We start from the raw sequence: 136,910 nt of genomic DNA on the forward strand, positions 1-136,910 counted from the left end.
TTTATTTATTTATTTTTTTCATTGTGGTCCTGGGGATTGAACCCAGTGCTTCATGCATTCTAGGCAAGTACTTAACCACTAAGCCACAACCCCAGCCCTAAGAATTGTAGGTATTTTTAAAAATTCCCTGTATTGTTGAGAGCCACAGCAGAATCGGAATGGCCCCTGGCATTTTGCCAGAAGGAATGGTTGAGAGGTGACCCAGCCACCCATTAAGACGATGATAATTAAGTTGAGCTGTGTATAATTGCTGTGACTGGACGATACTGGATTGAAACAGGCTGTGTATTCAGTTGTATAAGGACTCCTGCTGTCCAGCAATAAGGTGGCTCCTGCTTCCTCAGAGGCTCTCCTGCTACTTTTGAGTTCTCCCGGAGTTCCTGTTGAGTTCTGGTTGAGCTCTTGTGGGGATTCCTGGAGAGTTTGCGTTGGTTGGTGAAGTCGGGGAGAGAGTTCCGGTTGGTGTGTGGTGTTCCTGGAAGGGCCACGTGGGTGGCGTTAGCGGGAGTTCAGGCAATAAAGGAGTTCCTGTTTGAACCTACAAGTTCCTCCTGGCGCTCGGTTATTTTGTGCCCAGCCAGACTGTGGCACTGTATATTACATTTTTTCTGCACCCAGGTATTTTTTAATTTTTTTAGTGCTAGGGATTGAACTCAGGACCTCATGCATGCAAGGAAAGTGCTGTGTCATCGAACTATGTCACCAGACCTCATAATGCAATGTTTAAATGGTACCAAAAAGACTGAGAATGAAAGATACAAATGTTTATTCAGTGAAAAATGAGAGTGGGACAGACATGGTAGGCACAAGATACAACCTTTGTTCTTTTTTTTTTTTTAATATTTATTTTTTATTTCTCGGCGGACACAACATCTTTGTTTGTATGAACATCTTTGTTTGTATGTGGTGCTGAGGATCGAACCCGGGCCGCACGCATGCCAGGCGAGCGCGCTACCGCTTGAGCCACATCCCCAGCCCAATTTTTTTTTTTAATATTTATTTTTTTAGTTGTAGTTGGACACAACACCTTTATTTCCCTTGTTTATTTTTTTATGTGGTGGTGAGGATCGAACCCAGGGTCTCGCACGTGCGAGGTGAGCGCTCTACCACTGAGCCACAACCGCAGCACCACAACCTTTGTTCTTTTTTAAGCCTCTGAGATGCCAAGTTGTTTATTGCTATAAAATACTCTGGGGGCTGAGGTTGTAGTTTAGCAGTACATTGGGTGCCTATCATGTGAAGTGCCTTGGTTTCTATTGCCAGCACCAAAAAAAAAAAAGAAAGAAAAAGAAAAAGACTAAATACCAAAAGACAAGATGGAGATGGCAAGACCTCCTTGTGCCACTGGTCATACTTGTCCCTTAGATTCTCTCAGTCTGGTTGTAAGGGTAAAATTTCTAAGCTGATTCTAAACTGCAAAGCCTGAGTTAAAGTGTAAAAGACCGGGCATTGTAAAGTTTCCAAGCTGCAGGGCTTGGGTTAAAAAGTGAAAGACTAGGTATTGTTAAAATTCCTCTGCTACCCCCAGAACCTGTAATCCCTGTAGCTGTTAGGACAATACCCGAACTGCCCAGTAAATATTTCCACTGATTCCCTGGTTGTTTAATAGCTAAGGGTTCTGAGTAGCTCGGCTCGTAGGCATCCAGGCCCCAAAACCAATCAGTTTGAATGTGTACCCCGCTTAGGAGTGACCAATCACCCCTGCCCAGACTGTTCCCGCCAATGAATGTACTAATCATGTCTCAGAGTTGTTCAATTTTCCCGCGCCTCATGATGATTTGTTCTGATGTATACAAAGCCCCCCTCCCTTCACCCTCTCCAAAAAGTGTACTTAAGCTCTGCTTGACCTCTGCTCTGGGCTCTGGGCTGCTCTATCTTCCTGAGTGAGCCTGGAACCTCAGCATGCTGAATTAATAAATCCCCTTTGCCAATTGCATGAAGCCAGTCTCTTGTGTGGTCTCTTCCTCCAACGCTTCGCCGGACCCTTACATTAAACACCCTTAAATTCTGTAGACTAGAGGACCCCTCTGGAAACACTAACCAGCCCAAGAGGAAGTACCTATGGATACTGTTTTAGTTTTCTAGAGCTGTTAACAATCTCCCAAAAATGTGTGGCTTAAAATAATAGAATTCTCTCACAATTCTGAGGAAAGAAGTCTGAAATAAAGGTGTCAACAGGTCTGTCATCTCTCTAGAGGAGGTGAAGGCATTCTTTGCCTTGCCTGTTCCAGATTTTGGTGGCTGCAGGTATGCTTTGTCTTCTGATTGCATTATCCAACTGCCTTCCAGTTCACAATTTTCTCCTCTCTTTACCTTCTATAAGGACAGTGTTAGGTCCAGGTATGGTGGCGCACACCTGTAATCCCAGCAGCTTGGGAGGCTGAGGCAGGAGGATTGTAAATTCAAAGCCAGCCTCAGCAACAGCAAGGTGCTAAGCAACTCTGAGACCCTGTTTCTAAATAAAATACAAAATAGGGCTGGGGATGTGGCTCAGTGGTTGAGTGCCCCTGAGTTCAATCCCCAGTACTTGGGGGGAGAAAAAGAAAAAGACACTGTTGGACTGGGGATATAGCTTAATGATAGAGCACTTTGCTAATATGCACAAATCCCTGGTTGCTGGGTCAATTGCCAGGAATGCACAGATACATGGAAGATACTTTGTTATCAAATTTAGGGCCCATTCAGATGCTCATCTAGAAGGGCCTCATCTAAAGATCCTTAATTAGGTTTGCAAAGAATCTTTGTCCAAATAAGATCACATGCACAGGTAATGGGGTTTAGGATGGATATGTTTGAGAGGTTACCATTCAACCTACTTCAGATACAAAAAACTGAGAATTCCAAATAAAAGCTCACTATACAAATGCTCACTCACTGAAAAGCTTTGCTTTACACAGAACTTCGAGTCAATTTTAGTGCTTACTACTTACTGTGTACAGTCAAAGACTAGTGCTAAGTGGTTAAGAAAATCTGTAACATGAAGAACAAAGTCCATATAAATAAGAAAGAAGGAAATGGGAGAAAATAGAAGCAGTTCAGAGGACAGAACAAAACAAAAAATAATTTTATTTTTTGAAATATGTTTTAGTTGGACCCAATACCTTTATTTATTTATTTATTTTTTTAAAGAGAGAGTGAGAGAGGAGAGAGAGAGAGAATTTTTTAAAAATATTTATTTTTTAGTTCTCGGCGGACACAACATCTTTTTTTTTTTTTTTTTTTTAATGTGTTAAACACACTATTATTGCCCATTGAATGTTCTTGAGGACCTTGTCAAAAATCAATCACTATAAATATGTAGGTTTACTGCTTAACTCTCATTTCTATTCCTTTGATCTACATATTAGTCAAGGCTAGCATTTATTTATTACTATATCTTGTCAAATGTTTAGAAATTATGATGTATGAGCACTACAACTTCATTGTTCTTTTTCAGTTGTTTTGGCTTTTCAAGATCCTTTACCCTTAAATATACAGTTTTGGACTAGCTACACCATTTCTATAAAAAAGATAAGGGCATTTATAATTTTGAGGGGAATTGTATTGAATTTGGAGAGTAATGTTATCCTACCAATATTAAGTCTTCTCATCCAAGGACCCAGGAAAATTTTTGACTTATTTAGGTCTTCTTTAATTTCTTCCAACAACATTTCAGAGTTTCAGTGTACCAGTCTTACATTTCCTTGGTTAAATTTATTTCTAAGAATTTTGATCTTTCTTACAATAATTATTGTAAATTGATTTTTTAAATTTCCACCGAGATTGTTCATTACTTATAGATAGGAATGTGATTTATTTTTGTGTATTGGTTTCTTATCCTGCAACATTGCTAAATACATATTAACTCTAGTAGTTTTTTTTTCAGATTCTTTGTTTCTGTAGATATAAAATTATTTCATGCAAATAAACATAGTTTACTTCTACATTTCCAATCTGTATGTCATTTATTTCTTTTCCTCATCTAATTATTTATTAAGCAATTGTTTCTTGCTAAACTATTTCTTCCTTCAGTTCTGACTTTGCCTCACATATTTTGAATGGTGTATATAGATGCATGATATTTATAATTCATCTTGTTTTTATAATTCATCTTTTTTTCTGATGAACTGACAATTTATCATCATAGGATGCCCTTCTTTTTCTCTTGTAACAATTTTTTTTATTAATGCTATTTTGTCTGATAATCAGATAGCCATACTAACTCTATTTTAATTACTGTTTTATGAAATATTTTCCTCTCATTTTACTTTCAAACTATTTGTGTATTTGAGTGTAAAGTCACCCTCTTGTGGATATCATAAAGTTTGATAATTATTTTTATCAATTCTGTCCATTTTTGCCTTTAAAATGGAGGTTTTAATTCATTTTATTTAGTGTAATTAGTGATAAGAAAGAAATAACATCTGCCATTTTTCTTTGATTTTAAATGCCTTTTTAGTACCTTAGTTTGTTGATACTGATTTTTGTAAAATAGATCATTTTAGTTCCCTGTTCATTTTTAATATAGATAGATACATACAGATATATCTATACTGGTTCCTTATTCCATTCCACTTAGAATGTGTGTGTGTGTGTGTGTTTCATATAGTTATTTTCTTAGTGGTTGTCTGGGATTATAATTTATATCTCAATTTGCATCTATCTAGTTTGAATTAATATCAGATTAATTATAACAGTAAAGAATAAACGGTTCCTATATGGCTCTATCCCCCATTTTATGATGTTATTTTCACAAATTACATTTTATTTTATACACTATGTGTCCATCAGTTTAAAGTATTGTCTAAGCAGTTTTCTTTTAAAATGATATAAGAAAATACAGGAGTTGCAAACAAAAAATACATAATTAACATTGATGGTTTTTTTTTAATTTTCATTTTTCTATCTTTGATATTGTTCCTAATTTCTTTATGTGCATTTGACTTACTTTCTGATATTTCTGACATTCTTTCATTTCACCATGAATCCGTAGAGAATAATCAAGTCTACTAATAACAAGCTCCCTCAGATTCTTTTTTCCTCTAAGAACACCATGTTTCTTACTTCATTTTGGATAACAGTTTGCTGGACTTAAAATTCTCTATTGACAATTATTTTATCATTTTAAATAAATCTTCTGGTCTTCATGGTGTCCGATGAAAAATAATTTGTCTGTCTTATTATGAGGATTAGTTTTATAAGGATCCCTTATAATTGATGAGTTGCTTCTCTGTTGCTAGTTTCAGGATTCTCTTCGTTCTCTGAAGATATGACCGTAACATGTCTCAGCAAAGATTTCTTTCAGTTTATTTTATTTGGGGTTCATTAAGGTTCTTAATTGTGTGGTCATATCTTTCAAAAAATGAGCAACTTTTCAGTCATTATTTTTGCAAATATTCTTTATTTTCCTTTTTCTCCCTCTTCCCTTTTGAGACTCCCATTACACATCTGTTGGTACACTAATCATGTAATATAGGACTATTGGACTTTATTTGTTTTCTTTCTGACTCCCAATTGACCTACTTTCAAGTGTGCCAATTCTCTTCTCTGCCTTCTCAAATCTTCCACTAATTCATCTAGTGATTTTTTTAGTTCTCGGCGGACACAACATCTTTGTTGGTGGTATGTGATGCTGAGGATCGAACCCGGGCCGCATGCATGCCAGGCGAGCGCGCTACTGCTTGAGCCACATCCCCAGCCCCTATACCTTTATTTTATACATTTATTTTTATGTGGTGCTGAAGATCAAACCCAGTACCTCACTTGTGTTAGGCAAGCACTTTACCACTGAGCTCCAACTCCAGTCCCAAAATCGAATCTTTAAAACAATGATGTATATTCTCAGAAAGATCTGGAAATATTATATACATGAAACAAGAACAAGAGGTTATAAAATAGGATGTTAGCAAATAAAATTGTTCTTTTTGTTTTGTTTTTTTTTTCTGGTGCTGGGGATTGAACCCAGGACCTTAATGCATGCAAGGCAAGCACTCTACCAACTGAGCTATGTCTCAGCCCACAAATAAAATAATCAGGGCTGGGATACTTGGTAGAGTGTTAGCCTTGCATGCACAAGGCCCTGGGCTCTAATCCCTAGCACCATCAAAAAAACCAACCCCCCCCCCAAAAAAAAAAATAACAATTAACTTCAATTAAAGCATTGAAAAACAAAATTGAAATATCCTTTAAAAACTCCAAAGCTGGAAAATAAGAATGAAAAAAATCTTTAAAGTAGATGTAGCTCAGTTAGACTAATTCCATATGAAGAGATATGGAAGATAGAGAAAAATAGAGGGAAAGCAGTCATTGAAGGAAATATTCAAGAAATCATCTCAGCATCAAATGGCCTGTTTCCAGAATGCTGAAAATAACTTGGTGGATGAAAGTGATCCATAGAAAGATACATCACCATTAGGAATGGTTACACACAGCTACTCAAGAGGTTGAGACAGAAGGATTGCAGGTATAAGGAAAGGTAGCCTGGGCAAATTATCAAGACCTGTCTCAGAATTTTTTTTTCATTTTCTTAAATTAAGAAATCTTCAGGGGCTGGGGATGTGGCTGAAGCGGTAAGCGCGCTCGCCTGGCATGCATGTGGCCCAGGTTCGATCCTCAGCACCACATACAAACAAAGATGTTCTGTCTGTAGAAAACTAAAAAATAAATAAATAAATTTTAAAAAAAAAGAAATCTTCAGAATTTTTATTTTTGTTTTTTAGTTGTAGTTGGACATAATACCTTTTATTTTATTTGTTTATTTTTGTGTGGTGCTGAGGATCCAACCCAGGGCCTTGCACATGCTAGGCGAGTGCTCTACAACTGAGACACACCCCAGCCCCCCTCATTTTTTTTTTTTAAGTGCTGGAGATGTGGCTCTGTGGTAGAGTGCCCCTGAGTTCAATCCCCAGTACTGAGGGAAAAACAAAAGCCAAGCATGGTGCATGTTGGGAGTGATGGATGGCACCTATAGTCCTAGCTACTCTGGAGGTTGAGGCAGAAGGATTACTTGAGCCCAAGAGTTTGAGACCAGGCTGGAGGTAGTCTTACTAAATTGCTTAGGGCCTTGCTAAATTGCCAAGGCTGGCTTTTTTTTTTATGTTTATTTTTTAGTTTTTTTTTTTTTTTTTTTTTTTTAGGTGGACACAATATCTCTATTTTATTTTTATGTGGTGCTGAGGATCGAACCCAGTGCCTTACGCATGCCGGGTGAGCGTGCTAACACTTGAGCCACATCCGGAGCCCCATCAAGGCTGGCTTTGAACTTGCTATCCTCCTGCCTTAGACTCCTGAGTTGTTGAGATTGCAGACATGCACCACCATGCCCGCCTCATCTTAGCCATTCTTAAGTGTACAGTCCAGTATTGCTAAGTACATTCACATTGCTGTGCAGAATATCTCCAGAACTTCTATATCTTGCAAAACTGAAACACTGTACACATTGAACAACTACCCCTTTCTCCTTCCCCCAACCCAATCCATTTTCTGTTTTTATGAGTTTAACTATTTTATTTATTCATTTATTTATTTAGGTACCAGGGATTGAACTCAGGGGCACTCAACCACTGAGCCACATCCCCAGGCCTATTTTGTATTTTATTTAGAGAAAAGGTCTCACTGAGCAGCTTAGCACCTTGTTGTTGCTGAGGCTGGCTTTGAATTTGTGATCCTCCTGTCTCAGCCTCCCAAGTCTCTGGGATTACAGGCATGTGCCACCACACTTTGCGAATTTGATATTTTAAATGTCTTATAAGTGGAATCATGTAATGTTTATGGTTTTGTGACTGGCTTATTTCACTTAGCATAGTGTCCTCAAGGTGGATGGTCCATGTTATATCATGTGACAAGATACTCTTCTTTTTTCTTAAGGCTGAATAATCAGGTAGACACCACATTTTGTTTATGTTGCCATCCATTGGTGACATTTGGGTTGCTTCCATCTTTGGGTTATTATGAATAGCAATGAATATGGGTGTGCGAATATCTCTTCAAAATTCTGCTTTCCATTCTTTTAGATATAAACCCAGAAGTGGTATCCCAATGAGTTTTTGTTTTTCTCTTGTTTTGTTTTTGAGATGGGGTCTCTGTGTTGCCAGGTTGGCCCTGAACTCCTGGTTTGAGTGATTCTCCTGCCTCAGCCTCCCAAGTTGCTGGGACTACAGGTGCACACTACCATGCTTAGGGTTTTGTTTGGGTTTGATTTTGTTCTTTGGTATTGCGGATTGAATCCAATACCAAGCTACATCCCCATTCCATTTTTTATTTTATTTTATTTTATTTTATTTTTAAAGAGAGAGTGAGAGAAGGGAGAGAGAGAGAGAGAGAGAGAGAGAGAGAGAGAGAATTTTTAATATTTATTTTTTAGTTCTCGGCGGACACAACATCTTTGTTGATATGTGGTGCTGAGGATCGAACCCGGGCCACACGCATGCCAGGCGAGCGTGCTACCGCTTGAGCCACATCCCTAGCCCCTCCATTTTTTATTTTGATACAGGGTCTCACTAAGTTGCTAGTGAAGATCTCACTAAATTATGGACTCCTGTCTCAGCCTCCCCAGCTGCTAGGGTTACAGGTGTGTGCCACCCCACCTGGCTAAGGATGTATTCTAAAATTCCACATCTTACCCCCAAATGATTTGAGGACATGGTTCCAGCCTCTTCATTAGCATCTTTTTAAAAAAAATTTTTTTGAACCATTGAAAACCACTGAAGGTAATAGAGGAGTGTGACCAACAAATCTTTGATGGAAGTCAGGTGTGGTTGTGCATTCTTGTAATCCCAGTGACTCAGGAGGTTGAGATAGGTCAACCTGGGCAATTTAGTGAGAGCATGTCTCAAAATAAAAAAGGTTGGGTTGGGGGCTGGGAGTGTGGCTGAGCAGCACTTGCCTTGTATACACAAAGTCCTAGGTTCAATCCTTAGCACCACATAAAAATAAATAAATAAAATAAATGTATCAAAAAAAAAAAAAAGGTCGGTGTTGGGATGTAGCTCAGTGGCAGAGCACCCCTACGATCAATCCCCTGCACCATACACACACAAAAAGTCTTTGAGGAATAAAACTCTTCACCTTTACCTTTGGGAAGTAGCTGCAGATAATTAAGACCATAAGAAATGGACTGAGTGGGCAAAGGCAAAGCTTTTTTCCTCTTTTACAGTCTTCCAAAACATTCACAAAGTTGCATTCAAACATTTAAGTCCTACAGATGTTCAGGGGTCACAAAGGACCCATATCCTGTGTATGATACTTGGTCTGTGTTGGGGTTAATAGCATAGATGCAAATGAAGATGTCCTGGGCCTGTTACAGAACCTCACTGAAGTCTCCGAGTAGCTTATCTTAAACTAGCACTCAGCTCTGGACATTTATACCATTTATACTAGATATTTTGATTTTTTAAGAAAAGCTAAAACTCTGTTTTTTTTTTTTTTTTTTTTTTTTGTTATTATGGTACTTGGGGATGGAACCCAAGGGTATTCTACCTATGACCTACATCCCCAATTTTTTGTTTTTGTTTAAGATAGTGTTTCACTAACTTGTTGAACCTTGAACTTGTGATCCTCCTGCTTCAGCCTTCCAAGTTGCTGGGATTATAGGCATGTGCCACCACGCTCAACTGAAACCCAGTGGTGGTGGTGGGTGTTTACGTGGAATATCCTGACTTCTTTCTTTCCTTCTATTTTACCCCTTATACCTTTCCTAAAATTTGTGTTTGAAATATCTTGATTTTTTAAAAATTGGCAATTAAATTTTCAAAATGTCTTAAGAAGCATTGAGTAGGGGCTGGGGGTGGGTAGCTCAATGACAGAGAGCTTGCCTAACATGTGCCAGGTCCTGGATTGAAGCCCCAGCACTGAAAAAAAAAAAAAAAAAAAAAAAAAAAAGCATCATGTAAGTCAAAGGAAAAACTGAGAGTTTGCAGTGTGCTTGTACTATGGAGCATTTATGGTAGTCGGTGGCCTCTGGAGAAGAAATGTGTCTGTTCTCATTCTCTCCTAGAACAGAAAGAGGGTGTGATAATGGGACATCTGTCAAATACCTACAACTATACTTGGGAATTGTTGAATATTTTGTAGGCTTAGAGGAAACAACCTAAAATGAACAAATAAGTTCTCCATGGTAGCATGTCAGTGCCAGTCCCATCGGAGAGGCAAGCCCCAGGTCTCTCATCCATTCTGTTTGTGTTTACTTCTTGGAGCCATTATAAGTATTGACTTGCAAAACATTGACTTTTTCCTAAAATGTTATGCAAGTGCTAATTGGAGTGATTATTTTGCCACAACAAAATAATAACAGCTCAGAGGAGTGTAAGATTTGTGGAATGATGGTAGCTTTTGTAGAAGCCGAGCCAGGAGATGTTAGAGCCAGCATCTAGCTGGAAGAAACCAAGAGGAAAGAATGCCCCAGTGGTTCTTCCCTAGTGGGTTTGAGACAGAGACAGAATGCTGATCTTTTCTGGAAGTGATGTTGAGGAATCTGTGGATTTTAGAAATACATGTGGCCATAAATGGTCTGATCTGCTCTGAACAACTGAGCTCACCCCCAGACCTCAGGAATCTCACACTGAAAGTTCAGCTGAAAGAAATTTCTGACCTTTCCACCAGTTCTCTGGAGTAGGTCAGGGTTTTATAGTGTATTTCATATTCCCATCAGGAAAATACTAACTAAACTCTCAGATTCTATTACTCATAGTCTGGGGATGGTGGCGCACACCTGTAATCCCAGCAACTCAGGAGGCTAAGGCAGGAGGATCACAAGTTCAAAGCCACCTTAGGCAACTTAAACATTGACTTCAAATATAAATAATAAAATGGGCTGGAGGGGCTGTGGCTGTGGCTCAGTGGTAGCGCACTTGCCTGGCATGTGTGAGGCACTGGGTACAGTTCTCAGCACCACATATAAGTAAATAAAATAAAGGTATATATATATATATATATATATATATATATATATATGAATAAATAATTTTAAAAATGGGCTGGGGATATAGCTCAGTGGTAGAGCACTTCTGGGTTCAATCGCCAATACCATACATATGCACACAAAGGCAGCATATTTAATCATCAGTACTGAGAATATTATAATTCCATTATTGCTATAATGCTTTACAATTTACACTTGTGTCTTCTCATGTTGCTCCCTGATAACTCCATAGCTGTTGTCATTCCTACTTTCAGATGAGGAATCTGGTATTTTCCCAGATATATTCCCTATTTCCATTATAAGAATTTCCATTGACATTTAGTTAGAGCTCCAGATGTTTTTGTTTGTTTGTATCAGGAATTGAACCCAAGGTTGCTTAACCACTGAGCCACATCCCCAGCCCTTTTTGAGACAGGGCCTTATTAAGTTGCTGAGACTGGCGTTGAATGTACAATCCTCCTGCCTCAGCCTCCTGAGTCATTGGGATTACAGGCATGTGCCACTACACCTGGCTGAGTTCAAGATCTTTCTTTCTTTCTTTTTCTTTTTTTTAAGCAGCAAAGAAGTGTTTATTGCGAGCTAGCTCGGTCCTCCGCGCACACAGCAACTGGTGACGCTGAGAGGCCCCGAGCCCAGGGTTTGCAGCAGTTTTATACATTCTTTGGAGAAGGCAGGGACCCCCACATACATCATAGCATCTCTTAGCAAATCATCACACACTGTGGGAAAATCAAACAACAACTCTAAAAAATGATTAGCACATTCACTGGCGGGAACAAGTTGGGTAGGGATGATTGGTTACTACAAAAGGGGTATTCATTTGAACTGATTGATTTAAGCCAAGAGGGGTGTTCCTGCTGAACTACATGGTTTCCCAACATGTTATCAACCACCATAAACTACTGGGAGGGTCATCTGAAATCCCAGGTATTTCCCTGTCTCATGCTGATTGGTGGCTGCTAGGGAGCTGCTATGGATCCCCACCTAGCCTGACTGAGTCAGGGACACCTGGCACAGCAGATCTCTCTTGTTATTTGTAGATAAACAACTTAGCAGGATGGGAATGTGCCTAGGAGTGCTCTGTGGGGCTTTCCAAGGACAAAGGTGGTGTCCCTTCCTTGGACAGGCTTTGCTCTGAGGTAGAGGCTGGTTTTTCATTCCCCCCCTTTGTCTGGAAACTTGGGAACCAATCATGGTTCCCTCAGTTGGGGGCCTATTTGGGCAGGCTCTACATCTTGGTAAACAGTAATCCTCAGGGGACAGTCTTCAACTTCCCAGACTCACTCAAAATTGGCTTCCTAGATCCAACCTATCTACACTATCTATTTTTGGCTTCATTCCCCCCTAATTTTAGGAACTCTTTATTGCTGTAAGGAGAAGGGGCGATGGCTCCTTCTGGCTTCTTCAGAGCTGAAAAGGGGTGTCGAACATGAGGGGGCTCGACAACATGGGGGACGACATGGGGGACGTGAGTTCCCTTTTAGAAATCAGTTCTATTTGAAGTCTGGTTGGGGAAAAACAGGTTGTCATCTGGGGATGGGTGCTTCTATGAGAGAAACAAAAACCATGAGTACTGAATGAATGTTGCAGCAGCTGGAATATGTCACTATACAGAAGTTCCCTCACCAGGCTTTAACATCCCCAGTTATCAGGACTGTAAGCATAACATTCAACTTTTAGGGTTACAGATGTCCTCCCCCTTAAGATACAGTTTAATAATTTAATGTCATCTGATCTAGTTCAAGATCTTTCACATGGCCTAAGTCCTTGTTCTGGTCCTTGCCCACTTCTCCAGACCCCTCTTGCACCACTTTTTCCAAAACTTTCCATTTTAGCCATCTTAGATTTCTTTTACTTTTTTTTTTTTTAAGAGAGAGAGAAGAGAGAGAAAATTTTTTAATATTTATTTTTCAGTTTTTCGGTGGACACAACATCTTTATTTTATTTGTATGTGGTGCTGAGGATCGAACCCAGCGCCCCGCGCATGCCAGGCGAGCACGCTACCGCTTAAGCCACATCCCCAGCCCAACTTTCTTAAGTAGGTCTTCTTTCTAGCTAAAGATCCATTGTATATGGTATTTCTTCTTCTGGGACACTTTTTTCTCTCCTCTTTGCCTGGTCTCAGTTTAACATCATTTCTTCAAGGGAGCTTTCATGAACATTCAGGCTACTTTGGACTCCTTGGTAATGCTCTGTGTAGTGCCCCACACTTTCTACTATGAAGACTCATCATACTTAGAATTATTCATTCAAGGGCTGGGAGTGAAGCTCAGTGGTAGAGCTCTCGTGTAGCATGTGCAAGGCCCTGGGGTCCATCCCCAGCATCACAAAAAAAAAAAAAAAAAAAAAAGAAAAAAAAATTACTCATTAGACTTTTCTCTACTCACTAGATCCTAAGTTTCACACAGGCATAGTGCAAGTCCATCTTGTTTGATATTGAAGCCTTTCTTTTGTAACCACTTTCTTTCTGCATGGCCTATGGCCATGGAATGAATGCATCCAAACTTTACCTTGAATCCCACCCTCAGGTTCAATGCTGTAGGGCTTTTTTGACAAGGCTCCTTCTGCTATTTCAATAACCAAAGTCCTTTGATCAGCGACAAAAATGTGAACTTACCACCCCACACCAAATGAGGTTGGAGCACAGTGCCTCCCTTTGATAACAATCAGAAAAGGTCAGTGCTAGTCTCAGTATCTTCCAGTTTCTGTGATGTTCACAAGCCATGGACAGTACCCTATTGGGCAGGGTCACAGATGGTAGGGAAATTTAAAGCTGCCCAAACTATTCCTATCTCAGCTGCTTCCTGGGTGTAGTGCACATTAGGGTCATTTGTAGATAGATCACAATTTTTTCCCCTCCTTTGTTCATTTTTCATGGTATTAGGGATGGAACCTAGGCCCTCATGCATGCTTGGTAAGTGCTCTACCATTGAGCTATATTCCCAGCCAAAATTTTTTCCCCCTGTGGTGCTGGGGATTGAACCCACAGCCTTGTGCATCAAGGCAAGCACTCTAACAACTGAGCTATATCCCTAGCCCCATGCCCCATTTGTTGGAAGGAGTAAGGTATAGTCACCAAATTAATAAGGCAGTCAGAGGAAGTAACAGTCATTCGTGGTGTGGCAGGCATTTGGCTGGTAAGCAAGCTCTAGTGGGAGGAACTCATGGCCTTGTTTCAACTTTAGCCAGCTGAAGTCCTTGTAAGTTGGGTATGCATGAACACCTCCCCGCCCCCCCCCCTTTTTTTTTTTGGTACTGGGGATTTAAACCAGAAATTTGCCACTGAGGCACATCCCTAGCCCTTTATTTATTTATTTATTTATTTATTTTTTAAATCTTTTTTTTTTTTTAAGAGAGAGAGAGGTTTTATATATATATATATATTTTTTAGTTTTCGGCGGATACAACATCTTTGTCTGTATGTGGTGCTGAGGATCGAACCTGGGCCGCACGCATGCCAGGCGAGCGCGCTACCGCTTGAGCCACATCCCCAGCCCAGCCCTTTATTCTTTTTTTCTTTTTTGGTGCTGGGGATTGAACCCAGAGCATTGGGCTTGCAAGACAAGCACTCTACCAACTGAGCTATATCCCCAGTCCCTAGCCCTTTATTCTTTATTTTTATTTTGAGACAAGGTCTAAGTTGCTTAGACCTTTGCTAAGTTGCTAAGACTAACCTAGAACTTGCAATCCTCCTGCCTGGGCCTCCCAAGATGCTGTGATTACAGGAGTACACCACTGAGCCCAGTATCCCTTGCTCCTTTTGAAAGCCAGTTACATCTCTCCTTACCTGTCTTTGTGAAATTCATCACCATATACTTTCCAACATCTAACTAATGGTGATATTAGCCAAAATTTGCAGTTGAACATTCAGGCAACAATGTATAGAATTGCAAGGCTTGGTTACAAATATGTGCAGTTCACATTGCCAGTGAGGAAAAGAAGATTGAGTATTGAATTCATAACAAGAGCCACTTTAAAGTAAGCAACAAGGAGCCTAAAGCTACATTCCTCAAATGTGTGCACTCTACAAAACTGGTGTGTAACATCAGGAAGTCAGATGGGAAAATATCATGAACCAATGAATCTAAACAAGAAAGACACATTTCCCCAATTATGAATTTGCCAACCATGACTTTTTTTCGAAAGTAGTCTTTGATGAGCATGACATCAACTCTGGCACACTGAGCTTCAAAAAGTTAAGACTGGAAATAAGTAGCACTGGTTACCAAAAATACTCAAAATACACAAACTGGTGTATAAAAACAGAGCTGGAGCTGGGCACCGTGGCACATGCCTGTAATCCCAGCAGCTCGGGAGGCTGAGGCAGGAGGATCGCAAGTTCAAAGCCAGCTTCAGAAAAAAAAAAGTGAGGCACTAAACAACTCAGTGAGACCTGTCTCTTAAATAAAATACAAAACAGGTCTGGGGATGTAGCTCAGTGGTTAAGTGCCCCTGAGTTCCATCCCTGGTAAGAAGACATAGTCACCTTTTTTTTTTTTTTTTTTTTTTGAGATGGTAGTCTAACTACTTTGCCTAAGCTGGTCTCAAACTCGTTTGCTCAAGTGATCTTTCTGACTCAACCTTCTGAGTAGCTACAGGTGTGTATATGACCATGTCCAGCTTTCATTTTTTTTTTTGCCCTTGTTATTTTATCATTATCATTGTGGTGGTAGTATTGGGGATGAACCCATGGCCTTGGGTATGCTAGATACCACTGAGGTATCTCCTATCTTTTTTTTTTTTTTAAGTTTGGAAAATGAATATGTATTGCCTTTTTTGTTTGTTTTTGGTGCTGGGGATTGAGCCTAGAGCCTTGTTCATTCGAAGTAGCTCTGAGTACTGCTTATCAACCAAAAGTAATGTGAAACTGTCTACAGGAAGAATCTATACACTCATAATTCTTCCTAACTCCTCTGATTTCCACTAAAATATTTAACCAGAAAGTATTGGGAAGCTGGACCTGGTGGCACACACATGTAATCTCAACGGCTCAGGTGGCAGAGGCAGGAGGAGTTCAAAGCTAAACTCAACAATTTAGCAAGGTCCTAAGCAACTCAGGGAGACCCCTCTCTAAATAAAACAAAAACAAAAAAAAAGGGCTGGGGGTGTGGCTCAGTGGTCGAGTGCCCTTGAGTTCAATCCCCAGTACCAAAAAAAAAAAAAAAAAAAAAAAAAAGTATTAGGAAAAAGGAAAAGTTATGAAATACTTCTAAAGCTCTTGCTAGACTCAGCCATTTTTTTTTTTTTTTTTTTTTTTTGTGCACGTGTGTGTGTGGTGCTGGGGATTGAACCCAGGGCCTATGTGCAGGCACTCTACCAACTGGGCTATAGCCCCAGCCCCAGCCCCAGTCTTAACTGGGTAACTTTTTAGCTGTGGAGACATGACAGATACCTGGAAGAATACAGGTTTTGGAAACTGGCAAGCCTGGGCTGACCACCAGGTCTGATAATTATTTGCTGTATAAAAAATTTATCTAATTTTTCTGAGCCTGCTTTCTCATCTATGAAATGTGAACATGTTATTTATGATAGTGAGCTACTTGGAAAATAACAAAATATCCAACATAAAAAAGGTTGGATTAAGGGCTGGGGCTGTGGATCAGCGTTAGCACACTTGCCTGGCAATATGTGAGGCACTACATATAAATAAATAAATGTCTATTAACAACCAGAAAAAAAAATATATTTTTTAAAAAAGGATGGATTGGGGCTGGGGATGTGGCTCAAGCGGTAGCTCGCCTGCCATGCGGGTGGCCCGGGTTCGATCCTCAGCACCACATACAAAGATGTTGTGACCCCCAAGATCTAAAAAATATTAAAAAAAATTCTCTCTCTTTAAAAAAAAAAAAGGATGGATTAAAACCTTTTAAAAAATATATTTGCGGGCTGGAGATGTGGCTCAAGTGGTAGCGTGCTCGCCTGGCATGCGTGCGGCCCGGGTTCGATCCTCAGCACCACAAACTAACAAAGATGTTGTGTCCGCTGATAACTAAAAAATTAATATTGAAAAATTCTCTTTTAAAAAATATATTTGTTTTAATTGTAGATGGACACAATAGCTTTATTTTATTTATTTTTATGCAGTGCTGAAGATCAAACCCAGTGCCTACCACGTGCTAGGAGAGAGCTCTACTGCTGAGCCACAATCCCAGCCCCTGGATTATGATCTTTAGAGACTCAAAGCATCAGGACTTTGGTGCCCAAATCGGTTGTTAGTAGAAAACAGAGAACACACTCAAGCTGAGGTAGGCCTAACTATTAACAAAGACATTGGAATGGAGTCCACAGAAACCATCAAGAAATAATGGGAGTTCCGGGAGCGGTGAGGCACGCCTGTAATACCAGCTGCTCAGGAGGTTGAGACAGGAGGATCATGAGTTCAATGCCAGCTTCAGTAATAGCAAGGCGCTTAGCAAATCAGTGAGACCCTGTCTCCAAATAAAATACAAAATAGGGCTGGGGATGTGGCTCATCCCATGGGTGGGGTCCTCCTGAGTTCAATCCCTAGTACAAAAAAAAAAAAAAAGGAGTAATACAGAAATCCAGAGCTAGGGCTGGGGCTGGGGCTCAGTGGTAGAACACCTGCCTCGCACATGAGGCACTGGGTTCAATCTTCAGTACCACATAAAAACAGATAAATAGGGATATTGTGTCCATCTACAACTAAAATTATATATATATATATATATATATATATATATATATATATCTAATAAAAGAATAGTCCTCTAACCTGCCACCTTTAGTATAGCAAGCTAACACTAAGCTACATTCCCAGTCCTTTTTATAAATTTTGAGATAGATCTCCCTAAATTGCTCAGTCTGGCCTTGAACTTGCAATCCTTCTGCCAGTTTCCCAAGCAGTTGGGACTGTAAGCTTGCATCATCGCACCTGGCTAGTTCTATCTTTAGATCTGGAGAGGAAAGAGGAGCTAGAAGCTAAAGAGGGCCGCTTGATAGGAACTCTGGTCTTTGGGGGACACAAGACAATCCATTTGACCCTGCCAGCAAGAAAGCCAGAGGAATATATTTTTACCATCCTTTCCTGATGTCTTTTGATCTTTGGGTTTACTAGTTGGTTACATATAACCTGAAGTCAGAAGGCAAGGGGTCCTGTTGATACAGTCCATGAAAATTTATGCCTCCTAGGGCCCAGGCAGCATGAAAAGTGGTTTTGCTTTGGGGATTGAAAATACTCAGCACCAACTCTTCCCCAACATAACTCATATTGTTATACACAAATTTGCAGGTATGCTGCAACTAAAAGAACTTCTTTTCAGAATTTCTGATTTCAAAATTCTATAAATTCTTCAATTAAAGCTGCATCCCCCCTCGCCTCCTTACATTACCTTTTTGTTTTTAGATATACGTGACAGTAGAGTGTATTTTAGAGTACAACCCATTCCAATTAGGATCCCATTCTTGCAGTTGTATAATGTGGAGTCATGTATTCACATATGAACAAAGGAAAGTTATGTCCAATTCATTGTACTGTCTTGAAGCTGCATTTTTCTACCTTAAGCACATGCATAGACACAGGCAGCCGTGGGCCTGGTGCCAGAGAAGATGAGTTAAGTCTCAGGTTAACTCCTGAATACTGACTGTAAGGATCTCTGAGAGATTTTTTTGAGAATCTAGAACTAATTTAGGATTTTTCTGTTTAGGTTCTATTCATTAGGAATTAAGGAACTAGATGGTGTTTTTTTTTTTGGCAGTACTGAAGACTGAACCCAGGAGTGGGGTGCTCTACCACTAAGTTACATACCCAACCTTTTTTATTTTGAGACAGGATCTCTTACTAATTTGCCCAGGCTAACTTTGAATTTGTGATCCTTCTGCCCAAATTGCTGGGATTACAGGCGTGCTGCACCACTGCACCCAGCAGGAACCAGATTTTCTTTTTCTTTCTTTTTTTTTTAATGTTTATTTTAGTTCTCGGCGGACACAACATCTTTGTATGTGGTGCTGAGGTTCGAACCCAGGCCGCACGCATGCCAGGCGAGCGCGCTACCGCTTGAGCCACATCCCCAGCCCGGAACTAGATTTTGTTTTCTTTAAATATTTATTTATTTATTTATTTATTTGTGGCTCAAGCGGTAGCGCGCTCGCCTGGCATGCGTGCGGCCTGGGTTCGAGCCTCAGCACCACATACAAAGAAAGATGTTGTGTCCGCCGAAAAACTAAAAAATACATATTAAAATTCTCTCTTTAAAAAAAAAATTAAAACTTTCAATGCATATTTAAAAAAAATCCTGAGATACTAAAACTTCCTACAATCCTACTGAAACAGTAAAAATTTCACTTTCTAATCAAAGAGAATAAAAGAAACCAGGACATCAATTTCACATTGACATTTTTATTAACGCCAACCGTTTTTTAATTATTATTTTTTTAAAACAATAGCACAAAATGTTTCAAGGAAGCAGTCTCACAATCTGATGACCTTCTGAAATACAGTTAAGCCACACCAAATATGAATTTCTGTTAAGACAAAAAAAATTTTTTTAAGAAAAATAAAAAGAAAAGGAAAAAAGAAAAAAGTAGGTAAAGAGAAAGGGAAGGGAATGAAATTTAGAGTTAAAACTTATTGGATTAGGTAGGTGAGGCTTGGTTAGTAGGATATACTGTTGAAGCAGAGTGGCACACATAGGCTTATAGTCATTGTTTTTGAAACCAGTTACCACTATTATATAGGCCCCGTAGTAGCAGTTACCACTGGCTTTTTGCACGCAAAAAATGAACCAGGAGAAGCCAGAGTTGACTTGATACTGTTATGAAGAGGTTCAATAGTTGGCGTGTTAGACAACTAAGACCATTTTTAGCAGAATAACTCCTTCAGGAAGGACTGGCTAAAAATCATTTTATTACTATTGTCTCACCTATATGCATTTTGGGGTTCTTAAAAGTCATCTTAAAAAAGGAAGAAAAATAATGTATATCAGTTTCTCTTATTTAATGTGGCTATGAAAGATGTTTTCTTAATATTTCTTTCTCTCTAAGAAGGACATCGGGGTCAGGTTGGGGGCTGGAGTAGAACTACAGGAGGAAAAACCCAGAGAGGGTAGAGGATTTTTTGTTTTTACCTTTTTTTTTTTTCCTTTCTCCTTTTTTGGCCAAGGGGTCACACAGAAGGGAGGCAAGGAGGAAAACTACAATCCTTGGTTCAGATTGAGTTATGCAGGAAAAGTTATCTTCCTGGTCAGTCCCCATGACAAAGAAAAAAAAAATTTTTTTTTTTTTTTAAATATGCACAGACTTGGACTATGTTATACCAACCATTAGCCTTTCATGTTTAGCCATTCCCAGCAATGGACAACACTATCCTGGGCTTGTAGGCTGCTTGCAGAACCCACTGCACAAAAATTCTCTTCCCTAGAAGCCTCTAGTTTCGTTTTGGTAGGTTATAAAAACAGAACATCTGTCATTAACAAGAGTGTTAAATACTTTTAACCACTGACAAGGCTTCAGGAAGTTTCACAGTTTCATTATGCTCTACTTTATTACTATCATATTTACATTTTTATTTTTATTTTTTTTTGCTGAATTGCTGATTTTCCTTTTTCAATAGAATTTAATTCTGGAGTGTGAGCAGGAACCAGTTAACTACATTCATTGTCCAACCCCCACTGGTTTGAAAGAAGACTCCGAATTCTTGGCATATGAATCAGCTGTTCGGTAGCTCCACCTTATCCTGGCAGCGAAGCAGCAGAAGAGCCGCAGCAGTGGCTGCTCAGGGTTCACACTGCAGGTGGGGAGGCTTTTCTCTGAAGGAGGTACTGGTGGATGCTCTCAGCATCTCGCTTTAGCCAAGCAGCATTCAGCAGGATATTTTCACAACACTGCTGGATGGTACGCTCAGCTGAAGGAGCTGGGTGACTCTCGAAGAAAGCCTGGTGTAAGAAAATACATAGTGTAGAATCATTGCTAGCAAAAGCAAGTTAATATCAAAGCTATGAAAAAGTACCCACTGGCCTACATATAGGATTCATTAGCCACAGTCATTAGAATTAACTGCTGCTACCCTCAGGCTAAAACAAATAAATACTTGGGTCTGCATATAAGAATTCTCCCCCAAATATCAAAAGTACAAAACCTAATCAAGAGAGACAGAACCTACTGCCTTTCTCTTAGGGTAATTTCTTAGTGGTTAATCTAGGCTTTGGATTTAGATGTAGCACTCAAATCTAGGCTTGGTCAAAATACCAGCCTGTCACTTTAAGTAAATTAACTACTCTAAGTCTCACTTTTCTCATCTATGAAAAAATATGCACTCCAAAACTTAAGAGACAACTGAAACATTTGGCAAAATACCTGGCACACAGGACTCATGAACTCAACATGTTCTGACACATTCTGACTGTCACAAATAAAGATCAATTTATAAGGAATGATAAAACTAAGAATTTTAAATTGCTGTTTTATACTATAATACTTCATAGTCTCATACTTTTCATAGAATAAACAATTTTTTCTGCTGGTACTGGGGACTAATCATGGGGTGGTCTACTATTGAACTACATCCCTAGCCCTTTTTATTTCAAGACAGCGTTTTGCTAAATCGCCAAGGCTGGCTTTGAATTTGCAATCCTCTTGCCTCAGTCTCCTGAGTAGTAGAGATTCCAGGTGTGCGCCATCATACCCAGCTAAATAAAACTATTTCTGTTTATTGTAATTTATCAAAATGCTTAAATAGGTTGGCGCTTGCCTGTAATCCCAGCAGTGAGAGGCTGAGTCAGGAGGATCGTGACAAAGCCAGCCTCAGCAAAAGCAAGGTGCAACTAGTGAGACCCTGTTTCTAAATAAAATATCAACTAGAGCTGGGGATGTGGCTCAGTGGTCGAGTGCCCCTGAGTTCAATCCCAGGTAACCCCTCCTCCCCCCAAAAATCTTAAAAGTCAAACCATTTTTTAATGAAGTACACTTAATTTCAATGAAAATAAAGCAGCTCTTAAATACCAACCTGCAAAATGATAGGGGTCTTTCCTTTAAGCTAGTCATCATAGGTGTAGAAGAGAAAAATGACTATTTCATAAGATTAACTCTAATCTTTTATAAATCAATTTACAAGGATGACAATGGCTCTTGCTTCAAGGCTTCTAATCATGGCTGGTTTCTCAGTGACTAAGTTAAAGTTGGATACAAGTCTTCCAGTTCCATCTCCAACAAATAGTACCAACATTTATATACCAGAAACCTGGGAATTATCTTTGACTTTCCTCCCAGACATGTTCACAATACAGAGAAACCACTTGGTAAATATTGTTAAAACTAAAGATTAACAAAATCAACCCCTGAATCTCTTTTCAATTCCTCCATTCTTACTGCTGTGCCATTCTTATTTTATTTTTTTTTTTAGAGAGAATTTTAAATATTTATTTATTTATTTATTTATTTTAGTTCTCGGCGGACACAACATCTTTGTTGGTATGTGGTGCTGAGGATCGAACCCGGGCCGCACGCATGCCAGGCGAGCGCGCTACCGCTTGAGCCACATCCCCAGCCCCAACCATTCTTATTTTTTATTTTTTTAAAATATTTATTCTCAAGCTTTAGGTGGATACAATATCTTTAGTTTACATTTATGTGGTGCTGAGGATCGAACCCGGTGCCTTGTGCTTGCTAGGTGAGCACTCTACCACTGAGCCACAACCCCAGCCCCTTATTTTTTAATTTTATCTTTTAGTTGTAGATGGACACAATGCCTTTATTTTACTTATTTTTATTTTTATATGGTGCTGAGGATCAAACCCAGTGTCTCATAAGTGCTAGGCAAGCGCTCTACCACTGAGCTACAACCTCACACCATGCTGTGCCACTCTTGCTTGGAGAATTAACACCCCAATTTCCTCTCATTCTAAATCATTTTCCATACTACACAGACTGAAATTTTTACAACACAAATCAGATCATGTTTATAAACCATTTGAGGGTTTTCCAGTCTAGAAAATTCTTAATATGATCCACAAGGCCACATGTATGAGCTAGCTCCTACCTACCTTATCAGCCTCCCACTACTCTGCCACAAAACCCATTACTTAATTCTCCTGCACAGAACCTATTGACATTACAATAATTGTTTATATAATACAATATATAATGTACACTAGATGACAGTAGAAGCCAAATCTTTCACTATTTTCTCAAGATTTAAATTCTTAAAACCTATTCTTAACAATGATTCACACACACTCAGGGGTTGTGGCTCAGCAGTAGAGTGCTTGCCTGGCACGTGTGAGGCACTAGGTTTGATCCACAGCACCACATAAAAATAAACAAATAAAACAAAGGTACTATGTCCATCTACAACTTAGATTTTTAAAAAATTTAAAAAAAAATTGTTGTAACTCAGAATTTCCAAATTCACACCTGACAATCACTATACTTATTTATAAAAATATTTAGCAGTTAAATGCAATGGGAAGCTTAAAGTTAAGATTTTTCTAATCAAAGTAAATTTGTCTCCCAAATGCTGAATTTTATCAGGTCCAAGGTCCATACTAAGCTGATTATCAATCTTTATTAAGGGCTAAAAGGAGAGACCACACATAACCATCTAGTCTCACTATGTACACAATAGACCTATAGAAGTCATGTTACCTAATCTAACAATCTCATCATCACCTTATTTTATAGATGAAGATACAGGCTCACAGGGGTTAAAAAACATCCTCAAAGACAAAGCTAAGGGGCTGGGATTGTGGCTCAGCGGTAGAGCGCTCGCCTAGCATGGGTGGGACCTGGGTTCGATCCTCAGTACCACATAAAAATAAAGACATTGTATTGTGTCCATCTACACCTAAAAAACAAATATTTAAAAAAAGACAAAGCTAATATGGGACAGAGCACAAATTGACACAGGTCAAGTGATTTGATTTCATACTCTTTCAACCACAATTCAACATCTTCAAAGATTATCTCAACTATAAATTTTTTAGACATTAGAAGATACAATCTAACCAGTCTTTCTCTAAGAAAAAAAAAGCGGGGGGGGGGATACTTTATCCCAATACCTCTACAATTAAAACAAAGTTTAGTGTTTTTATGTTTTAGATTGAAAGATAAAAAAGTAAACAGTACTTTCTCCTTACCTTAACCTCTCCAGCCATTTTATCAATTGCAAATCCCTCTACTGAGAGCTGAAAAACAAGGTTTTTGAATAGTAAGTGAAATAAAAAAAGGCTAGGAACAAACTTTCATTTACCCTAAAAAATGAATTATTTTGTTATCTTCAAAACTTTAGTTTGTTATAGAAGGTAAAGGAGAGGGATGCAGAAGCCCTTAAACAAATCCAATAATTATTTGAGGAATCTCTTAAAAAGAAAGAACCTTTGGGTCTATTGAATCATGGATATTGCTCAATAACATCCATGATTATCAACCTACTCAAATAAAAAAATTCACACACCTTTATTAGTCTGGATATTAAGAACCCTCCCTGGTATCGATTATAAAGTTCTTCCCAGTTGTCCTTTATGAATTTCCATGCAGCTTTCCTCCCATGCTTGCTGCCTCCAGCTACTCCACCAATTACTGATACAGTATCCTGTGGACGTACCTCTTCCTAAGAAAAGAAACAGATTAAAAGTCTAGCATTTCCACAACATCTTCTGGTTCCAGAAAGTGCAACATACTGTTGAAATACCTAAGTAACCACATCAAAGACATGTATTCTTTGTTTTTAGGAATAAATGGCACCAGAAGCTTGTAGAGAAAGCATTTGTTTTCTCTCCCAAATACTCTGATTTTGAGTCTCATTATTAGTGGGAGATAAGAGAAGTCAGTTTAAAAAGTTTATACCAGTTTTCCAAGAAGAGGACGCCTTAATCTAAGTTAAGGGCAGATCAAGAGGATACTGAATCAAAGACACTTGCCACAGATGAGTGAGTAACAACTCCCTCTGAAAGCAGTTTTCCTTGTAACTTACTGAAAGTGCAAATGTAAGGACTTTTTGAATCAGTTCAGGCAAAAGAGTAGCCCCAAGGACCCTTTCAATTCGGTTTTTCTCTTCTTGCATATCTGCTTGTTTGTGAAGCTATAGGGAAAAAATAAAAACAGAGACAGTTAGCTCTTCCCAGGAAATTCTCCATATGCTTATATAAGCTTCTCCTTCAATAAGGTAAAACACTGGGTAGGACTGTCAAGGTATTACATTAAAAAGAATACTTGTCGTGTGCTGGGCTTGTGGCTCAGTGGTTAAGCGCTTGCCTTGCATGTGTGAGGCACTGGGTTCAATCCTCAGCAATGAATAAATAGATTAATAAAAGATATTGTGTCCATCTACAACTAAAAAAAAATATTAAGGAAAAAAATACTTGTCAAGATGGTTGGGCACTAAATTTGTCCCTTGCCATTACAGTCAGTCAGTCATGAAATGTAAGTGCTCAGTAGATAAATAATAGTAGCCTGTCATCAGTTCTAAGCAGTTTAACATCAACATATAAAGAGTACATCTGTCCTGGCCAAATACTTTCTAGCACTGATATCTGGTTAATAGTCTATGTTTTATGAACAAAACTAATCATTGGTAATCTTATACCATTAAAGATCATCAATTTAATTTATAATAGTGAAAACGAAAATAATCTAAATACCCAACAGCTATCCTAATTACTTATTCATTTTTAAAAAGATGCTTTTCTGGGGGGGGCATACTGGGAACTGAACACTGGGGGTACTTTATCACTGAACTACATCCCCAGTCCTTTTTTGGGGGGTACCAGGGATTAAACTCAGGGGCACTCAACCACTGAGCCACATCCCCAGCCCAATTTCTGTATTTATTAGAGACAGAGTCTCACTGAGTTGCTTAGCACCTCACTAAATTGCTGAGGCTGGCTTTGAACTTGCGATCCTCCTGCCTCTGCCTCCTGAGTGGCTGGGATTACAGGAATGCGCCAACACGCCCAGCAGATCCTTTTAAAAATTCTTTACATTTTGAGACGGGGTCTAGCTAAGTTGCCCTGGCTGGCCTCGAACTTGTAGTCCACCTGCTTCAGACTCCTGAGTTACTAGAATTACAGGCATATGCCACTATGCCTGGCTCAAAAGATGCACTATAGAAGGTTACATTTTAGGAGTATTTCATGACATAAGCATGTTCTTTTCTTTTTTTAGTTGTAGATGGACATAATACCTTTATTATCTTTATCTTTATGCGGTGCTGAGACTCAAACCCAGGGTCTCACACATGCAAGACAAGCGCTCTACTATTAAGCCCCAGCCCCAAACCCCATAAGCATGTTCTTGATATTGAAATGAAAAAAAAAAAAAAGAGACAAAGCAAATAATCCTATATATATAAAAAATGTAATGTGAAGGGTAAAAACTTGAAAACACACCAAAATGCTAATACTAATTAATGATGGTCTCTGATCAATGGCATCATGTACCTTCACATTTCTTTCTTTTCTGGAGTGCTGGGGATTAAACTCAAGGCCTTGCACATACCAGGCAAGCGCTCTACTACTGAGCTATACCACTAGCCCTCTTCATGTTTCCTTTTTTTTTTTTGGTACCGGGGATTGAACCCAGGGATATTTAACCACTGAGTCACATCCCCAGTCCTTTGTTTGTATTTTATTTTGAGACAGGGTCTCACCAAGTTGCTTAGAGCCTCGCTAAATTGCTGGAGCTGGCTTTGAACTCTAATTCTTCTACCTAGCCTCCCAAGCCACTAGGATTATAAGTTGCCACTACGCCTGGCCCTCTTCACATTTCTTAACTGTAAAAGCAGCATACACTGAATGTGGAATATTAATAAGACAGAGATGCATAAAGAAAAAGTAAAATTACTACTATATGCACACTGCCAAACCTGGAATGAGATTATATTATACATGCTATTTTGTGATCCACTTTTAAAAAATAATTACAGGTAAGTTTTTTATTTTCTTCTTTATTCTTTCCTAGTCTCTAAATCTTCTGTAGTGAATACAGAAAATCTTTTTTTCATAGTTAGAAACAAAACATCATATTTTTAAAAATTAGAACTGCAGAGGCTGGGGATGTAGCTCAGGGCAGAGCATTTGCCTAGGTTAAAGTAAGTCCTAAGCCTCTCTGGGTTTCAGTTCACTCACCAGTAAAGTGAGGGGGACAAACTGATGATTTGTAAGGTCCTTTCAGCTGCAACATTCAAGGACAGAACTCAAGCTTTCAGGAAGCATCTCTTCCCGGAAGATAACCCTGATATATATTAGTCCACCAGGTGGCACTCTAGTACCACATTTAAAATATACTATTAAGAGGCATTCAAGCATTTGTTTTAACACTATTCCTAAATTACCAACAGAAAATAATCACTTGTCATCAAACTGTTTGCTTGTCTGTTTGTTTGTATGTTTGTTTTTGCAGTGTTGGGGGTTGATCTACAGGTGTCACACTTGCTAGGCAATACTCTACCACTGAGTTATATCTCCAGCCCCACTAAATGGTTTCTTCAAGAATTCTGATTTGAGGCTGGGGTTGTGGCTCAGAGGTAGATCTTTTGCCTAGCATTCATGAAGCACCGGGTTCAATCCTCAGTACCACATTAAAAAAATGAAATAAAGGTATTGTGTCAACCTACAACTAAAAAATAAATGTTTTTTTAAAAATTCTGATTCTGCCTTCATTAGAACTCTTCCTATATTGATACTATACACTCCCTTATGCTAATAAATGTTGTAAATACATATACTTGTATAAATTCTTAAAAATATTCCATAATATGAAGATGGTAATTTATGGCTTCTGCCATAAAACTTTCAGAACTGCTGTTTTTTTTTTTTCCATACACTTATGGAATAGACTAAAAATCCCCACAAAATATCCCATTTCATATGTATTTCATTCACATGATTTATAATCCACAGGTTTTTTTTTTTTTTAATATTTATTTTTTAGTTCTCGGCGGACACAACATCTTTGTTGGTATGTGGTGCTGAGGATCGAACCCGGGCCGCACGCATGCCAGGCGAGTGCGCTACAGCTTGAGCCACATCCCCAGCCCCATCCACAGGTTAATAGAATTTTCAGACTGAGAAGGGACCTTGATGTCTAATTGAAAAGTAAATCCAAAATATAACTTTTATATTATTAAAAAGAAAACCCAGGGGCTGGGAATGTGGCTCAAGCGGTATCGCGATCGCCTGGCATGCGTGCGGCCCGGGTTCGATCCTCAGCACCACATACAGACAAAGATGTTGTGTCCGCCAAATACTAAAAAAATAAAATAAAATATTAAAAATTCTCTCTCCCTCTCTCTAACTCTCTCTCACTCTTTCTTTAAAAAAAAAAAAGAAAACCCATGGATAAACAACATGGGTAAAGTGGTAATTTTTTAAAAAATAAGTATCTTTTTAATTGTGGATGAACCTTTCAGTGCCTCACATATGCCAGGCTGAAAGCACTCTACCACTGAGCAACAACCCCATTTTTTGAGCCAGGGCCTTGCATTTGAAGTTCCCCAGGATGGCCATGAACCTTCAATCTTCCTACCTTCGTCTTCCAAGTAGCTGGGACTACAGCCCTGCAATACCACATCCAGTTCCCATAGCTTCTTTTTTTTTTTAGTTGTCGATGGGGCCTTTATTTATTTATTTATTCATATGCAGTGCTGAGAATTGAACCCAGTGCCTCACACATGTTAGGCAAATGCTCTACCACTGAGCCACAATCCCAGCCACCCCCCTCCCGCCCAGTTTCTTAATATTTGCATGTCTGCAATAAACATATATTTTTGCCAGGACATTTTGTTCTTTTAACCATTTAAAGCTGTTCTCTGTGTCCATCCAAGTTCAGGAGCCTTTTCCAAATCACTCACCTTTAGCATAATGTCTAAGGTAGTACCATCACCATGCTTCAAAACGGTCAGATAGACCTACAAGACAACAAAGGAAGTTATCTGAGTACATCTACCCTGTTTCAAGGTATTTTAACGTTACAAAAATACAGAAAGCAAGTAAAAACGTTGCAAGAAGTGTGGAGGTACATACAAATCAGGGTAAAGATGTAAAAACCCCATGAACAACCACAGAGACAAATGGCATGTCGTGATAGCACAGCACACCAACTCTCTCTGGGGAATGTGCACAGGGGAATCACCTTTCAGAAGCACCATGTGGCAGAGAGACTTAAATGGCTACAAACCATCCAAATGGGATATGTTAAAATGAGAGTTAGATATGGCTTGTGGGTCAGTCCTTAGGTCAGTTTTGGTTAGTATTAAAGAAGTTTCATGTTTCATAGAGTAATGTAGGTAACTAGAAATCAAAGAAATTTATTGTGGAAACTTACAGGACTCCTCAGGTCAGCAGAGAGAATCTGTTTTCCTTCCACATGGTCCTTAAACCGACGACGGGCTTCATCTAACGTTGCCTTGTGTCCTGCTTTTCCTAGTTTGCCCAGAACCAAGCCCCTCAGGAGTGCATCTAGATGACCTGATTGAAAAGTAAAAAAGACATAGGACTATTTAAAAGGACTGTTTTTATTAATTTAGCACCTGAATACTTTATAATTATATTACTCTAAGTCTGTGGTCTTAAACAAACACAATTCCCCTAATACAAGAGAGAACACTTGATTTAAATTTAATAAATTGTAAGAGGGAAAATGCTAAACAGACTAGACAAGCAAACTTGCTGACCATCTCTATTCACAAATGCCAATTATCTGGATTTACTAAATGTTACTCAGTCTAGTTAATTATACTGCTAAGGACTGTGTGTGGAAAGAAAAGGCTTATTACATCACAAAGCTCTGACACAAGATTCAGAAAAAGATAGTATGTGGAACTAGTATACCCTGTGTATGACAAACTGAAATCATATTTAAAAAATATTTTTGTTATTGATGGACCTTTATTCATTTATTTATTTTTATGTGGTCCTGAGACTTGAACCCAGTGCGTCACACATGCTAGGCAAGTGCTCTACCACTGAGCCACAAACCCAGCCCTGAAATTATATTTTTAAATGAAGGCTAGTTGATGAATTCTTCCAAAGATACATAAACAGTCATTAAGGACATAAAAAGAGTATCACCATTGATCATTAGGGAAATGCAAATACAAACCACAATGAGATACTACTTCACATTATGATGGCTACAATCGAAAAGACAGAATATAAACAAAAGTGTTGACAAGGATGTGGAGAAATTAGAGCCCTAAAACACTGCTGGTGGAAATGTACAATGGTGTGGCCATTTAGAAAGACAGTTTGGCAGTTCCTCTGTAGGTTCAACATAGAGTTATCATGTGACCTTGCAATTCTACTCTTAGGTATTTACCCAAGAGAAATGAAAGTTTATGTCTATATAAAAACATGTACATAAATATTCACAGAATTCATAATAGCCAAAAAGTGAAACCAATCCAAATGTTTACCAACTGATAAAATGCGCTACATCTCCACAATGAGATATTATTCTACCATAAAAAGGAATAAAGGGCTGGGGATATAGCTCAGTTAATAGAGTAATTGCTGGGGTTCAATCCCCAGCACCACCAAAAAAATAAAAATAAAAATAAAAAAAATCAGGGATGGGTATGTGGCTTAGAGGTCGAGTGCCCCTGAGTTCAATTCCCAGTAAACACCCCACCCCATCGCCAAAAAAAAAAAAAGGAATGAGATACTGACATTAAGCTACCACCTGGGCAAATGTTAAATGAAAGAAGCCAGGTACACAAGACCATATACTATATGATTCTACTTATATGAAATGTCAAAAATAGGCAACTTTATGAGAGAGAAGGATTAGTGGCTCTCAGGGAATAGGGATTAACTGCCACTGGGCATGGGGCTTCATTTGGGGTGAAGAAATTGTTCTGAAATTAGATAATGGTGATGATTGTATAAGCTTATTATGAGCATACTAAAAAGCACTGAACTGTTTTTTTTTTTTTTTTTTTTTCTTTTGAGATACTGAGGATTAAACCTAAGGCTCTGCACTTACTAGGCAAATACTCTACAACTGAGCTACATCCCCAGTCCTTTTTATTTTGAGGTAGGGTGTCGCTAAGTGGTCTGGAAACATGTATATGTCACCATGACCAACGCAAAAAAGTCAAAATTAGCACACAAATCTGATAGATGTACAATGAAAAATGTAGTATATTCTTACTACCCAGCAGTAAAAGGAATGAACAACCTGTATGTGTCTCAAAAACACGCCAAATAAGAAAAGCAAAATATAACACAATTTCACACAGGATATATTGGTGTACTTCTGTAATCTCAGCCATTTGGGAGGCTGAGGAAGGAAGATGGAAAGCTCCAGGCCAATTCTGACAATTTAGCAAGACCCTATCTATAAATAAATAAATAAATAGGCTGGGGATGTAGCTCAGTGGTAGAGCACTGTTGGGTTCCATCCCCCGTACTTGGCGGGAAGAAATACATATATGTGTATGAGATTCTACTTGTATGATAGACAACATTAATCTACAGTGAAAGTAGTTAAAATAGTGTTTGCCTGGATAGGGTGATCAAGTAGCAGGGACTGGTTTAGAAGGGGCCTGAGGCTACTTTTAAAGAATAGAAATGTATGCATTTGTCAAAAGTCATCAAACTGGAGGACTAGGGATATAGCTCAGTGGTAGAACACTTGCCTAGCATATGCTGAAGCCCTGTACTGACAAAGAAATGGGGGCAGAAGGTATCATCGAGCTAGACAGAACACTGACATTACACATTTTTGCTATATTTAAATCATAATTCAATAAAAAGTAAGTTTAAGAAAACTTACCAAGAGATCCAAAACAAAACAAAAAACAATTTATAACTCTGGCTCTGGTACTGACTTGCTATGTGGTGGAAGGTGATATTTTATTATTTTGCTTTTTGATTCTTTCATCTGATAGAAAACTAAAGCCATTCCCCCTATATCATTTTTAAAATTTTTTGGTTTTAGTTATATATGGCAGTAGAATTAATTTTGACAAAATTTTTTAAAGAGAGAGAGAGAATTTTTTAATATTTATATTTTAGTTTTCGGTGGACACAACATCTTTATTTTTTATTTTTATGTGGTGCTGAGGATAGAACTCAGCGCCCCGTGCATGCCAGGAGAACGCGCTACTGCTTGAGCCACATCCCTAGCCCAATTTTGACATATTTATACATAACATATACCTTATTCTAATCAGGATCCCAGTCTGGTGGAACATATACAATGTTGAGATTCACTGTGGTGTATTCATGTGTATACATAGGAAAGTTATGTCAGATTCATTCTATTGCCTTTCCTATTCCTATCTCCCCTCCCTTCCCTTATTTCCCCTTTGTATAATCCATTGAACTTCTATTCTTCCCCTTACCAATAGCATCCATAACATTCATCCTTTGATTTTCTGGGATTGGCTTATTTCACTTAGCATATAGTCTCCAGATCCATCGTACTGATGAATGTCATAAAAACATTCTTCTTTATGGCTGAGTTAATATTCCATTGTATATATAAACCACATTATCTTTATCCATTCATCTGTTGATAGGCATCTAGATTGGTTCCATAGCTTAGCTATTTATGAAGTGTGCTGCTATAAACATTGATGTGGCTTCCCTGTATCTATCATTCATTCATATATATATATATATATATATATATATATATATATATATATATATAATTTAGTTGTAGTTGGACACAATAACTCTATTTCACTTATTTATTTTTAAGTGGTGCTGAGGATTGAACCCAGGCCCCACACATGTGAGGCAGGCACTCTACCACTGAGCCACAAACCCAGCCCCTCCTATATCATTTTTACATATTTTTTCATTATAGATGGTCACAATACCTTTATTTATTTATTTATTTATTTTTATGCAGTGCTAAGGATCACACTCAGTGCCTCACACATGCTAGGCAAATGCTTTACCAAAGAGCCACAATTCCAGCCCCTCTGTATCATTTTTTTTAATATTTATTTTTTAGTTGTAGTTGGACACAATACCTTTATTTTATTTATTTTTACATTGTGCTGAGGATGGAACTCAGGGCCTCACACATGCTAGGCAAGTGCTCTACCACTGAGCCATAACCCTAGCCCTGCCTTCTGTATAATTTTTAAGCTCAAAAGGTTTCACACATTATCATCATAAAAGAAAAGTACAATGCCTACTAATTTACTTACATCTTGTTATTATTAATCTGTGCTCCTGTCTAAAGCCAACTTCTCTACTGTGCACTGGGATCCAATTCCTCTCCATTATTCAGCTGCCACTCTCTTCCAACGTGAATTTTCAATACTACACATTACTTTCATTGGTAAAAAGACATAAAATATCCCAACTTAAAAAAAGAGAAGTCCGGGGCTAGGGTTGTGGCTCAGTAGTAGAGCGCATACCTAGCACGACGTGCAAGGCCCTGGGTTTGATCCTCAGCACCACATAATAGAATAAAGCTATTGTGTCTAACTACAACTAAAAAAAGTCCTTCCCTGAGCCCACATTTCTCAAGACTACACTCTTTTCTCTGATTCTCTTTTTAGCAAAATTCTTTTAAAAAGTTTTCTAGATGTGTGGCTCCATTTCATCTCCTCCCATTGCAGAGAAAGCACTATTGTTTCCTATCATCCCATAAAGTCTGTTAAATGCAATCACTAATTCTCCATCCTTTTCTTGACTTAGAGAGCTTTTATACAGCTGATTACTTTCCTTCTGTTTTAATATGCTGTTTATGTCTTGGGATACTCCTTTCCCTCCTGGCTCTCCTCCTGCCTCATTGGCCAGTCTCCTTTATAGATTCTTCCTTTTCTACCTAATCTCTCAATCTGGACTTCCTTAGGATCCAGTCCTCAGTTCTCTTTTTTCCATCTAAACTCAGTCCCTGAGTGGTCTCTTATAGTTTCATAGCTGCAAATATTATCTACTTGCTAATGACTCCCAAATGTATTTATCCAACCTGGATTTTGAGGAATTCTATGTTCAGATGTCTAACATGACCTCTAATTTAATATGCCTCAAACCAAACTCCTGATTGATTCCCTTTTGTACCCAAAGGTGCTTCTATGGCAGTTTTAATTTGATGACTCCTCTCTCAACCACACATTCTTTTTAGCAAAATTCTTTTAAAAAGTTGTTTAAAATAAAATAGTTTGTTCTACCTTCAAACTTCACACAGAACTTACTAACTACTTATAAGTTGTAGCTAGCACCTCAAATGGATTCATCAGATAGCCTATTTTTCTTTTTTTGTTTTGTTTTTTCCTGCAGTGCTGGAAGTTGAGTTCAGAGCATGCTAGGCGAGTGTTCCACCACCAAGGTATATCTGCCTTCAGCCTATTCTTTGCATACTCAAGTACATCAAATCATGCTCCTCTACCCAAAACTCTAAATTATCACCTCAAGTCACAAAATATGAAAGTCAAAAACTTCTTACCACGGGTCCACAAGTCCTATAAGATCTAGTACGCTTCCCATGTTCCTCCCTCTCTCATTTACTCTGTTCTGATCTTACTAGCCTTCTTGTTATTCCATGTTCCCACCTTAGGCATTTGTCAGTCCCTCTGTCTGGACCATTTCCCCCCTAGATATCCTTATACTTCTCTCTTTGGTATCTCTACTTAGATTCAAAGATTACCTTATTAGTGATTTCCCCAACTGCTCTCTATAAAATAGTGGTCTAGTACTCCTTATTTGCCTTCCCGGCTTTGTTTTTCTTCATGATACTTGCTATCAACCCAGAACAGTATATATTTAATTGTTTGCTGTATCTCCCACTAGAATATAAACCATACAGGGCAATGTTTTGCTTTCTCCTGTATCTGCAGCTTCTAGAATAATACTTGGCATATAAGTTGCATAAATATTTGTTGAACCAATGAAAGACAAAGAGTGCTTAAGTACTGTTACTACTGTTCTTATTTCAAAAGACTCTCAAATTGGGGCTGGGGATGTGGCTCAAGTGGTAGCCTGCTCGCCTGGCATGCGTGCGGCCCGGGTTCGATCCTCAGCACCACATACCAACAAAGATGTTGTGTCTGCCGAGAACTAAAAAAATAAATATTAAAAATTCTCTCTCTCTCTCTCTCTCCTCTCTCTTTAAAAAAAAAAAAAGACTCTCAAATTAAAATTAGGAGAAAGTACCACCTTTAACTATTAGAAAATGGTAAAAAATAATTGTATTTGGAGTCTTCAAATCACCATTCTTAACATTTAAATGATAGCAAAAAGAGTAAATATGTGATTACAGAAATAATGATGGAGGAGAACATGTGTAAAAAAGCAATTAATTTCCTTAATTAAGAAAGCTGGCTGGGGATGTGGCTCAGGCTGGGGATGTGGCTCAAGCGGTAGCGAGCTCGCCTGGCATGCGTGCGGCCCAGGTTCGATCCTCAGCACCACATACCAACAAAGATGTTGTGTCCGCCGAGAACTAAAAAATAAATATTAAAATTCTCTCTCTCTCTCTCTCTCTCTCTCTCTCTCTCTCTCTCCTCTCTCACTCTCTTTAAAAAAAAAAAAAAAAAAGAAAGCTGGCCCCTGTGTCTCTTAGCTGTAACCTTGAGTTACAAGTTGTATATAAGGTACCTAGTAGTATGGTAATATAAAAAAAAATAACTCAAAACTCCCATTAACTTTTCTTGACTATAAATGTGCCTTTGGAACACTTTATTTTCAATACTGTATAAACTACATGTAGCAATAAATATATATGTAAGTACTACTGCACTGATGGTGATGACACATTAACTTCACCAGCAGACTTGGATGACTTGAGTTTTAATTTCTGGCAGTTGAATATATAGTAACATCTTACAAATATAAAGATGATTTTAATTAAGTTGTTAACTATAGGTGAATAAAAAAGTACCAGTTTCTGACTGATTTTTTTTCCCCATTAAGTACATCCATTACCTTCTCCAGGTTTGGGGTCCCAGCCCAGTCTCTCCCCTATAGGTGAAAAGACATCTTTCACAAACTCCTGGATTTCCTCATAGAAGTCTGTGTGGGACAAGAGAGTTGAGAGAATCCCCAGGTTACAGCTCAGGTCGCTCCATACAGTATAATTGGGCTCATTCACAAAAGCCTCCATGACTTTTAGAACCTCTACAGTGCTAATGATTCCAGCTCGAGCCTGGGATAGGAAAAAACATAAATTAACCTAGTCTTCAAAAAACAAAACAAAAAATAAGCATGTATTTTCAGCATAATATACTGCTAATAATTTTTTTGGTTTGAGGAAATGAGACTAAATAAGTTCAGAAGAACACCACTGAAATAAAATTCCTATTATGAAAATATCCCTTACTTACTTCTTCACTATTTATAAAAGAACTACTTTAAAAATTATACTAAACTCCCCTTCTTGAGGAACAACAACAATAAACCAGTTAACGTCATATTTCTACTTGGTTTCTGGGCCCCTGATTTTGTTTTGAAATTTTTCATATCTTCAAAAAAACTACAAAAATAGTTGGGGCTTTAATTCTTGACAGAAGCTCTTTCAAAGCTGGACCTTAAAAACTGTGTCAACTTAAGCCTCTCCTTTACTCGTTTCCAAAAGAGCACAAACTGGAAGGCACTACAAATTGAGAGTTCTTTCAGCACTAACTAATGGAGTTGGGAAAAAGAACTTCTGTTACAGCAGCCAACTGCACAAATGACCCACTCTCCTGGGACAGGTCTCTTTTTGGCAAAGAGATCAGCAGATGTAAAGTTTTGAGCATCAATGCTAATCTATGTTTATACAAAGGAGGAATCTAAAACCAGTGATTGCAGAGGGCAGGGAAAATTTCAAGTTCAATTGAAAGGAACACTAGGAGGAATGTAACAATTTTATCATAGTCAAAGACATCCAGAAATTACAAAACCTATGTTGGAGTCACAAAAATAATACTACTAGCTGCTGCTTTAAGTCCTTTTTGGAATAAAACCAAATATAAATATATTTCTAAGTTAATACACACTATAATTTGAATAATAACAAAACTACAAAAGTTCTAGCTTTTCCTGCAAACTATTTTAGAAAAAACATAAAATCATTCTAAATTACTGCCAGATGTAGTGGTGCGTGAATGCAGGCACGCACGCCTGTAATCCCAGTGACTGGGAAGGTTGAGGCAGGAAGATCATAAATTCAAAACTAGCCTTATAGCAGTTCAGTGAGACCCTAAGCAACTTAGCAAGACTTCAGTCTCAAAATAAAAAAATAAATAAATAAAAGGACTGGGGATGTGGATCAATGGTTAAGTGCCCCTGGTTTTAATTCACAGTACCTCTGCCCTCCACCCAAATCATTGAATTATTAAAAAAAAAAAAAAAAGTAGGGAAATTTCTTAAAGGCTTATATCTATTTCTATTTAAAAGAAAGAACTTTTTGTCTTATAAAGAATGGTTTGACTAAAGATAATTTTAAAAAAAACTGGCTTAGGAGTAGTGAAATGGTATTTGCTTCTGGTAAATTATATAGATCCAATCTTGTCATTTAATTACTAACAGTCATTTGCTCCTTTCCCAAAGGTGTTCACATTCAGAAGAACCATATTCTTCTAATTATGCTTTAGACACTCCAGGAAAATCAAGATCCTTTAATCAACAAAATCTATCATATTACTTAAATGAGAGACACTTACCAAGGAGAAGAGGTCATTCTGTAATCCAAGTCGATCCACAGGAGGCAGAGAAAGGTCCCGAATGCCTGGTAATAAACTTTCCAGCATGGCAGAGCTATACTGAGTTCGATAAAATCCAACAGTTCCCAGATTTAACTGAAAAGATATCCAATAGGCACTATTAAATGCTTCCATTTATTTTATTTTATGTCTTTTTCGAACTTCCATTTATTTAACAAATCAACCTTTTGTATGTGTAAAATGAATTATGCTTTTAGATATATTTGTGTTAAAAATAACAAAGATCACACATGCTAACGAGTAGGGATTAAAACACAGAGCCCACAAAGTTAGCAATCAGTTGTCCAAAATAAATGCAAAGGCAAAAAACCCAGAAACTTTTAACAATAGGGGCCAAAGTGAGGGACAGTAGGAAGAACATGGGAGAAAGAGAGAGAATAATGTTGGCTAAATTTCTATTTCTAATCTCAATGGATCGTTATAGATTTAGAGAAAATATTTACTATATATAAAAGCACTTGATAGAAGACTCTCTGAGAAAGATTAAGCTTTTACAAACATTGAGTAAAAAGCCTCAACAATTTCATATTTCAAATTTTAACCTCCAGGAAGAACCATATTTTTCTAATTATGTCTCAGACACTCTAGGTAGAATAAGAACCTTTAATCAAAAAAATCTATCATATTATTTAGGTGAGAGATGCAATAAAGGTAATTTCATATTATTTTTGGAGTAAGGTAACCACTGATTTCTCTATAGGCTATTTACAAACAACTTAAACCATTTTTCTTTCCTTTTTTTTTTTTTTTTTGTGACTGGGATTGATTGCATTTGTTAGGCAAGTACCCTACTACTGAGCTACAACCAAAAATATTTTTGAAAATACTTATATACAGTATAGTATAATGGTAAAATAAAAAGACATAAGTATTTTACTTCTTTTAATATTTATATTTTAGTTTTAGGCAGATACAATATCTTTATTTTTATGTGGTGCTGAGGATCGAACCCAGACCTCACATGTGCTAGGCGAGCACTTTACCACTTGAGCAACAACCCCAGCCCTAAATATTTTATTTCTTATAAATATTTTAAAAAATCATCCCATAATTCTAATGCAACTTTTATTTTATTGATTCCCCCCCCTTTTTTTTCCTCTCCCTCTTTCATTTTGTAATGCTGGGGATTGAACCCAGGACCTTGCGTATACCAGATAAGTGCTCTACCACTGAGGTATGCCCCTCAGCCTCTATTTTATTGATTTCCTTTATCTTCTTTTTTTTTTTTTTCCTGTGTGGTGGTACTGGAAATTAAACCCAGAGATGTTCTACCACCAAACTACATTCCCATCCCCTGCCCTTTTTTAATACCTTTATCCCTGCCACTTAGCCACAATCCCAGCCCTTTTTAATTTCTTAATTTTTAGGTACCAGGGGATTGAACTCAGGGACACTTGACCACTGAGCCACATCCTCCGCCCTATTGTGAGACATGGTTTAAGTTGCCCAGGTTAGCCTTGAATGTGGAATCCTCCTGTCTCAGTTTACTGAGTTGATGAGATTATAGGTGTTTAAAGTTGTAAGTCCACAAATGTTTTGGCTAACATGACTTTATACAGAGTCTATTATTTTTCTTTTCCACTTCAGTCTTATTCTGTTTTATTTGCTTATCTACCACACCCTTATCTAATTAAGAGCACATATCTGGATTATACTATTTGAAAAACAGCCCTAAATTTCACAAAGTTTTAGAATTGAAAGTCCTAGTCTATGGGGCTGGAATGTAGCTCAGTGGTAGAGCACTTGCCTAGTATGCATTAGTATACATGAAACCTGAGTTCAATCCCCGCACTACGTCTTCCTCCCCCAAAAAAGTCTCAGTCTAAACTGGAGCAGTAAAATTTAGAGAGACTTATAAAATGCATTAAAGAAATCAGTTCAGATAAGGTAAAAATGGCTCTGCCATTTCTGGACTCACCTTAACCCACTGGTCTGATTTGACATTTTTCAAAACCACATTCATCTCTGGCTTATCCATTAGAATTTTAAGTTTGGCCTGATTGGGATCTTCACTAGTAGAGATTGTGATAGGAACCATCCACTGGGGACAGTCTTCTCCTAATCAAGAGAAGAACAAACAGAAAACCTGAAAATTAACTTTATCCTGGAAGAAATAGATGGTAAAATGTAGAGAGGACTGGTGTTGTTATAGTCAGGGCCCAAATTTAGGTGGTAAGCCAATAGCTCATTCTTAGTGCTACAGAAACTCTCCCAGCTAACCCAAATATTAGTGGAAAGGAAGATATAACTAGTGAAATAATAACAGCCTAAAAAAAAAAACAAAAAGGAGAGCAGTTAACTCATAGAATCACAAATGCAACGATTTAACCTTAATCATTGTTTTCCCTTCACAAAGCAATAGACATAGCAATGATTTTACTATGAAAATAAATTTTGAGTAGGTGAAAGTGTTCCCATTGCATTGCATTTAAAAACCAATTTTAAGGTGCAGTCTTTAATGGGTATACACACTGATGAAACACTGATATTTATTGCTATGATACGACACATCCTGGGAGCTATTGCATTCTATTAATGAGGAGTCATATCTAAAAGTCAAAGCATTTGTAAGGCAGAAATACTATTTTAGATATCAGGCAGCAAAATAGACTTGCATTAAGATGCCAAACAAGAGTCCTTACCAAGTACATTAACAGTTATTTAAATAGTTGCATACCTAACATATGTAAGTTATATAGCCTAATTATCAGGCTAAACAACAAATTAAACCCCTCCCCTTCACACACTATTCAGGTTTTAATGTTGTTTATATTTGTCATTGAACATTATAAAAGCCTATAAAACCTATCAGTATTTCAAAGCAGATTATAGGTATGAGGTAGAAAACAGCAACTATGACCCTTAAGGATTTATTTGGATATATTGTTTGACTTGTAAGGCATTTATTTCATTAAAAAAAATCTTTTATAATACTAGGAGCACTTTACCAATCAGCTATATCCCCATCCTTTTTAAAAAAATTTTACAATTTTGAGACTGGGTCTCACTAAGTTGCTTAGATCAGTGCTAAGTTGTTTGAGGCTGGCCTCAAACTTGCGATCCTTGTATTTCTGCCTCCTGAATTGCTGGGATTACAGGTATGCACCACCACTCCCGACTTGTCAGACCTATTTATTATAAGAGTAATTCTAGGGCTGGGGGTGTGGCTCAAGCGGTGGCGCGCTAGCCTGGCATGCGTGCGGCCCAGGTTCGATCCTCAGCACCACATACAAACAAAGATGTTGTGTCTGCCAAATACTAAAAAATAAATATTAAAAATATTCTCTCTCCCTCCCTCTCTCTCTAAAAAAAAAAAAAAAAAAAAGAGTAATTCTAATGTTTTAAGAAGAGTTAAGGGCAGAGGCCATACTTCTTAATCCTAGGCGGATGCATCAGATCTTGAGGGTAGAACATGACAAGGCATTGGTGATGATAACATATACTTCTCTCTGTTGAGCTACTATTCAGAGAAACACTTTACTTTTGTTTTTTTTTCAATCAAACTTTAATATCCTGGATAAAATTTTATAGGTAGGGAGTCTAATGTGTTTGAAAAAGTGTGAGTTAAAAACATGAACTCGGGCTGGGGATGTGGCTCAGCGGTAGCGCGCTCGCCTGGCATGCGTGCGGCCCGGGTTCGATCCTCAGCACCACATACCAACAAAGATGTTGTGTCCGCCGAGAACTAAAAAAAATAAATATTAAAAATTCTCTCTCTCTCTCTCCTCTCTCACTCTCTCTTAAAAAAAAAAAAAAAAAAAACATGAACTCATGGGCTGGGGCTGTAGCTCAGTGGTAGAGCGCTTCCAGCCTCAGAACCACATAAAAAATAAATAGATAAATAAATAAAGATATTGTGTCCATTCCTGTGACAAAATAAAAAATATTTAAAAAATAAAAACATAAACTCAGGGTTGGGGAGGTAGTTAATTGGTAGAGTGTTTGCCTAAATGGCAAAGCCCTGGGTTCAATCCACATGTGGAGGGAAAAAAAAGCAGAACTCATGGGGTTCGATTATTTTGTTTCAATTTCCTCCCTTGCCCTTTTATGTGTGTATGGGAGGGGCATTTGCAGTCTTCCTGCTTCAGCCTCCCAAATTGCTGGGATTACAGGCACATGCCATTGTGCCCAGCTAATCTCCACTTGTAACTTATTTGATAAGTGACCTCAACCAATTTAACCTAGTTGTACCTCAGCTCTCTCATGTGCAAAATGAAAATAATACCACCTATATTTAAGCCATCCACTTAAGTACACCAGAAATCCTCTTTTATGGATTAAGACTAGATATCACTTCTTAGATGTTCTAATTCTTCATTATAGACTCTAATAATACATAGACACATGAGATTTTTTTTAAGAAAGTAATTAAATACTACAAATAGCGTGTTGAATCTTATATTTTGATTTCTTAAGTCTCACTTTTATCCTTTTACCATCTCCTTGTTTTTATTAGTTCCATTATAACTATAAATAATGGATAATAATGCCAGGTATGATGGCACATGCTTATAATCCCAGTGGCTCAGGAGGCTGAGGCAGGAGGATTTTGAGATCAAAGCTAGCCGTTAGCAACTTAGTGAGGTCCTAAGCAACTTAGCAAGACCCTGTCTATAAATAAAAAATAAAAAGGGCTGGAGATGTTGTTCAATGGTTAAGCACCCTTGAATTCAATCTATGGTCTGGGGGGTAAAAAAAAAAAAAAAAAAAGATAATATTTCCTATTAGTTGGAACCCACTACTGATACCCCAAATCATCAATTACCTCCCATTTATAGCCATTTGCTTACCAACATAAGGTCCACTGGCACAGAACTTCTTTTGGGACAACTTCAGTAATCTGTCATCTTCTACCTAAAGAAACAAAATAAAGACTATAATAGCATCAACACTTTTGGAGCAGTGGGAGGAATATTCCTGTGATAAAGTAGATGATGGAACCAACAGAACCAAATGACTGATAAATACACAAAATGCAGCGATGATGAAGATGATGTACTATAGAATCTTTATTCTAAAAAGAGGCTGGGGCAGGATGTAGCTCAGTGGTAGAGTGCTTGCCCAGTATACATGAGGCCCTGAGTTCCATCCCCAGCACTGCGAAAAAAAAAATACATAAATAAATAGCTAGTTGTGGCGGTGCATGCTTCGAATCACATTAATTCAAGAGGCCGAGGCAGGAAGACTGCAAATTTGAGGTCTCTCTTGGAAACTTAGTAAAACCCTGTTTTAAAATAAAATTAAAAAAAAAAAAAATGGATGAGGGATGTGGCTCAGTGGTTAAGTGCCCCTGGGTTCAATTCCTGGCACCATAAATCAATCAATCAATCAATAATGGGTTTGTGGGGGCACTCAGTGGTAGAATGCCCCTGGATTCAATCTTTAGTACTGCAAAAAAATAAATTTTAGGGGGCTAAATTGTGGCTCAGCAGTAGAGCACTTGCCTAGCACAGGTGGGACCTGGGTTTGATCCTTGGCACCACATAAAAATAAAGGCATTGTGTTGTGTCCATCTACACCTAAAAAAAAAAAAAAAACATTAAAAAAACAAACAAATAGATAAATAGATATTAGGGCTGAAGCTATGGCTCAGCGGCAGCACACTTGCCTGGAATGTGTGAGGCACTGGGTTCGATCCTCAGCACCGCATATAAATAAATAAATAAATAAATAAATAAATGTCCATTGATAACTATTTTTAAAAAAATTAACAAAATAAATAAATAGGGGCTGGGGATGTGGCTCAGGCGGTAGCGCGCTCGTCTGGCATGCGTGCGGCCCCAGGTTCGATCCTCAGCACCACATACCAACAAAGATGTTGTGTCTGCCGATAACTAAAGAAATAAATAAATATTTAAAAATAAATAAATAAATAAATAAATGGCAAATGTCCGTGTAATATGACCCCTCAAAAGGGATGTATACCCAGTTGAGATGTTCCTAAAAGCAATGTATTAGTTTTCAAGGTATACAACACAATAAACAAGTTATATTAATCTTTATAAAGAAAGTCTTAAACTTTAGTCTTAAACTTCTAAGAAGCAGCAACATTACATTGGCATGTGGACTCACTATTCAAAATTCAAAATTTAAAATGCTTGTTAAACATGAAATAGGCATACATGTTGTTTCAAAGGATGAATTTTACAATGAAACAAAAAGTGTGTGTGTGTAGATTGGGGGGCAGGCACTGAAAATAACTAAAAAGCCAGAACCAACAATAGCAAGTTCATCTGTTCAAAAAAATACTTCAACAGGTGGCCTTTAATCCCAGCAACTCTAGAGATGGAGGCAGAGGGATCACAAATTCACAAATTCAAGGCCGGCCTGGGCAACTTAGTGAGACCCTGTCTCAAAATAAAAAATAAAAAGGGATGAGGATGTAGCTCATTGGTAGAGTGCCCCTGGGTTCAATTCCCAATACTGCATTTAAAAGAAGAAAAGAGGGCTGGGGCTGGGGCTCAGTGGTATCACATTTGCCTGGTATCTGTGAGGCACTGAGTTTGATTCTCAACACCACGTATATTAAATAAAAAAATAAAGATCTATCAACAACTAAACAAAAATATTTTAAAAAAAGAAAAAAACTATATGTTAGAGAGTTCTTCTACTTTCAAAAGAATTAAGTCACAGATAGCCATTTATTTATTTATTTATTTATTTATTTATTTATTTGTGGTGCTGAGGATCAAACTCAGTTTGTCTCTAAGTAAAAAAATTAAAAAAAAAAATGGCTTAGGGGGCTGGGGATGTGGCTCAAGCGGTAGAGCGCTCGCCTCGCATGTGTGCGGCCCGGGTTCGATCCTCAGCACCACATACAAACAAAGATGTTGTGTCTGCCTAAAACTAAAAAAAAAAAAAAAAGGCTTAGGGATGTGGCTCAGTGGTTAAGTGCCTAACACATGCTAGGCTAGCACTCTACTGCTGAGCTACAACCCCAACCCCACAGAGAGCCTTTTTATTATAATATAAAACGGGTGAGTTTAGCTCTGTACATAGACAAAAAAACAACAAAAGAAACAGAGCAACACCTTTAAGTAACTAGATGGGGAAAGTAAGCTCAGTTTCAGTAACACTAAGAAGCAGTGGTATTCCTGTTTTCTATTTGATAACAACTATGCTCTTAAAAGTGTGCACTAGAGGCAGGCATGGTGGCTCATGCTTATAGTCCCAGATACTGAGCTGAGACAAGATCACAAATTTAAGGCCAATCTAGACAACTTGGTGAGACTCTGCATCAAAAATAAAATTACAAGGGGGCTCAGGGAAGTAGCTCAGTGGTAGAACACCTATCTAGCATATATAAGGCTTTGGGTTCACCCCACAGTCCCCTCCAGAAAAAAAAAAATTTAAATATTTTTTTAGATTTTGATGAACATGCTAGGCAAGTGCTCTACCACTGAGCCACAACCCCAGATCCCCCGCCAAAAAATTTTAAAGTGTTTTGCTTGAAGAAAAAAATTAAAACTAAGAGTTCACACTATATGTTATCATTAAACAGTTTAATAGTTTTGAGGAATGAAACATTTAGAGATGAAAAGAACAATCATCTTTGTATGCTAATATCTTTCTTCTTTTTTGAGCCATTGGGATTACAGGTATGTCTTATTTTGAGACAGGGTCTTGATAAACTGCTGAGAGCCTTGCTAAATTAAGGAGGCTAACCTCAAACTTGCAAACCTCCTGCCTCAGACTCCAGAGCCCCTGGAGTTACAGGTATATACCACCATGGCTGGCTTGCTAATATTAAACAAGTCAGGTAGAGAGATAACTACTTGTCAAATCTATATGGAATGTCGAGTATAATCATATATCATGAGTCATCTCATAATAGACTTTTCTTCTAAGTAGACAAAGAAGATTAAAAGAAACACAATATAGGTCACTAAACTTAGAGGTAGTCTAGTCCACCAAATATGATAAATTGCATTCCCTAAGTTGACATTTCAAATCCTTGCAATCATTTAACTGAGAGGTCTTCCAGTATGTCTACTTTATTATAAATCCACTCATATTTTAAGTTAAGATATGGCTCTAGAAGGTTAACTTGCAAGCATCCACATTAAAATGTTCTTTGTAAATGTGGCTGCATTTTGAGAGTGTAAGGGCTGGTTTAAATGTCATGTAGAATACTTGTAAAATTATAAATTTAAAAATTATAAAATTGTAAATACTTTGTAAAATTATACTTGACTTTATGAACAGTTCAAGACAAGAAAAAAAGTTATAAACTGGGCATAGTGGTGCCCACCTGTAATCTTGGCAACTCAGGAGGCTGAGGCAGAAGGACTGCAACTTTTGAAGCTAGCCTCAGCAACTTAGTGAGGTCCTAAGCAAATTAGCAAGACCCTATTTCAAAATAAAAAAACAAATAGGGCTGGGGATGTGGCTCAGTGGTTAAGTACCCTTGAGTTCATTCCCCTGTACCAAAAAATAAAGAGAAGAAAGTGCTATCAATCTTTTTCCTTAAAAATGGATAGCAACTAATTCCCTACACAGCTCACAAAACCTTGACAAACACATTTAAGAGAATAATTTCATAAGTAAAACTGAATTAAGACAAACTTTTTGGTAGACATTAAGGGTTCATGTGTAATTTTCAGTCCTGCTGGAGAATAACTCATTCTGAAGTACTCCTCTTTAATTCAAGTTCAATCAATCAACATTAAAAACAATATTATAAAAGGAAATTATAAAGGCATATTGAATTTTACCAAATTTTTTTTCTACATTTAATCAAGTGATTACATGGTTCTTCTATTTGGTTCTAGTAATATAGTGAGATTTTCTTTTTTTAAGGTGGGGGTCTCAATGAATTGCCCAGATTGCCCTGAATCTTTTGATTCTTCTGCCTCAGCCTCCCACGTAACTGCGATTATAGGTCAGTGCCACTATGCCCAGCGCTTGTAGTAAGACTTTTTAAATATTAAATCAACCTTGTATTTCTAGAATGAAACTCATGTGGGGATTGGGGTTTATTTAGCCCAGTGGTAGAGCACTTGCCTTGCATGCCTAAAACCCTGGATTCAATCCCCAGCACCAAAACAAGAATAAACATCAAGTAGTGTTTTTAGAAGTAAACCAACAAATTTTCACAGTCTTCCTGAGGATAGTACAAGTAGACAATTTTGTTCCCTAACTATGTATAATTTAATGATGTTGGGCAGGGGCAAAGTCACTGAGAAAAGAGTACAAGGTTGGTATAAATTTCACTACAATTTAAAAAGTACAGAAAAGCAAATTTGGTAACACTGAACTGAATTTCATGCAGTGTAATATCAGACAAATAGGACTTTTTATAAGTTTACCTGTTCTGCTTCCACATAAATGAGAGGGAATCCCATTTGTTTGGTCCAGGTATTCATCACAGCTGCTATGGGTTTGCCACTAGCATTTTCTAAACTTTCCCAAAGATCCTCTGGAAGGCAAATCACAAACAATGATAATCTAAAATGTTTATGTGTTTATTTTCTTAAAACAAATTAGAAATATTATTTAACTCTTAACACTGCAATGCTGACCAATTCTTTGTTTCTTTCAGGTTCAGGAAACAGTAGGCCAAATTAACATCTCCTTATAAAAACTTGGCTTTCAGTCTTTTTAACAAATGGTGCTGGGAAAACTTGTTATCCATATGTAGAAGAATGAAACTAGACCCTTCTCTCTCACCCTGCATAAAAATCAACTCAAAACAGATCAAAGACCTAGGAATTAGAACAGAAACTATTTAACTCCTAGAAGAAAATATAGCATCAAGACTCCAGCATGCAGGCACAGGCAACAATTTTCTTAATAGGAGATCCCTAAAGCTCAGGAAATAATGCCAAGAGTTAATAAATGGGATGGCAGCAAATTAAAAAACTTCTGCACAGCAAAGGAATAATTAGGAATGTAAAGAAGAGGACCTACAAAATGGGAGAAAAATGGGAGAAAAATCTTCTGACATAAGATTAATATCTAGAATATACAAAAAACTCAAAAAAATTTCACACACACACACAAAAATAATAATAATCCAGTTCCCCAATACCAATAAAATAAAATAAAAATAAATGGGCAAATTAATTAAACAGACACACTTCAAAGAAACGGAAATGACCAGTCAGAATGGTAGTCATCAAGAATACAAATAACAGTAAATGCTGGAGAGGATATAGAGAAAAAAGGAACATTTTTTGGATTGTAAATTAGTACAACCATTACATAAATCAGTATGGAGGTACCTCGAAAGATTTAAGCATGGAACCACCATATGCCCCAGCTATACCACTTCTCATTATTTATCCTAAAGAATTAGTCATCATACTATAGTGATATATGTATACCCACATTTATAGCAGCACAATTCACAACAGCCCAGCTATGGAACCAGCTTAGGTGTCCATCAACAGATGAATGGATAAAGAAAATGTCACACACACACACACACACACACACACACACACACGAGTTTTATCCAGCCATAAAGAAAAATGAAATTATATCATTTGAAGGAAAATGGATAAAACTAGAAACCATTATGTTAAGTTAAATAAGTCAAACTCAAATGTCAAGGGTTGTATGTTTTTTTCTCATATACGGAACTAGAGAGGAAAAAGGTAAAGAAAGGTAGGTGTGGTTAGATATCACGAAAATCAAAGGGAGATCAGTTAAGAAAAGGGACTAAGAGATAGAGGCGGGGTGGAAGGGAGGAAGCACTGGGAAGTGATACTGGCCAAATTATATTGTTATACTGTGTACCTATACAAATATGTGATAATAAATTCCATATTATGTACAACTATAATGCACCAATAAAATAAATAAAAAACTGGTCTTTTATTCTAAGATGTTCTTAATCATTCTAGCATATAAGAAAAATTATAAACTATAACAAAAGACAAATGAGTTCAAACAAGAAAGAAGAATGAAAATATAGAAACTTTTCAAACTCACAATGTAAATAAGCATTGTATCCATTCAATTAACCAGTTTTAAAATATTCATAGCTTATCAAACTGAAGTAAAACTCAGGGTTAAATTCATATGGTGGAAGATAAAGCAAAATACCAATAAGGGGTACATACTATGATGGTAGCATGCACAGAGGAAGGAAAAGCACATAAAGAAAAATCCAAAGAAAATAAAGGGTTCACAAGTATGATTTTTAGCCTTCAACTTGGAGTTGTTCATCACACACAAGGGAATAAAGGTACACAGAATAAATGGTCTAATGTACAAACAGGAAAAGTAGAAACAATAGCAATATGTTCAATAAGCTCCAAGAAAGTAGGGTATGAGAGTGGGAATAACAGGAGATGAGGCTAAAACATTAGGTAGGGGCTAACCTATTGATCACTGGCTTACAAAGAGGTATAGACTTCAGTGACAATAAATAGGAGGATATGATCTGATATTCCCTCTAGCAAGATAACTCTAGCCTCAGTATAAGAGATGAACTTGAGCTGGAGTTGTGGCTCAGTGGTACAGCACTTGCCTAGTATGTGTGAGGCACTGGGTTCGATCCTCAGCACTACATAAACTAAACAAATAAAGGTATTGTGACAATCTACAGCTAAAAAATAATACATATATATTAAAAAAAGAAGAGGTACACTTGAATAGAATGCAGCAGGGCAAGAAGTAGTGGATAAGTAGGCATTGAACTGCCAATTGACTTTCATAAATAACAAGGAAAAAAATGTTAAATGGTAGGCTTTGCTTTTCAAAAGTGTGACCCATGACTTAGTAGCACTAGGTTACCCAGAAGTTTGTTAGAAATTTCCTACCCTGGATAAAGTGACAATGCTTTCAATACTAACTCAAGCTATTAAGATTACCTGTAGCAGCATTCTTTTGTTGGAACTTGGTTAAATACATATTCATTCCTTTCTTAAAGTCCTGAGAAAACACAATTTTTAAATCCAGAAGAGTCAGATTTTGGAATTTACAGTATATATGCATATTAGTAGTCAAAAGCAAAATTTACTCAATTACTCAAGTATCAGATATACTGAAAAACATCTATCCCTCTAACATTTACTACCTTTTAAGAATGTATACACTTAGTCTTCTAATTAAAATTTTAAATCAGCCTCCCATTACTATCCCAAAACATACTTGGCACATTTTTCTTCTAAGAGACCACAACAGTAAGTAAAAAAAGAAATGAAGATAAGCCAAAAATTACCTAGGAACTTAATTTTTTAAAAAGCCAGAGATTTTATCCATGCAAAATTTAGGATTTCACCACAAAAGAATGGAAGATTTTTTAAAAAATTGCTCTTTTACCTTATCCCCAATGTAGTCATGTAGCATTCGGATGACAGATGCACCTTTGCTATATGATATAGCATCAAATATCTCATCAACCTCAGATGGATGGCCCACACTGACCTGGCAGACAGTGTGATTCAGGGTTATGACAGGAAGCAGACAGCCTGTAATACTGAATTACATAAAGAGCTTTCTAGGAAAACCCTTCTAACTTATAGTTTTCTGCCTTTAGATCACTCACAATGTGTATCTTAACCCTCAAAAGGGCATAGTAACTAGTGTTAATGAAGTAGAATATATAACACAATCCCCGTTATCTTTCAGAGCCTAGGTTCTAGTCCTGACTCTGCTCTTCTGGCAGGCAAGTTGTTACAGCTATGTTTATTCTTGGTGGGGAGTGGGAGGGAAAGGAATATAGAGATGTAAAACATTTGATTTCTTATGTTAATTTTAACTATTCATAAATATATCAATCTTAGCTAAGTATGTCAAAGTAGGATTATAACTCTAGTTCTCTGAATGTAAAATATATATGTATATACTAACTGAAGTAAGGATAGGCTAACTCAAGAGAATTAAAATATGCACAAAAACATAATGACAATAATGAAATAATCTGTCCAGCATTTTCCTTGAGAGATACAATGGAATCATAGTGTTATTTAAGACATATGGTTCCTACAGTATCATTCTACAAAAATGTACATAGCACCGTCCAAAATTTTTATATGAGCTACCTTAAAATGAAATATTAATTAGAACTTATTCTTTTTAGATCTTCAAGACTGGAAATATAAACTATAAAAACAAGTGAAGGATAGGGATATAGCTCAGTGGCAGAGCACTTGCTTAGAATGTACAAGTTCCTAAGTTCAATTCCCAGTATTGCAATTTTAAAAAAAGTGGAACCATTCGTGCAATTTTTCTTGCTTTCAGAATCCTAAGCTTCTCCATAACTAATTATTCATTTCACTGAAAGGAAAGCAGTCATAAGCCAATGGTTGGAAAGTATAGCTCACTTCAATAGGATGGCTGTTATCTAAGGCATCAAGCTCCTGGGCTCGGGTGTAATCAGCAGAAACAAACTGAGTCCAGATATCATACTCTGGAAAGCAGTGGTCTACACATAGATACTCAATCCAGGATGCGAAGCCTTCATTCAACCAAAGATGAGTCCACCATTCCTAAAAACAAAAGGTTGAAATATTTGAAAAAAAACAAAATGACTGCAATTCCACTAATTTGAAAAGCATGTCCCTTCTACTATCCTCCAAAACTTACGATTTAATCAACTAAAATTAAATTGAAAACATTTGTGAAAAAAAGAGAAGCTTCAGATGTCAACAAAGACCAACTAGTGATATCAGAGTCATGACTGAGAGACATTTTCAAAACATTGCTTAAATAACTTCTTACTACCAAAGGACAAAAGAAGGAAAGTGGGAGGGAAGGAACCTATAGATGGATAGGAAAAGAGAAAAGATAAATACAGGTAAGAGCAGAGGTATCATTACATAAAATGTAGTTACAAATTTTTCTTAAACAACAAGAAACCCAGAAAGCTATCAGAACAAAACAGGAAAACTGGAAATTATTTCTATAATGACTAGGAAAAAAAATGAGAAGCTGATTTGAACTTTCTAGATAAACAGAAAAACAATACTACTTCAATAAGATTTATGTGAAATTAACAGAAATGTCATGGCAGGAAGTAGTTCTGTAATGAATGGTATTTAAGCATTTATGGAATTCAAAATTCTCACTATTTTAAGAATATATAGCAAGGGGCTGGGGTTATAGCTCAGTGGCAGAGCACTTGCCTAGCATGTGTGAGGCACTGGGTTTGATCCTCGACACCACATAAAAATAAGTAAAATAAAGGTATTTTGTGTGTGTGTATATACATACATATATATGTATGTATGTATGTAGAGAGAAAGAAAGACAGGGAAGAGGGAGAAATGAACAAAGAACAAATGGGTGACATAAAAATAAAAAATTACATTTTTTAAAAGTCAACTTTTTAGACAGTTATCTTAATCTAATTTTTATTAAAGTTGATTATAGGGGCTGGGGTTGTAGCTCAGTGGTAGAGCACTTGCCTAGCATATGTGATCCTCAGCATCACATTAAAAAAATAAATAAATTAAATAAAGGTATGGTGTCCATCTATTAAAAAAATAAAAAAGGTGATTAAATTTCTTAGCAAAAGAAGGACATATATTAATCTAAGGCAGAGACCAAAATCCTAATGTAAAACAAAAGTATTTAGAAATACTGAAAAGATCAAATACTTTTAACATTATAAGATAGGTGGCTAGTTGTCTCAGTGCTACTTAACTAGTAGACTCTATTAAAATAAACTGTTCTTCAGCCCACATGGAGTTTCAGTTTATCAAACAACTCACATCTATAATAATTAGAACAGTTATATAAATCCAGTAAAAAGTTGCTGGTAAACAATATGCACATATTTCCTTTACTAAAATTTATGGTAGTTTCAAAATAAAATCATAAGTTTTCTAAAAGCTAAGGAAAAAATTTTGATAGAAAGTAGCAAACTGCTTCATTAAAAGATAATTTTTTGCATGTAGTTGAATGCAGGCACTAACACACATAATTCCACATGAAATTTTATTTCAAAAAATTTTTTTCATTTGTACGTAAAATTTTAAATATTCAAAGGTAAAGGAAAGAGTTTATTTTCAAGGACTGAATCAGGCATGTCATACTTGTAAATGCCACACTTGTTCCTTGTTTCTAAAACATACATATGAATTTAAACAACATTCAAGCCAGGATCAACTCTTTAGCAGCCTAAAATGCTATCAAGGAATCTGGCTGGCTCTACAATCTCCAGTTCTTTCACTGCAGAGGTACTTTTAGTTCACTTAATATCCTGTGCTCCTAAGGGCTTCCATAGACAGGATTTATTTGAGTAAGAGTGAAAGGTCAGGACTAATGTACAGATTATTCACTGCAAACACTCTGATAAATGAGGATTTCAACAGCACTGTTGAAATTTTAATATACCTTTATTCTGTAGTCATTCTGTAGTTTTAGCATTTTTTTTAGCTTTCATTTCATCATATCTCAACGTAATATTTTAGGAAACAACAAAATGGCCCCCGAAAACATTTCAATCTAATCAAAGATCAGTTTGTTATTTATCTGGTTACATTTCAGCTAGTGAACCACAAAGATGACTCAAGAAACTACAGTTAGCCTGGAATCTCACTGCATGATACATTCATCTTTACCAAAGAGGAATGTTTCTCACCCAATTTAGTATCTTGAAATTCCCCATTTGCAGACAAATTATAGAACAAGTTAAATTGTCCATATGTTCTCAATCAACACAGAGATTATGAATGCTTTTCAAAGTAGATCTTTTAAAATAAAATTTTTGAATCAATTATTTTTTGGCACAATGTTACAGCCAATCCTGAAACATAATGTGGCCAAAATAATACACAGCAAGATGAAAATAAATATATTTGAGCACTTAAAAATATTAAATACCATAGTAACAAGATTTCCAAACCATTGATGGGCGAGTTCATGTCCCACAACCAGAGCAACCCACTGGCGTGATGAAGAACAGGAGTTTTTTGGATCAATAAGCAATGCAGTCTCCCTGTGTTAAAGGGGGAAAAAATTGAAACAATTAAAATATTAATTATTAAATTAAATTATTAATAGACTTGCAAGTGGGGAACATTCAGATCAATTAGATACCAAGAAAACATTTTTTAGCATACATAGGATAGAAAAAATTCTAGGAATATTCAAGACTACCCCAAATAGTTTAATTATCTGTTTGTTTTCTGAAATTTTAGAAACACTTTGTCTAAGGGATTAGGGATAACTGTGGTAGAGAAGAAGTCCTTCCATTAACTGAGGGAAGTGGTGGGGAAAGATGCATTCCAATGTCCCGAAAAGAACACTGAGCAGGATGTCCAAAACTTAGTGCATCTAAAAAGGCAATTGAAAGTAGAAGGCAAAAAAAATGTTTACAGACTTTGTTTTAAAATTTACACAACCACATGGTTGTGTTGTGGTGACAGAAATGTAAAAACTTGGCTAGAAGATATGAAATCAGAGGTTCTTCAAACTGGATAAATAACTATCAAACTACTGGAGGATGGAAAGGCACTGAAATGAAAGACTCAGCCAAGAATATATCCAAAAATGCTACTAATGCCAGATGCTCACTTTTAAAATTTTACATGCAAAGATAGTAGCACCAGAGGGGGATGTCCATCTGCATTTTTGAAATGTGCATGGAACTGGAGGGAGCCAGAAAAATTTATACCAGATCATAAAGCAGAAGCTGCTCAACTGTGATTAGGAGGAAGCCCTTATGAAGACAATGATGAGAAAGATAGGGCAGAGTAATGCATCATTAACATACCTATAAGTAACAAGGCCCCAGTTCTCCATGGCACCTTCATAAAATAAATATAAACATTTATTGATACATATGAATGTTTCTTCCTCAAAAATCTCAAAATTCAAATAAATTTATTACAATTCAGCAATAAAATGAAATTTACTTTACCAGCTGCAAAGTCTGCAATAGCAATGAGATCAATTTTAGGTAGAGGATAAGGAACATTGAAGTAGTCTTTATAAAAAGGCAAGGTTTTAGCAGCAACCTATAAAAGTATAAACAAAAGAACCATCTGATAAGTATTTTATTATAATTCATATAGAAATCCACAAAGGAAACCTGTTGCAAGCCAAAGTATCTCAAGTTACTAGAAATCAATCCCAGGGAGCCCTACTTCCAAAGACTACCTTAGCCCCAAGCTTTGTATACATTGGCCAAACCCTAATCCATTTGTAATTTGGTATGAAAAAAATATAACTACATATTTTCTTGCCCTTTTCCTAAATAAATAAATTTTACTTTTATATATAATCGTTTTTTTTTTCAGAGATAGAGTTTAAACCCACCACCGCTTTGTGCATGCTAAGCAAGTGCTCTATTACTGAGCTACATCCCAAGTCTGACTTATATTCTCTGAATCATTTTGTAAAATGTTAATACAACATCAAAGTTGGTATTTCCAAAGTTCTATTAAAAATAAAACCAAAGTAACACAACAACTTTCAGATTAAATTATAAATAATGGTACTAAGTAATTGATCAGAAATGTAAATTCCCCAACCTGGAGTTATGGACTGTTGGAACAATCCTCTTCAAGTACATTTACCTCTAACGCAAATTTTCCTTGCTCTGCTTTGCCAACAGGGGTGTAAACACGAACACACACACCATCTTTTGACCTTGTTTCTACAAAGTCATATTCACCCACAACAAATGCAACCAGATATGTAGACATAACAGGTGTTCGAGCAAACTTCACTTCCACTAAATTTTCATCATCAGGGTATGGTTTCCGGTCAATTACATTCTTAAAAAAAAAGACAGGGAGAATAAAGAAAATTTAAACAGATTTACACTAATACCTAAGAGTAAACACTAGCCAAAAACTGCAGATTTCAATGTTTTTCTTTTCTACTTTCCAAAATGGCTTGCTTTTCCACCCCAATTCATCGTGCTACCAAGATCTTTCCTCTCAAGAAGGAGAGTGATTTGATAAAGCACTCATACAAACAGCTGGGGGCTAAAATATTCAAATTACGAAGACTTGTGAGAGGAAAAAAAGAAATCAACTTTTTAAAATTCTTATTATATACCAGACACTGGGATGTTTTAAGTAAGATTTCAAAAACTTTTCAAATGAAATAAGGATAGGAGAAAAATTATCAATAAAAATAAATATAACAGTGGATTATATTTTAAAGGTACAGATTTCTAGATCTCAAGCAGTCTCTACAATAAGACTGGATCTGAGCAAATTTATAAGAAATGTTCACTTTACCCTCAGAAATTAATTTTTCTCTGGTGTTCTCCTTTTTGTCCTATTCAAACTCTTTCTAATTTCCAAGGAAAATTTATTCAAGAATAGAACCTAATAAATTCATTTACACTAAAATATAAATTAATATTTCAGTTTAATATGTTAGCTTCCTCTCTAGGAATATTTAAGAAGAGAATGACATTCTATCTATGGAATTCTCTCCACTAATAAATAGACAAAAACTACTTAATTTCAGATATAGTAGGTTTTTCCTAGTGCCTCAGAGTCACACTATAAACTGCCGGCTACTACATGTCTTAAACAAGGCAATTCTAGACAATACACTTCAAATGATGAATGCTTACTTTATTTATGAATGAGATCAATGACAGTAGTGAAGAGAAAATACACTTTATAGCTATAACTTCTGGTATTTAATAAGAAAATTAAGACCTTTTTCATTTGGGTAATATCTTTTAAATTTCTTTTTATATCTTTAATAAAGAAGTAGATAATGTTATTCATGTATTCAACAAGAAATTTCTTCCCTGAGGAGGAAAACTCTCCAAAAAATAAGGCAACTATGAAAAAGAGGGCTTACCTGAAAATAAAGAAAACTAATACTGGTGTTTCTGTTATACACTGTACTAGTGGTTTCATGTTATCCAACCTAATCAGCAAACTAAATATACCTAAGCCTATTAAATATTTAAATGGACTTGTAAAACACAAACATACCATATTTGATAAAGCTACTCTGTCTTTAGGAACAACCAGTGAGATATCAAAAGTTGCTTTGATTGCAGGTTCATCCCAGCAAGGAAAAGCCCTCCGGGCATCAGTAGCCTTAAGAAAAAAATATGAAAATACCACGAAATTAAATACCACAAAAATTAAATATCAAAGTACCACAAAATTAACCTAAAAGGTAATTTCAAGACATAATCACCATTTCTCCATCATTCATTCCTTCATTTGATCAATGCCAGGCAACAAGCTACAATACTAACTACTAAGAAAATAAAATGCTTGCTCCCTTTGTCATACCAGCAATTATCTAGGAACTAGGTCTGCTATAGATCTTAACAAGATATGGGAATCGTTTATAATTATATTTTTAGTTTTAATAAAACATTTCAAATTTAATGTAATTGACTTCACTAGTAATGCTAACATAACACAAAGCACAGAACACTCAACAGTATGCTGTAAGGATTCAGAGCTGGGAAAACATGAAAGGCTGCCTCTCTCGCTTTTATTTTAAAATTAAAGTATTCTCAGTCTGGTGTGTTTGTGTGTGTGTTTTGTCGTTTGTTTGTCTGTTATCTGGAATGGCAGCAACGGGAATAAAGATAGATGCTCTGTCAATTCAAAACAGGTCATTAGTTTAATAGCATTTCCATACACTACAAGTAAAACTATTACCACCTCACCTACTTAAAAAGACCTCAATCTTTCTTTAAAAATAAAAAAAGAATCAGCTACCTGGGAAGTTGTGGTAGGAGAATTGCAAGTTCGAGGCCAGCCTGGGCAATTTAGCAAGACCCTATCTTGAAATAAATAAAAAGGGCTAGGGATGTAGCTTGTTGTGATCTCTTCTTCAGGAACACCAGTTAGTAATAAATTTAGCTCCTGTGTCTCTCAAGTGAATCTTTCATTGCTTTTATCACTATATCCTTTGGACATTTTAAAACTTAAATCTTGTTATCTATGTCACTTATTTAATATTCTCAAGTATGAATTCATTTCTCTACAGCTGCTGCTTCTAATTTAAAAATTTCTGTGCTGTAATTTCTTTCATTATATCATGTTTTCTAATATCTTGTGTATTCATTGATAGAATCATATGATTTACTTAAATTTGAGTGCACTGTTTGCTAGCCATCTAACATTTTACTCTTGAAGAAATCCTTTTTGAGAAATAATATACTACTTCTGCATATTTTATTTCTTTTCATGTTCTTATCATTCGTTCCATTTTATGATTTTGTTCTGATTCTAAAGTTCCTTTTATTATTACTGATATCCTTCAGAGACATTAGATTTTATCTTGCTTTAAGTGCATTCTTTTTTATTTTTATTGGTTAATTTTTTTTTTTTAATAAATGGAACTGGGATTGAACCCAGGACCCTGAGTATTCTAGGCAAGCACGCCTGTAATCCCAGCAGCTCAGAAGGCTGAGGAAGGAGAATTCCAAGTTCAAAGCCAGCTTCAGAAATTTAGCAAGCCCTAAGGAACTAAGTGAGACCTGTCTCAAAAAATAAAAAAGGGCTAGAGAAGTGGCTCTGTGATTAAGTGACCTTGGGTTCAATCCCTGATGGATGGATGGAAGGAAGGAAGGAAGGAAGGAAGGAAGGAAGGAAGGAAGGATAAACGAAGGAAGGAAGGAAGGAAGGAAGGAAGGAAGGAAGGAAGGAAGGAAGGAAGGAAGGATAAACAAAGAAGTTGGAAAATGAACATCATCAATTCTATCATTAATTCATATTGAAATTTACAGAAATAAAATTAATTAGATTTAACACATGGAAGGAAGGAAAATTGTTTTGGATACATACTCCCGTCAACATTCTAGGATGAAGTGTTCAAAGGATTACAAAAAGGCTTTAGAATCATTCAGACAGAATTAAGCCTAAACAGTAGTGGCAAATGTTATATTAAAATAACAGAAGGAGGGCTGGGGGTGTGGCTCAGTGGTAGAGCGCTTGCCTAGCATGCAAGAGGCACTGGGTTCGATCCTCAGCACCACATAAAAATAAATAAGTAAAATAAAGGTATTATGTCCACCTACAACTAAAAATTAAACAACAACAACAACAAAAAAAAAAAAAAAAAAAAAAAAAAAAAACAGAAGGTACCAGGCGCACTGGAGCACGCCTGTAATCCCAGTGGCTCCTGAGGCTAAGACATGAGGACTTCAAAGCCAGCCTCAGCAACCCAGCAAGGCCCCAAGCAACTCAGTAAGACCCTGTCTCTGAATAAAATACACAAAAGGGCTGAGGATGTGGCTCAGTGGTTAAGTGCCTCTGGGTTCCATCCCCAGTACCAAAAACAAACAAACAAACAAAAAACCCCAGAAGGTTTAAAATTCTTGAAAGAGAATATATACCAGGTAAAATAAGTTGCACTAAACTGCACCTAAAATTTCAGGTTACACAAAACAAATAGTCCAAGGATAAACAAAGAAGTTGGAAAATGGACATCATCAATTCTATCATTAACTCAATTGAAATTTACAGAAATAAATTTAATTAGATTTAACACATAAAAATACCATTAGCAGATTTGAAACAATTTATATAACTTACACTTGAAAGAAAGCACAAATACCATAAGTAAGATAAACAAATTGAAATGTCAAAGGAGCAAAATAGCCAGGTATGGTGACATACACCTACCCAGGCGGCTGAGACAGGACTATCAAGTTTGAGACCAGCCTGGGCAATGTAATGAGACCCCATCTCAAATTGAAAAAAAGGGTTAGGCTGTAGCTTAGTAGTAGAATACTTGCCAAGCATGTGCAAGGCCCTCAGTTCATTCCCCAGCAACACACACACACACACACACACACACACACACACACACATAAAGGAAGCAGTGGTAGCAGCAAAGGAATGCCACAAAATAGCTAATAATGTAGTAGGAAAACCCATAGTTATCAAATATAAAATTGAGAAAGGCAATTAAGAAAGGCACATAGTATAAAAGCAATTCAACGAGGCATGATAGCACATGACTGTGATCCTAGAGATTCATAAGGCTGATGGGCAGAAAGATCACAATTTTGAGACCAGTCTTATGCAATTTAGTGAGATCTTGTCTCAGGGGGAAAATAAATTGGGATACAGGAGGGATGTAGCTCAGTGGTAGAGGACCCCTGGCTTTTATCCCCAATACAGGATGGGGAGGACACAACAGTTCTGGCAGGTATTGAAACTTCTTTCCCTGAATGTATGTGTGTATGTGTATACACCTATATATAATCATTCCCAACACACACACTTAATTCTCTCCATTTTGAAGATAGAAACAATGGCTGAATATAAAATATTCTATAATTATGTTCAAAGGCATGTAGTCTCAAATAATTATCCCAAATAGAATAAAGTTTTGTAACATGGTTAAAAATCATAATGTTAGAGAAGAATAACACATACCTCAAACTGTGTTACAGCAGCATAGCGCACCTCTCCAGAAGGGGTAGTATATTTACTTCTATAGAAACCTTTCATTTTGTCATTCAGCTCTCCAACAAAATCTATCTTTAAGGTTCCTGTACCTGTGATTAAAGATAAATAAAAAACACTTTTATGGATATGTTAAGTACAATTATCAAAAATATGTGCTCAAGATACTATAGTCCAAAAAAAAAAAAAAAAAAAAAAGATACTATAGTCCGTTAGCTATTTACAATGTTCAAATCATTCTTTCCTTTCTCAAACACTCCTGCACTGGAGAGAACAGTCTGAAGTAAATGGCAAACTAATCCTAAAATAACTTTTCAAATCTAGTTTAGGTAAATGCTCAGAAAGTTCTTTATTTTTTTTTTCTTCTGGTACTAGAGATTGAACCCAGGGTCCTTTACCACTACACTACACTCCCTTTCCCCGTTCCCTTTTATTTTTGATTGAGAGACAGGTCTTGCTAAATTGTCAGGCTGATCTGGAGCTTGTGATCCTCCTGCCTTAGCCTCCTGAATTACTAGGATTACAAGTGTGAGCCACCTTGCCTGGTTTAAAGTTCTTTAACTTTTTTAACCTAAGTCTCAAATTATGAGTACATGAAGATGGGAACAGGAAAGGAAACATTTATTATTAAATGCCTGATATACAATACTGTTCATAGAGTTTTTCAAATATTTATAATTATAAATTTGGAAATAGGTACTGTCCTCATTTTTTCAGATGAGGAAACTGAGACTGAAAAGTTATATAGCTTGCTGAAGGTCATAATAATTAGTAAGCAGCAAGAGTGAGATAAAATGTTTTAACCTAAAATTCATGCTCTCTGTCGATTATTCTGTATGGATTGCTCTTTTAAGAAAACTTCATGCCCAAGAAGAAAAATGTAGCCAATTACTCCATCATTAAAGACTAGTGCTGGGCTGGGAATGTGGCTCAACCGGTAGCGCGCTCGTCTGGCATGCGTGCGGCCCGGGTTCGACCCTCAGCACCACATACCAACAAAGATGTTGTGTCCGCCGAGAACTAAAAAATAAATATTAAAAATTCTCTCTCTCTCTCTTCTCTCTCCTCTCTCACTCTCTCTTTAAAAAAAAAATAAATAAATAAAGACTAGTGCTATCTGTTCAATCCAAACGGAATACTGACTGCATACTATTGTACACAGGGAAGACCAATGACTTAATCAGCAAAAAAGGAACAAAACAAACTCAGTTACCTCAGTCAGTTGAACAATGATATTAAAAAAAATTAAATTAACAAATTATTAAAATGAACAAATACAAAATACTAAATATGAATTCTATTGTTGTATAGAGCAAAACCAACTTCAGTGTATGACTTGCTTTAAAACAACAACAAAAAATATTATCTAGTGGTCATCTGCCAAATGTACATGCATGGCAAAACAATAATCCCATTTATAAATCAAGCTACCAAAAAACCCTCAAAAATGTTGAATTTGTAATTGATCTTTTTAAAGCCTATTTTTAACAAGGTCCAGAGCATGACAGTCTAACAAATCAAAGATATGGTATAACTATAAAGAAATTAGCCAATCATATAAAACTTGTTTATATTCTAGTGTTTCAAACTGTTATTTTAGAATGTTTTAGAACAATGTTGATATTGGTCAAAATGTTTTTGACTTTCTTTCTTTTGACATATTATTTTGGATAATATTAAAGTCAAATCTTCATCTTCTAAAACTGAATCTGCTTTTTTGCAAAAGTCCAAAATCATGAGAATTGCAAGTTTACAAAATAAGCGAATGACAAATTACAAACTGTTTCTACACAAAAACAAAGCTTTCTTATGTGCCTCAAACTAGTTTGAAAGTAACTTAAATGAAAATTTCAGACCTCTGTAGCAAACCATCACCAAAGACAAGTGCCACATCTTAAAGTAATCATGTTGGAAAATCATAACTCCTCAACTGAAGTTTAATTGAACAGACCATCTGTGATGGTTATTTTTTTTTTTTTAAATCAGACATCTTCGAACATTTGAGGGGACAATGAATACTTTTGTTGTTGTTTTGTTATTGTTGACGAACCCAGGGCCTAAGGCATGACAAGCAGGCAATCCCATACTAACCTATACTCCCTGAATGAATGCTTTTTCTTCAGAATTACAGATTACTGGGACAATAAATATGAACAGAGAATCTATAAGAATTTTTAGTGATTAATACTGAAGAATTAATAAATAATATGGAATTTTTGAGGGGGAAAATTATTATATTCTATTTTCTTTAGGAATTCACTGAAGTTTTTATTTTTAAAAAAGCAGGTATGTTTGGCTGGGGCTGTGGCTCAGGGGTAGAGCGCTTGCCTAGCATGTTCAATTCTCAGCACCACATTTAAATAAATAAATAAATAAATGTCCATCAACATCTTAAAAAAAAAATAATAGGTATATTCACATTAATAAACTTGTGCAAGGAAGATCTAATGGACTAGTAAAACCCACTACTTTAAATGGGACTTGTTTCAGAAATTTTATGTTATAATTCCATTAGTGGAACTGGCCAGTCTGTTCTTGCTAAGTCAGCTTTTTTTTTTTTTTTTTTTTTTTAAAGAGAGTGAGAGAGGAGAGAGAGAGAGAGAGAGAGAGAGAGAGAGAGAGAGAGAGAGAGAGAGAATTTTATTTATTTTTTAGTTATTGGTGGACACAACATCTTTGTTGGTATGTGGTGCTGAGGATCGAACCCCGGTCGCACGCATGCCAGGCGAGCGCGCTACCGCTTGAGCCACATCCCCAGCCCTAAGTCAGCTGTTTTTAATGTAACTCATAATTCATGGTAAATCTACTTTAAACTTTTCCTACTTGGAACAAAAGTGGATTTAAAACTCATAACTAAATAAGAAAGGCTGCTTACACTTTTACTCGGTATTAAATCTCCAAGGCCATCAAACCATAACAAGATATTGACAGTGGCCACTTCCAAAAAGTGGCATACTAAACAAAATACAAAGTATTGGAAAGTTATTACCTGAAATTCAAACAAAACACAAGTTAAAGTTTTTTAAAATCATTAATAAATGTAATTAGTGTCACATTATAAATACTAATTACAAAATACATACTATTAATAAAGTAGAAACTTCTTGACAAATTTCACTTATCAAATTTACACCATATTTATACCATAAAGTAACTGCCAGTTACTCTAATTTATACCTATTCACAGACATAATTTACATTGCTTTTCAAATTAGAGATCTTATTTCAATACCCAATGTATCCATTTGTGTAGTAAACCTTTTAAAACATAATAAGCTTACTTATAAATTAAACAACTAAAAAAACAGAAACATCCACCAAATGTTAAATGCTAAGACCTACACTCTTTTTTTTTCAATTTGTTTTTGTCAATAGACTTTATTTATTTATATGCAGTGCTGAGAATTGAACCCAGTGTCTCACACATGCTAGGCAAGTGCTCTACCCCTGAGCCACAACCTCAGCCCAAGATCTACCCTCTTTAAAATGACAAGACCTAATAGTGCTTCTCCACGTAACTACCACTCTACAGGACCCTTAACCACCGATTCTGTGGTTGTGAGACCTTACAATGGTTAAGGTAGCTTAACCACCATTCCAGAATAGTGCCAATATCAAAGTTAAATTTGATGATGTTAAGCACAAAAGTTACTAATATCATATATTCAATGTTTACTCCATTATCAGATAGACCACTTCTGCAATGTGTTAAAATCTGAAAAAACAAGTAAATACTTATAGAGTCAGAATTTCATTCTTAAAGTAAACAGTGACTGGGTGCAGAGGCACATGCCTATGGTCCCAGTGACTTGGGAGCCTAAGACAGGAGTTCACAAGTTCAAGGCCAGCAAGACCTTGTCTCAAAATAAAAAACAAAAAGGACTGGGGAAGTTGCTTAGTGGAGTACCCCAGGATGCAATCCCCAGTACCACAATAAAGAGAGAAAAAGAGAGAGAATTACAGCAAACAATAACTGGATAACTTTGACCCAAATAATTTTGTAAAATGTAAAAGCCAATGATTTTCCAGTAGATACTGATATAGATATTCGATAATTAAATATAGTCATACCTGCAGAGTTTCCTATTCTAACATTTGTACTGGTTATTTATTTCTTTATTATATTAACTAAAAATTGTTACATTACTAAAAATCTCAAGAACTATGTTGTCAGGAATAGTAACACATGCCTGTAATCTTGTAAAAGGATCAATCACAAGTTCAAGGCCAGGGTAAGCAATTTAGCAATACCCTGTGTCAAAATAAAAAATAAATAAAATGGTTAAGGTAGCTTAACCACCATTCTAGAACAGTGCCAATATCAGAGTTAAATTTGATTATGTCAAGCACAAAAGTTACTAACATCATATATTTAATGTTTACTCTTTGGTAAAGCAAAAGGGATGTAGCTCGTTGGTAAAGCACCCTGGATTCACTCTCCAGAATAAAAAATAAATAAAAGCTAAATTATAAAATATTTATGGTCATAACCTTCCTCGACTTTTTTCTATTATTTGAAATGGCTTTACCATGTAGCATGTTAGCTGTGTCCTTATCAAGAAAGATGCAGGTCTTACTAATGCTGATTTTTAGAATTTTTAATATTTATTTTTAGTTTTTGGCGGACACAACATCTTTGTTTGTATGTGGTGCTGAGGATCGAACCCGGGCCGCATGCATGCCAGGCGAGTGCTCTACCGCTTGAGCCACATCCCCAGCCCAATGCTGATTTTTAAAAATGACCTCATATATATATGACCTCATATTTAAAGGGAAACATACACACATAAAGGGGAAAAAAAGGTACAGACTATTACCTATGACAGTAGTATGTAATTCTGTGTTCTTAAACATACAACATTCTATGTTCTTAAAAATTATGTACATAATTGTCACAAAAACATGGTATAAGTCTTATAAGGACACAGAAGAAACTGATTGTTTTTGAGTTGAGCTAAGACGACTAGATAGAATGGCAAACAAAATTTCACTATACAGCATTTGAATTTCAAATATGTACACATATAATGTTTTTAAAATATTTAATTAAAAAATAAAAAACAAGCTGGGCACATATACACCTATAATCCCAGCAACTGGAGGCAGAGGCAGAAAGATTCCAAGTTCAAAGCCAGCCTCAGCAACTTAGTGAGGCCCTGGGCAACTTAGTGAGGCCTTGTCCCAAAATAAAAGGCTAGGGATATGGCTCAGTGGTTAAGTATCCTTGGATTCAATCCCTCGTACCAAAACTATAAAAAAGTAGATAGATAGATACATACATACATAGATACATAGATAGATAAATAAATAAGCAAGCAAGCATAATGTTGTGATTAGAAGTACAGTCTTCTGATTTAAACTGCTCGGGTTTAAATCTCACCTCCACTCACCAGTTGTGTGACCTTAGACAAGTTATTTAAGTTAATTAAACATTTTTGTATCTTAGTTTTCTTTATCAATGGAGATAATAAGACACTCTCTCAAAAGGGTTTTACTATGTTGTTCAGACTGGCCTCATATTTCTGAGCTCAAGAGATCCTGGGATTATCAGCATGTATACTAGGTTGCCTAGCTAATTTTTCATTCCTTTGTTTCTTTATGTTGGCAGTGCAGGGGATTGAACTCAGAGCCTCATACATGTTAGGTAAGCATACTACCACTGAGCAACATCCTCAGTCCCAAGTTAATATTTCTGATGCACTTACAATATTATCTGGAATAGATTAAACACTCAATATATATCTGCGTGTATAATACAAATCTATCATGTTAAGAGTTCTTACTTTTGTCCCATGAATTCAGCCAATACATTCTGATTTCTTTTGGTAAATATGGTTGGTTTGCCTATCCATTCATCCATCCATCCATCCATCCATCCATCCATCCCAGGGGCACTCTACCACTGTGCTATATATATCCCCTGTCTTTTTTATTTCTTGCTTCAAGATATGATTTCACCAGATTGCTGAGAACTTGGATCATCCTGTCTCAGCCTCCTGAGTAAATGAGATTATAGGCTGTGCCACTACACTAGGCCCATGTGACACTTTTTGTTTCCTATGCTTGCTAGATTTATATATTTTCTCAGACTTTTTTGGCTTAAGGCTCTTTAGCACTGAGATACATCCCTAAGCCGCCTTATTATTTATTTATTTATTTATTTTGGGACAGGGTCTTACTAAATTGCTGAGGCTGGCCTTAAACTTGCAATACTCCTACCACAGTCTCCCAGGTCACTGGGATTACAGGTGAGCACTACTGCACTTGGCTCAGACTTTTTTTTTTTTTTTTTGGGGGGGGGGTGTATTCTGGGGATTGAGTCCAAGGGCACTTAACTACTGAGCCAAAAGAGCTTTTTGTTTTTTACTTTGAAACAGGGTATTGCTTAGGCCTCACTAAATTGCTGAGTCTGGCTTTAAACTTTCAATCCTCCTGCCTCAGCCTCGAGTTGCTGGAATTACAGGAGAGTGCCACCAGAGCAGCTCAGACTATTTTTAAAATCAGTGTTTCAAAATATTTTCTCCTGCCTTCTTCTTTTTACTTCATTAATTTCTGCTCTTTAATCTTTATTTTTATCTTCTACTTTTTTGAAGTTATGTGCTCTTTTCTGTCTAGCTTTGGGATTTATTGATTTAAATTTTTTTTGTATTGTAGATGGACAGAATGCCTTTATTTGTTTATTTTTAATGTGGTGCTAAGGCTTGAACCTAGTGCCTAATAAATGGTATACAACTGCTCTGGCACCAAACTACGGCCCCAGCCCAAGCTTTGGTATTTAGCTAATTAATTTTCAGTCTTGCTCCTTAACTAAATATTGTTTTTTGTGTAATGTCTTACCTACATCCCTCATGTTTTATTTACTTTTTAAAGAGAGAGAGAGAGAGAGAGAGAGAGAGAGAGAATTTTTTAATATTTATTTTTCAGTTTTCGATGGACACATCATCTTCATTATGTGCTTCAATATGTGGTGCTGAGGATCCAAACCAGTGCCCCGCGCCTGCCAGGCAAGTGCTTTACTGCTTGAGCCACATCCCCAGCCCATTTGAGCCACATCCCCAGCCCCCTCATGTTTTAATATGTGGCAATTTCTTTATTCAGTTCTAAATATTTTCTGATTTTCTTTCTTTTCTTTTTTGGAAACAGGGTCAAGTTTGTCTTGAACTCGTGGGCTCAAATGATCCTTCCACCCCCAGAATCCTGAATAGCTGGATCTACAGGTATATACACGCCACCAAAGCCCAGCTTTTCCTAATTATCATAACAAGTCGTCTTTGACTCATTAATTATTCAGAAAATTTTCCAATTATAGAAAAGGATTGTTTTGTTTCACTTTTGCTACTGATTTCTTTTCACAGAAAAGAAATAAAGATTTAAACTTAATTTTTTTATTTTTATCAAAGTAATCATTCATAGTTTAAAACTCATATAATACTGAGTCTTTTTTTTTTTTTAGAGAGAGAGAGAGAGAGAGAGAGAATTTTTAATATTTATTTTTCAGTTCTCGGCGGACACAACATCTTTGTTGGTATGTGGTGCTGAGGATCGAACTCAGGTCGCTACCACTTGAGCCACATCCCCAGCCCAATACTGAGTCTTATAAGTTGCAGGCCCTACCCAATACTCCCCATATCCTGCCCCCAGAAGTGAACAATTTCAACTCCAGTGATTTCTAAATACTTGTTTAGAAGATATAACTGTTTCTTCAGTTTTTCAATCTTAAACATTATTTTCTCCTTAATGTAGAAAAGTGAAGTCTTAGCTAAACCATCCCCATCACATCTCTTACAAAGAATGAAATTTTCTATCAGTTTGCAATTCTGAAAAAAAAATTTTTTTTTATACTCTCACACAAATTCATAATTTGGCTAAGCACAGACCTCTAAGTTGAAATTCAGATTCATTTAGTATTCTGAAGCAATGGCTTCACTATACTCTACATTCCTGATGAAAGCCTAGTGCTATTCTGATTTCTGAAATTTTTTCCCTTTTCTTTCTTTTTTCTTTGAAGTATTAAGTGTTGAACATGTTAGAGAAGCACCCTACCGTTGAGTTACATCCCTTTTTAAAAATTTTCAGACAGGGTCTCACTGAGTTGTTTAGGCTGACTGAATTTGGAATTCTCCTGCCTCAGCCTCCAGAGTAGCTGAGATTGCAGACATGCACCACTGCTCTGATTCCTGAAATTTGAAAATAATAACAGCCTTTCTTTCTTCTGTCCCATCCCAAATACAAAATCTATGAGAGCATCACTTTATTGTAAAAGTTCTAAAATCTGCTTTGGTCTGAACTTTTTACACTTCATGAGTTAATCTCTCCCAATGGTATACCTCTGCAAACTGAAGGCTCCTGCCTCATCAATTCAAATAAAATGTTTAAAATTTTATGTCTTTAATAAATTCTTCCCATTTTCTCTGTTCTCTCTCTCTCTCTCTCTTTTTTTTTTTTTTTTTTTTAAGGTGGATGTTGGTCCTGTTGGATTGGTTCTCAAACCTTCAACTTCTCTGTTTTCCATTTCTTTGGCTTTCCTCCTGTTTGGAAGATTCCTTAATTTCATTTTCCAAAGTTTCTACCTGTTTTGTTTTGTTTTAATCATATTATATTTTCCAAAAGTTTCTTACTCTAATTCTTCCTGTTGGATGGCCTTTTGTCATCCTTATTTGATGAATGTATTGTCTTCCTCTTAATTCTCTTAAGGATATTAATTAGTTTGAGGTTCTTTTTTCTCCTTATAATTTGTCTTTGTTTCTTCTAATTTCTTATGTTACTATAATATTTCTTTGTTTTTGTTTCTTTCTAATTTCTTTTTTTTTGTAATTTTTTAGTTGTTGATAGACCTTTATTTTATTTATTTATATGTGGTGCTGAGATTTGAACCCAGTGCCTCACACATGCTAAGCAAGTGCGCAACCCCTGAGCCACAGCCCCAGTCCCTCTTTCTAATTTCTTATGTTATTATTGTTTTGCTTTGTGCTCTTTCATTTATTTCATGTTAGAAGCTTTCCCCACATATTCGGTAATTATTGCCCCAGAGACTGGGTTTGGTCATGCTACTTGCTTTGGCAAACAAAATGTAAGTGAACATCAAACATATAATACCCATGAAAAAAACTAACATTTTGTGGTTCACCTATTTGCCCTCTGCCATGTGTAAAAAATAGTATGCTGCAGATAGTGGTTAGTCACTAAAGATCCTAAGTGACTTGTAAAAGAGAAAACTTGTAAGCCAAATGGAGCCCTGTAAAGTTGCTAACAAGGCTACAGATCATCAGCAGTCCTCATAAGTCATGTGTAAGCAAGAAATATTAACAAGACAAGCCACTGAGATGTATGATCTTATTTGTGGGTTCAAATGTATACATACATGTTTATATACACATAATATATTTCTGGAAGGATTCACCAAAAACAATGGAAGTGAAAGGGGTGAAAGACAGGGAATCTCAATTTTCATATTACTGTATATTTTCCAATATCTCTTATTATATTTCATGGCAAAAATTTATTTTGTTAATAGTCATAAACAGGGGCTGGGGATGTGGCTCAAGCGGTAGCGCGCTCGCCTGGCATGTGTGCGGCCCGGGTTCGATTCTCAGCACCACATACAAACAAAGATGTTGTGCCCGCCAATAACTAAGAAATAAATATTAAAATTCTCTCTCTCTCTTTCTCTCTCTCCCTCTCTCACTCTCTCTTTAAAAAAAAAAAAAAATAGTCATAAACAAAAAGGCCTCCAAAAGTACTAAAACAAAAGAAAACTACTTCAATTTAAATTTTTTCCAAAAAGTATTCATATTAAGGCAATAGATTTTCAATATAAAATTTTTAAAAACCTGGGCTAGAGATGCAGCTCAGTGGTAGAGCACCAGCCCAGCATGTGCCCCAGGTTCAATCCCCAGTAGTACACACACACACACACACACACACACACACACACACACACACACGAAAAAAAAAAAAAAAAGAAAGAAAGAAAATTCTGGGAACCAGAAAATAGGTATAAATAAAAGTAAAAATCATTTATGCCAACACCCAGAGATAAACAAGACAGCATTTTATTCCTACTATTTTAGACAGATTATTCATCAATCTGAATATGTAATTTTATATTCTGCTTTTCAATTTTGCCTTACAATAAGCACTTTACAGTGTTATTAAGAATTTAATTTGCAGATCTTCACTATTAAATATAGTTTACTATATTGATATGTCATGATTAATCATTTCTTTAGTTGTAGACAAATACGTTAATTCAATATTTTTAATTTTTTAAATATTTTAGTTGTCGATGGACCTTTTATTTATTTTATTTTTTAAAAATGGTTTAGTTGTTGATAAACCCTTCCTTCCTTCCTTCCTCCCTCCCTCCCTCCCTCCCTCCCTCAAACTCTGTGCCTCACACATGCTAGGCAAGTGCTCTATCACTGAACTACAACCCAGCCCTATTAATTCTATTTTTTTTACCACCACATACAATAAGATACTTCTAAGCATAAAGTATTTTATTATTATAATTTTTTTCCTAAGAATACATTTGGGGGAGGGGGGTATGTGCAGATTAAACCCAGAGCCTTCTGCATGCTAAGCAAGTGTTTAACCACTGAGCAACATCCCAGGCCTTTTTAAATTTGTAGATAGGGTCTCACAAAGTTGCCCCAATAGAGCTTAAACTTGCCATTCTCCTGCCTCAGCCTTCTGTAATCCCTCAGCTGGGATTTCAGGTGTGAACCACTGTGCCTGACTAAGAATACAGATTTATTAGCAGAATTGCTAGGTTCCTGATATACAATGACAATTTATTTTTCAAAACAATTATACGAATTTATACTCCTACCAGTAATATCAAAGCAACTATATCATGGGGAATATTTTTCTTCAGTTCATATAACAGGCAAAAACTAATTTGGAAACAACACTGTTTTGATATTTCTCATTAATAAGAAACTAAATATTTTTTCAACTGTTTAATAGTCATTTTCATTTTCTTCTCTATGAATTATCTGTTCTTTTTCATTTGTTCATTTATTGAATTCTTAGTGCTTTGCCAATTGATTTGTACATAATTTCTTCCACTATATTAGGTTCAGAAAGTCTTTCATTTTCTTTGTGTTTTAATAATAACATTTTAACAAATCTTTCCTTGCACGCCCAACACAATGTGCTGGTTGTACATCTGAATTACATGTGGAGTATAAAACTAGAGGTTTGAATCAATTAGTATAAGATGGGTCTAGGTAAGTGTATTTTTAAAAAGCTGAAGCTAAAAAACAATGCATTCTAGGGCTGGGATTGTGGCTCAGAGGTAGAGTGCTTGCCTAGCATGTGTAAGGCACTAGGTTTGATCCTCAGCACCACATAAAGACACTGTGTCCACCTATAACTAAAAAATAAATATTTTTTTAAAATGCATTCTAGGGCTGGGGATGTGGCTCAAGCGGTAGCGCGCTCGCCTGGCATGCGTGCGGCCCGGGTTCAATCCTCAGCACCACATACCAACAAAGATGTTGTGTCCGCCGAGAACTAAAAAATAAATATTAAAAAAAAATTCTCTCTCTCTCTCTCTCTCTCTCTCACTCACTCTCTCTCTCTCTCTCCTCTCTCACTCTCTCTTTAAAAAAAAAAATGCATTCTAGAGTAGAAAGAGCCTTAGTCTTGTTTCTTGAGAGAGAAAAAAACCTTGGTGTCCCCTGAATTACAATGAATCTTTTTTATTTAAAAAAAAATATCATTCTTAAAACTTAATCTGCTAACAACAATAAAAGATAAAACAGTACACAATAAATTTCTTTGGAATAACTAAAATGCCACCATTTATCATGGGACTTTACAAAAGTCATGTCTCTTACCTGTTTGGAGAGTACTAGGAAAAGACAAGGTAACTTTTTCATCTTCATTCTGATAGTTAAATCCTGTAGCGTGTATTTCTAGAAAGAAAAAAAAAATTACTTTACAAATCTGGATGAACAAGACCAAATCTAGACTGTAGCAATAACATTTTTGAGAACAAAATCTCTACTAAAGCAATTTTTTTTGGTTGGGGGGAACAGTACTAGAAATTGAACCTGAGGCATTGTACCACTGAGCTACATCCCCATCCCTTTTCATTTTTTATTTTAGACAGGGTCTTGCTAAGTTGCCCAGGCTAGCCTTGAATTTACAATCTTCCTGCCTCAGCCTTTCAAGTGGCCAGGATTACAAGTGTATGTGACCGCATCGGGCTTTAAAATGAGATATTTTTAATTTAGTAAAACAAGAATGTCATTTCAAATTAACACATTTTAGATTATATGACCGAAGTTAAATATGTTCCTAAAAAAATTATACATTTTTCATAATTCGCAAAACTTTGGTGATGTTAAGAGAAACACTGCCATTATAAATGTGATAGCTTTCTACGAAATTTCAAGAAATGTTTCATTTCTAATCCTTTGTGACTGATGTTGTAGTCTTACTGATGAACATTTGAAGGATTTACTAAATCGCCAAAATTTTGGCCTTATAGATATATCAGTGAAGCCTGGTATGGTGGCACACACCTGTAATCCCAGCAATTTGGGAGGTTGAGGAAGGAGGACTGCAAGTTTGAGACCAGCCTCAGAAATTCAGCAAAGCCCTAAGCAACTTAACAAGACCCTATCTCAAAAATAAAAATAAAAAGGGCTGGGGATGTAGCTCAGTAATAAAGCACCCCTGGGTTCAATCTTCAATACAAAAAAAAAAAAAAAAGCTAATATCAATGAAAGTCCCCCCCCTTACCTCTGGCCAATTGATAACAATTCAAACTACAATATAAATCATATCCACATGTAAATAAATAAATCATATCCACATGTAAAAAAATCTTTGTTGTTACATTTTACAGAAATAAAAAGATAAAAACACACTTGTAGATTAAATCAAGTCTTTAATTTACCTTCTACCAAGAGTGAGAAGAGACTACTTATTTGGCTGCTACTTTAAGATGCTTAGTTGACTCATTTAAAAAACAAAACAAGGGGCTGGGGATGTGGCTCAGTGGTAGCGCGCTCGCCTGGCATGCGTGCGGCCTGGGTTCCATCCTCAGCACCACATACCAACAAAGATGTTGTGTCCGCCAAGAACTAAAAAATAAATATTAAAAAAAAAAAAAAAAAAAAAACAAGTAGGCCAAGTTCCAACCACAGACATCCATCCCCATTCCAAAAGAATAGTCACTCAAAGAGGTGGCCTTAATAAGCATGTGAAAAGATCCTTAGAATCATTAACCACCGGGCAAATGCAAGTAAAAACCACTTCACACCCACTAAAAAAACTATAATCAAAATGATAGATAATAATAAGTGTTAGAGGTAGGTAGAGAAATTGGAGCCCTCATACATTGCTGGTAGAAATGTAAAATGGTGTAGTCACTTTGGTAAACAGCCTAGAGTTCCTCAAAAGTTAAATATAGAGTTAACATTTGATTCAGCAGTCCCACTCCTGCATATACCCCAGAAAAATGAAAAGATGTCCACACAAAAATGTGTACACAAATGTCATAGTAGTATTACTTATGATAGTTCCAAAGTGGGCTTTTGTTATCCAAATATCTGGCAATTGATGAATAAAATGTGCTATATCCATGCAATTCAAAGTTTTCGATAAAAAGAAGCCAAGCACAATGGTGTGCATCTATAGTCTCAACTACTCGGCTTGGACAGTTCTTTTTCCAGCTATCTAAACCTTTTAGGCCTCTGCTCAATTCACTTCTTGAGCTATCTATTCATTCCAGAACCATAAGAACCATTACTCTGGAAGGACATGGTGACACATATCTATTATCCCAGTAAGGCTATAGGATCCCAAATTCAAGGCCAGCCTCAGCAACTTAGCAAGACTGCCTCAAAATAAAAAATTAAAAAAAAAAAATTTAAAAATTTAAAAAATTTAAAAGGGCAGAAGATGTGGCTCAGTGGTTAAGCATGCCTGGGTTTAATCCCCAGTACCCCCCACCCCCCCACCCCCCCCAAAAAAAAAATCCTTATTCTATATCCTCTGGTGAACTATTTTTAGCATTCACCACTATTTTACATTATATATTTGCTGTTGCCTATTGTAATATTATATCTACTTGGGGGGTTTTGTTTGTGATTCCTACCTTATAACCCCCTCATAACTGTTAAATCTTCTCCTCCTCTCTCTGACTTATCTTAGTTGATAGAGGATAAGACCCCCATTTCAGAAGGGGTTCTGAAGAATCTGAAGAGATAGGCCATGCTGAATTTCCCCACCTAGTCTATTAGATGTGTAATGAAGGCTCCACAAAAACTCAAAAGGAGGTCAGGCACTGTGGGACAGGCCTATAATATTAGCAACTAGGGGGAGGGCACTGAGGCAAGAGGATTCCAAGTTCAAGGCCATCCTGGGGAACAGCCAAGAACCTGTCTCAAAATAAAAAATAAAAAGAGCTGGGGATGGGGCTGGGGATGGGGCTCAAGCAGTAGTGTGCTCGCCTGGCATGCGTGCAGCCTGGGGTTCGATCCTCAGCACCACATACAAACAAAGATGTTGTGTCCGCCAAAAAACTAAAAAACAAATATTAAAAATTCTCTCTCTCTCTCTCTTAAAAAAAAAAAAAAAAGAGCTGGGGATCTAGCTGTAGTTAAGCATCCCTGTGTTCAATTACAGTAACAACAACAACAACAACAAAAAATTCCTTTTCAAGAAGATCATAATATTCCTGACAATTCATTATTAATTTAATTACAACTAATTGGTTATATATGTATAAATAAAGACTCTTTTTAAGAAAAATCCATTTATTTTTTAGTTGTAGTAAAGGACACAATACCTTTATTTTATTTATTTTATATGTGGTGCTGAAGATTGAACCATGTACCACTGAGCCACAACCCCAGTGCCTAAATAAAGGCTCTTATTGAAATAATTTATTATGTAAGTGTTGCTACACTTCAGAAAAAAAGTATTTTAAATACAATTGGCATTTTAAAATCTATGCACAGGGCTGGGGTTGTAGCTCAGTGGTAGTACACTTGCCCAGCACGTATGAGCCAACGGGTACAATCCTCAGCACCACATAAAAATAAATAAAGGTATTATGTTCATCTACAACTAAAAAAAAAAAAAAAAAAGATTTTAAAACAACTATGCACATATAAAATATTTGGATACAGAATGCATGAGTGTCTATGTTAGTAGTCTATTAATTAGAAGTATAGTAGTATATTGATTATTAATAAGAAGTAAAAAAAATTTTTTTTGAAGGGGGTAGTGCTGGGGATTAACCCAGGACCTCACATACGCTAAGAAGGCACTCTACCACTGAGCTATAATCTCAGCCCCAGAAATAGAATTTAAATATAACCCTAACTTACATAAAACTATGACAAGAAACAGCTTACACTCAAAAACCAATTATAATACACTCACTTTGACTAAAATGTACTTACAACAATATAGACCTAGAGTTTTCATTTAATAAGATGGGCTCATAAACTGGATTTTTAATGTCTTATTTTAAGAATTAAGATAATTACTTAAAGATAATTACTTAAAATTAAGATACAATTTTAACTATAAGTAAAAAAAAATTCAAAACTATGTATACGATATGCTATCATTTGTGAGCACAAACTTTCTCATACATGACATCTATAAAGGCACAGAAACTCTGAGGAAGGATATGTGATAAAAGATAATTATCACCATGAAGGGGGTTGGGAAGGTTGTAATCTATGCTGTTTTCACATTCTGAATTTGGCATCATGTGCCCTTATGAACTTGTAATATCTTTATTTAATCATTTATTCAATCAGTACTATAAGGAATAAAAAATGAGGAGTTTCCTTCCTATAAGTCTCACTGATTCTCTGGTCTCTTTCATTAACAGAATTAGCACAGAATATTTCTAGACACTTTAGTGCCATCTCAAATTTATTTATTTATTTAGGGTACTGGGGATTTGACCCAGGGGCAATTTACCACTGAGCTACATCCCCAATCCTTTTTATTTTTTATTTTAAGACAGAATCTCACTAAGTTGCTTAAGGCCTCACTAAACTATGGAGGCTGGCCTTGAATTTGTGATCTTCCTGTCTTAGCCTCCTGAGCCTCTGGGATTACAGATATCGGCCATCACGATTGGCTCAAATTTAAACACTATTGGTAAATACTATTGGTATTCATAAAAATGAAAAATGCTGGGTGCAGTAGTACATACCTATCAAAATGGTTTGCTACTCTCTTGACCCAGAAACCTCCACAAAATCATGCAAATCAATAAGTTCAGGGGGCTAGGGGTATAGCTCAATGTAGAGTGCTTACCCTAGAATACACAGGCCTTGGGTTCAATCACTGGAACCACAAAAAATAAAACTCAGTGAAAGAGGTTCAAATCTTTGTGTTCACACTAAGAACATCCATGAAACTGCCATCAAGGGTATGCATACCCAAAAAAACACAGAGTGTCTGAAGGATGTCACCTTAAAAAGTAATGTTTGAGGGCTGGGGTTGTGGCTCGGTGGTAGAACGCTTACCTAGCGTGTGTGAGGCACTGGGTTTGACTTTCAGTACCACATACAAATAAATAAAAATAAAGATTAACAACAAAAACAACAAATTAAAAAAAAAAAAAAGCAATATGTGAGTGCTGGGTGCAGTGGCATATACATTTAATCCTAGCAGCGCAGGAGCCTGAGGCAGGAGGATTGTCAGGTCAAAACTAACCTCAGCAACTTAGTGAGGCCTTAACCCTAACCCTGTCTCTAAATAAAATACAAAATAGGACTGGGGATGTGGCTGAATAGTTTAATGTCCCTGAGTTCAATCTTCAGTAGCCCCCAGGAAAAAAAAAAAGCAATGTGTGCTATTCGGGTGTCACAATGGAGGAGTTGGAAAGTGTGCCCAGGCCAAACAGTGGGGCTGGACACAGGATTGGTGGCTTAAAAGGAGTGATGAATTTCTGTTGCACAAGCTTAAAAATGCAGAGAATAATAACTCAGAATTTAAGAGTTTAGATTATAGATTATGTGGTCACTGAATATATGTAGGTGAACAAAGCACCCAGGATGCATGGCTGTACTTACAGAGCTCATGGTTGAATTAACCAATACATGAGTTCCCCCTGCCATACTGAAATGATCCTCAGTGAAAAGGAAAAAGGCCAAGCATGGTGCCACATGCCTGTTACTCGCAGTGATACAGAAGGCTGAGACAGGATGATCCAAATTCAAGGCCAGCCTCAACTGAGCTCTGTTGGATGTGGCTCAGTAGTTAAGTGCCCCTGGGTTCAATCTCCAGTACTGCACACCCCCAAAAAGAAAGGAAGGAAGGAAGGAAGGAAGGATGGATCAATTATTCCTAAACCAGAAGATAATTTGCATGAAATATATCCCTGAAGAAACAAAACCTTATGGCACAAGAATTGATTATGGTTTTATGAATAAAATAAATGCAAATAAAAGTTTTATTTAAAAAAGGGAAATATAGGGCTGGGGCTGGGGCTCAGTGGTAGAGCACTTGCCTAGCATATGTGAGGCACCAGGTTCAATACTCAGCACCACATAAAAATAAACAAATAAAATAAAGGCATTCTGTCCATCTACAACTACAAAAAAAAATTAAAAAGGGAAATATAAACTGTATTTAAAATATATGAAAAGGGGGTTGGAGGTGTAGCTTGGTGGGTGATCCCCTAGCTAGTATGCTCAAGGCCTTGCGTTTAATCCCCAGCAATGAAAAAATTCCAATATATATGAATTCACAAACACATACAAATGAATATTTTCATTGCACATGTACATGTGTATGTATATGTTTGTGTATATATACATACAAACATGAAAATATGAAAAATTCGTAATACTAATAAAGAAATTCAAAATAAAGACACTGCAAGATAACCAATTTTTAACCTACCAGATTAAAAAAAGGATAAAAAAAATCTCAGATATACTGCTGATGAGGATGTTTCCTTAACAAACTGGTGAATATTAGTCGAATCTCTATGAAGTGCAATTTGAATATCAATCAGAATTACAAAATACAAGCCAGGTATAGTAGCATAGGCCTGTAATCCCAGCAACTGGGGAGGCTAAGGTAAAAGGATCACAGGCTTGAGGCCAGCCTTAGCAACTTAGAGAGGACCCACCCCTCCATCTTAAAATAAATAAAAAGGACTGGGGATAGAACTCTGTGGTAAAGTAACCTAGGTTCCCCTGTACTTTAAAAAAAAATCATAATTATAAAATACATATTTTCATATATTTATTGAAACAGAAAAAGTCAATCAAAATTGTTACTGTTTATGCCAGCCTTATATATACAGATATATGCACATATTTGAAAAATTCTTAATATAAAATAAAGATATGTGTGTGTGTATGTGTGTATGTACATGTGTGCATGTGTGAGTGTGTATGAGTGTATGTGTATACACATAGTCTCTGACTCAGCATTTGTTCTTCCAGGAATTTATCCTACATATACCTTCCTGCATGATGTGAGATATATACAAGGTTGTTCATTGTAATATGGAATTCCATTTAAATGATCATCAATAGAGGACTAGCTTGATGAATTATGATAAATTTATTCCGCCAAATACTATTTAACCATAAAAAAATAAGAAAGCCTTTTATGTACTGATTTATAACAACTTCCAAGATATGCAGAGCACAGAACAGTTTCTCCTAAGATGCTACATGTACATTAAAAAGGAAGTTTGTAATTCACTAAAATAGCTGCTTTCTCAGTAAAATTTGACAAAATAGATTTTAAATTTAGGACACTGTCTCTGGTTCCTCACCCCATTTAACTTTTCAGTGTTAGCCTTCTACAAACATATACACATACTGCATCAAAAAAGTCTTCCTGTATTAATTTTTTTTTTTTTAACCAGCAATTGAACCTAGAAACGCTTAACCACTGAGCCACATCCCCAACCCTCTTTATTTTGTTTTTTTCAGGCAGTATCTTGCTAAATTGCTTAGGGCCTTGCTAAACTGCTGAGGCTGGCTTTGAATTTGTAATCCTCCTGCCTCAACCTTCTGAGCTGCTAGGATTATAGTGTGCACCACTGTGGCTGGCTTTATGATGAAACTGCATCATGGGAAAGGATGATTGAGATGAGATGGTATATTCAGGAGGCTACCTTTTTTTTTTTTTTTTTTTTTTTTGATACTGGGCATTGAACTCAGGGGCACTTGACCACTGAGCCACATCCCCAGCCCTATTTTGTATTTTATTTAGAGAAACTCACTGAGTTGCTTAGCGCCTCACTTTTGCTGAGATTGGCTTTGAATTCATGATCCTCCTCTCTCAGCCTCCCAAAGCCAAAGGAATAAAAGGTGTGCACCACCACACCTGGCTAGGAGGCTATCTTTTAAAAAAGAATAAAAAGAACCAGGCATAATGGCACACGCCTGTAATCCCAACTACTCAGAAGATTAGACAGGAAAATAACAAATTCAAGGACAGACTCAGTAAAAAGAAAAAAATAAAGCAAAAATAGAGCTGGGGATATAGCTCAGGGGTAGAGTGCCTTTGGTTTCAATCACCAGTACTGAAAAAAAAAAAAAAAAAAGAAAAAGAAAAAAGAAAATCACTGAAATAGAAAAAAAAAAAAAGCCAGTCAAAATTGTTACTGCTTATGCTAGCCTTGTGCAGACAAATCTCTAGTAGATTTTGCCCTGCCATTATAACAAGACAATAAATATATAACCCAAAAATTCTAATACCAGAAATGCCAATTCAACTGTGCTTCAAAATTTCCTTTCTAGCTGGGTGTGATGGTGTGCTCCCATAATTCCAGCTACTATGGAGGCTAAGGCAAGAGGACACCAAATTCAAGGCCAGCCTGGTCAACTTAGAAACTGCCTCAAAAAAAAAATAAAATTTTTTTTAAAGAGTTCTGGGGATATAGCACAGTATAAACTGCTTGCCAAGCATGCATAAGGTGCTGGGTTCAATTTCCAATATCTCTCTCACACACACACACACACATCCAAAAAAAATTTACAAATTTAAATGTCTTCTTTTAGAATAAATTTAAGAGCTCTTTTGTACAAAGTATGATGACTATAATTAATGACAATATATTATATTCTTGAAAAATACAAAGATACTAGATAGATGTTCTCATTACAAAAATAATAACTATGTGAGCTAATTAATATATTTTGTTAAATCAGTAGATTTACCTCTCTCCACATATATACAAATATATTTAAAAACACAATGTTGTACATAATAGATTGGTTACTGGTTAACTTAAAAATAAATACAATTTTTAGGGCTGGTGATGTGGCTCAAGCGGTAGCGCGCTCGGCCGGCATGCGTGTGGCCCAGGTTCGATCCTCAGCACCACATACAAACAAAGATGTTGTGTCCACCGAAAACTAAAAAATAAATATTAAAAATTTCTCTCTCTCTCTGTGTCTCTCTCTCTTAAAAATAAATAAATAAATAAATACAATTTTTAAAAGTAAATTTAAAAAGACCGTCTTCTTCTAAGCCACTGCAGTAAATAAATAACATAATAAAGGTAACATAATCTACAAATTTCTATATATCCCACATGTGCCTATATATTTCAATACTGAATCAAACATAATGTTTTTTTTAATTTTTAATCCAGATGACAATCTACCTATCATATTATTCATTTTAAAAAGCAATTCATGATTCAATGAAAAAGAAAGTGCACGGTCAACAAAGGATTACAATAGCCACTGCTACTGGGAACATAATACTTCTTCATAAACCCTCATATGTGTTGCATTGGGGAAAAAAAAAATCATTCTGGAGAAATTCCAAAGGAGACTAAAGAGAAAATAAAATCAAGAGCTCAAAGATACATCTTACTTTGCAAGGATGCAAAAGGACTTCTTTCTCATCCTCAGGCATAAGAACCATTCAGACATATGCATAATTAAAGTTCAAGCCAAACCTATCTGACAATTCTCTATTTCTAAATTGACCCATTATTTAGGTAACATAGGATGATACTATCCCATTGAGCTATCTAAAAAGTATAAAAAGAATGTAAATATGGCAAATATAAATCTCGTCCAACAAAGAAATTCCTTCCAGGGTATACCTATTCTTAATAAATGATTACTGAGTATTTAGTTATAAACACTCATCAGCAGTACAAACACTAAAATAATGCAAATATCTGGAGTCTAGACCCGATTTTGCCATTGATTAAATGGTATGACATTACTACTCAATTCTAGATTTTCATCTGTAAAATGATTATTAACTTTATTTAAAATAAGAATGGAGCATAATTTAAACAAATTCTCATTCTCCTTTACCTGACTCCCCTGCAGAAATAAAAATGTTCCATGGAGGAGGGATTTCTTCTTAAAAGTAGTAAAGGACTACAAGACTAGGAAGTCAAGATGAAGAAGAGTATGGGTTTCCAGAATGGAAGCTTTGCACTCTAGGTCACTTCTGCTCTGGAGTCATTTGCTGAGTCTGCTAGGCCTCACAGCCAAAAGTCAGAATCCAGGACCAATTAAGAATGGGAGCTTTAGGCTAGGGTTACAACTCAGTGGTAGAGTGCTTGCTTAGCATGTGTGAGGCATTGGATTTGATTCTCAGTACCGCATAAAAATAAATATTAAAAACGAAAAGAATGGGAGCTTTGATAAACCACGCTTCTGCTTTGGACTTAAAATCTGAAAAATAATATTCTCATAATAAGAATGAACAAGAAGAGAGGTAATCTACTCATGGAATGAGATTAAACTTCAAAAACACCCTTGCAAGTCCTGATAGTAAAAAAAGATGACCCCTGAGTAGTATTAACCTTAAGATGAACAAAGATGAAGCAAACAAAAAATCTTCTCCAGAAGATGATACCACCATTGTATTTTGAGCACCTATTTTTCCTAATTCAGTATCTGGTATTTAATCAAATAAACCTTGGCACATCAGCAGAAAAAGACAAGTTGAATCAAAACAGCTAAATCAATGGGCAACAAAATAAAATAGGATCCTCTAGATAAATCCCAATAAAAATGTGGCAGGAAATGATGCTGGGAAAACTGGATATCTATACAAAGAATGAAGTTTGGATCATTACTTTATACCATTAACTCAAAATGAATCAAAGATCTAAATGTAAGATCTAAAATTATAATGTGAGAAGAGAAGGGCCCAATGCTCTCCAAGAGTTACTTTTTGTTCTTCTCTCTTTGACAACCATGGTTGCCCCAAAATATTTCGTGGTCAGCCAAGACTACATCAGACACCCCTTAGTCATGGCCACTGGAAGACATTTTGCTTTGGCTGTCACAAGTTTCAGTGGCATGTCGATCCCAGACAACTCTGTCCCACAGCTTCTCTAAATAACTCAAGCCCTCTGCAGCCACTTCAGTTGCCCCATCTGTGAGAAGCCCCTTCTTATCCATGACCAGGTAGAAAATCTGTGGTTAGCTGGCAAGACACTGCTTATGCAAGAGCCCAGGCCGCCTTTTGATCTATATAAGCAGGCTTCCACATTTGCTTATTCGAACAGTCTGGGTACTGCTTCCCCTAATGCTGTAACATAAATCCAAATAACGCCTCTTTGGGATGGTTAAATTTTGCCTATTCATGATTTCTATCTCAAGTAGAGCAGGTTCAGCTGATAACCCTGAGGCTGCTGGCACTGAAAGAGGCCAGCAGCAAGGGATGGTCACACTGAGGGCAGCTAGCAGCAGAAGAACTGTCGGGAGCAGCAAATAAATCATTACTTTTCTTTTTTTTTTTTTAAGAGAGAGTGAGAGAGGAGAGAGAGAGAGAGAGAGAGAGAGAGAGAGAGAGAGAGAGAGAGAGAGAGAGAATTTTTAATATTTATTTTTTAGTTCTCGGCGGACACATCATCTTTGTTGGTATGTGGTGCTGAGGATCGAACCCGGGCCGCACGCATGCCAGGCGAGCGCGCTACCGCTGAGCCACATCTCCAGCCCCAAATCATTACTTTTCTAACTCGATAGCCTTGAACAGCAGACTGCTGCTTCTGGGAATCTTTCCCTGTAATGGTGCTGAAAGACACACCAATTTGTAGGTGGCCACTGTTAATGGGGCAGATTCCATGCCTGGCATGGAATTTATGAGTTCTATAGCTTTGAATTCTGATGCCTGCTGCCCTGGGGTCAAAGAAATATGGGCATCCTCAATAGCCTTGAGGCACCAGCTGTCTAGAGGAAGAGAAGATACTGTGCAAGTGATAAGACTCTGATCAATCCATTTTCCCCACAGCTTCTCAGTTCTTGTTTATCTTAAAAAAACTTTTCTCACAATAAATCCCTTTGATGTGCTTCCTTATAAATAAAGGTTGGTGGTTTTTTTTCTCTTTGTTAGGGATTACGTCTAATCCACCCCCGTCCCGCTGTAAACTATTTTTCGTGTCTTTTATTTCTCATTATTACTTCAGACATTTATTTTCTCAGCTTGCTCCAAACCTCCATCTGGTTAACTGTTCCCTCACTGTGCGGGACACAACAAGAGGAGAACAGTAGGTAGCCATGGATAGCTACCAGAAACGGCTAGCTGCAGCTGCTTGAAGAGTTCCAGCAAATTCTGGTTGTCAGGAGAATGCTGATGAGGACTGCTAGGAGCCGAAAGTCACTGGTATTCAAAGCTCAGAGCTGCTAACAGTAAGGGAGCTGCACTTTACCTATTTGTGATTTCTATAATTTATAAGTTCTTAAACTGAGCAAAAGAACCTTCAGCAGATTAATGACAACAATACTTAGAAGAAATGTAAGAGAAAAGTTTTAGAACATCAGAGTTGGTATTTCTTAACTATGACACCAAAAGCACATAAAAAAAAAAAGAAAAAAAGACAAATTAGACTTAATCAATCTTAAAAACCTCTGTGCATCAAAGAACAAGTCAACAGAAATGGCATAATGGAAGAAAATATTTGTGAATCATACATCTGACAAGGAATTAAAATCCAGAATATATAAAGAACATATACAACCTCAATAAAAAAAAAACCCTGATTTTAAAAATGAGCAAAGGATTTGAACAGACAATTCTTCAAAAAGAATTTACAAATGAACAGCAAGCACATGAAAAGATGTTCAATATCTCACTAAGAATTACAGAAATACTGACCAAAACCACAGTGATGCCAGGCGTGGTAGCACACACCTGTAATCCCAGCAGCTCAAAAGGCTGAGACAGGAGGATTGAGAATTCAAAGCCAGCCTCAGCAAAAGCAAAGGCTAAGCAATTCAGTGAGACCCTGTCTCTGAATGAAATACATAAAAAGGCTGGGGATGTGGCTCAGGGGTCAAGTGCTCCTGAGTTCAATCCCTGGTACCAAAACAAACAAACAACAATAAAAAACAATGATACACCCATTAAGATGGTCACTAATAAAAAAAGAGAGAGAATAACAAGTATTGGTGAAGATACGAAGAAATTAGAACCTTTGTATACAGTTGATGAGACTCTAAAATGATGCAGCCACTAGAGAAAACATTATATTTTCTCAAAAACTTAAAAATAGATTTACTATAAGATCCAGAATTCGCCTGGCACAGTGGCGCACACATGTAATCGCAATGGCTCAGGAGACTGAGGCAGGAGGATTGCAAATTCAAATCCAGTCTTAGCAACTTAGCAAGGACCTAGGCAATTCAGACCCTGTCTCTAAAGAAAATATTAGTAAGGGCTGGGAATGTGGCTCAGTGGTTAAGCACCGCTGGGTTCAATCCCTGGTACACAAAAAAATTAAAAAAATCTAGAAATTCTACTTCAGAATATGCCCAAAAGAACTAAAATTAGGGTCTTAAAGAGGTATGCGTGTATCCATTTTCATAGTACAGGGTAAGAGTAGCCGAAGGTGGAGGCAAGCCGTGTGCCTATTCATAGATGAATGGATAAAAACATGAGTGTGCGTGTGCACGCGTGCGCGCGCGCGCGCACACACACACACACACACACACACACACAGAGTTTTTGGTGGTAGTACTAGGTATTGAACCCAGGGCCTCGGTCATGCTAGGTAAGTGCTCTACCACTAAGCTGCATCTGTGGCCCTTTCTAATTTATTTCATTTTGAAACAGGCTCTAGATAAATTACCCAGAGTGGTCCCAAACTTGTGATCCACTGGCCTTTCAAAAGAAAGGCAATTGATGTTATAGAATGCTATAACATAGCTGAATGTTGAGGACATTATGTTAACTGAAATAAGTCATTCACAAAAAAGCATACTGATCATGTGTGGGTAGCACACACCTATAATCCCAGCAATTCAGGAGGCTGAAGCAGGAGGACCAAAAGTTTAAGGACAACCTAGACAATTTAGCAAGGCACTATCTCAAAATAAATAATAAAAAAGAGCTGGAGAGGTAGCTCAGCAGTAAATTACCCCTGGGTTAAATACCAAGTACCAAAAAAATGTGTGTGTGTGTGTGTGTGTGTGTGTATGTGTACTTCATTTAAGTAGAATTACATTGTGTGTGTGTGACACACATACACAATATAATTCTACTTAACTAAAGTACATAGAGCAGTCAAATTAAAAAAAAAAAAAGTGGAATGGTGACTGCCCATATTTTCCTTCTGCTCCCTCTATCTCCTGATCAACTTTAGTGATTCCCCATGGAGCTCTGCAGGTATGGCATGCCTTTATTTACCTCTTGAAAATTATAAGCAATTGATTATCTTTTCAATTGCAGTTATTTCCTGATCTGTTGACTTCACCATATCTGAATAATAAAACTGACCTTTTAAGAACACTGATACTCACATAGCCAAAGTTAATTTTATGCTGAATAAAGTCAAAACAAAAAACAAGGAGTATAGCAGCATAATTCCACCCATATAAAATTCAAATTCATTTAGAATGTCAAAAAGCAAATCACTAATTGTTTATACAGGATCTCACTACTGTACTGAGCTAGTCTCAAGCAATCCTCCTGCCTCAGACTTCTGAGAGCTGGGATTACAGGTGTATGCCATGCACCCAGCTATCTTTCTTTTTTTTTTTAAGTTGTAGTTGGACACAGTACCTTTATTTTATTTATTTATTTTCATGTGGTGCTGAGGATCGAACCCAGAGCCTCACACATGCTAGGCAAGCGCTCTACCGCTGAGCCACAACCCCAGCCCTGCACCCAGCTATCTTCATCATTTTAATTGTGCAGATAGTTTCACATGTGTGTGTGTGTGTATGTGTATGTATATATATATATATATATATATATATATATATATATATATATATGTCAAAACTCATGAGCCCAGAGGCTCAGGAGGCTAAGGCAGGAGAATAACAAGTTTGAGGCCAGCTTCAACAACTTATTGAGGACCTAAGCAACTTAGCAAGACTCTGTCTCAAAATAAAAAACAAAATGGGGGCTGGGGATGTGGCTCAAACGGTAGCGCGCTCGCCTGGCATGGGTGGAGCGCTGGGTTCGATCCTCAACACCACATAAAAATAAAATAAACATATTGTGTCCACCTAAAACTAAAAAATAAATATTTTTAAAAAATGGGCTAGGGATGTAGCTTAGTGGTAAAGCACCCAGTACCAAGGGGGCAGGGAACTCATCAAACTATGCACTTCAAATAAGTGCAGTTTACTGTACATTAAGTACATATCAAAGCTGGGGTTAGGATACCTACAGAAAAGACCTCACACTTTCCAAAGAACAATAATGACAACTTACAACAGTTCAACTTAGGATTTCATGACAAAACCATGTGAAAGCATAAGCGTTCAGTAGAAAATATAGAATTTTGAATATTGGCCTTTTTCTGGGCTAGCAATATGCCATACAATATTCTCTGCAGAAGCTAGGTAGCCACAGTGAACAGTAGCTCAAGTCAGCCACTCAATCACAAGGGTCAACAATCCCCACTCTAAGAGTACTGGGTTGGTAGGCTATGATGGTGTTTCGTAGGTTAAGTATGTTAAATGCATTTTTGATTCAAAATATTTTCAACTTATGATGTGTTCATCAGAATGTTATACCATCATCAAGTCAAGAAGCAACTGCACAACTTAGTTCTTTCCGAATACAAATGATGGAACCCAGAAAACAATGGAAAAGCTTTATGGGCTGCAAGAAAATAACTGCAAACTTTAAAAGCTATAGCCAGAAAAATTATTCTTCAAAAATGAAAACAGGTGGGGATATAGCTCAATGCATGCACAAGACCCCAAGTTCGATCCCCAGCACCATAAAAAAAAAAAAAAAAAAAAAAGAAAAGAAAAAGAGAACAGCTGGGGATGTAGCTCTGTTGGCAGAGCCTTTGCCTGGCATGCAAATAAAATACAAAATGGGGCTGGTCAAATGCCCGAGTTCAATCCCTGATTACCCACCCACAAAAAAAGAAAGAAAGAAAAGTTCAAGCCTCTGGCAAAAGAAATCAAAATCTAAATAAATGGAGAAACAGTCAACATTTGCAGACAAAAGACTCAATGTCATTAAATATCATTTCTTCCAAATTTGATGGATAAATTTAATGCACTTAGCCAAAATTCCAGCAAATTATTTTACAGATTTGGACAAAATGACTCTAAAATTTACATAGAAAGGCAAAAGACCCAGAAAAATCACAATATTGAAGAAGAAAAGAATACAGTCAGAGGACTGAACCACCCAACTTTAAGACCTATTATAAAGCTACAGAAATTAAGATGGTGTGGTATTAGTGAAAGAATAGACAAATAAATCTGACCAGAGAGCCCAGAAATAGAACCACACAAATACAGTCAAACAATCTTTGACAAAGAGCAAAGACACTATGATGGCAAAAAGCAGTCCCTTCAACAAGTATCATGCAAGAACAACTGGACATCCACATGCGGGGAAAAAAAAAAAAGAATCTAGACACAGACCTTACACACTTCACAAAAATTATCTCAAAGACTTAAATATAAACCATAAAATATTAAAAACTCAGAGAAGACAAAAAAAAGTAGAAATTCTAGGAGACTTTGAGTAAAGTAATGGCTTTTTTGGGATGAGGACTGAACTAGGACCTTGCACATACTAGCCAACTAGCCAACACTCTACTAGTGAGCTAACTAAATTAAGGAGTGCTCTACCACTGAACTATATACCCCCAGGCCCTTTTATTTTGAAACAGGGTCTCAATAAATTGCCCAGACTAACTTGTAATTGCTGGTGATGACTTAAATGATTATCTATGAAAGAATAACTGATAAGCTAGACTTCATCAAAATTAAAAACTTCTACCGGGGCATAGTAACATATGCCTATAATTTTAGCTCCTCAGGAGGCTGAGGGAGGAAGATCATGAGTTTAAGGCCAGCCTGGGAAACAAAGCAAGACTCTGTCTCAAATAAATAGGGAAGCAGGTACAGTGGCACATGCTTATAATTCCAGCTACTCTATAGGCTGAGGAAAGAAGATCACAAGTTAGAGGCCAACTTGAGCAACTTAGTGAAACATTGTCTCAAAATAAAATTTAAAAAAGAGACAGGGATATAGTTCACTGGTAGAGCATCCCTGGGTTCAATTCCCAGGATTTCAAAAAGAGGAAAAAAAAAAAAAAAGAGCAGGGGAAGGTAAGTATCCAGATAGACACCTCACAAAGAAGATCTTGGAGATGGCAAATAAGCCTATGAAAAGATGCTCCATATCTTATGTTACCAGAGAAATGCAAATTAAAACAATAATTAGATACCAATATACACCTATTGGAATGACAAAATCCACAACACTAAGACCACCAAATGCTATTAAGGATGTAGAGCAATAGAAACTCTCTTTCACTGCTGGTCAGAATACAAAATAGTAAAGCCACTTCAGATGACAGCAAGCTTCTTACAAAACTAAACATACTCCTACCATATGATCCAGAAATCTTACTCCTTGGTATTTATCCAAATGGGATGAAAACTTAAGACCAAACAAAAACCTACACATGGATATTTGTAGCAGCTTTATTCATACTTGCCAAAACTTAGAAGCAATCAAGATGTCCTTGTAGGTAAATGGATAAACTGGTACATCCAGAAAATGGAATATTATTCAGCACTAAAATGAAATAACTATTAAGCTGTGAAAAGACATGGATAAAATAAAACTTCAATGCATATTAGTAAATTGAAAGAAGCCAATCTGAAAGGCTATATACTACATGATTCCAACTACATGATATTTTAGAAAAGGCAAAAACTATGACCACAGTAATAAGATCAGTGGTTGCTAAGGGAGGGGATGGGAGAATGATAAACAGGCAGGGCAGAAGTATTTTTGTTTTGTTTTGGTACTGGGAACTGAACCCAGGGGCCCTAAGCTACAACCCCAAGACAATGGGGTTCTTTCTTTCTTTCAAGACAATGTCTTGCTAACTTGCTGAGGCTGGCCTAGAACTTGTAACCTGCCTGCCTCAACTTCCCAATGTCTGGGATTAGAGATGTATTCAGCAACATCCAGCAGGGCAGAGGATTTTTAGGCCAGTGAAACTATTCTGTATGATACCATAACGGTGGATACCTGTTATCACACACGTACATACACATACACAAACCCTAGATTGTACAACACCAAGAATAAACTACAAGATAAACTGTGGACTTCAGGTGATAATGACATTTCAACATAGGGTTATTTGTTGTTTAGAAATATTCCACTCTGATGCAGGACAGTAGGAAAGGTTGTGAGTATATAGGAATTAAGTTTGTTATCTAAAAATAAAACAACAACTGAATTTTAAAAAAAAAAAAAAACAGGATGCCCTGAAAGTTATCAAAGAATTTGGAAAATATTTGGTTCCTCAGTGTAGCCTGAAATGGTGAGTGGCTTGTGCATAAATTCTTCAGTAGAACAACAGCAAAGACTTTACACTCAAATTTCCAAAACTTCATACACTAAGGAATAGTGAATAAACTAGAGACAAAAAGTGTTCACTAATTAATAAAAGTAAGATCTCAGAAATAAGGCCTCTAAAAATGGCATGGGGTGTACCTCAGTAGTGGAACATCTGCCTAGAACACTGGGTTTGAACTCCAGCACCAAAACAACAACAAGAAGGCTGGGGTTGTGGCTCAGCGCTTTCCTGGCACCTATGAGGCACTGGGTACCATCCTCAGCACCACATAAAAGTAAATTAAAAAAATAAAGTTATAGGGCTGGGGCTGTATAAGTTTATTTTTTAAATAAACTCAGTAGCAGAGTGTTTGCCTAGCACTTGTGAGGCACTGGATTCAATCCTCAGCACCACATAAAAATAAACAAAATAAAGGCATTCTGTCCATCTACAACAACAACAACAACAACAATAATAATAATAAAGTTATAAACAACAACAAAAAACAAACTTCTAGGAGATGGAGCTGTAGCTCAGAGGCAGAGCACTTGCCTATCATGCAAGAGGCACTGGGTTCAATCCTTAGCACCACATAAAAATGAAACAAATAAAATAAAGGCATGCTGTCCATCTACAGCAACAAAAATAAATAAATAAATAAAAAACTTCTAAAAGCTATCCAAAAAAAAAGATTGTGTTAGATTCTGAATCTTTTTAAGAGTATTTATGGGTTGGAGATATAGTTATGTGGGAGAGCCCTTTGAAATGGCTCACACCTGTATTCCCAGTTGCTCAGGAGGCTGATAGGAGTATCTTGAGTTCAAAGCCAGGCTCAGCATCAATGAGGCACTAAGCAACTCAGTGAAACCCTGTTTCTTTTCTTTTCTTTTTTAAGAGAGAGAGAGAGACAGAGACAGAGAGAATTTTTTTAATATTATTTTTTAGTTTTCGGCGGACACAACATCTTTGTATGTGGTGCTGAGGATTGAACCTGGGCCGCACGCATGCCGGGTGAGCGCGCTATCGCTTGAGCCACATCCCCAGCCCGAAACCCTGTTTCTAAATAAAATACAAAATAGGGCTGGGGATACTGTCCCTGAGTTCAATCCCAGGTACCCTCCTCCCACCCCCCAAAACAACACCGCATGTATCAATGGAATACACACAACAAACTCAATTTAACATATTTCACCATAATATGGCATATTATATGTTTTCATTAAAAGCCTATGAGAATCTAAAAATTAAAAAGTAGGGGTTGGGGATGTGGCTCAAGCAGTAGCATGCTTGCCTGGAATGCATGCTGCCCGGGTTTGATCCTCAGCACCACATACAAACAAAGATATTGTGTCCGCTGAAAACTAAAAAATAAATATTAAAAAATTCTCTCTCTTTAAAACAAAAATAAATAAAAATTAAAATTAAAAAGTAAAAATAAAAAGAACAAAAAATTAAATAATAAAAAAGCCTATAAGACTCTCATAAGGGTTTTTCCTCTGTTCAATGAGGCAGCTATGTTAAATTTTGTCCTTAGGTTCAAGATACAAAGAAGATGCAAATTACACCACTTCCCTGGAATATCTCTTCAGCAGAGCCATTTCAGCAGAACTCAAAATGGCTCACAAAAATGTTTTATTTGGCCATTAAAGTTCTTTTTGTAATTTGAATATATATATTTGAAACATTCTTTCTTTGGTTCAGCCTCTGTCCTGTCACTCATTTTCCTAAACCAACCAACTCACTCATTCTTGTTATTGATTTGTCCCCACAAGAACTTTGGTTCTAATCTATATTGTATCTTTTAGAACTGAAGTTATACTTAAGAGTCCTTTCAGGGCTGGGAATGTGGCTCAGGTGGTCTAGCATGCGTGAGGCCCGGGTTCAATCCTCAGCACCACATACCAACAAAGATGTGTCCGCCGAGAACTAAAAAATAAATATTAAAAATTCTCTCTCTCTCTCTCTCTCCTCTCTCACTCTCTCTTTAAAAAAAAAAAAGGAGTCCTTTCATTTAAAATTTCTTTATGAAATTCTATAATATATTTGTATTAAAAATTGATATTTCCTTTTCTTTCAATCTTTCTGTTTTGAGGGTTGTATGTCTTTTCAGAATGACACTAAATAAGTCAAAAGCAAATAGATAATGGCTCATTAATGTTACTAGTTATCTACATATAATTGTATGATAGGATAGATATTACTAAGAATTGGATAAAGATATGATCAAATGTGAAAAACTGGGTTTGGGGTTGTGGCTCAGTGGTAGAGTACTCGCCTAGCACACATGAGGCATTGGGTTTGATCCTCAGCACCACATAAAAATACATATATAAAAATAAAGGCATTGTGTCCACCCATCGCTAGCAGTCAGAGAAATGCAAATCAAAACTACCCTAAGATACCATCTCACTCCAGTAAGATTGGCAGCCATTAGGAAGTCAAACAACAATAAGTGCTGGAGAGGATGTGGGGAAAAGGGCACTCTTGTTCATTGCTGGTGGGACTGCAAATTGGTGCAGCCAATTTGGAAAGCAGTATGGAGATTTCTTGGAAAGCTGGGAATGGAACCACCATTTGACCCAGCTATTCCCCTTCTCGGTCTATTCCCTAAAGACCTAATAAGAGCATGCTACAGGGACACTGCTACATCGATGTTCATAGCAGCACAATTCACGATAGCAAGATTGTGGAATCAGCCTAGATGCCCTTCAATAGATGAATGGATTAAAAAAAATGTGGCATTTATACACAATGGAGTATTACTCTGCATTTAAAAATGACAAAATCATAGAATTTGGAGGGAAATGGATGGCATTAGAGCAGATTATGCTAAGTGAAGCTAGTCAATCTTTAAAAAACAAATACCAAATGACTCCTCTGATATAAGGGGAGGAAACAAGGACAGGGTAGGGACGAAGAGCTTGAGACGAAGATTTTCATTAACAGGGTTGAGAGGTGGGAGGGAAAGGAAACGAGAAGGGGAATCGCATGGAAATGGAAGGCGATCCTCAGGGTTATACAAAATGACATATAAGAGGAAAGGAGGGGTAAGACAAGATAATTCAAATGGAAGAAGTGATTTACAGTAGAAGGGGTAGAGAGAGAAAAGGGGAGGGGAGGGGAGGGGAGGGGGGATAGTAGAGAATAATATAGACAGCAGAATACATCAGACACGAGAAAGGCAATATGTCAATCAATGGAAGGGTAACTGATGTGATGCAGCAATCTGTATACGGGATAAAATTGGGAGTTCATAACTCATTTGAATCAAACTGTGAAATATGATGTATGAGGAACTATGTAATGTTTTGAACGACCAACAATAAAAAAATAAATAAAAAAAATAAATAAATAAAAAAAATAAAAATAAAAATAAAGGCATTGTGTCCACCTACAACTAAAAAAAATTTTTTTAATGTGAAGAACCATTCCTTTTTATTATTAATATAATACTTCTGCTCTGAAATTATTACTAATTGGCAATATCTATAAGCTACTTCATTCCATTAAACAAATGCACACATTCACATGCATACAAATATGCAACCATATTTTGAGAAAAATGTTAAAATTTGCATGCTTTATATAGATAAACCAAAGTGATGCTAGCAGATTTGAAACTATATATTAGAATTTTATATGAAATATTATGTCACAAATGGAAAATGTTTTCTTATACAGCTAATTCTACAAACATATACCTGACAGAGTATAAGGGAAAAATTGGTATAAGACTTTCAAGTGATAATTTTCTATGTAGTTACACTCAAGCCATCTATAATGATAAATTAAAAGACTCTTTACCTGTTAGACCTGAGTTCAGGCACTCAAGAGTATCGTATTTCTCTTGCAGAAGCTGATGGCAATACTAATCCCTGCACTGTGTAGGGAGGTACATTCCTTGTACTGGCTTAAATGCTAGTGATTTCACCAACCCTTGAAGTGCAGAACAGTAAAAAAACAGTTTTCAGCCGTTTTTCTTACTGATTTCTCATTTTTTAAATATTACAAAGTAGGATCTCAAATAGGTTTTTTTAATTAATTATATTTAAAAGACAGTGCCTTAGTTTAAAGAGACACATGCCAATAGGTCTTTCAGGATTACTGCATATATCACAAGATGGCCTTTTTACACCCATTAAAAACTCACACAAAGAAGCAACAGTTTTATGCCTTCAAAGAATTTTCTGATTTTACCTTAAAGCAACAAAATTTAGTGGCTACAAATATCTAAATCAATCTTGCAGAAGGCCAATTGTAAGCATTAATGGGTACTAGAAGTGTGATAAATTGGATCAAATAATGATGTCTTATTTACTCATTTATTTCCCTGTCATCAGCATACAGCTTGGGAAAGAGCTGGCACTGAAAAATCATAACTGCTAATTTTGAAGAAACAACACATTATATTTCCCCAGAAGGTAAAAATCACTAACTGCTAATATATTTAAGGGCAAAATTAAGATCTGTGTGTGTGAGCTGGGGATGTGGCCCAAGCAGTAGCAAGCTCGCCTGGCATGGGTGCAGCCCCAGGTTCAATCCTCAACATCACATACAAACAAAGATGTTGTGTCTGCCAAGAACTAAAAAAATAAATATTAAAATTGTCTCTCTCTCTCTCTCTCTCTCTCTCTCTCTCTCTCTGCCTCTCTCTTTAAAATAAAAAAAATTAAAATAAAAAAAATCTATGTGTGTGTATATGTGTGTGTGTAGTATAGAAGGCCAAATCTAACCCTGTTGCTGACAAATTTTAAAATACCAAATTAATACCATTTCCCATTTTCTTATACTCTAAAACTAAATGGGTTTCCATATGACTCCAGGTTTTTCGTGTTGCTATAGAAGAGAAGAGATGAGAAAAGTACCTTACCTAATTCTGAAGGAAAATAATTTATGTACTTAAAAAAGTTTCATGTTGTATTTTAATCTGTCTCCAAATCCTTTCATTTTCTATAAATCTGTATATTTCTCTTGAGTCACTTATAGAACATTAACTCAGCTTCCCTAAGAAATGAATCACTGGGCTGGGATTGTGGCTCAGTGGTAGAGCGCTCGCCTAGCACGTGCAAGGCCCTGGGTTTGATCCTTAGCACCACATAAAAATAAATAAGTAAGGATATTGTCTACAACTTAAAAAAAAAAATGTTAAAAAAAAAAAAAAAGAAAGAAAGAAATGAATCACTGGGGCTGGGGTTGTGGCTTGACAGTAGAGTGCTCACCTAGCACGAGCAAGGCGCTGGGTTGAATCCTTAGCACCATGTAAAAAATAAAATAAAATGAAGATATTGTATCCAACTACAACTAAAATGTATATATTTAAAAAAAAGAGGGCTGGGGATGTGGCTCAAGTGGTAGCGCGCTTGCCTGGTATGCGTGCGGCCGGGGTTCGATCCTCAGCACCACATACAAAGATGTTGTGTCTGCCGAAAACTAAAAAATAAATATTAAGATTCTCTCTCTCTCTCTCTCTCTAAAAAAAAAAAAAAAAGAAAAAAAAATTTAAAATAAATAAATAAATAATGAAAAAATAAATTAATAATTATAAATTTAGCACAGCTAATTCAGTTATGCACACTCAAAACTTTTGTCCTCTGAATTCTTTCCTGGCTTTTTAGTAGAGGAAGATAAAAAACAAATCAAGTTCACACCATGTCAGCTGGAGGATGTACATTTAATTTTCTGGATCTCTGGGCACCATTTTAAAACCCTATATTGAATTTCAATGTTCTCTACCTATAACAAAGAAAGCTTGCCTTGATGTAATTGGATGAAGTAATTCCATTTTTCTTCACAGTTAAAAATAAAAATCATCCCTTCATTTACCATATAATTTTCAAGAAATTGGCACGCACTCAAGTCCATTTGAAGTATATGTTACTTTAAACTTAAAACCACAGCAGTTCACCTTCACAATCAGCTGAAAATAACATAATCATGGCAATAATATGCACAAAAAAATGCTACTACTTCAACTTGGTATGGACAAGATAATTAAAGAAAAATACATGACATAAATGTTGCCAGAGCAAGGCTTATGCCTGTAGGCTAAATCAAGAGGATTGTGAATTCCAGGCCAGCCTGGACAACTTACCAAGACCCTGTCTCAAAATAAAAATAAAAATGGCTGACAATGTAGCTCAGTGGTACAACCGCCCTGGTTCAATCCCTAGTACCACCAAAAATAATAATGATAATTTTTTTTGCCAGGTCTTAGAATAAACCTTGTATGCTTCTTTTCAGCATTAATGTAAAGGAGAAAAGAAATAACAATACAAAATGTAAATTGAAAGATCAAATTTTTAACTTATTTTACATCAAATGAGAGGACTTAAGAGGAAGTCTCAGAGTAAACAATCAACCATTCTGTTAAGAAATGCCAAGGAAAGTCAAAAGTAAAAGGCAATTCAGCTCCAATATTAATGTACTTGTATAAGCTTATATCAAACTTGACATCTTTTTCTTTTCAAATTTTTTAAAATATTTACTTTTTAGTTGTAGTTGCATATCTTTAATTTATTTATTTATTTATTTATTTTTTTTAAAGAGAGAGTGAGAGAGAGAGAGAATTTTTTTTTTTTTTAATATTTATTTTATTTAGTTCTCGGCGGACACAACATCTTTGTTGGTATGTGGTGCTGAGGATCAAACCCGGGCGGCACGCATGCCAGGCGAGCGCGCTACCGCTTGAGCCACAACCCCAGCCCTATTTATTTATTTTTATGTGGTGCTGAGGATCAAACCCAGGGCCTTGCCCAGGTTAGGCGAGCACTCTACTGCTGAGCCACATCCCCAGCCCTCTTTTTTTTTTCTTTTTTAAAAATATTTATTTTTAATTGTAGTTAGACACAATACTTTTATTTTATTTATATATTTTTATGAAGTGCTGAGGATCGAACCCAGGGCCTTGCATATGCTAGGTGAGTGTTCTACCGCTGAGCCACAACTCCAGCCCCAAATTTGACATCTTTTTTTTCTTTTAATATATTTTTTTTAGTTATACATGGACACAACATCTTTATTTTGTTTATTTATTTATTTTTATGTGGTGCTAAGGATCAAACCCAGGGTCTCACATGTGTGAGGCGAGCACTCAAACGCTGAGCCACAACCCCAGCCCAAACTTAACATCTTTTAAAAGTGACGCTTGGGGCTGGGATTGCGGTTCAGCGGTAGAGCGCTCACCTAGCAAGTGCGAGGCCCCTGGGTTTGATCCTCAGCACCACATAAAAATAAATTATAAATAAAGATATTGTGTCCAGTTACAACTAAAAAATAAATATTAAAATTTTTTTTTTTTTTTTTAGGGGCTGGGGATGTGGCTCAAGCGGTAGCGTGCTCGCCTGGCATGTGTGCGGCCCGGGTTCGATCCTCAGCAGCACCACATACCAACAAAGATGTTGTGTCCGCCGAGAACTAAAAAATAAATGTTAAAAATTCTAAAAAAAAAAAAAAAAAAAAAAATTTTTTTTTAAAAAGTGAAGCTTACGTGAGAATAAGATTTGTGACTCAAACTGATTATATCCTTATTGAAGTTCAAGTTCTCATGTTAAAGATATTAATAGTTTTCATACTCTATGCCACTCTTCATTTTAACATGTTTTTCCTGAAAAACCAGTCCTATTGGGCTGGGGATGTGGCTCAAGTGGTAGCACGCTTGCCTGGCATGTGTGCGGCCCGGGTTCGATCCTCAGCACCACATACAAACAAAGATGTTGTGTCTGCTGATAACTAAAAAATAAATATCAAAATTCTCTCTCCCTCTCTCATTCTCTCTTTTAAAAACAAAAACAAAAACAAAAAAACCAGTCCTATCATCTAGCCTTCTAACCTTCAAATTTGTTCTCATAAAGTAAGTATTTTTCTCTTAATTATAAGACATTATCTTAAAAATTTAAATCTAAAGTGTGGAGGAGAAGAAAAACTCATATAAACTAAGCTCCTTTAATGAAACTTCCATGTTCAAAGTACATAATTTTTAAAATAACTCATAAGCTTTATTATATATATTGTTATACTGTTTTTATAGTTACGAAAATCTGATTTTCTTATGGTCTTAAAAAAGTTAATGCTTAAAGCAGAATTTAAGTTGTGACATTTCTGTATCTCAATAAGATTATACTATTCTGGGCTGGGGCTGTAGCTCTGTGATAGAGCACTTGCCTAGCACATGTGAGGCACTGGGTTCAATCCTCAGCACCACACAAAAAATAAATAAAGTTATAAAAAATGTAAAAAAGAAATTATACTATTCAAATATTTCTCTTTTTTTTTTTTTAAGAGAGAGAGAGACAGAGACAGAGAGAGAGAATTTTAGTATTTATTTTGTAGTTTTCGGCGGACACAACATCTTTGTTTGTATGTGGTGCTGAGGATCGAACCCAGGTCGCATGCATGCCAGGCGAGCGCGCTACCGCTTGAGCCACATCCCCAGCCCTCAAATATTTCTCATAAACATCTTTTGTTTTTGTTTCCCCCCCAAAAAAAAAAAAAAACTATAAAATATTCTTTTCTTTTCTGAGTGTGTATGTGTATATGTCTATGTGTGGTACTGGGGATTGAATCCATGGGTGCTCTACTACTGAGCCACATCCCCAGCCCTTTTTATTTTGAGACAGGGTCTCACTACCCAGGCCTCAAAACAGCAATCCTCAATCTCCCAAGTACCTGGGATAATAAACATGTGCCACAGCTCCCAGATTTTTCTATTTTTAAAGTAACAAACATTGACATCTTAACCTGAAAGTGTGTATCACATGTACACACACACACACAAACACACACACCAAATTAAAATGAAAAACAGCTTTTACCTTCATCTCCTTCTGGTGCATATGAAGCTGTAATAATGTCAATATCAGCACAATTCATCACAATCTGATTGGTCGCCTGTCTCACCTAAGGGGAAAAGAAAGCAATCAAAAATAGCCTATATTAGTAATATGTACATCTTCATTTTGGACTAATATTGCAGGCAATTTACTGCAGACTTAACTGCCAGACTTAAACTAAATCTGGACGAGTATTTATGCATCAAAGGTAGAAATAAAAGAACAGTCTTAATATAATTCATTATTTTCCAAGTTATAGTTTTTGTTTTGTTTTGGTACTAGGGATTGAACCCAAGGTTACTTAACCACCGAGTACATCCTCAGTCCTTTTTAATTTTTATTTTGAGACAGGGTCTCACTAAGCTGCTCAGGGCCTCACTAAATTCCTGAGGCTGGCCTTGAACCCCCAATCTTCCTGCCTCAGCCTCCTGAGTCACTGAGATTACAGGTGGGTGCCACAGCACTCAACTCCAAATGTTTCAATAACATTTATTATTAATAATAAATTTTTTAAGTAATTTAATAAATTTATTTCACACTATTTAAACATCTAACCAATGAAACAAATAAAAGCATCTTTTCTCCCTACACTGGGATTTAAAACAATTTTAATTAATTTTTTTTATTTCAAAATTTTTTTAAATTAGAAAACTTTTTTTTTATTTATTTTTTAGTTGTAGTTGGATACAACACCTTTGTTTTATTTATTTATTTATTTTTATGTGGTGCTGAGGATGGAACCCAGGGCCTGGCACACGCTAGGCAAGGGCTCTACTGCTGAGCCACAACCCCAGCCCAGAAAACACTTTTTATGTATTTTTTTAATTGTAGATGGACACAATATTTTTATTTTATTTATTTTTATGTGATGCTAATGATGGAACCCAGTGCTTCACATATGCTAGGCAAGCGCTCTACCATTGAGCCACAACCCCAGTCCTAGAAAACATTTTTTACATACTGTAAATTACATATTTTAACCCAGCATGAGGTTTTCTTTGAGGATACAAGAAAAAGGTATATCTCATATTATAAGGTCAAAACTTCATAAGAACCTATTCAAATATTTCTTTTCCCAAAGAAACACTATTCCCAAATGTAATGACCCACACTAATGACCCACGACCCAAGATAAAATTGGTTTTTAAGATTATCTTATTTTCTTCTGATTCAAAAAACTAAAATATAGTGGTATCCCCCGCCTTTGTCCATGGTTCCCGGGCAGCCTGAAAATTCCAGAAGTAACAATTCTTAAATTTTAAACTGTCCACTTTCACATGATAAAATCTCATTCTGTTTCTTCTGGGAATCAGCAATTTGTCCATCATTGCCAGGTTGTACACACTACCACAGTTAGTAACTTAAAAGCCTTAAAAGCTAGTCTAGGTTATCAGATTGACTACTGAGTTCTGAAGTGCTTGCATTCAATTATTGACCTTATTTAACTTTATAATGGCCCCAGGGTGCAAGAGTAGTGATACAAAGAAGGTACCTAGGTATTAACCATGAAGGACAGTTTAACTCTGGTACAATGTGGCAACACTGCAGGGCATATGGGGGAAAACACAGTATATAAAGGTTCAGTACTACCTGTGGTTTCAGGCATCCACTAGGGATCTTGGAACATGTTCCTCATGTACAATGATGGACTACTGAATAGACACAATGAAAAATCCATTCCATTCTTCCTCATGCCCTAAAGATACCTCTATCCTAAGGCTAATGCATCTCTTTCCCATGTATGTTTCAGTACTTTAGATACACATATATAAGGACCTGTAAATAATTTTAATTTTACATAAATGGTATCAAAATGTGTACAATCTTACAAACTTTCACACTTGCTTTTTTTATTTAGCAACCCCCCCCCCAAAACACAAACACACACTGGAAGTGAACTCAGGGGAGCTTTTCCACCGAGCTACATCTCCAGTCCCTTTAATTTTTTTTTTTTTTTTGAGGTAGGGTCTCACTAAGTTGTTGAGGTTAGCCTTGAACTTGCAATGTTCCTGCCTGCCCAAGCAGCTACAATTATAAGGAGATGCCACCATTCCTAAATCATTTAATATTATATTTGGGGGACAGACAATGCTTATAGAAACTAACATAATTAATTAATTTTTTTAAATTTTAGTTGTAGATGAATACCTTTATTTTACTTTATTTTATATGTGTTGCCGAGGATCAAGCCCAGTGCCTCACAAAGACTAAGCAAGTGATTTAACTCCAGCCCCTAATTCATTAATTTTTGATATAGTAGTATTCCATTCTTTGAATAAACCAATTATTTATCTAATCCCTTCCTAAAGGAAGTAAGTAAGGTTGTTTCCACTTTTTTGTTTAAATGATGTTTTTATTTGAAGAAAATAGTACTACAGGGGCTGGGGATGTGGCTCAAGCGGTGGCGCGCTCGCCTGGCATGCGTGCGGCCCGGGTTCGATCCTCAGCACCACATACCAACAAAAATGTTGTGTCCGCCGAGAACTAAGAAAAAATAAATAAATATTAAAATTCTCTCTCTCTCTGTCCCTCTCTCTCACTCTCTCTTTAAAAAAAAAAAAAAAAAAAAGAAAATAGTACTACAATAAACATCTTGATCCATGCTTTCTCATACACACATGGAATAATAATTCCAGGGAAAAAAGCCTAACTGTGAGCTTTCTGCAACTCAGGAGGCAGAGGTTGGGGGATTGCAAGTTCTAGAGCAGTATGGGCAACTTAGCGAGACCTGTCTCAAAAAAAAAAAAAAAAAAAAAGGAAAAGGGGCTGGGGACTAGAGATGTGGCTCAGTGGTAAAGTGCTTGCTTGGCATGTATGAGGCACTGGGTTCGATTCTCAGCACCACATATAAGTAAATAAATAAATCAAAGGTCCATCAACTGTGCATGCATGCATGCGTGTATATGTGTGTGTGTGTGTGTGTGTGTGTGTGTATTTTAAAATTCTTAAAAAAAAAAAAAAAAAGGAAAGGGGCTGGGGATGTGTGGCTCAGTGTAGAGACCATCTGAGTTCAATCCCAGTACCACAAAAAATAAAAAATTACTAAATAACATTGTTTACTAAGCATCTTTTCATATATTCATGTGTATATATGTATGTGTGCTTATGTGTGTATATATATATAATTTTTTGTGTGTATACACATACACATTATTAAGTTTTTCCTCTGTGAATTGCTTGCTTAAAACCTTGACCCTAGGGGGCTAAGGCTGTAGCTCAGTGATAGAGCGTTTGCCTTGCAAGTGTGAGACACTGAGTTCAATTCTCAGGATCACATATAAATAAACAAAGGTCCACACATCAAAAAATTTAAAAAAAAAAAAAAACTTGCTCTTAGGGCTGGGGCTGAGCAGTAGAGTGCTTGCTTAGCACATGTGAGGCACTGGGTTCGATCCCCAGCACCACATAAAAATAAATAAATAAATAAAATAAAGATATTGTGTCTCACTACTACTAAAAAATTTTAAAAAATAAATAAATAAATAAAGGTATCATCTCCAACTACAACTAAAAAATAAATATTAAAAAATAATAATAATGAAAACCTTACCCCTAAACCAGGTTCAATGGTGCATGCCTGTAATCCCAGCAACTCAGGAGGCTGAGGCAAAGGGATCACAAATTTGAGTTCAACCTAAAAAACTTAGCAAGACCCTCTTTCAAAATAAAAAAACAAAAAGGGCTGTGGATGTCACTTAGTGGTAGGGTACGAAGGGTACAATCCCCAGTACCACCAAAAAAATAATAAACTTGCCCCTAGAGTATGCACAGGGCACTGGGTTTGAGCCCCAGCACTACAATAAATAAATAAACCCTTGACCATTTTTCAATTTGGAAATAAGCCTGATTATGTACATTTATTTTGGTGCTTTAAACAAATCTGAAATTCATTCTCAGACATCTGAATGGTCTAAATCTAAAATAAGAATATAAATAGAATAAATATGCCTACCGGGGCCAACCAGGCAGTTGAGTACAGCTGGCCACTTGGAAGCTATACATAATCCCCTAAACCCTTAAAGAAAGGAGAGAGTAGCTATTTCTTGGAGCCAACCAATTTTGCTATAGTAAAAAGCAAACAGTGTTGAGAGACCTTATAATTAAAAAAAAAAAAGAAAGAAAAGTCACAAATTCAGATTTCATACGCAATCTCCCAATTTTTTTTTTAAACATTTATTCTTTTAGATGGACACAACACAATGCCTTTATTTTTATGTGATGCTGAGGATCAAAACCTGGTCCCGCCTGTGCTAGGTGAGCGCTCTATCGCTGAGCCACAATCCCAGCCCCCAATCTTCCAATTTTTAATTGATGAAAACTAATTAAAAATTTTCATAAACAATGTGTAGACCAAACAAAACTTGTATGAAGATCAATAATGTTCTTATACTATTGAATGAATCACAAGACTAGGTAAAGACATTAGAGTAATATGATATTTGTATGTAAATGCTGTATTTATGGGCACTCATTTTATTCATAACCAATACATACTGTTTTTAAATATTTAATTTTTTAGTTAGTTGGACACAATACCTTCACTTTATTTATTTATTTTTATGTGGTGCTGAGGATCGAACCCAGGGCAGCACATGTGGGAGGCGAGAGCTCTGCTGCTGAGCCACAACCCCAGCCCCAATAACCAATACATATTTAAACATGATAAACTATAAACTAAAATTACCTGATCTAAATCACAGATAAGGGATAATGGATGTAGTTTAGTGGTAGAGCACTTGTCCAGCATTTGCAAGGCCTGGATTTAATCCCTAGCCCACTAAACAAAATAAATAAATAATATTAATGTTATTAATATTAAGCCTGTTAACAGGCCATCAAAATCTCTAACATTGGCTGGGGATGTGGCACAAGCGGTAGCGCACTCGCCTGGTGTGCGTGCAGCCCGGGTTCGATCCTCAGCACCCCATACAAAGATGTTGTGTCCGCCGAGAACTAAAAAATAAATATTAAAAAATTCTCTCTCTCTCTCTCTCTTTCTCTCTCTCTCTCTCCCCCTCTCCCCCACTCTCTCTTTAAAAAAAAAAATCTCTAACACAGGGAGGGCAGTGGCACACTCTCATAATCCCAGGGGCTTGGGAGGTGAGACAGGAGAATCCTAAATTCAAAGCCAGTCTCAGGAACTGCAAGGCACTAAGCAACTAAGAGAGACCCTGTCTCTTAATAAAATATAAAATAGGGTGGGGATGTGGCTCAGTGGTTCAGTACCCCTGAGTTGAATCCTCAGTACCAAAAAAAAAAACAAAACAAAACTCTTAACACAGTGCTGGGGGATTTGGTTCAATTGATAGAGTGCTTGCCTACCATGCACAGGCCCTGGATTCAATCCACAACACCATACCCCCCCCCCAAAAAAATATAGATATAGATACAGATATATAAATTATATAAATATAGATATAGATATATAAATTATATAATTATATATCTCATAGAACTACAAAGTGAAACTACCTTGGCTTATTTAAAAAAAAAAAAAAATTGGGGGGGGGGGAGTGAGGCACAGTGGTACACACTGTAATCCCAGCCACTCTGGAGGCTAAGGCAAGAAGAAATCAAATTCAAGGTCAGCCTGAGCAATTCAGTGAAAAACTGTCTCAACAAAGAAAAAGGGTTGGGAATGTAAAGTGGTAGAGTACCACTGGGTTCGATCCCCAATACCACCAGAAAGAAAAAAAAATCTGGACTATGGGTGTGGATCAGTAGAACATATGTTTACCATGCCCACAGCCCTGGGTTCAAATCCACAAGGGGAGGACAGAATCTTTCTCATAAATCTTCTTTCCTTCCTCTTTTTTTTCTTTTTTCTTTCTTTTTTTTTAATATATATATATATTTTTTTAGTTCTTGGTGGACACAACATCTTTGTTTGTATGTGGTGCTGAGGATCGAACCGGGGCTGCACGCATGCCAGGCAAGCACGCTACCGCTTTTGCTTGAGCCACATCCCCAGCCCCTCTTTCTTTCTTTCTTTAAGACAGGGTCTTGCTAAGTGCTCAGGGCCTCACTAAATTGCTGAGGCTGGCTTTGAACTCAAGCCTCCCAAGACACTGGGATTCCAGGTGTGTGCCACTGTATCTGGTAAATCTGCTTAGGCATTCAGCTTTTCTATGAAGTGGCAACATTCCTTTTTACTGTATATTTCACCAGAACATATCCAAACAGCACTAAAGCCTTTACACCAAATTGGCCATTTCTGGTGTTACATTTGGACCAAAAAAATTTTTTTAATTGACTTAAATATAAAAATCTTAGAAATTAAAAATAAGGGGCTGGGGATGTGGCCCAAGCAGTAGCACGATCGCCTGGCATGCATGCTGCCCAGGTTCGATCCTCAGCACCACATACAAACAAAGATGTTGTGTCCGCCGATAACTAAAAAATAAATATTAAAAATTCTCTCTCTTAAAAAAAAATTAAAAATAAAATCTTAATTGACTTGAAAAGCTCAGAAACCAAGAGAAAAATGAAGCACTTATTTGGATTTGCTCCAAAGGGCAAAATGAATAAAAATCTTTCAGGGGGCTGGGGCTGTAGCTCAGTGACAGAGTGCTTACCTAGCATGTGTAAGGCACTGGGTTCAATCCTTAGCACCATATAAAAATAAACAAATAAAGGCATTCTGTCCATCCACAACTACCAAAAAAAAAAAAATTTTTTTTAATCTTTCAGAATTTGGAGTTGGGGCTATGGATGTGGCTCAGCAGTATAACACTTGCTTAGCACATGCTGGGTTCAATCCTCAGCACCACATAAAAAAATCTTTCAGAATTTGAGGTTTATGTTAACAGAATAACAGTGGTTTAGTTACTGGTCTTAATCCTTAATAGGCAACACATTGTCATTCATCAACTTCTACAATGAATTTTAATGGTAACCAAGCAGTTAATCTACCAATGTCCAGACAGCTTTATAACATTACATTTGCCAAATAACAATTGGCACACTACTACCACTACCATCCTGAGTGAAAGTTTTAAAAATGTGTACTTTGAAAAGTCAAAGTACACAATATCCAATTACAAGTGCATTCTAATTCCTCCTATATTTAGAAAAAAACCTACCTATTTGTACTAATGAATTAAGCTGTTTGTTACTTAATAGTTACTGATTTTTTTTCAGGATACTGCCATTTTTGAAAAAGTAGGCAAGAAGAGCCAAAAGACAAAAAAAAAAAAAAAATACTTATCTTAAAAAAGGAACTTGGGGGGGGGGTGATAGGAAGGGCAGCAGAATAAAACAGACATTATTATTGCTGTATGTATATAGGTGACTATATGACCTATGTGATTCTGCAACCTCTATAATCAGAAAAATGAGAAATTATACCCCATTTGATTCAAATGTATGAATTGTCAAGATCATTGTACTGTCTTGTGTAGCTAATAAAAAAAAAAATGGAACTTGGGGGCTGGGGTTGTGGCTCAGTGGTAGAGCACTTGCCTAGCATGTTCAAGGCAGTGGGTTCGATCCTCAGCACCACATATAAAAAATAGATTAAAAATAAATAAATAAAGGTATTAAAAAAAAAACCTCAACTTGAATTTTAAGTTACTATATTGTTCCCATATTGGAGATGCACTAATTTAAAAAGCTGACCAAAAAATGTAAAGTGCTTGTGTTAGCACTTGCTGATACATAGTAATCATTTAATAAATGTTATTAACACAGAGATTAAATGTATTCTCATATCATGTAACAACATTCACATACTGGTTTATAAAGTACCTGATCCAAATGATATAAATGTTAGGAACTATGTGACATACTTTAGAGGATATTGGCATGTATGTACTACCCAAGGAAAGTAATTTTTAAAATCCATGTGGAAGCCAGGCATACATCTGTAATCCCAGCAACTCAAGAGGCTGAGATAGAAAGATCACAATTTCCAGGCCAGCCTCAACAACTTAGCAAGACCCTGTCTCAAAATAAAAAATAAAAAAGATTGGGAATGTGGCTTAGTGATTGAGTGCCTCCAAGTTCAATCCCAGGTATCCTCCCCTGCCAAAAAAAACCACCACCAGGCATGATGGTGCATGCCTGAAATTCTAGTGGCTCAGGAGACTGAGGTAGGAGGATTGCAGGTTCAAACCCAGCCTGAGAAATTTATCGAGGCTGTAAGCAAAATAATGAGACCCTGTCTCAAAATAAAAAATAAAAAGAGCTAGGGATGTGGCTCAGTGGTTAAGCACCATTGAGTTCAATCCCTAGTACTAAAATAAATAAATAAATAAATAACAAGTAATAATTGAAATGAATCATAGCATTAAAATCTTCATTTTCCAAGTTTAAAATTGAAATGAAATGTTACAGTTGGCATATAAAGTTGGGGCGGGGGATGTGGCTCAAGCGGTAGCGCGCTCGCCTGGCATGCGTGCGGCCCGGGTTCGATCCTTAGCACCACATACAAACAAAGATGTCTGCCAAGAACTGAAAAATAAATATTAAAAAATTCTCTCTCTCTCTCTCTCTCTCTCTCTCCCCCCCTCCTCTTTAAAAAAATAAAAAAATAAAAATAAAGTGCATTGATAAGAAGCTCACTTTCCTTTATTTCACCTGTTACTATTAAAATATAGAATGCTACCATATCCTTTGTTTCAACCACAGGGTTAACTCTTTTTGTCTCCTATACAGAATGTACTTCAACTGAAGCTCATACTAAGTAATGACTACACTAAAGAGGCAGCATGATCCTTGGTAACAATTTCACAGTGGAAGTTTCCTATGAGCTAGGGAGGCAGCAATCTGAGACAAGCTTTCCTGAATGAGCCTTTACTACAATCACTACTAAGTAAGACTCAAGAGGTTTTGTTGTTATTTTGTTTTCTAATTACCAAAGTCCGAAGATGTTCATAAAGAAAATCTCCAGGGGGCTGGGGAAATGGTTCAGTAGGTAGAGTGCTTGCCTAGAGTGCACAAGCCCTGGGTTCAATCCCCAGCACCACCAAAAAAAAAAAACAAAAAACCACTAAGAAAATCTCCAGCCAGGGCTGGGGATGTGGCTCAAGCGGTAGCGCGCTCGCCTGGCATGTGTGCGGCCCGGGTTCCATTCTCAGCACCACATACCAACAAAGATGTTGTGTCCGCCGATAACTAAAAAATAAATATTAAAATTCTCTCTCTCTCTCTCCCACTCTCCCTCTCTCTTTAAAAGAAAAGAAAAGAAAAGAAAATCTCCAGCCAGACACAATGGCACAGCAATTTAGGAGGCTGAGGCAGAAGGATCAAAAGTTTAAGGATACCCTAAGCAATTTAGAAAGACCCTGGCTCAAAATTTTAAAATAAATAAATAAATAAATAAATAAGATTTAAAAAGGGCTGAGGAAGGATGTAGCTCAGTGGTAGAATCCCCAGTACCACAAAAAAAGAAAATCTCCAAAAGTGACAATTCCAATACCAATCAGTAGAAAGCCTGAGTCATGGGCTGGGGATATAGCTCAGTTGGTAGAGTGCTTCCCTTCATGCACAAGGCAGCCATGGGTTCAATCCCCAGCACCAAAAAAAAAAAAAAAAGAAAGAAAGAAAGAAAAAGAAAGCCTGAGTCACTTTGCCTAATAAGTGATTTCACTGCTAAAATTTTAAGTAACTATTGCCTTGGTGGAATAGTGCACTAATTTCTTAAGTCAGTAAGAAGAAAATAATAGAATGAATTCAAAGTGTGCCAAGTTTTCTAACAAAAGAGACATAAAGAGTAAATAGAAGAAGGTCAAACAGAAGTACCCCTAAGGTAAAATTTCAAATCACACAGAATATTGATATTTATATCTTGTAGCTACTTACATACTCATTAAAGTTTAAAACATATGGAGGAATAACATGAACCTATCTCCAAGAGAGAAGTTATTTTTCAGGGTGGTATCTGTGACATTTTATTTCCCCAAAAGCAGTCTGCACAGCCTAAAGTAAATGGAGCAAAATATTATATCTGGGTGGTGGATTACATCTCCATATTTCTAAAATATTTCCTTGTTTAAAATAAAATTTTAGGGGCTGGGGATGTGGCTCAAGCGGTAGCGCGCTCGCCTGGCATGCGTGCAGCCCTGGTTCGATCCTCAGCACCACATACAAAAAAAAAAAGATGTTGTGTCAGCCGAGAACTAAAAAATAAATATTAAAAAATTCTCTCTCTCTCTCTCTCTCTCTCTGTCTCTCTCTCTTTAAAAAAAAATAAAATAAAATTTTAAAGAGACTACAAATGACTAAATAAACCAAAAAGCCACATACTTATTATGATGTTTAATACAAAATCTCTAAAATCTGGACAGCTAATCTTAGTTAACAACACAGCCATCAGAAAGCTGAGTCCTTTGTCATTAACTCATGTACAGATTAGAATAAGATTTACTTTACAATTAAAATAGGCTCATTTATGTGGCAAAGTTCAGAGAAGTTTCATAGATAATTTACTACACAAGACCACATTTATCCAGGTTGTATTAGACAATATCAATTATCCAGAACCAGGAAGTTAAAAAAAAAAAAAAGCCTGGATACAAAGCCAGAATAGATGATACAAAGTCCATACAATAAAGCTCATATCCTTTACCCAGAATTCATCAAACTCTCTTGGAAACATTTTTAAGCTCAAACAAGTTTGTTTATCTGGTTACATAGATCTCTTCAGCTCAAATTCAGTGAAATAGAAGAGGGAAGAAATTATACAATAGGCAGCAGCAGGCACAACAGCAGCAAAAAGTAGTAGCAGCAAACAAATCAAAAAATTTTAAAAACCAGATAATAAACTTAAAAAGTTATAATGCAGGGGCTGGGGATGTGGCTCAAGTGGTAGCGCACTAGCCTGGCATGCGCAAGGCACTGGGTTCGATCCTCAGCACCACATAAAAATAATGCATAGTTTGAGGTAATACCTATGGTTCTAAATATTCTAGCATCAATGATGGATGTTCAGAATGATGTCCAGTATTAAAAAAAAAAAAAAAAGAAAGAAAGAAAAAAGAAAAGAAACGCAGATTATGAAGAATTATAACGCCTAAAAAGATATGAATTCACTACAGAATTCACTGCTAGGTATTTAAAAAAAAGATTAACATATGAAACAGATTCTTACGCTTTTCTCACAGATACACTTCAAAAAACTGAATAGGTTTGGGTATATCTCAGTGGTGGAACACTTGCCTAATATGTGAAAGGCCCTATGTTAATTTTCAGTACTGGAAAAAAAGAGAGAAAGAAAGGAAGAAAAAAGAAAATCTGAATAAATTCTACTCCTTAGCACTAATCTTCCAAATTTATAGATTTTTTTTTTAATTTCGGGATTGAACTCAGAATCCTGTACATACTAAGCATTTACTCTACTACTAAACTATACTCTCAACCCACCTAAAATTTAATTTAATGCCATTTAGTGGTCTGGCACAATACAAACATAATTATTAATTTTACCTTTTCTTTAAAGAAATAAAAAACTTCCCCAATGATTGCCTAGAAAACATACAAACTTTGAGCAGAAATTTCATTAACATAGAGTTGACAATAATACCCATTTAGGTGCCAAGTTTTTAGTCTGCCAAACAAAACTACTGTTTCTGTATCTCTCTTCCTAGTGCTAATTTAGTCATCCCCACATGAATATTTTAATGATGGAGGTCAGAGATTGGCCAGCATATCCTGATTTCTGGCCTTGATTAAGTTAATTTCTCTGGCACAGATGAAATATTTCCATAAGTCAAAATTCCATTGTTGTACCAACCACTATAAATGTAACCAGGAATTATACTCATACATACACCTGTAACCATTTTAATTAATTAGCCATACAAAGAGGTCCAGAATTTAAAATATCTACAAAAGCCCACTACTCTCAAGTAATATAAAGGAAAGGGAGAGAGAGTAAAATTAGAATTGCAGGCCTACAGAAATAACAGGTTTAAGTGTCCAGAAATTTCCCTAGGCCTACAATGACAGATTTTCAAAATGTGCAGAATTGGAACACATTTGCCAATGGGAAAGACAATTAATTTTTAAATTACTGCACACTGACTAATTTTTTCCCTTTCTCAAGGAGTCCACACCCAGACCAGGTTAAAAATCCACTAAGTTTCTAATGTGTAACCTGTACAAATACTCTGGTCTTATCATAAAATTTTGCAACAAAGGCAACCAAGCAACTTGCATACTTTGTGTAATATGATTCCAACTGTTAGAAAACTGACCTGATACCAGTTATAAATCTAGGTTTCTAGAAATGGGAATTCTATCAATAATTAGATTTGCACCATAAGATACCACTTAATGCCACAGTTAAAAGTTTATTCAATTCAGGGATTTCAAAAACACTTATATGTTTTTAGTTACTTCTTACTAATGTTAACTCCTTTTTAACACTCTGAAAGGTATCAATAGGTACAATTATAAAAAGCCCAATCATTCTTTAATAAAACCTGTTAGAATTCATTATCACACTATCTTTGTATTGCCACCTAGCTTGAACAGAATTTTTTTTAATTTTTGAAAAGTTCATATTACCAAAAAGATCCATTTACTTCTTTATATCAAATTAACAAATCAACTGACATGGTGGCACAAGCCTGTACTTCCCAGCACTTCAGAAGACTGAGGAGGAGGATGGCAAGTTTGAGGCCAGCCTGGGCAACATAACAAGACCCTATCTATAAAACTTAAAAAAAATAAAATAAAATAAAAGTCCCTGCTATTATCAAAAATATTGCCAAGTGCTTCCTCAATAACACAAACCAGTCTTTCACACATTTCTCATCTCTTTAGAGAAATAGAAAGAGGGTAAGGAGGGCTGGGGGTTGTGGCTCAGAGGTGGAGCGCTCTCCTAGCTTGCGTGAGGCACTGGGTTCGATCCTCAGCACCACATAAAAATAAAATGAAGATATTGTGTCCACCTATAACTAAAAAATAAAAATGTTTAAAAAAAAAAGAAAAAAAGAAAGAGGTAAGGAGGAGCAGGTCACTGTTTGTTCCATCCAACATGTCAATAAAAGTCACCTCTTAATAAATAATTATTTTGGGGCTGGGGTTATAGCTCTGTGGTAGAGCACTTGCCTAGCACCCACTGGGTTCGATCCTCAACACCACATAAAAATAAATAAATAGGGGCTGGGGCTCATTGGTAGAGCACTTGCCTAGCACCCACTGGATTGGATTCTCAACACCACAATAAAATAAATAAATAGGGGCTAGGGCTGGGGCTCGGTGCTAGAGCACTTGCCTAGCATGTATGAGGCACCAGGTTCGATTCTCAGCACCACACATAAATAAATAAGTAAAATAAAGGTACATACATCTAAAAAATATTAAATAAATAAGTAAAGGTATTGTGTCCATCTACAACTAATAAAAAAAACTTAAGTTGAGCAACAAATATACCAAAACTAAATAAATAAATAAATATTTTTAAATCTATACTATATTCTCCTGACAGTTTTTTCCTAAGTATGTATACTTCCCAAAATTTTGAACCCACTGTGCCAACTAATGGGACAAGAAACAAATTACAGGCTCTGGGCAGAGTTCAATGATAGAGTGCTTGCTTAGCATAAGCCAAGCCCTAGGTCCCATCTCTAGCACTGCAAAAAAAAAAAAAAAAAAGAAAAAAGAAAAAAAGAAAGAAGAAAAAGAAACAGAAACAAATTACTTTTAAAAGTCAGTCTTTTCACACACATAAGGCGAACTCATCCATGGCCAGGTCCCTCTTCGGAAGGTTTGCCAAGTCACAAGACACACCACTGTTTACAATCCCTCCCATCTGCCCCCTGCCAACATATATCAAACACTCTAGTCACTTGGCTTAAACCAGTCTCCCAAATAGCCCTCTCAAATCCTAATTTAGACCAAGATGCACTCATTCTGATTCATATTCTTAATGGAAAAATTTTAAATCATCTGACTTTCACAGGGATAAATAGTGTCTTTTAATGAAACCAAACCCTAGATCCTCAAGCTTTCCAACCAGAGCCCCATATCTACAAGTATACTTTTAAATTCTGTACTTTTAGACATATTTTCAACGTGAGTATCCTGCCCTCTTGGCTTTCAAAGACGACGGCCAACTTTCAGTTCCAGTACTAGATCACATTTCTTTTATTTCATTGCTACACACACCCTGTTATTTCAGGTTGAGGCCTACTGATTCCACTACCACCCACTAGCTCTTAGTGGAAAAGAAATGAAACCAAATATATTTACCACCATTCTCTTTACAGATAGCTATTAAACATCTACCATTTTTATTGCAGATTTCATATTAACATAGTATCTATCATAAATATCCATTGTTCAGAACCTTTGTAGGGCACCTATATTAATGGTCTCCAAACTCAAAACAATAGTTCAGATAATGCTGCAGGAGGAGGGAGGGGAATATGATTCACCAAAAACTGCAATGAAGAGTAATGGAATATTTTCACCAGTGGTATGCTAAAACTAAGAGTTTCTTTCAGAGGAGAATACTGCTAAGCAACCATCACTGTAGCAATAAATCCACCGGACTCAAAGGTTGCAAAGCAAGGAAGATAGGAGGAAACGCGGAGATGGGGTCTTCCCGCAGCTTCTCTAGAGGTTAGGAGAGAACAAAGTCACTGCTGCACTGTCACTTGAGGGGAAGGGGGAGGAGGCGGATCATCTTGGAAACCCAGCCCCTTGGGCTGGAGCAGGCGGGGAGAACTCAGCGAGGTTGCCTGGGATTAACATTCCCGTTCTACTCTCTCCCCCCTTCTAGAAGCTCCCCTCCTCGCTCCAGCGCAGAGGCCGGAGTCCCAGATGACTGCCCATTCTAATCTATTCCCCGTAGGATGTAGGGACAACCAGAGAAAACTGAGTCAGGAGGCTGAGGCTGAACGGGGATTCCCACGACCCCTCCCCAAGCCCCTTCAACCTCTCCCAGAACACTACCAAACCCAGAAGGGTTGGTGTCGGGGGTGCCCCATACAGGTGTGCCCGCCCGGGAGGGGCGCACGGGCCAGGCCGCGGGCTCCCGCGGGCTCCCGAAGCGCGGCCCCAGCCCCAACCCAGCACAGCAGAGCACGCCGACCCCGGCGCCCTGCGGCGGCCCAGAGGGGCGCGCCCGCGCCGCAGCAGCCTCCCAACCCCAGTCCCGAGGCACCTAGGCCCACCCGCCCTCCGGTCGGGCCCCCAGTCCAGACCGCGGGCGCGGCCTAACTGCTCGCCCCGCAGCTTGCCCCGCAGCTCGCCCCCGGCGCCCGAGGGTCGCCGTACCTGGGCGGCGGCCTCCAGCTTGCCCTCGAAGGTGAAGTCCAGCAAGTCGGGCTTGAGGCAAAGGCTGTAGTTGATGGGGGAGACATCGGCGGGCAGCCGCTCGAAGGGCCTCTTCTCCGGCATCGCGGCGAGGCCCAGGCTGTGGAGGCGGCGGCGGCGAGAGCGGCTGAGGAGGAGAAGGAGGAGGGGAGGAGGCGGAGGGCCGAGGAAGAGCAGGCGGCGAGCGAGGGAGGGGGCGGCGGCTGCCAGCCACATCCACCGAGCGCGGGCGACCGCCTGAGGAGAGCCACTGAGGGAGCTTGGGGGGCGGGGGAGAGATCCAGCCGGAGAGCCAGGGGCCGGCAGGGCGGCAGTGCGGGCGGGCAGCGGGCGGGCGGTCGGGCTGGCTGCCTACGGGGAAGGGGGCGGAGGGGAGGGAAGGGGAGGAGGACCCGCAAGGAGGGAGGGAGGGAGGGAGGGAGGGAGGTGGCAGCGGCGGCTGCGTGCGCGGTCCCGCCAGTAGCGCGCGCCCCCGCGAAGTGCACGCGCGCTGAGGCAGTGGGCGGGGCGGCGAGGGCGCGGCTGGCAGGGCGGGAGTGCGAGAGTCTGCAGCAAGCCCTGCACCTGTCAGCGCCTGTTAGGAGAGAGGGCCGCCTGCGAACCGGAAGGAGCCGGGAAGGGCTTGAGAAGCCAAGGGGAATGTGAGAGGGGCGCCTGGGTTACCTTGGGAAGTTGGCTCCTACACGTTTGGTCAGTTTCGTCAGGGTAACATGTTAAAATATCAGTTCAGAGCAAAGCCCCGCAAAGCCCCAAACTGGATTCTACCTTCGGATCAGCGGGGAGCCCTGATCTGAGTTTCTTTGCCTCTAATTTCTTTAATTTTATTTTAGGTAGCAAGTTCAAAGAATGATTTGAAAAAAATTTTTGACAGTAAAACTTTAATAATCCAGATTACTCCGGCTAATGAGATTTGGACCTTCAGAAGAGTAGTTTCATGAGACAGGAGGATCGCGAGTTCAAAGCCAGCCTCCGCAAAAAAAAAAAGCTAAGTGCTAAGCAACTCAGTGAGACCCTGCCTCTAAATAAAATACAAAATAGGGCTGGGGATGTGGCTCAGTGGTTAAGTGCCCTTGGGTTCAATCCCTGGTACCAAAATAAAATTTTTTTTAAAAAAAATTAAGGACATACAGCTAATAATTAGCGAAGTTGGAATTGGGACCCAAATCCTTGACAATTTTGCAACAGCTTCCCTATTTTTCTAACTCTCTAGTTTTGTTTTATTCTAATCCATCTGTATCTCAGCTTTTCAAAATGTTATTTTCATTATGCAAAAACCCATAAGGCTCCTCTTGTCTGTTAAAGCAAATTTTATTTATAACCATTGAAGGCTGTTCATGAACTGTCCTTACCATTTTTCCAGGCTTGTTTTTTGTTTTTGTTTTGTTTTGTTTCTTTTAACATAAATTCTCCAGTCTTAACAAGCTAACCTGTTTTCTGATTGGCCTTTACAACTTGCTCATTCTCTCTTCTCTACCATTGCTCACACATGATTGCTGGAATGACCTCCTCATCTTTTTTTTGTCAAACCCATGCCCCTCCCTTCTTTTAAACACCTTTTCCGGAAAGTCCTCATTGACTAACTCCACCCAAATTCTAAACCCTTTCCCATCAGTTTACAAGTACTGTGTTTTGCTGACTTATTTCTACACATTATTTTGTTCTATAACTGCACTTTAAATTTGTTTTTATATGTATCTGCAAGATATACTACTAGCAAGAGCTTGCTTTCTTACTGTTCTTTACACACACACACACACACACACACACACACACATACACACTTATTTTTCTTTTTAATAACCTGCTTTCTAATCCTTATATTACTTCCAGTGCTGGGCCATACACAAAGTACTATTGCTATTGAACTGACTAACCAATTGATTAAGAGAAAATATTTATTCAGTTTGTGGCCTTTACCTTATGTGTGCCCCACAGAGAAACCTGTAGCTAAAGGCAACCTTCTTTTATAAAAATCACAGGTAAGATTACAAACAAAAACATCAGGGCTATAGACTTCGTGTCAACAGTAATTGTGATCTTGCTAAGAAAGGGAAAAGGCTTACTTGGCCCTGTCCCAGGTCCTATGACCAAAGAGGCCTCAATGCAGCAAGTCAAGGATGAACCCAGACTTATTATGTACAATTTGGAATAGAGTAGTAGAACGTAACATACAATTCTCTTAAATATAACTGGATGCTCCATGCACACTTCTCTGAAATAACTGAAATGAAGAACTCAAGGAATCTCAGAGTTAATTTCCCTCCTTGGTACTTCAGAAGGAGTGGGAAAGCCAATAAAGTCTCAATGTCATTAGCCCTACTTCTAACAGATTTCTGGGCTTCTGTTTACCAAGCCTCTGAAAATCTGCAAGTGAAAAAAAAAAAACTGTGGAAGTTCATAAATTTCAATAAAAAGTTAAGAAAGTGGACTGGAGCTGGGTGCAGTGGCACAGGCCTATCATCCCAGCTGCTCAGGAGGCTGAGACAGGAGAATCTTGAGTTCAAAGCCAGCCTCAGTGAAAGAAAGGCTAAGCAAGTCAGTGAGACCCTGTTTCTAAACAATATTCATAAAAGGGCTGGGGATGTGGCTCAGGGGTTGAGTGCCCCTGAGTTAAATCCCCAGTACAAAAAAAAAAAAAAAAAGACTGGGAATATATAGATCAGTGATACAGCACTAGACTACATAAGGCCCTGGATTCATTCACCAGCACCAAAAAAAAAAAAAAAAAAATTAAATCTATTGTTAATGTCAGAAAGGTCCTCTGAGCAGGAATGGTAAAGGGTTGGTGTAAAGAATATATGGAGCCTATGTTAGCCACTAAAGTAGATGTTTCAAAGAAAAAAGAATAAAAAGAAGTTGGAAAAGGGAGCCAAAATATTCAGGCAAGAGAAAAAGAAACCTTGGCTGTGGAACATTAAAAGGAGAAGAGAAAGATGTGGAGAGTTTGGGATGAAAAAACCCAACCTATTAAAGCAAAACAAAACATCACTGTTACTGTTTAGCTTTCCTGATTTAGAAATTATAGCCTTCACTGTCAATTTCAAGCAAGGAAATCATAACTCTAATTCCAGTAATTTGAATCTTACCTGAGGAATACAGTGAAGGGGTTCCAAAAGCCAGGGACACAAAAAATTGGAGAGCAATCCATGGGAAGCTAATATCATGAGATCCCCACCTTGACTCTTTTGTAACTTAAAAGGGCTGTTGGAATGACAGTTGGAAATGTGAGTGGATGGAATGTTGCCTGTCCATCAGTGTTCTTCATAAAAGGAAGTAAGGTAATTCCATATCCTTTACTTTGGGGCATGATGGCATGCATCTGTAATCCCAGCTACATGGGAGGCTGAGGCAGGAGAACTCAAGTTCAAGGCCAGTCTGAACAGTTTAGGGAGACCCTGTCTCAAAATAAAATTAAAAGGGCTGGAGATGTAGCTCAGTGGTAAAGCACCACTGGGCTCAATCACCAGTGCAATACCACAAAAAGAAAAAGAAAAGAAACAGCATACTATATTAGCTGGGCATAGTCACACTGGTGTAATACCAGCTACTCCAGATCACTTGCCTAGCTTGTGTAAGGCCCTGGGTTAGATTTTCCCATACTGGAAAAAAAGAAAAGAAAAAGAAAAAAAAACTTATACTATACTAATAAATAGATGATATAATAATATTTGAGAAAAATATAAATATACATAGGTTTAGTTGAGAGTAGCAATGATATATATATATATAAAACTATGGCAAAAGAAAAGCTTGTGTCTAGTCAAAAAGATTTCTATTTCTCTTAGTATCTTTCCATCAGGAAGTTCAAAAAGTCATACATTTCCACCTGTCTCACTTCCTTTCTAGCCCTCCCCACCCCCATTTTTTTTCAGCATTGATGTTTCCCTTCTTACAACCACTAAGGCAGTTTTATATACCAATCCCAAATAACAAGCAGCTACATGACTTAACCCAGGCCCTTCATTGGTGATCTTCAAATTGAAATGACCTTATTTGACTGTGTCCTCTCTATAAAACGTTAGGCACCAGAGCTTTGCAGAATATGAGTTAGAGAGTGAAGCCAACACCCTTTGCTGGAGGCAAGAAAAAATGCATATGTCTATGATGTGTGGGTCTCTGGAATGCTGCTACAACATTTCTTATAGAATCCCCAAGTCTTTAAAGCCTATAGTGTTCTGGAGCTGGCATGCTGACATTGAGTTTACAATGATGTTTGCCATGATTTCAAATCCAAACAAAAATAAATAAATCACTGTGGGCTCATATAGAACCAGTCCGGTAGAGTAGCCAAGAGGATTAGAAGTCTCAGCAGTTTGACAACAAAATCTCAGAAGGCCTCAGTTTCTCCACCCTTGGCTCTATTTCTTCTGAAATCTCTGATGAGAAGAATTGACATCGGAATTAATCCTCTCTCAATATCTTTAATCCTCTCTCAATATCTGATAGAGAATAAGCTCAACCTTTGTCCAATCTCAGGGTTAAGGGTGGGGTGAAGAGAAGAAATCCAACACACTAAGGCATGCCAACTCAGTAGACTCTCATCCTGTGGGGTGTGATTTAACAACAGCGATTCGCCTTGGAGTCTCAGTCACAAGCATAACTGAAGATGAGATTCCTCGGCTGCCAGGCTTCCTACAGAGTTTGTACAGGAGTCAAGATTCATACACAGACAAAAAGCATAGGGGAAGGGAGAAATTTTGTGACCCCCTTATTCAAGAAATCAACTGACAGTCATCTTGTCCCCAGTAAACAAATAATGTTAGAGCTGAAGAGAAACAAGGTAAGTATCTGGGACCCTTTCATTTTCAGATACTGTGCATTTTCTTTTTCTTTTCTTTTTTTTCTTTTGGTACCGGGGATTGAACTCAGGGGCACTCAAACCACTGAGCCCCAGCCCCAGCTCTATCTTGTATTTTTTTTTTTTTTTTTTTTTTTTTTTTTAGAGAAAGGGTCTCATTGAGTTGCTTAGCGCCTCAATTTTCCTGAAGCTGGCGTTGAGCTCATGATCCTCCTGCCTCAGCTTCCTGCTCCACTGGGATTATAGGTGAGCACCACCATGCCCGGCAGATACTGTGCATTTTCTAGCAAAATAGTTTGGCAAAGAGGCCAGCTTTGAGAATCTGAAGTCGCCTTCATCTTTTTTTTTGTTTTGTTTTGTTAAACAAAATCTAGATGGTGTCCCAGCTACTCAGGAGCCGGAGGCAGGAAGATTACAAGCCTTAGCCAGCCTCAGCTACTTAGTGAGGCCCTGAGCAACTTAGTGAGACCCCATCTCAAAAAATTCTAGAGGACTAGGGATGAAGCTCATTGGTAAAGCACCTGGGATTCAATCGCCAGTACAAAAAAAAGAAAAGAAATCTAGATGGTAACACCTCTGTATTGTGAATTGAACTCACAAAAACCAAAGAGACAAAAAGCAATTCGAACTGCTCATATTATTTAATCCTGGGAAGCCTGAACCAGCAGGTTTCTGGATATGCTCTATTTTAGTTCAAAGTGCGATCACACTGTATAAAATATACATTCACTGAGAATGAGGCATAGCACAGATACCCTAGGGATCTGACATCAGGAATTAGGGCATGTTCAAAAAAAAAAAAAAAAAAACAATTTTTCAGGCAAAAAGGCACAATTTAAACCATTCAAGGGAAATTTTTGTTCTTCTTGCCTTAAACCTATGCAACTTAGCTAGTGCCTAGAGACCACTTTGCATCAGGAAAAACCCTGAACTCTTCTGTGTCCTGTCCTGATATGTCTCAGCGCCAAGAGATACCAATATATGTCATCTTTGCTTAACCCTATGCACTTTTGCTAAAGTGATTCATTACTGTTTTATCTCAATGCAAAAAGGTATCAATAGATGCAAGGGAGAGTGACAGGATCAAAAGAATGGGAGAAGTAGAAGGGAGGGAAATGAGAGATTATGTTACAGAAATTATTACTGACAGGGATGTCTTTAGTTTATAAGTTCCACCCCCTTTTATTTTTTCCATGAACTAGAACAGTAGAGTGAGTTCTATCCAAGTTGGTTTCAGGTTTAAATTTACAAACTGCAGTCCTGAAAGTGGACAAGATTCATCATTCTCCTAAATAAGACATTCACATGACAAAATCTTTAAGGCCTTTGAATTCCATAGTTTCTCTCCCACTTCTTGATAAAGGGAAAGAGAAAATAGTATACTATGTTACAAACCCTAGGATTCATTCTTTACTTTTTGATAGCCCACATAAGTTGGAAATTAGTTCCTTTTTCTTTTTAAAAATTATTGTTATGGGTGCTTCAAATAAAAGGGAAGAAGAAACTGACACAAGACAGACATAGTTGCAGCAATTTTCCCAAGGTTAAGTGCAAAGCAAAGACTAAAGTCACAATGAGAAGGATTTCTGACTCCCAACCTTGTCCCCTTTCCAAAGGTCCTTGCTGTCCTAGGTAACTAACAGAGGGCAAGTGTTGAAGTATTAGGGGGACCATCCATGCCCTAGATTTTTTTTTTCTTTTTTTGTACCTAGATTTTTTTTTCTTTTTTTGAACTGGGGATTGAACTCAGAGGTACTAGGCCACTGAGCCACATCCCCATCCCTATTTTGTATTTTATTTAGAGACAGGGTCTCATTGAGTTGCTTAGTGCCTTGCCCTTGCTGAGGCTGGCTTTGAACTTGAGATCCTCCTGTCTCAGCCTCCCAAACTTCTGGGATTACAGGCGTGTGCTACTGCGCCCAGCCATGCCCTAGATTTTGCAGAATGGTCCTGAGTGCAAATATTCTCCATTGCTGTTATAAGCCATGTAAATATCTTAGAAATCCCAATATTCTGGCATTTGACTTGAAATAAAATGGGAAGAAAAAAAAAAGGATTTTATATCTGAGAATCAAGACAAAGAGAGCACATGATAGCTGGTGTTAAGGCCTGGTAACAGGAAGGAGACAGAAAGATCTGATTGCTAGAATAACCAGGCAGCTCAAATGAGGGTAACAGAATCTCATCCTTCAGAGCGTCAGCTGATGCTGAAAAGAATGCTCTCTTCACGAGTGCTTAAACCAGACTGACAGCCATGTTGCTGTTTGCAACTTACCTCTGAAGTGACTATACTTCAGCCTCCACTGGGTAGGTTTCCACCCTGCAGATCTGACATAGAATGACGAGTCCTATGCAGTCCAACATGAGCAGTAGAATAAGGTTTAGAATTTGTAGTAATTCTAACAATGGTATAACCCTTTAGTGAAAGGAGTGGGGATGAATTCATTAGAACAAAATATTTTCATTCAGCATATTTGAAGTCCTCAAACTGTTTTACAAAATCGAGTCTGTTCATTTCTCACTAAGAATAGAAAATTTAGCAAGAGAAACAAGGTCTCTGGGTTCATAAATTCATGTTTTACTTTATATACAGATACGAAAATTGTGCTCTTAGTGTGTAATAAGGATTGTATGCATTCCTCTGTTATTGTGTATTTAAAAAATAATAATAAAATCAATTTTAAAAATTCATATGGTTAAGCCTAGGCTTTTAGCCCCTGAACAAACCAATGATAGAAATCCAAATGAAGTATATTCTTTGTTTAGTACAATCATTCCATTACTACTCTGAATAAATAAAAATACATTTAAATGTTTTTCACAGTGTAAAGGAAAAAGGTTCAATTCTCCTTTCACCATGATCAATGCTAACCTCATAATATGATTCCTTATAGTAACCCAAAAGGCATGTTCTCATCAGTCAGGTTAGGACTCCTACTAAAAGGTTAAGTCAAGTAACTCTCCTGAGTTCTAGGGTTGCCAGATAAAATATAGGATGCCGAGTTAAACTTGAAGAGACCACTAGCTCCCATTCCTAGGGACTTAGTATTGGACTAACATCAAAGATATCAGGGTCTCTTTTTTTTCTTAAGAGAGAGAGAGAGAATTTTAATATTTATTTTTTAGTTTTCGGCGGACACAACATCTTTGTTTGTATGTGGTGCTGAGGATCGAACCCTCCTATTACAATGAACCCCGGCCACACGCATGCCAGGCGAGCACGCTACCGCTTGAGCCACATCCCCAGCCCCGGGAATCCTGTATTTTTACTTGCTGAATCTAGCAATCCTGCTAGTACTCCACTTTCAGATTTTAAAGATTGCAGCCAATGACTTTTAAATTGTTTGATTTTATAAAAGGGAATTTTAAAATAGCCATGTGCATTTGCAAAAATCTTTTTCTTCAGAGTTGACTGGCATTCTATCATGTTTAATGTTTCAGGCTGTGAGACCCTTAAAAGGATTCTCTGAATCTCTTCTGATTTTCTTATAATACAGGGGATTCACTTTTGTGGAAAACAACATAGGTTAATATCACTGGCTCCATAATATTAATTTGTCTCTTCAAATATTTCAAATACCTTAAATGCTCTTTCTGAGATTAAATCCCCATGTTCAGAATAGGGAGGTGATTGTGCCATATTTTATAAGAAATTACTTTGAGAGTGATATTGGCAAGATTATGTCACATAGCAGCCAAGGGCTGATATACCACACTGGGAAATCAATAATGTTTTTTTATCTGAAAATGATGCCGGCGGAAATTCTAAACCTTATTCTACTGCTCTTGTAAATATCAAAGCTTAAGCACTTTAATAGGGAAGGGGGATGGGAAACACTGTGAAAAGAGAATATTCATTGGATTTTAATCAAAAAAGTATCCCAACAAAATCTCACATTTTACCATAACCCAGAGGAATGAAATCTATTTCATTATCATTAATAATTTGGTTCTTCTGAAAATATCATCTCCTTTTCACTTGTTCTTTTTTTTAATATTTATTTTTTAGTTTTAGGTGAACACAATATCTTTATTTTATTTTTACATGGTGTTGAGAATCGAACCCAGTGCCTCACGCATGCTAGTGAGCTCACTACCACTTGAGCCATATCCCCAGCCCTTCACTTGTTCTTTAAACATTTATTGAGCACCTAGAATATGCCACTCGTGTTGCATGTGCATGGATATATATATATATATATATATATATATATATATATATAAACTTCTATCCAAAAATTATGTACACACAATAAAAAGGCAAAATTTGAAATGTTCAAGTGGATGACTACTGACAATTGTAACCACTGTGTAACTACAATTCAAAACAAGATATAGAATCATTTTTTTTTTGTACCAGGAATTGAACCCAGGGGTACTTAACCACCGAGCAACATCCCCAGCCATTTTTATATTTTTTTACTTAGAGACAGTGTCTAGTTAATTTGCTTAGGGCCTCACTAAGTCTCTGAGGATGGCTTTGAACTTGTGATCCTCCTGCCCGAGTCACTGGGATTACTGGTATGAGGCATCCCACTGGGCTTTTTTTTATTATTGCCATCCAATTATGTGTATCAATAGCTCATTCTTTTATATTCTTTTATATTGTGGTATAATATTGCATGACTATACCACAACTCTTATCCATTCTTTCTTTGATACACATTTGGGTTATTTTCAGTTTAGAGCTATTACAATGAAGACCACCTGAGTATTCTTGTATAAATCTTTTTATGGGTATATATGTCTTTGTTTATTTGGGGTACATACTTATGAATGTAATTGCTGGTCATAGGTTAAGTGTATATTTAATTTTATACAAAAACTATCAAATAATTTTCTTTTTCTTTTTTTTTTTTTAGTGAGAGAGGAGAGAGAGAGAGAGAATTTTTTAATATTTATTTTTTAGTTCTCAGCAGACACAACATCTTTGTTGGTATGTGGTGCTGAGGATCGAACCCGGGCCGCACGCATGCCAGGCGAGCGTGCTACCGCTTGAGCCACATCCCCAGCCCTCAAATAATTTTCAATGTAGTTATACCATTTTACCTTCCACCAGCAATGTATGAAAGTTCCACTTCTGGTGTTGGGGTTGTGGCTCAGTGGTAGCACGCTTACGTAGCATTCGTGAGGCACTGGGTTCTATTCTCAGCACTACATACAAATAAATAAAATAAAGGCCCATTAACAACTAATTTAAAAAAAAAAAAGAAAGCTCCACTTTCTCCACAACTTTAGTAATATTTAGTGTTAGTCTTTTGTAGCCCTTCTGGTAGATGTGAAGTGGCATCTCAGTATGGTTTTAACTTGCATTTCCGTGATGACTGATTATGTTGAGTATTGTCACAAGTTGGGTTCACATGGTAGCAAACTCAGGGAAATTAAAGGACTCAACATCTGAAAAAGGTATTTCAGTCCATTTTCTGTTGCTATCACAAAATATTCAAGACCAGGTAATTTATAAAGAATAGAAGTTTATTTAGCTCAAAGTTCTGGAGACTGGGAAGTCAAAAAAGCATGGTACTAGCCTCTAGTGAGGGCCTTTTGCCACATCACAACATGGCAGAGGGTAACACATGGTGAAAAAAGAACAAATGTGCTAGTTTTGATCTCCCTCTCATAAAACCACTAATGCCATTATAAGGGCCCCACTTTCGTGAACTCATTGATCTTAATTACCTCCCCAGGGTCCCACTTCCAAATATCATTAACATATGAAATGGGGACTGTATTAGTTCTCTTTCCATTGCTATAACAAAATAATTGAGACTGAATATAAATAAAAGAGTTATTTAGTTCATAATTTTGTAGGTTGTTAAGTCCAAGATTAGGCAGCCCCATCCATCCTGACAAGAACCCCCTTGGCTATGTCACAACGTGGTAGAGATTCAGAAAGGGTAACAGCCATGTGTAGTAGGGGCCAAGTGTGTGGGGTAGACTGGTTTCATCCCAGCCCTTTACAACCCAATCTTGAAAGAACTAATCAGGATCCTTCAATAACTACCATCTCTTCTGAGGGCAGTGCCCCATGACCTCATCACCTTCCTCTAGGTCCTGATCTTACAGGTTGTACCACCTCCTGGGCTGGGGATATAGCTCAGTTGGTAGAGTGCTTCTCTCACCACAGAAAAATAAATAAATAAAGAAAGAAAGAAAGAAAGAAAGAGGTTGTACCACCTCTCACATCATTATACTGGAGAACAAGCTTCCAGAAGATGAACACTTGGGGGGCATACTCAAACCGTATCCAAACCATAGCAAGGATTAATTTCCAACATATGAACTATTAAGGGATACATTCAAGCTACAGTAGAGAGGGAGGGAAAGACAGGAGCACAAATGGGCAGAGTCACATATTGAGCTGTGCCGGTAATCCCAGTGGCTCCAGAAGCTGAAGCAGGAGGATCACACGTTCAAAGCCAGCCTCAGCAAAAGCGAGTGCTTAGTAACTCAGTGAGACCCTATCTCTAAATAAAATTTAAAAAAAAAATAGAGCTGGGAATGTGGCTTAGTGATTGAGTGCCCCTGAGTTCAATACCCAGTTCCCCCTCCAAAAAAAAGAAAAAAGAAAAGAAGTTGATCTGTAGTGGCATCTTAGAGACCTCACCTCAGTTTGGGAAGGGGGTGGTCCTTTATTCACCTGTGCTGATTAGTCATTGGATGCAAGCCATGAGAAGAGGGAGTGAACTTAGGCAAGTCAGGGCTCTTTAGCTGAGGCAATCACTGAAGTGGACTGACAGTTAAGGGCTGTTTGCTGGCAGCCTTCCCAACAGCTGAGGAATAAGTCTTTCTTCCAGAGAGGAGAATTTGGATGATATATCATAGCAATTACTGCAAGCACCTTTTCATGGCTTAGTGGACATTTATGTATCTTTATGAAGTATCTATTCAAATCTTTTGCCCATTTTTTAATTGGATGCTTCATCATTTTGTGGTTGCTTTATATGGAATGCCTATAAATATACGTATGTAGAATGTATGTGTATATATGTACTGACAGTGTTTTTCATAGTACATAATATCATATTCAAATCATAATATGAATGTTTCCCTCTCACAGCACTTTTGCTTCCATGGTCATATTCTGTGTTTCATGTCCCCTCCCCCCTATCTTTCTCTACATTCCTCACTGTCTCTTTGTATCTATTCTCTATGTTCATCATTGTAGAAACTATAAGATAGGGGCTAGAGTTGTGGATCAGTGGTAGATCACCTGCCTGGCATGTGTGAGGCCCTGGGTTCAATCCTCAACACCATATATAAATAAATAAAGTAAAAAAGATCCATTGACAACTAAAAATACATATTGAAAAAAAAGAAAAAGAAACTACAAGATAGTCATAAAGCCTAAAAACATAGACTGGAATTTATTTTGTACAAATTGGACTCCTGTTATTATTTCTTCCGGGATATGTGAAAACCAAAGATAGCTGGGCACAGGGGCACTCACCTATAATTCCAGCTAGTCAGGAGGTTGAGGAAGGAGGATCCAAAGTTTGAGGCCAGCTTAGGGAATGTAGTGAGATACTGTCTCAAAATAAAAATTAAGAAAAAAAAAAGATCAACTGAGACAAGGTATCACAAATTCATTTGCAAGGATTGATAGAAATTCCCCAGGGCCACTGCATGCACAATTGATACAGCACATTGAACTAAGTGTTCTTTTTTTTTTTAATGTTTATTTTTATAATTGTAGTTGGACACAATACCTTTATTTATTTATTTATTTATTTATTTTTATGTGGTGCTGAGGATCAAACTCAGGGCCTCACATGTGCTAAGTGAGTGCTCTACCACTAAGCCACAACCCCAGCCCTGAACTAAGCATTCTTAACAATATATTTATCATATCTTATAATATTATTGATCATATATTTTATTGTTTATATTCAGCTATGTTTTAGATTTCATGGCTACTTGTAGTTCATCAGCAGATCTTTTTCTTACCTTTTTCATTCTCTATGATCCATATTTCTTCATTGGTATTCTTTTCATTAGAACTGGCTCGTGTTTGGGGGCTATGGATGTAGCTCAGTAGTAGAGCACTTGCCTAGCATGTGTGAGGCACTGGATTCAATCCTCAGCACCACATAAAAATAAATAAATAAATAAATAGTATTGTGTCCACCTAAAAACAAAACAAAAAAAAAATCTGCCCCTTTTTTTTCCCCCCTGGCTCAGATTTTAATGACTGAGCTTTGAAGACAAAATCGAAGGCTTAAGTGGAGTCTCTTGAGAATCCGAAGTTGTAAAACAGTTAAGTTCTATTTTGGCTCTTTCACATTTCTGTCAACAGCCAGAATTTCTGTCCCAGTTAAGAGGAGGAAGTTATTCAAGAGAGGCCCCTTAGCAACACTCGGCATCCATTTAAAAATGACATATCATTTTTAAATGGTCTTTTTACTTTTCCGAAGCAGTCTTGTGAAATTATTAAAAACAATAAAATAAATCTCTACAGAGGATTTTTTACTAAGGACACTAAATGTTTCTTATTCCTTTCTTTCCTTTTCCACAATAGCATTAAGAGACAAAAACTTCTTATTCCCACTGCACAAATAAGAAACTGGACATAGATAGGTTGTGAATTTCTAAAGCTCACAGAAGTTGCAACAGATCTAAAACCAGAAACTGCATCTCTCTGTGGATTAGGTCTCCTTCCAGGGCTTTCTATCCTGCAAGAAGCTGTCTAGTTAATGTTAAGGATGTGGCTTGCTTATTCATTACTCTTGGAAAACAAACCTCTCTCTTCCTTCCTCCCAATTTAAAAAACAAACAAACAAACAAACATCAACAAAAAAAAAAAACCTTGGGTTTTTTAATTACTGGAGATCAAACCCAAGGCTTGTTCATTTTATTAAATGAACAAGAAAAAAAATTTCATTCCTAGCAGTCTGCCATAGGGAATGGCTCAGGTGTTAGTCAGCCACCTAGAGACAGGGAAATTACTGAGGTCACTAGTGATTTCAGTGATTTTTCCCACCACTAGCTGTCATCACAATTTCCAGAAAAGCTGCCAAGAAATATCAGGAATTAAACACACACACACACACACTGTCATGGGTCCTGGAACTTTTCCCAGCTGCTCTTTGCCCTCAGACCTTCCTTCCCCCACCATTCCAGATAAACAGGCAAGGTATTTGACTCATCTACAGTTGAAGAACAGGGCACGATTTTTTTTAATTACTGGAGATCAAACCCAAGGCCTCATACAGGCTAAGCAAGCACTCTACTGACTCACAGGGTCTCCTTAACTTGCCAAGGCTGACCTCAAACTTGAAATCCTCCTGCCTCAGTCTCCCTGGTAGCTGGGATTACAAGTATGCATCACAGTGCCCACCTAAACTTGATGCTCTTGAAGTTGCCTCCCACTGCAGCAACACTCACTGACTTCTTTCTTTCCCTAAATGGGGATTGTTTCCTTAAAAAAAAAAAAAAAAAAAAAAAAAACCTGGGCTGGGGTTGTGGCTCATGGTAGAGCTCTTGCCTAGCATGTGCAAGGCCCTGGGTTCAATCCTCAGCACCACATAAAAATAAGTAAAATAAAGGTAAAAAATAAATAATAAGAAACCCCAGGGATAAGCTTTCTCTTTTCCCTTCCTCCAACTGGCTCTCATTCCAAACAGTACACTATAGCTCATTCAGGCACTTATTACACTTAGGTAACTGGTAATTGAGGTGCTTATCTTCATTTGTCAAACATGTGATTGTTTATGTTGTACCCCAACACAGCACAGTAGGTCTGGTCTATTGTTGGAACGGACTCAATAAATGTTTATTGAATACCTTTGTCTGACTTGGCCTCAGGCATCTCCTGAGTTTCAGTGCGCTGAGTTCCAAGGAAAAGGAGATTGACCAGGTCAACTGCTCCCTTCCTGTCTGTGAAGACACACCCAGAGATCAGAATAGGGAGGTTGTACCCCTGCAGAGGTGCATATTGACAGTGATCCCACCTCCTACTTTCTCCTCTGCCACAGGCTAAGGCAGTCCTGGAACTTTTTTTCTATGCTGATCCTGACCCTTTTATGGGGCAGAGCTAATTAATAGAACAGGTTGTGGGTGGGTTTGAATCAAGTTAGAGACCTGAACCTTAATTGTACTGCAGGAATCATAGTGAAAGTTAGTTTAGGATTTGATAGGGGCCTCAAGACTAATCCAAGAAAGGCATCAGTAGGGATGAAGAGTGTGGTCTCTAAAGACCTGCTCCTGCAGAGCTGGTGGTGCAAATCTGTAATCCCAGAAACTCCAGAGGCTGAAGCAAAAGGATTGCAAATTTGAGGTCAGCCTTAACAACTGTCTCAAAAATTAAAAATACAAAGAGCTGGGGATATATAGCTTAGTGGTAGGGTGCCTCTGAGTTCAGTCCCCAGTACCACAAAAAATAATATCAGTAACAAATAAAGAACTGCTGTCTAGATTCAAATAGTATTGGTAGAACTTCAATACTGTATGAATTTACAAAAGTTACTTCTCTATACTTCAATTTCTTCACTCATGAAACAAGAATGACAATAGTATTAGCATCATAAAATTGTTGAAAGCATTAAATGGATTAAGATTAATGTTGTAGCTCAGTGGTAGAACACTTGCCTAGCACATGTGAGGCACTGGGTTCAATCCTCAGTACCACATAAAAATAAAATAATGGTAATATGTCCATCTACAACTAAAAAATATATTAAAAAAAGTTTTGGGGACTGGGAATATATGGCTCACTTGGTAGAGTGCTTGCCTCACATGCACAAAGCCCTGGGTTCAATCCCCAGCACCACCACCAAAAAAAAAAAAAAAAAAGTTTAATGTTAGTAAAGAGGGTGGCAGCGATTACTATGCCAAGGTGTAGATTGCAGGACCAAGCAGAGTTAAGCAGAAGAGTTTGGAGGCAGTAGAATCTCTTTGTATAATTTAAACTTTGGGGTTGTTGGGTGGAGAAATTAGAAGTGAGAGAGGGAAAAATTAGAGCAATTTTAATTCTTCAGATATATTTAATTTGAAATTGCTTATGTTGCTAAGATCTAAACCATGACTCAAGTAAAATAGTGCAACTCTTTGAGGAGCAATTTGGCAAGATCTATCCAAATAAAAATATACGTATCTTTGGACCCTTTAATTCTATTTTCAGGAATTTATCCTACATTATCTACACGTTAGTGTTTGCAAATAAATTCATTATTTCTTTGTAATAGCAAAAGTTTAGAAAGCACCTAAGTGTCCATCATCATTGCATATCTGTGTGATGGAATACCATAGAATCATTAAAAGGAGCAGATATGCCAAGCCCGGTGGTGCATGCCTGTAATCCCAGCGACTTGGGAGGCTGAGGCAGGAGAATCATTGTGAGTTCAAAGCCAGACTTAGCAATTTAGCAAGACCCTAAACAACTCAGCAACACTCTGTCTCTAAATAAAAAAAAGGGGGGGGGGGTGCTGGGGATGTTGCTCAGTGATTAAGCACTTCTGGGTTCAATTCCCAGTACAAAAAAAAAAAAGATATATTCCTCTTATGTATATATATATGAGAAAGAAAGAGATATCAGATAAGGTTAGAGACCCTGAAATTTTATATAAATTTTTATATATGTAAATGTCATATATATGTATATGTACAAATATATGTATATACGTATGCATAATAACTTACATATAAATAAAAACATATATACGTATACATATAATATATACATATAATATATATACGTATATATAAAATACCAGTTAAGAAAAATACATATAGTGCTGGGGTTGGAGGCAGGAGAATTGAAAGTTCAAGATCAACCTCAGGGGCTGGGGATGTGGCTCAAGCGCTCGCCTGGCATGCGTGTGGCCTGGGTTCGATCCTCAGCACCACATACAAACGAAGATGTTGTGTTCGCCGAAAACTAAAGCATAAATATTAAAATTCTTTAAAAAAAAAAAAAAAGATCAACCTCAGCAATTTAGTGAGGTCCTAAGCAACTTAGTGAGACCCTGTCTTAAAATAAAAAAATACGGCTGGGGATGTGGCTCAAGCGACGTGCTTACCTGGCATGTGTGCGGCCCGGGTTCGATCCTCAGTACCACATACAAACAAAGATGTTCTGTCTGCCGAAAACTAAAAAATAAATATGAAAAAAATTCTCTCTCCCTCTCTCTTTAAAAAAATAAAAATAAATAAAATAAAAATAAAAAAATAAAAGGACTGGGGGTGTAACTCAGTGATAAAGTTGTCCTGGGTTCAACCCACCATACCAAAATAAAATAAAGAAACTTAAATAAACAATTCAGAAATTAATTATTTAGGTTCATCCCCAGTACAAAAAAATTAGAATTTTCATTGACAAATAAATAATCACATATCTTTGTGGGGTACAATGTGGGGTTTTGATGTATGTTTACAATGTGATCAAATCATCCTGACAGATTGGAACAAAGTGTCAAAATCAACAAGATGAAATTTTGGGGGGGGTAGGGTACCAGGAATTGAATTCAGGGGTACTTGACCACTGAGTCACATTCTCAGCCCTATTTTGCATTTTATTTAGAGACAGGGTCTCACTGAGTTGCTTAGTGCCTCGCCATTGCTGAGGCTGGCTTTGATCCTACTGTCTCAGCCTCCCAAGCTTCTGGGATTACAGGTGTGCGCCACTGCACCTGGCAACAAGATGAAATTTAACACAAATAAAGTGAAGACCTACAGTTAGGTTGGAAAAAAAAAAATCAACTGGGTTTAATGGTGGAAACCTCTAATCCCAGTGACTCCAGAGGCTGAGGCAGGAGGATTGCAAGTTCTAGGGCAGCTTCAGCAATTTAGCAAGGACTGGTCTCAAAAAATAAATAAATAAAGCTCAGTGGTAAAGAACCCTAGGTTCCGGCTGGGGTTGTAGCTCAGTGGTAGAGCAATTGCCTAGCACCAGTGAGGCACTGGGTTCAATCCCCAGCACAACATAAAAATAAATAAAATAAAGGTATTGTGTCCATCTACAACTAAAAAAAAAAAAATCTTAAAAAAGGAACCCCTGGGTTCAATTCCCACTACCCCAAAGGTGAAAAAAATTGCACAGGAAGGAGCAAGACTGGCTTGACAGCATTTTAGGTGAAAAAGGGTTAGGCCTCACTAAACACAGTTCAGTCACAGTTTCATGAGAAGAAACAATGTTAGATACAGAGAGATAATCTCACTGTATTTTGAACTGACAAGTTCTGGTCATACCAGTTAAGAAAGAATTGAGGAACTAGTGTTCCTCAATTTTATGAAGTGAGAAAGAATTTGATAGAATTTAGAGATAACTAAATATGGAAGAAAAGAGTAAGATGATAAATAACAGTGTCCTCAAGTAGTGAGTTGTCAACTATAAGGCTAACAATATGAAATTGGTCATGGTCACATTCAACTGTTTTGGTCTATGAAAAATGGCAATTTCATTTGGTTTGACTTAATAGAAAAGGACGTAGACTCATTTTGTAATGCTGCAGAGGGCAAACCAGAATTATTGGGTGAAAGAGGAAAGCAAATATTACATCAGTATAGGAAGGAATTTGTCACAATCGGACACTCAAAAGCAGAATGAGCTTCTATACAAAGACCCAGGTTCCCTATCACTGCAAGAGCCTAGCTAGAGCTGGGTAATATTCTGCTGGGGATATTTAAAAATTCCGCATTCAATGGGGAGACTCTCCATGATCCAGCCTGCATCTACAGTCTGTGAAGCTGGACCCCACAATCTCCCAATTAGTCATTCCGCAAATTCCAATTATCTCTCCAAACTTGAGTGTGGCCCCACTTGAATTCCCCAAATGATCCATCAAGCTCTCCTTTGCGCCACCTTGCACTTTGTGCTTACTTCTGTAGTGGCTCTTACATTCTTTTGCAATCTTTTGTGCACTTATCTCTTTCTTGACAAATATGTGCTGGGCGTGGTGGTGTGTGCCTGTAGTCCCAGCAGCTCAGAAGGCTGAGGCCGGAGGATCACAAGTTTGAGGCCAGCCTCAGCAACTTAGCGAGGCTCTAAGAAACAGTGAGACCCTGTCTCTAAATAAAATACAAAAAAAAAAAAAAACATGCGGATGTGGCTCAGTGGTTAAGTACCCCTGGGTTCAATCCTTGGCACCAAACAACAACAAAAAAAAATGTGAGAGAGGCTGGCCCAGTGGTAGAGTGCTCGCTTGGCATGCGTGAGGCACTGAGATCAATACTCAGTACCACATAAAAATAAAATAAAGGTACTGTGTCCAGGGGCTGGGGATGTGGCTCAAGCGGTAGCACGCTTGCCTGGCATTCGTGCGGCCCGGGTTCAATCCTCAGCACCACATACAAAAAAAGATGTTGTGTCCGCCAAAAACTAAAAAATAAATATTAAAAAATTCTCTCTCTCTCTCTCTCTCTCTCTCTCTCTCTCTCTTAAAAAAAAAAAAGGTACTGTGTCCACCTACAACATATATTTTTAAAAAATTCTGTAAAAAATGTGAACCACTGGTGGGCCAGAAACATTTCTTTGATCTTTATATTCCTAGTGATTAAAGTAATATCTGCCACATGGTAAATGCTCAATAAATATTCATTAAATAAATGAGGTTGGGTATTTTATTTTCTTATAAATGCAACATCAAAATGTTATTGTGCTGGGGCTAGGTTGTGGCTCAGTGGTAGAATGCTTGTCTAGCATGTGTGAGACATTGGATTCGATTCTCAGCTCTACATATAAATAAATGAATAAAATAAAGGTTCATTAACATCTAAAAATATTTTTTAAATGTTATGATGCATCAATTTTGTCTCAAGTATTATTAGCCTTATGTAAGAGGAGTTCACTTGATGCTTTGATTATACCCCTTGTTGCTTTGAAACTTACATGTTTTTTTCTTTTTCCCAACCTTCTTCTCCTTGACCTTCTCCTCCCTGATCTTCTTTCCCCTAACCTTCTCCTTCCTGATCTTCTCAGTGATCTTCTTTTCCTTAACTTTTTCCGTGATTGTCTCCTTCCTGATTTTTCCTCTCTAATCTCATTTTCTTTGAATCACTTTTAAAAAAAAGAGAGAGAGAGAGAGAATGTTAATATTTATTTTTCAGTTTTCGGCGGACACAGCATCTTTATTTGTATGTGGTGCTGAGGATCGAACCCAGGCTGTACAAATGCCAGGCAAGTGCACTATTTCTTGAGCCACATCCCCAACCCCTCTTTGAATCACTTCTTTAAAAATCCCCTGTTCTTGCTGATGGGCAGAATCACAGCCTTTGGGACAGGAGTCCCCTGTGTTTCTCCTTCTCTAGCAAAGCAATAAACCTTTTTTTTTCTCTTTTTCTCAAAATCTTGTCCTCTTTATTGGATTGGCATCAGGGACAAGGAACAAACTCTCGGCAACACTTACTATGTGTAATGCACGTTGATTTTTTTATTCTATTTTATTTCTAAATATGGAAGTCATGACCTAGGTTCCAAATTCCAACTTGGATTTCTAGTTTCATCCTGAAGAACACCGAACTGCATGATTCAGAGAGGCATTTGATAATTTTTTCTCTCCCTTCCTTCCTTCCTTCTCTCTCTTTTTTTTTTTTTTTTTTTTTTTTGGTACTGGGGATTGAACTCAGGGGTGCTTGACCACCGAGCCACATCCTAGCCCTTTTTTGTATTTTATTTAGAGACAGGTTCTCGCTGAGTTGCTTGGGGCCTTGCTAAATTGCTGAGACTGACTTTGACTCTTGATCCTCCTGCCTCAGACTCCCGAGCTGCTGGGATTACAAGCCTGCGCCACTGTGCCCAACTCGTTTGTTCGTTTGTTCTTTCTTTCTTTCTTTCTTTCTTTGTGCTAAGTTTGTGCTCTATCACTGAGCTATACTCCTAACGCAGAGTAGGCATTCAAATAGAAGTTATGATCATGAAACCCTTTGAGAAACTAATGAAAACTATGGGTCTTCTTGCCAAAACGAAGCATATGTGCACTAAATTGACATCCAATTTTAGAAGCTCCCTGGACTCACCTGAATTCTTCTTTTTTTTTTAAACATTTTTTAATTGTTGATGGGGCTTTTATTTATTTATTCATATGCGGTGCTGAGAATCGAACCCAGTGCCTCACACATGCTAGGCAAGTGCTCTACCACTGAGCTACAACCCCAGTCCCCATCACCTGAATTCTTCTGAGAAAGTTCCTTCTAATTCTGCAATCCTATTTTTTCTGAGGAGTATTAAGAATCCCTAAGACTCATCCATAGGAATAGCACAGGATTGAAAGGGAGATACATAAAGAAAAAAGGTTGGGAATAAAATTCTGAAGTAGGAGAGGTAGGGTAGATAAATATATGTGAAAGATAAAGGGATAGGGAAAGAAGAAAAAGAAATCCTGGCAAATGGTTAAGGAGGGAGAGATGCAGCAATGCCAGGAGTGATTTTTAGTCTGGAATCTGATTTTCTTTTCAGGCTATGGAGCTTGGGTTCCAGCCCTGAAGTTTTCTTCCTTCTCAATGGCTCAGTCTCCTTGCCTCCCCTTTAGACAGCCCTTATGGAAATTCTGAAACTCTTTTTTTTCTTCCAGATGGGAAGCTCTGGCAGAAAGAATGTTCCGGCCCATGTGCAATGACTCCATTCTCTCTGCCAAGGGATAAAGCTAAAATCTTGCTTTCTTGGAAAGCAGCTCGTATCTTCAGGAAGCATGACCCTAGTTTGGGAGAGATTGGGACCTTTGAATAAAGGGAAGGTGAGAAAATAATTTAAAGTATCCACTGATACAGGAATTCACAAAGATATTAGGCCCTTCAACAAATGATTTAAAAATGTGATCTCCTGTCTCCAAGATCTAACCTTAGATTGCAGGCTACTACTTGGTCTTCTTTGAATTTTAAATAACTCTAAAGTGTTTGTTTAAAAAAAACCCATATATATATATATATATATATATATATATATATATATATAACACAGCCACATCAATGTTTATAACAGCACAATTCACAATAACTAAACTGTGGAACCAAACTAAATGCCCTTCATTAGATGAATGGATAAAAAATATGCGGCATATAGACACAATGGAATATTACTCAGCAATAAAATAATAAAATCATGGCATTTGCAGGTAAATTGATGGAGTTAGAGAAGATAATGCTAAGTGAAGTTAGCCAATCCCAAAAAAACAAATGCCGAATGTTTTCTTTGATATAAGGAGGCTGATTCATAGTGGGATAGGGAGAGGGAGCATGGGAGGAATAGAGGAACTCTAGATAGGGCAGAGGGATTGGAGGGGAAGGGAGGGGATATGGGGTTAGAAATGATAGTGGAACGTGATGATCATTATTATCCAAAGTACATGTATGAAAACACAAATTGGTTTGAATATATTTTGTATACAACCAGAGATATGAAAAATTGTGTAACAAGAATTGTAATGCATTCTGCTGTCATATATAAATTTAAAAAATTAAGAAATATATATATGTATATATATATGTGTATATATATACACATATATATTAGGTGTAGATGGACAGAACACTACAACACTTTTATTTATTTATTTATTTTTATGTGTTGCTAAGGATAGAACCCACTGTCTCACACCTGCCAGGCAAGCACTTTACCACTGAGCCACAACCCCAGCCCCTCTAAAGTGTTTTTGACAATCCATCTAGGAGGCAACAGAAATATATCTCACATTTTCCACAGGACAAATAGTGAAAGGGTCACATACAAAACCCAGAAGTAGGGGCTGGGGATGTGGCTCAAGCGGTAGTGCGCTTGCCTGGCATGCAAGTCCTGGGTTCGATACAAAGATGTTGTGTCCGCCAAAAACTAAAAAATAAACATTAAAAATTCTCTCTCCCCCCCCCCACTCTCTCTTTAAAAAAAAAAAAAACCCAGAAGTACAATACAATTGATTTCCTATTGAACTCTCAGGATAAGAACTTTCATAAAGTCCAAAAAACCCAGAATAATTGGGTAGTCTGTAAGTAGTAAAGGAAAGAATGGAATTTGGGGTGGTGTTGGGAAACCTGAATTATGTCCCTAGATAGGCCCCTGACTCACTGTGTGATAATGGCCAGTCACTTCCTGGCTTCATGTTCTAGTCCTTACCTCACCTCCCCCTTCCCTTTTCCTTATGTAAGTAAAAGAAGATAACCATTTCATTCTTTCTGGAGACAATTAAGAATGACTGTTTTCATAAAACAATTTGGAAAATAGTAAGTCCTGTAATGTGGCAATGTAAGATGATTTTGTTCATTTTATAATCAATGGAAGCTTCTGGGTGGTACGTACAATCATGAAGACTATAAACTCTGTTTGTTGTTGAGGATCCTCAAAAGGGGATGAAATAAATAGGTGGTCTGCTTTCTCCTTCTCTTGTGCCTTCTGTCTGGGGTGACACCATCATATGGCTAAGACAGGACCTTGGAGAAGTATTTGGGAGTAACACCCAACTGGGCCAGAAAATGAGTCAGGGCTCAAGGACTCAATACCAA

General features: G+C 37.1%; 1 protein-coding gene and 1 non-coding gene across 2 annotated transcripts; one reads left to right on the plus strand and one right to left on the minus strand.

The window, feature by feature from the left end:
• Nucleotides 1-19,237: 19,237 nt before the first annotated feature.
• Nucleotides 19,238-114,048, minus strand: Npepps (aminopeptidase puromycin sensitive). The gene is made up of 23 exons (XM_077800629.1): nucleotides 113,648-114,048; nucleotides 98,405-98,489; nucleotides 71,668-71,745; nucleotides 59,795-59,916; nucleotides 56,378-56,485; nucleotides 54,989-55,189; nucleotides 54,331-54,427; nucleotides 54,184-54,217; nucleotides 53,292-53,406; nucleotides 50,789-50,953; nucleotides 49,785-49,889; nucleotides 49,334-49,394; nucleotides 46,823-46,932; nucleotides 42,305-42,368; nucleotides 39,433-39,572; nucleotides 37,455-37,589; nucleotides 35,737-35,956; nucleotides 29,171-29,313; nucleotides 28,698-28,754; nucleotides 24,822-24,929; nucleotides 24,303-24,458; nucleotides 23,986-24,033; nucleotides 19,238-20,787 (listed from the first exon to the last, which is right to left on the minus strand). The coding sequence occupies exons 1-23, from the start codon at nucleotides 113,900-113,902 to the stop codon at nucleotides 20,635-20,637; spliced, it is 2,760 nt and encodes a 919-aa protein (XP_077656755.1). The 5' UTR covers nucleotides 113,903-114,048; the 3' UTR covers nucleotides 19,238-20,634.
• Nucleotides 58,316-58,388, plus strand: Trnaa-agc (transfer RNA alanine (anticodon AGC)). Its single transcript has one exon. It is a non-coding gene; the product is annotated as a tRNA-Ala (tRNA).
• Nucleotides 114,049-136,910: the final 22,862 nt, after the last annotated feature.

The sequence above is a fragment of the Urocitellus parryii genome, chromosome 7 (assembly GCF_045843805.1).
Source record: "Urocitellus parryii isolate mUroPar1 chromosome 7, mUroPar1.hap1, whole genome shotgun sequence".
NCBI lineage: Eukaryota > Metazoa > Chordata > Mammalia > Rodentia > Sciuridae > Urocitellus > Urocitellus parryii.

Excerpts from the sequence above, each read along its gene's own strand:
- Npepps (XM_077800629.1), bottom strand. The coding sequence starts at position 113,902 with ATGTGGCTGGCAGCCGCCGCCCCCTCCCTCGCTCGCCGCCTGCTCTTC. Across the intron at positions 59,917-71,667 it reads TCCTAGTACTCTCCAAACAG|GTACAGGAACCTTAAAGATA; the intron begins GTAAGAGACATG and ends CTTTAATCACAG. Across the intron at positions 24,459-24,821 it reads TCCTTACATTTGCACTTTCA|GAAGAGGTACGTCCACAGGA; the intron begins GTAAGTTACAAG and ends TTCTTTTCTTAG.